This window comes from Lithobates pipiens, unplaced genomic scaffold (assembly GCF_037356315.1).
Source record: "Lithobates pipiens isolate NorthernLeopardFrog02 unplaced genomic scaffold, aLitPip1_a1.2 Scaffold_30, whole genome shotgun sequence".
NCBI classification, from domain to species: Eukaryota; Metazoa; Chordata; class Amphibia; order Anura; family Ranidae; genus Lithobates; species Lithobates pipiens.
Window position 1 is genome coordinate 102,813,655 of NW_027507791.1, and position 144,179 is coordinate 102,957,833.

General features: G+C 43.5%; 3 protein-coding genes across 3 annotated transcripts; 2 read left to right on the forward strand and 1 right to left on the reverse strand.

Moving 5' to 3' along the window:
• Positions 1-24,884: 24,884 nt before the first annotated feature.
• Positions 24,885-67,704, reverse strand: LOC143943137 (uncharacterized). Its single transcript, XM_077464709.1, has 8 exons — positions 67,533-67,704; positions 55,671-55,792; positions 55,338-55,476; positions 49,436-49,557; positions 45,651-45,761; positions 40,909-41,015; positions 33,667-33,757; positions 24,885-25,251 (listed from the first exon to the last, which is right to left on the reverse strand). Exons 1-8 carry the CDS (start codon positions 67,627-67,629, stop codon positions 25,135-25,137), a joined length of 906 nt encoding a protein of 301 aa, XP_077320835.1. The 5' UTR covers positions 67,630-67,704; the 3' UTR covers positions 24,885-25,134.
• Positions 67,705-67,807: 103 nt separating this feature from the next.
• SRP54 (signal recognition particle 54) lies at positions 67,808-102,293 on the forward strand. Its single transcript, XM_077464708.1, has 16 exons — positions 67,808-67,992; positions 75,461-75,567; positions 79,439-79,530; positions 80,141-80,225; positions 80,882-80,986; positions 81,122-81,188; positions 86,459-86,516; positions 90,542-90,692; positions 92,562-92,710; positions 93,009-93,109; positions 93,262-93,348; positions 93,920-93,993; positions 94,867-94,975; positions 97,738-97,908; positions 98,118-98,213; positions 101,826-102,293. Exons 2-16 carry the CDS (start codon positions 75,490-75,492, stop codon positions 101,915-101,917), a joined length of 1,515 nt encoding a protein of 504 aa, XP_077320834.1. The 5' UTR covers positions 67,808-67,992; positions 75,461-75,489; the 3' UTR covers positions 101,918-102,293.
• A 19,268-nt stretch (positions 102,294-121,561) lies between these two features.
• On the forward strand, positions 121,562-127,406 carry LRRC14B (leucine rich repeat containing 14B). The gene is made up of 2 exons (XM_077464707.1): positions 121,562-122,815; positions 126,316-127,406. Exons 1-2 carry the CDS (start codon positions 121,911-121,913, stop codon positions 126,956-126,958), a joined length of 1,548 nt encoding a protein of 515 aa, XP_077320833.1. The 5' UTR covers positions 121,562-121,910; the 3' UTR covers positions 126,959-127,406.
• Positions 127,407-144,179: the final 16,773 nt, after the last annotated feature.

Genomic DNA, 144,179 nt, shown 5'->3' on the forward strand with positions numbered 1-144,179 from the left:
TGCTGCTGTCTGTCAGTGTGAGGTGAGGAGAGCCGATTTACAGCATGTCTGCATTTACATGTGACCGGCTGTGATCACATGGTCAAAGAGTCAGCAGATCTTTACAGAAACCGGGGTCGCGTCGTGTCCTAGCAATACCATGCAGCTGCGATCGCCAGGCTGCATTCCCCCGTGGGTGCGCGAGAGATGCCATTCTGGTGTGCCAATATATGACATCCAACCAGAACGAGAGCCACCCTGCCATCATTTGATGGTGGGCGGGCGGCAAGTGGTTGAGCTGCAAAGGCAGCAATTGGAGAAGTACACACGCTGCAGCAGGAATTAAACCCCTGTTGCATGCCCATTGAATGAGACCTGTATGCTTGGAGTAGCACTGCAACTGCAAAACAATCACATGGAATGCACATGATTGTGGCAGAGAAGCGTAGAGTTTAGGCAATTAAAACAGGAGGGAAGTAGGCAACACATCACTTTTTCACCACCTGCTAAAAACCTGCTCCAAAAAGGATGAGTTCACTTTTCCCCCAAAAAAAATAATGCAAATTTTTTTGCAGGTAAATAATGTGTATTTATATTTTTATTGTTAGGACCTTTTAAAGCATTGCACACATGATCAGAAGTAGGGATGAGCCGAACACCCCCCTGTTCGGTTCGCACCAGAACCTGCGAACAGACCTAAACTTCGTGTGAACTTTAGAACCCTATTAAAGTCTATGGGACTCGAACGTTCACAATCTAAAGTGCTAATTTTAAAGGGTAATATGCAGGTTACTGTCCTAAAAAGTGTTTGGGGACCTGGGTCCTGCCCCAGGGGACATGGATCAATGCAAAAAGAAGTTTTAAAAACGGCCGTTTTTTCAGGAGCAGTGATTTTAATAATGATTAAAGTGAAACAATAAAAGTGTAATATTCCTTTAAATTTCGTAGCTGGGGGTATCTATAGTATGCCTGTGAAGGGGCGCATGTTTCTGGGGTTTAGAACTGTCTCTGCACAAAGTGTCATTTGTGCAGGAAAAAAAGTCTTTTAAAATCACTTGCGGCTAAATTGTCGGCTCCCCGTAATACAGAGAACACTCAATGAGTGTTCTCTGTATTAGCCGACAATTCATTAATTCATTGATAAAAAAAAAAAAAAAGCGTGGGGGTTCCCCTAAATTCAATTACCAGGCCCTTCAGGTCTGACAGGGATATTAAGGGGAACCCTGTGTCAAATTAAAAAAAAAAAATGACTGGAGAGGGAAGCCAGGGGTTCCCCAGTGACGTGTGGGTGACCCCGCCCCCTCTGATGTAACGCAGGTTTCCGTTACATCAGAGGGGGTGGGGTCACCCACACGTCACTGGGGAACCCCTGGCTCCCTTCACCAGCGTCAGAGGGGGCGGGGTCAGGTGACGGGTGGCCCTGCCCTCCTAATATAAGAAACGTCAGCGCTGGGCTCTCTGCAGTGTCTTCGGAGTGAAGACAGAAGAAGGATGTATGGACAGCGCTGGACTGAGAGATCCCCCGTCGCTGGATATGATCATCCATCGTTGGACCCCGGAGATCCGTCGCTGGATAGCAAGAGTGGATTAGCACCGCTGGAATCTTTTTTTTATTTTTTTCATTTTTAATAAAGGAATTTTTCATAAGTGTGTTTGTCTTATTTAACCATTTTGACACTTTCTTTGTGAAATGGTAGGGGTACTTTTGTACCCCCTTACCATTTCAAACAGGGGGGGCGGGATCTGGTAAGCCCCCCGCCCGCAGACCCTCACAACCAACGGCCAGGGTTGTGAGGATGAGGCCCTTGTCCTCATCAACATGGGGACAAGGTGCTTTGAGGGGTCACAGACCCCCAAAGCATCCTCCCAATGTTGAGGGTATGTGGCCTGGTACGGTTCAGGAGGGAGGGGGGCCGCTCTCTCGTCCCCCCCTCTTTTCCTGCGGCCTGCCAGGTTGCGTGCTCGGATAAAGGGTCTGATATGGATTTTTAGGGGGACCCCCACGTCAATTTTTTTTTTAATTTGATGCGGGGTTCCCCTTAATATCCATATCAGACCTGAAGGGTCTGGTATGGATATTTAGGGGGACCCCTGCGTCAATTTTTTTTTTATTTGACTGGTTTCCCCTTAATATCCATGTCAGACCTGAAGGGCCTGGTAATTGAATTTAGGGGAACCCCCACGCTTTTTTTTTTTTTTTTTTTTTAATCAATGAATGAATGAATTGTCGGCTAATACAGAGAACACTCATTGAGTGTTCTCTGTATTACGGAGACCCGACAATTTAGCCGCAAGTGATTTTAAAAGACTTTTTTCCTGCACAAATTACACTTTGTGCAGGGACAGTTCTAAGCACCAGAAACATGCGCCCCTTCACAGGCATACTATAGATACCCCCCAGCTACGAAATTTAAAGGAATATTACACTTTTATTGTTTCACTTTAATCATTATTAAAATCACTGCTCCTGAAAAAACGGCCATTTTTAAAACTTTTTTTGCATTGATCCATGTCCCCTGGGGCAGGACCCAGGTCCCCAAACACTTTTTAGGACAGTAACCTGCATATTACCCTTTAAAATTTCTCCCATAGACTTGTATAGGGTGTTCCGGCTTTTCGAATTTGCTGCGAACAGCCCAAATTGTTCACTGTTCGCTGAACAGGCGAACAGGCAATGTTCGAGTCCAACATGAGTTCGACTCGAACTCGAAGCTCATCCCTAATCAGAAGATTGTGTAATGCCAAAGTCCTGCAGACCGTCAATATAGCTGTCTGCCCATACCTCGGTTACAGGCAAGCAGTTACACACTGACAGGAAGACTCAATGAACTACAAGAGCTCTCAACAGCTCTTCACCACTCCAGGCAATATTAGCTGTTGTTGGAGCTCTCTCCTCTCCCCTGCAGCTGGCACTGGCTGATACAGAGGAACACGCAACCGAACCAGAGCAACCTTAAAATAGGTAAGTATACAAGTCTTTTTTTTCTTATGCAGGTTAGTCAGAATAGGTGTTAGGAGAGGGGAGGGAGCAATTTTAAGAAAAGTTAGGTTTTGCTCAAATTTCTACTGTACAATCAGGTTGTAAAGTGTATGGTCAGTTTTACTCGACAGTCTGCTTCTGACAACCAGTCCCACAGAGATGAAGTCTTGTTACCACTCACCAACACTCATTTCTGTTCTATTTTATCCACATTCACAGCTAGCACTAAAGTTAAAGTGGTTGTAAACCCACATAAAAAAAAAAAAAACACACCTGCAAGACAAAGGCATAATGAGCTAGTATGCATAGCATACTAGCTCATTATATAATACTCACCTGATATCGAAGCCCTCGCTGTGGTGCCCGTACACAGCACTGGCCGACAACATCACTCCCAGTAGTTACTTCCGGTTATTGCGGCTCCGGCCCTGTGCTTGGCCGGAGCCGTGATGATGTCACTCCCGCACATGCACATGGTAACGACACACTCACTGAAGCAATGGCACATATGTGGCATTGCTTCAGTTTGTGTCAGTGCGCATGTGCCATTGACGTCGGCACATGCAAATGCAGGGGATATCTCCTAAACCATTCAGGTTTAGGAGATATCCTGGGTAGCTACAGGTAAGCCTTATTATAGGCTTACCTGTAGCAAAAAGTGGTCTGTAAGGGTTTATAGCCACTTTAAAATGTGTGCTACAAATAAATACAACATTACAAAGTCCGCAATCTTTCTGTGTAAGGGCTCTTTCACACATACAGTGCCTTGCGAAAGTATTCGGCCCCCTTGAACTTTTCAAACTTTTGCCACATTTCAGGCTTCAAACATAAAGATATAAAGTTTAAATTTTTTGTGAAGAATCACCAACAAGTGGGACACAATTGTGAAGTGGAACGAAATCTATTGGATAATTTAAACTTTTTTAGCAAATAAAAAACTGAAAAGTGGTGCGTGCAAAATTATTCGGCCCCTTTACTTTCAGTGCAGCAAACTCACTCCAGAAGTTCAGCGAGGATCTCTGAATGATTCAATGTTGTCCTAAATGACTGATGGTGATAAATAGAATCCACCTGTGTGTAATCAAGTCTCTGTATAAATGCACCTGCTCTGTGATAGTCTCAGGGTTCTGTTGAAAGCGCAGAGAGCATCATGAAGACCAAGGAACACACCAGGCAGGTACGTAATACTGTTGTGGAGAAGTTTAAAGCTGGACTTGGATATAAAAAGATTTCCCAAGCTTTAAACATCCCAAGGAGCACTGTGCAAGCGATCATTTTGAAATGGATGGAGTATCAGACCACTGCAAATCTACCAAGACCTGGCCGTCCCTCTAAACTTTCAGCTCAGACAAGGAGAAGACTGATCAGAGATGCAGCCAAGAGGCCCATGATCACTCTGGATGAACTGCAGAAAACTACAGCTGAGGTGGGAGAGTCTGTCCATAGGACAACAATCAGTCGTACACTGCACAAATCTGGCCTTTATGGAAGAGTGGCAAGAAGAAAACCATTTCTCAAAGATATCCATAAAAAGTCTCGTCTAAAGTTTGCCACAAGCCACCTGGGAGACACACCAAACATGTGGAAGAAGGTGCTCTGGTCAGATGAAACCAAAATCGAACTTTTTGCCCACAATGCAAAACGATATGTTTGGCGTAAAAGCAACACAGCTCATCACCCTCAACACACCATCCCCACTGTCAAACATGGTGGTGACAGCATCATGGTTTGGGCCTGCTTTTCTTCAGCAGGGACAGGGAAGATGGTTATAATTACTGGGAAAAATGGATGCAGCCAAATACAGGACCATTCTGGATGAAAACCTGTTGGAGTCTGCAAAAGACCTGAAACTGGGACGGAGATTTATCTTCCAACAAGACAATGATCCCAAACATACAGCAAAATCTACAAAGGAATGGTTCACAAATAAACGTATCCAGGTGTTAGAATGGCCAAGTCAAAGTCCAGACCTGAATCCAATCGAGAATCTGTGGAAAGAGCTGAAAACTGCTGTTCACAAACGCTCTCCATCCAACCTCACTGAGCTTGAGCTGTTTTACAAGGAAGAATGGGCAAGAATTTCAGTCTCTCGATGTGCAAAACTGATAGAGACATACCCCAAGCGACGTGCAGCTGTAATCGCAGCAAAAGGTGGCTCTACAAAGTATTAACGCAAGGGGGCCGAATAATTTTGCACGCCCCACTTTTCATTTTTTTATTAGTTAAAAAAGTTTCAAAAATCCAATAGATTTCGTTCCACTTCACAATTGTGTCCCACTTGTTGGTGATTCTTCACAAAAAATAAAAATGTTATATCTTTATGTTTGAAGCCTGAAATGTGGCAAAAGGTTTAAAAGTTCAAGGGGGCCGAATACTTTCGCAAGGCACTGTAATGTCCACTTTTGACAGACTCCTCTTGCTCAGCAGGAATTGCTCTGTTGATCCCTGCTGAGCCTGCGGATGACAGGTCTGTCTCTGCTCACTATGGAGAGATGGACCTATCAGATCTCCGATATGGTGGATCAGATGAAAACAAATCCACCTGTCCGTTTTAATCCGATCCACCAGACGGATGGAAAATAGGGTTTCCATCTGTCTGGATTCCGCGGGTCAGATGTCAGCGTACATGTCATCGCTGACATCCGTCGCTCCATAGAACTGTATGGAGCTTCCATTCAGGTCCACCTAAAAAACTGACAGGTGGATCAGAACGATCCGCTTGTGTGAAAGGGGCCTAGCTGAGTTTCATTCACCACTCAAAAAATGTTCATGGTGCCAGAATAAGACTTTTCTGGGATACAGTACATTCCATAGTTAACCAGTTTACAATGGTGTACCTGGCACATAACCTGGCCTTATGCTTCCTTCATATGACAGGCAGGGCCATCTCCCAGTATAAGATGAGCTTGGGCATAGTCGGATGTTCTTCTGAACCCACGCGGCCAAGCCAACCAGGAACCTGTCGCCAATAATGGACCAATCATCTGCTGCAGGGGCATTCCCAGGCCTGCAGCTGCGCATATACAAGAGGTGTGTACTGCAGATGCAGGGAGTGTAATGCCTTGGCGGCTGATGTTTCGCCCATTATAGGAGACCACTTTCTGAGAAGCTCAGCCACATTGGGTGGAAGAGCACTCAAACACATCCAAGTTCACCTCTATTCCTTAACCACCTCAATACAGGGCACTTTCACCCCCTTCCTGCCCAGGCCATTTTTCAATGCTGTCACACTTTGAATGACAATTGCGCGGTCATGCAACACTGTACCCAAATTAATTTGTTTATCTTTTTCTTCACACAAATAGAGCTTTCTTTTGGTGGTATTTAATCACTGCTGGGATTTTTATTTTTTACAAGAAAGAAAAGACAGAAAAAAAAAAGTTTCTTAAAGTAAGTTTCTCTTTCACTGATGTGCACTGATAGGCTGCACTGATGAGACGGCACTGATTAGCTGGCACTGATGGGGAGGCATTAATATGCCACACTGATAGGTGGGACTGGTGGGCACAGATAGGTGGCGGTGGTGGGCACTGTGTCAGGTACTCACCAAAGCAGAAGTGCTGAGAGCGGCTTCCCTTGCAGCTGGGTGCACAGTACCCCTGAGGGTGGAACAGTGGGTACAGGGCACGGAGAGGCACGGGTTGCCAGCAGGTGACTAGCATGCAGAAGGTCTTCTGAAGGAAGAGATGCCCGTGCAGATGATCTTGGAACTGGTAGAAGTAAATGCCTGCCAGGGGTTCTAACACCTGGAGTGAAGGCCGAGGGTCAAACACACGTATCAGTCCGTGAGACAAGGATATTCCAGAGGCAGACCGATGGTCAAGCACAGGTATCGAGCAGGAAGTCCGTTTAACAAGCCAGGGGTCAGATCAGGAGAGAATCAGAGTAGTCTTTAAGCAATCCGGGTCACAACAGGAAGTGGTCAACAGGAACAGGAACACAGGTGAGCTGAGGAGACAAACCAGCAAAGACACAGAGCACATTGATGCCTTTTATAGGCCTGTCAGGCCAGTCAGCTAAGGCCCATAGCCGTGTGCATAGGTGTGCACATGCGCGTACGACATTGTATCGTATCACGCATATGCGCGCGTCGTTGTGCAGCTCTTCCCCGCAGGCGCACGGCGAAGTGCCGACGTTGAAGTCTGGTGATTCTCTGACAGTGCCCCCCCCCAAGGGGCAGCCTGCGGATGCCCAATCTGGCTGGTAGCTTGGGGTGTCTCCGGTGAAAATCCCGTATCAGGCGAGGAGCGTGGATGTTACTGGAGGGTTCCCAAGAACTGTCTTCAGGGGGATACCCTTTCCATTTTACCAGGTATTGGGTCTGTCTTCCCCTTCTTCGACAGTCCGTTATGGCTTCCACCTCGAATTCTTCCTCACCTTCGACTTTGACGGGTGGAGGTGGTGCCACTTGTCTTCCGGTGAAAGAACTTGGAATTACTGGTTTTAATAGGGAAGCATGGAACACCGGGTGAATTTTGTACGAACTAGGTAGCGCCAGTTCAAAAGCTACTGGGTTTACCACCCTTTTGATCTGAAAGGGGCCAATGAACTTGGGACCGAGCTTCCGTGACGGGTATGGCAATCTCAGGTTGGCAGAAGATAACCAAACCTTATCCCCGATTTTGAAACTTGGGCAACTCCTTCTTCCTCTATTGTAGTACCCCTTATAGTCTCTTTGAGCCTTCTTCATGGCCTCCTGAATCTGTAGGAAATTGTCCTGAATTGACTTTAACGGTTCTTGGACTGCAGGAGCGGAGACTTCAGGGACGGAATCTGGCAAGAAAGAAGGGTGATAGCCATAGTTCGCCCAAAATGGAGTTTGGTTGGTAGCGGAATGTACAGAGTTATTATAGGCAAATTCCGCGCAGGGCAGGAGAGAAGATCAATCGTCTTGGGAGCAGGAGCAAAAGCAACGGAGGTATTGCTCTAACGTTTGATTCGTCCTTTCTGTTTGCCCGTTGCTTTGCGGATGGTATGCGGAAGATAGAGAGGTCTTGATCTCCAGTGCCTTGCAGAGATTCTTTCAAAATTTGGAGGTGAACTGAATTCCCCTATCAGACACAATATTGGAGGGGACATCATGTAGCCTCACGACTTCCTTGATGAAAATACTTGCTGTAGCCGCAGCAGAGGGAGTGCCACACATGGGTAGGAAGTGTGCCATCTTCGAGAGGCGATCTACTACTACTAGGATCGTGGTAAACTTGTCTGAAGATGGCAGATCCACAATAAAATCCATAGAGATCTCTCTCCAGGGACGTTCGGGAACAGGTAAGGATCTCAAAAGTCCCCATGCTTTGATGTTAGCCCCCTTATTTCGTTGGCAGATAATACAAGACTGGACATAGTTCCTGCAATCCTTCCTCCAACCCGGCCACCAGAAGGAACGATAGATCAAATCAGCAGTCTTCTGGACCCCAAAATGTCCTGCCATCTTATGATCGTGAAAGGTCTGCAAAATCTGGAGCCTTACAGAGGGAGGAATTAATATCTTGCTGTGTGCCCATAGTAAACCATGTTTCTTTTCTAGGGAGGATGCTGTAGTTTCGGAAAATTTGATCAGTGGCTTGTTTAATGCCTGTTTCTAGGTCTGGCTGGATGATTTGGAGGAAGTTGTGTGGAGACAGAATAGTTGCAGGTTCAGATGGTTCTTCTGCTTCTGGGAACATTCGGGAGAGTTTGTCCGCTTTTCCATTTTTGGAACCGGGCGGTAGGTGATGTGGAAATTAAACCTGGAGAAAAAGAGGGCCCAGCGTGCTTGTCGGGGTCTGAGGCGTTTGGCAGCTCTGAGGTACTCCAGGTTCCTGTGGTCTGTGAAGATCATGATGGGTTGAGACGCACCCTCCAATAGATACCTCCACTCTTCCAGGGCGAATTTTATAGCGAGAAGTTCTCGGTCCCCGACATCGTAATTCCTCTCTGGAGGACTGAGTTTCCGGGAGGCGAAGGCAACTAGGTGAAGGAGAGCCTTCGGGCCACTCCTTTGGGAAAGAATCGCCCCTGCTGCGGATTCGGAGGCGTCTACCTCCAATACATAAGAAAGACCTGGGTCGGGATGCCGGAGGATCTGTGCTGATGTGAAAAGTCTCTTTAGTTCATCAAAAGCTTCCTGGGCTTGCTGAGACCACTGGGATTTAACTTGCTGACGGGTTAGTTGAGTAATAGGGGAAATGATCGTGGAGAATCCCTGAATAAACCTGCGATAAAAGTTGGCAAAGCCAACAAATCGCTGAACAGATCTCTTGTCTGTGGGTGCTGGCCATTCTTGGATAGCTTTGACCTTTTGAGGACCTTCCTGACGTGTGTTCGGTGTGTTTCTAGTGAGTTGGAGAAAATCAAAATATCGTCAAGATACACAATTACAAAGTTGTCTAGATACTCACGGAATATATCGTTGACGAGGTGTTGGAATGTGGCCGGGGCATTGCAGAGCCCGAAGGGCATCACTAGGTATTCAAAGTGTCCAAATCTAGACCTGAAAGCCGTTTTCCACTCATCTCCATCACGGATTCGGACTAAATTATATGCTCCCCGCAGGTCTAGTTTAGTGAATACCTCAGCAGTTCTTAGGCGTTGGAAGAGTTCAGGGATGAGGGGAAGCAGATACCGGTTCTTAATAGTAATTTTATTAAGTTCCCTGTAGTCCACACAGGGCCTGAGTGAACCATCCTTTTTCTCAATGAAAAAGATGCCTGCGCCAGCTGGAGAAGAGGATGGTCGGATAAATCCTTTTTCTAGGTTTTCATCAATGTAAGAGCGCAGAGCTTCCAATTCGGTTTCCGATAATGGGAAGATCCGCCCAAATGGTATTTCGGAACCGGGCAGCAGATCAATCGAGCAGCAGATCAATCGAGCAGTCATAGGGCCGATGGGGCGGCAGAGTATCAGCTTTCTTCTTGTCAAAAATGTCCAAAAAGTCATGATAAGCTGAAGGGACATGTGGGAGATTGTCTAGTCTGTATTGTCAAGCAAGAGGTGCACTTGTGGGAGGTTGGCAGGAGACAGTGCTGTGAACAGTAGGGAGAAGGAAAGCGTACTTCCTTCTTGTTCCATTTAATCAGTGGGTTGTGGGCTTGTAACCAAGGAAACCCAAGGATGATCGGAAACATCGGAGAATGGATAATGTCAAAGCGAAGAAATTTGCGATGGCCAGAATCAGTGGATGTCAAGATCGGTTCCGTTTCTTGGGTCACGGGACCAGAGCAGGGTAGGGAGCCGTCAGCCAGGTGAATTTTTAAGATGTTGTTTCTTAGTGCAGAGAGGGATGTGCAGTTTCCGAGCTAAAGTTAAGTCCATGAAACAACTGCAGGCTCCTGAGTCAATGATGGCTCCCAGCCGAACCTCCTCTTCTGCCACCTGTAATGAAATCAGGAGGACAAGGTGAGATTGGGTGAAACCCGAAATTTGAGAATTCACTGCAGCATGAGGTCGGCACTTACTGGGCCTTACAGGACGGCTGCGCAGGAAATGACCCGATTCACCACAGTACAGACAAAGATTGGCTTGACGCCGACTGAGTTTCTCATCAGGGGTGAGCGGAGCCCGGACTAGGCCCAGCTGCATGGGTTCACTGTCAGCAGAGGAGGAAGGGACTGGAGCAGGTATAGGCAAGAGGGGTACCCGGGGTAGCATCCATGTGGGTTTAGATGACTGAAAGCGCTCAGAGCGACGCTCCCGTAGACGTCGGTCAAGCTTGGTAGCCAACTGGACCAGGTCTTCTAAAGATGCAGGGGTATCTACCCGGGCCAGTTCATCTTTTAGGGTCTCAGAGAGGCCCAGGCGAAATTGATATTTAAGGGCAGCCTCGTTCCAGTCAGTGTCCCCAGACCATTTGCGAAACCCTACAATATAGTCCTCTACTGGTCTTTTTCCCTGGATTAGGGAGTGCAGGATGGCTTCGGCCGTAGCGGTGCGTTGAGGGTCATCATACAGTTGTGACATGGCTACAAAAAAAGGTCTCTACGGAATCGAGAAGGGAGCTCTTCTGCTCCAGGAGGTTATGGGCCCAGGACTGTGGTTCATCGGAAAGCAGGGAGATGATGAACCCCACCTTCACTGATTCATAGTGGAAAGTCCGGGGCTGCAGGGCCAGGTACAGGAGGCATGGGTTTTTGAACGCCCTAAACTTCTTTCGGTTGCCCGAAAAACGCTCAGGAGTAGGGACCCTGGGTTCCGGAAGGGTCATGACTACTGCAGGTGTAGCACCGCCTTGAGTCTGCGAAGCGGAAGAGCTGCTGGCTGTAGAAGGTGAAGGATCCGATGGATTGGGAGAGATCGCCAGGTGCTGTAGACGGCCTTCAATCTGAAAGTAGCCATCCTGGAGTCGCTGCACTGCCTGAGTGAGGGCTGCAACCTGCTGGCAGAGAGCCTCAAGAGGTGAGCCAGCTCCGTCGGCTTCTGACATGGCTGGTTTGTACTGTCAGGTACTCACCAAAGCCGAAGTGCTGAGAGCGGCTTCCCTTGCAGCTGGGTGCACAGTACCCCTGAGGGTGGAACAGTGGGTACAGGGCACGGAGAGGCACGGGTTGCCAGCAGGTGACTAGTATGCAGAAGGTCTTCTGAAGGAAGAGATGCCCGTGCAGATGATCTTGGAACTGGTAGAAGTAAATGCCTGCCAGGGGTTCTAACACCTGGAGTGAAGGCCGAGGGTCAAACACAGGTATCAGTCCGTGAGACAAGGATATTCCAGAGGCAGGCCGATGGTCATGCACAGGTATCAGTCCGTGAGACAAAGGATATTCCAGAGGCAGGCGAGGGTCAAACACAGGTATCAAGCAGGAAGTCCGTTTAACAAGCCAGGGGTCAGATCAGGAGAGAATCAGAGTAGTCTTTAAGCAATCCGGGTCACAACAGGAAGTGGTCAACAGGAACAGGAACACAGGTGAGCTGAGGAGACAAACCAGCAAAGACACAGAGCACATTGATGCCTTTTATAGGCCTGTCAGGCCAATCAGGTAAGGCCCATAGCCGTGTGCATAGGTGTGCACATGCACGTACGACATTGTATCGTATCACGCATATGCGTGCGTCTTTGTGCAGCTCTTCCCCGCAGGCGCACGGGGAAGTGCCGACGTTGAAGTCTGGTGATTCTCTGACACACTGATGGGCAGCACTGGTGGGCATTGATAGGCGGCATGGATAGGCAGCAATGATGGTGGTATTGATGGGCACTGAAAGGCTGCACTCACTGGCATCACTTAAAGGGAATGATTGGTGGCACTGATAGGAATACCTGGGGCTTTCCTAGAATCAGTGCACTGAAGATTAGTGCCCTGATTACGGACCCAGTTCTCCCCTGCGAGGAGATACCTCTGAACGGCACTCCTTGCCACACACATATTTACATGTGACAGACTGTGATTGGACACAGCCGATCATATGCTTAAAGAGCCACGGACACGGCTCTTTACAGAGATCGGGGTCGCGCCATGTCCTAGCAACACAGCGAGGCAACGTACGCCATGTACGCGCCAGCAGCCATTCTGGGGCGCCATCATATGATGTCTATCCAGAACCAGAGCCTCACCATTCCTCTGTCATTCTGGGGGAAAACAAGCATGTGGGGAAGAACAAGCATGTGGGGGAGAACAAGCATCCCATTGTTATGGAGGAAGGCCTGCACCACAACCAAACAACGTTGGTTCAAATTGATAAACAATATTTATGAAATGAAAGACCATGCTTAAAACACTGAAGAAAAATTCCAAACCACCTGGATGCAAAGGGTATAGTTTAAGTCTTTGGAGATACCTACGGGAGATGACACCTATCATGTCCTCTCAACCTGATTGTAACCACTAAGTACCATCACTGTACTGCTTTCTTAAACCCTTCACCACACAGGTTTGACTTCGTAGGAAAGAAGATCCCTCTAGAACAGTGGTTCTCAACCTCAGTCCCCAAGTACCCCCGACAGGCCATGTTTTGGGAATCACCGGGTGATGTCACGTGGTGACCCCGCCCCTTATGATGGCACAGTCCCTGAAAATGCTGGGACTGTGACATCATAAGGGGTGGGGTCACCACGTGACCACGCCCCTTATCCCTATATAAGCCGCACAACGCGTCCCTGCTATTACGGCCAGAGACAGCGTCGTGTCAACATCGGAAGAAGAGAAGGAGGAAGAAGAAGAAGCAGCAGAAGGAGAAGGCGGCAGCGACAGAATACCAGGCCAACGCTAGTAAAAGAGCTGGAAGAAGAAAGCGGAGGCCCGGCAAGAAGAACCGAAGAGCGGGACAAGACTCCACGAAGTCGGAAGAAGACTCCGACGTCAGAAGAAGATCCCCCGGATGGCGGCGACAACAAAGGAGAAAGCCGGCTCCTCCGCTAGTAAAAGAGCTAGCAAAAGAGCAGAAGATAGCGGAGGACTCCGGCGAGAAGACCCCCGAAGACAGAAGAAGACCCTAGCTGTCTAATAAAGTATTTTTAAAAACCTGTGTTGTGTTTTTTTTATGTACACTTTTTTTCCCCAGGTGAATGGGTAGGGGTACATCGTACCCCATACTCTTCACATAGGGTAGGGGGCCGGAACCTGGGGGCCCTCTTATTAAAGGGGGCTCCCTGATTCTGATAAGCCCCCCGCCCGCAGACCCCGACAAGGGTTTTCGGGAAGAGGCCCTTGTCCTCATCAACACAGGGACAAGGTGCTTTGGGGTGGGGGGCCGTAATGCCCCCTTCCCCAAAGCACCCCCCATGTTGAGGGTACGCGGCCTGGTACAGCTCAGGGCCGCTTGCTCGTCACCATCCCCTTTTCTGACCGGCCAGGCTGCGTGCTCGGATAAGGGTCTGCTATGGACTTTGGGCGGACCCCCCACGCCGTTCTTTCGGCGTAGGGGTTCCCCTTTAAATCCATACCAGGTGACGGGGCTCACGAGGTGTCAATCTCGCCGATGGAGGTGGCGAAATTGACTTCCTTCGCTAGTTCCATCTACCGGGAGCCACATTCAAAGTGAACGGACTTTACTCCATGTGTGGGCAAGTCTGTTCATTTCAAAAGTCCGGCTGTGTGTGGGCAGGTCCACTCGTTCGGAAAGTCCGGCGGATCTCCGCTGCAAAGTCCGGCGGGTTGTCCGCCAATTAGTCTGATCGTGTGTACGCTGCATTAGATAAAAAAGCTGTCCAAAAAGCAAGCCATTGACTCTGATTTAAAGCAACTGTGCAAGATAAAGGAAAACCTGCAAACATGGTCTGTTGTGGGTACTTGATGAGGACTGAGGTTGAGAACCACTGCTCTAGAATCCCTCTTCCCCTTCTCCTCTCAGCTACCTCTGTTCTCTATCCCTTCCTACTCTGGATTTTCCTCTCCCTGTATCTTACTACAACATAGGCCAGACCACTTGATTTCCCCTGTCCACACTGTGACCTGATATATCCATCATATAATATCCCTTCTCATACTATCTGGGAGGCAAGGTAGACTTTGTGAAGGGGAAGGTGAAAATACTGTGCTAAACCAAAAAAGGAAATACTAAAGCAGCTAACACTCAAACAAGCAAAGTTCAAAGCAATATACAAAAATAATGTGTAGCACTCAAAAATGTAACCATGTAAGTGGAAACATATATGCAAGTGATCAGAAAATTAAGTGCACATAAAAATTATATGTGGCGCTCATAGATGTAACCATATGAGTGGAAACATATAATCAAGTGGCCAAAAATTAAAGTGCACATAAATATAAGCACTGTAATTAGAAATTGCCAGTACTCATAAGAATAAAATAAATGTGAACACAATATATACACAAAAATAGGATAATGTGAAATTGTGAAAAAAATGAAACACAAATCGTGCTAGTGAGACACAATAGGATGTTTATCACAGTCCAAAAAACAAGTACATGAGAAGTGGAAGAGTTCTAATTCCCATTTCCAAATAGACTTTTGAATATATAATCCGGATGTACCAGTTGGTATGCCTGTGGACACGTGAAAGGAGTTCACAAATAAGAGGTAGGGTACTCTTACCAGACATGATAGACACACATCCCATACGGCAGTGGGTCAAACAGGCTCGTAATCTGGTTCCTAGAAATGCCACACTGGATACGATGAACAGTATACAACTCCAAATCGTAAGGCCGAACTGTGATGGACACCCAGCAACCAGGTAAATCTAGGACAATCCAAGAAATGATGGTAGATGGATGATCAAAAGTGCCTAAATATAAAATAAAAAAGGAAAAACGTACTCCATATGATGCAGGTCAACCAGATATGGTTTATTCAAAGCATAAAAAATCTTCCGAAGACATGCAAGATAAGCAGTGTAAAAGTGATCATAAAAAGATATAAAAGCAATGTGGGAGGCAAAAAGGAGCTAGACCGACACGTTTCAGTTTTAAAAGGTCTTCCACTGGGGCATCAATGGAAGACCCTTTGAGTCGAAACGCATCGGTCTAGCACCCTTTTGCCTCCCACATTGCTTTTATATCTTTTTATCCTTTCTGTGATCACTTTTACACTGCTTATCTTGCATTTCTTTGTAAGATTTTTTACTCTTTGAATAAATCATATCTGGTTGACCTGCACCATATGGAGCACGTTTTTCCTTTTTTATTTTATATTTGGGCACTGTTGATCATCCATCTACCATCATTGGGTGGACACTGATGGGCAGAACCCGCATCCAATTTGTAATAGTGTGAACCCAGCCTCAAAGCTTAGAATGCCTGATGCCGTAAAAACTATATTGCTCTATTTTCCTACATTTTTCATGCCTACATGAATAGGAGAATAAAATGTTACCAAATATTAAACCTCAGCTCCAGCCAAACCAGGCAGTGTCCCCAATGGAGAGATTTCTTGTGGCTTTCTGTTTATTTGAGTTTGAGTGTGTGCATTGTGGTAAACGAAACTTGTATGTTGGGGCACCATTCTAAATGCTAATTTTACCATGTGTTACCTTGACATGGAATGCAGGAGAGTTTCATTGCTGCACTTCTAAAAATGCTAGTTGGCTTTTTTGGCTTCTGTACTTTAGTCTCTTACCTAGATCAAGCATGCAACAAATGAAATTGGAGGAAAGTTGGACCTCCTGAGTTGCATTCAGTGGCTTGAAAAAGTATTCATACCCCTTAATATTTTCCACATTTTGTCATGTTACAGCCAAAAATGTAAATGTATTTTATTGGGATTTTACAGTGCCCTGCAAAAGTATTCACCCCCTTGGCTTTTTACCTATTTTGTTACATTATAGCCTTTAGTTTAATGGGTTTTTTTTTACTCTGAATTATATGTGATGAATCAGAACTCAGTAGTCTAAGTTGGTGAATAGGGATGGCCGAACTGTTCGCCCGGCGGCCGGTTCGCAGCGAATTTCAGCTGTTCGCGGTCCGCCCGATCGGCGGACTATTGCCGCTGTTCGCCCGGCGGACTTACGTGTTTACTGTGTAAAAGAACTTTGACCTATGATGACACATTCATCATGTGGTACAGGACAGCCAATTGAGACATTACAGCACATGGACACTTGGACATTCCCCCTAACTTATAAACAGACCCGATCCGGCAGCCATTTTACATTTTTTCTACTGTCACTATAGGTAGAGGTTGCTGTGTGGAGCAGGGAGAGACTGCAGTGACACAAATCGTTAGCTATTAGGTCCACAAAAGTTCTTTTAAGGACTGGTATGGTATAGGTGTAGTTCAGGATATAGGTTTGAGGCACTGCTATTCAAGTCATTGTTGCAGCAGATTGTCTTTTCTCAGTGCAGATAGGGACAGACAGGACGATGTGTGTTGCAGAGAGGGACAGTGAGTTTAATCATTAGCTGTTACTATTAGGTCCACAAAGGTCCTTTTCAGGACTGGTATGGTGTAGTAGTACAGGATATAGTTTTGAGTGCAGTGCTATTCAAGTTATTGTTGCTGCAGCCTGTGTTTGGTCAGTTTAAATAGGGACAGACAGGAAGCTGTGTGTAGCAGTGAGGGACAGTCAGTTTAATCATTAGCTGTTACTATTAGGTCCACAAAGGTCCTTTTCAGGACTGGTATGGTAATAGGGTTGTACACGTATAATATTCTTTCTTCCAAATATAGAAAGAATATTATACTTGACTGCTGCCCTTCTGCTGCAGTAGTCCTTTATGAGTATAGTGACTGAGGTACAGTCTGCTAATCACAACCTACTAGTTCCACAAAGGTCCTTCTAAGGACTGGTAAGGTATAGCGTACTAGAGTATATAGGGTTGAGTGAGGTACAGTCTGCTAATCCTTAAGGACTGGTATAGGTCCACAATATATAGGGTTGAGGTGCACTACTGCTGACTGCTGCCCTATTCTGCAGCAGTCCTTTATCAGTATAGGGACTGAGGTACAGTCTGCTAATCACAACCTACTAGTTCCACAAAGGTCCTGTGCTATGCCGACTTCCTCCTGGGGCTGTACCTCTGCTGTGCATATTATGAGGGGCTCCCACCATCCCTGTGCTATGCTCATTATGAGGGGCTCCCACCATCCCTGTGCTATGCTGACTTCCTCCTGGGGCTGCTTATTATGAGGGGCTCCCACCATCCCTGTGCCGTGCTGACTTCCTCCTGGGGCTGTTCCTCTGCTGTGCATATTATGAGGGGTTCCCACCATCCCTGTGCTATGCTCATTATGAGGGGCTCCCACCATCCCTGTGCTATGCTCTATGCTGACTTCCTCCTGGGGCTGCTTATTATGAGGGGCTCCCACCATCCCTGTGCTATGCTGACTTACTCCTGGGGCTGTACCTCTGCTGTGCATATTATGAGGGGCTCCCACCATCCCTGTGCTATGCTGACTTCCTCCTGGGGCTGCTTACGGTGCAGGTGTCAGTGCTGTATATCACGGTGCTGGTGTTAGTGCTTTATGTCACGCTGCTGATGTCAGTGCTCTCTATCACGGTGCTGGTGTAAGATCACTCTATCACGGTGCAGGTGTCATTGCTGTATGTCACGCTGCTGATGTCAGTGCTCTCTATCACGGTGCTGGTGTCAGATCACTCTATCACGGTGCAGGTGTCATTGCTGTATGTCACGCTGCTGATGTCAGTGCTCTCTATCACGGTGCTGGTGTCAGATCACTCTATCACGGTGCAGGTGTCAGTGCTCTATATCACGGTGCTGGTGATCATCTCCTACACCCTCTTCTTTGCCTACCCTGACCTTCCCTCTCCTCCATTGCCTTCATGCGCTCCACAGTCCTGAATTGTCAGAATTTCACATATAAAAAAAGAATGCTTGTAGTTGTCGATCCCAGATTCACCTCATACATGTGTTATGTCATTGGCCATGTGGTGGGACTATGTGTGCACAGCTAGTAATTATTTTGTGGCTGCAAATTTGACCTGTAGGTTTGTAAAGTTCGCCTCCCATTGAAGTCAATGGGGCCCGCCGCGAACGTTACGGTTCGCAAACTATCGGCCGCGTTCGCGTTTCGCGTTCGTGAAACGTCCCATCGGAAGTTCGTCCATTACTATTGGTGAAGTAAAATTAGAAAAATATATACATAAAACTATTTTTCAGAAATAAAAAACTGATAATTGACATGTGCCAATGTATTCACCACCTTTGTTATGAAGTCCATAAAAAGCTCTGGTGCAACCAGTTACCTTCAGAAGTAACAATTCGTGAAATGATGTCCATCTGTGTGCAATCTAATGCCGCGTACACACGACCGGACTTTCTGGCAGACTAGGTCAGACGGAATCAGTCCGTCGGACATTCCAATCGTGTGTGGGCTAATCCGATCGTTTTTCATAAAAAAAAAATCAGACGGACCTAGAAATAGGACATGTTTCAAATCTGTTCCGACGGACACAATCCCTATCGGGAAAACCGTTCTTCTGTATGCTGGTCCGACGTACCAAATACGACGCAAGGAAAGATTGGCTACTCGCTATTGAACTTCCTTTTTTAGTCCCGTCTTATGTCATCACGTTCAAAACAAATGGACTTTCGAATGGACTTAGTCTGTTCTTGTGTGGGCAAGTCCGTTTGTTCGGAAGTCCATCGGAACGCCGCTGAAAGTCCGTCAGGAAGACCGTCAGACCTTTTCTGCCGGAAAGTCCGGTCGTGTTTACGCAAGATAAGTGTCACATGAACTGTCATTACATATACACACCTTTTTGAAAGGCCCCAGATGCTGCAACACCTAATGCCGCGTACACGTGATCAGAATTCCGGACAGAAAAAGACAGATGAGAGATTTTCACCGGAAAATGCAACCGTGTGTATGCTCCATCAGAATTTAGCTGTCCGAATTTCCGCCAGCCAAAAATTGATAACATGCTCTCAATTTTCCAGACGGAAAAACTTTCTATCGGTAATTCCGATCATGTGTATGCAATTCCGACATGCCAAAAATCACGCATGCTCAGATTCAACTACGAGACAGAAGCTATTGGCTACTGGCTATTGAACTTCCTTTTTCTAGTCACGTCGTACGTGTTGTACGTCACCACGTTATAAATCATCGGAATTTGATGTGACCGTGTGTAGGCAAGACAGCTTTAGCCGAATTCTGTCAGAATTCCGTTGGAAAAACCATCAGAGCTTCTTCCAACGAGAATTCCGATTGTGTGTACGCGGCATTAGCGAGATGCACCACTAACCAAACACTGCTATGAAGACCAAGGAACTCTGCAAACAAGTAAGGGACAATGTAGATGAGAAGTACAAGTCAGGGTTGGGTTATAAAAAAATATCCAAATCTTTGATGATCCCTAGGAGCACCATCAAATCTATAATAACCAAATGGAAAGAACATGGCACAACAGCAAACCTGCTAAGAGACAGCCGCACACCAAAACTCATGGACCGGGTAAGGAGGGCATTAATCAGAGAGGCAGCACAGAGACCTATGGTAACCCTGTCATGTTTTGAGTTTGCGAAAAAGGCATGTGGGAGACTGCCAAAATGTATGGAGGAAGGTGCTCTGGTCTGATGAGACGAAAATGTAACTTTTTAGCTGTCAAAGAAAACGCTATGTCTGGCGCAAACCCAACACATCACCCAAAGAACACCATCCCCACAGTGAAACATGGTGATGGCAGTAACATGCTGTGGGAATGTTTTTCAGCAGTCGGGACTGGGAAGAGTTGAGGGAAATATGGATGGTGTTAAATACAGGGATATTCTTGAGCAAAACCTGTACCAGTCTGTGTGTGATTTGAGGCTAGGACGGAGGTTCACCTTGCAGCAGGACAATGATCCCAAACACACTGCTAAAGCAACACTAGAGTGGTTTAAGGGGAAACATGTAAATGTGTTGGAATGGCCTAGTCAAAGCCCAGATCTCAATCTAATAGAAAATCTGTGGTCAGACTTAAAGATTGCTGTTCACAAGCACAAACCATCCAACTTGAAGGAGCTGGAGCAATTTTGCAAGGAGGAATGGTCAAATCCCAGTGGTAAGATGTGGCAAGCTCATAGAGACTTATCCAAAGCGACTTGGAGGAGCTGTGATAGCCGCAAAAGGTGGCTCTACAAAGTACTGACTTTAGTGGTGAATAGTTATGCACATTGACTTTTTCTGTTATTTTCCCCTATTTGTTCACAATAAAAAAAAAGTTGTGGGCATGTTCTGTAAATTAAATGATGCAAATCCTCAAACAATCCATATTAATTCCTGGTTGTGAGGCAACAAAACACGAAAAATGCCAAGGGGGTTGAATACTTTTGCAAGGCACTGTTTGTGATAGACCAACACAAAGTGGCACATAATTGTGAAGTGGAAGAAAAATGATAAATGGTTTTCAAATTTCTTTTTACAAATAAATATCTGAAAAATGTAGTGTGTATTTGTATTTTTTTCCATACAGTGAGCTTTAAGTGTTAAAGCGGATGTAAACCCACTCTCAACCAATATTGCAGTAGTTTAGAAAGGCTATCTAGAAGGCTATACATGCCTCCTGCATGTATACATATCTGTCAAATGTCTCCCCTCTGTCTGTTATGAGACCTGAAAAACTGCAGATTTTGTGGATGGGTCTGTTTTCCAGGGCTCAGTGGGTGGAGTTGTGATGTCAGTAGACTCCCCGCCCACCTCTACACTCCCCTTATCAACATGCATTTTCTCCTGTGTGTTTCTTACACCGAACTTCTGCTATGATCACTAACATCCAGTCAAAGCCCACAAAAGTCCCCACATGACTTCAGCATGCCAAATCATGCTGAGGTGTGGAACCGCCAATCCTTGCAGAGCTACTGAATAAAGGAGTGGGGGTGGGAATTAAAAAATAATGCATGTCTTAGGCTAATGCACAAGATATGTAAATCACCTGTCACTCACAGCAAGGGGGAAGAACCACAGTTTGTCTGTTTTATTTCACTGAAAAAAAGATATGAGGATTGCTCAGAGCTGGATTAACTCTTTGAGGTAAGACTGGGCACAGCTGATCTGAAATCCCATACTCTATATTGTGCCAATTTTCGAGTTTATATCCACTTTAACTGTATTAATCACATGCAGACCTCATACAACATTAAAGCGGGAGTCTGCCATTTTTTTTTTTAAAAGCCAGCAGCTACAAATACTGCAGCTGCTGACTTTTAAAATAATGACACTTACCCGCCCATCGTGCCCGCGATGTCGGCACCCGAAGCCGATCTCTCAATCTAAGGATTGTCCCCGCTGTCTCTGGGATCCATGTGTTTCCCAGCAGGCAGCGGGGGACCTTCGGAAAGGGGTGTAGCTTCTGCAGAATCTACGCCGGAAGTGGGTGCAGATACCTGTACTGTATAGGTACCTGCACCCCCCTCCCCCCTGAAAGGTGCCAATTGTGGCGCCGGAGGGGGGGAGGGTTCCAATGAGCGGAAGGTCCACTTTAGGGTGGACCTCCGCTTTAATGTATTCAACTTGTGCAAAGATACTAGCTGTGCCTGCCAAAACAAGTGTTTCATTCAGCAAATATCCTAGTTTATGGTTCCAACATTTTACTGCTGTAGGACATTTTGGAAAGATGTAAAGTAAAATTATCCGCTTTTTGGTCAAATTAAAAAAATTTTCCCTGAATTTAGTATTTATCTAAAATCCATTTTATTTTGTTATCTACCATCAGTCCCTGTTTGCTTTATAGAAACCTCTTTACAGCAGGACAGTAGTCTCTATATTGATTTATTGTTTTGCAGAACAGAATTTGGTTTGTGATGTGCAGAGCCTTGGCTTTGGTCCAAGCAGGAACAATAGCTGCAAGTGTATTTCATCACATCAGGGGCTGGGGTAGCTGCGTTAACTCATTACTTGCAATATCTGGACCCTACTGTCTTTAATGCCGCTTTTTAGGATTGAAGGATCAGATTGGGATTAGGATGTCTAGATCTCTATGCAAAACCTATTATAAATGTTGCTCCAGTTTCAGAAACTGAAAGGGCTGTTAATACACAAATGAATTGATCTCCTATACCAGACACCCAGAATAATTATCATCTGGAGTGAACCTGCTGGGCCAATCCACATATTAACAAGCAGAAAGGTGCCCTATGTAAAGTCTGCCTATTCATTCTAATTAGCCTAACAAAGCATGCAAGTTTTACTGCAGGTGCATTGGCAGCTACTGAACACGTCTGTTAGGCTGCTAATAAAAGGGAACAGCTATGCAAATTGTATTTTGCATTAACATACCCTGCACTATTTACCATGCTATAACCCTGACGCTTTGTGAATGGGCCCTTAACATCAATGCACAAATAAAATTCACAAGACATAAAAACAAAAAGTATAGCCTTTTATTGAAAAAAAAAAAATCATAAAGTCCTATAGGCCTCTTTCACCCAGATAAATCAGGGGATGGCAAAAACAAGTCGTTGATCTCCCAAACTGGATATCTAAAAAGAAATACCGGCGCACAGATATATTGTGTTGATTGGGTCTGCTGCAGTCAAAATAACCCCTTTAGATGTGTTATACAATGTTTTTATATACAAAATATATGGACTGCGCCAACCTTACAAGGACATTTAATTATATTCTTCACCACTGTTATGAATTAGCGTGCTTTAACATCCCTTCTCAATCCAACCAACCAGTCCGCACTAATTGTGATGTACATTTTACAACATGCTTATTGTGTCAAATATTTGCGTGAATTCAGATCAAAAAGTGCAAATGTGCTAAATACCACCAATAAATTTACAAACGCTTAATATAATAATAAATAAATTAATAATAAATTATAAAATTAATAATAATGAATAAATAATCCCTCTATGTGAAAACACAATTCATAAATTATAAATTAAATCAAAAAATGCGACCTAATAATAGTGACAATTCATCATGGTAGAAAAAAAGGGGAAGAATTCCCATAAATATAGTCCCAGATATGTATCCTCAGTGAGTGATCACCAACTCCTTTTCATTCCTGTGTTAGCCTAGGTTCACACATGTGCGTTGCGAATTGAAGCTCCGGTTTCACTGCGAAGATAAAAATCTGTTGTTCAGAGGTTCCTCTGTGTTTTAGCTGCGGATCAGTGAGCGGGGGAGGTGTAGTGAGGAGAAGGAGAGAATTAGTGTTCAGAACGGAATGCATCTACGAATCAGATGCGTTCCCATAGAACAGTGATGGCGAACCTTGGCACTCCAGATGTTTTGGAACTACATTTCCCATGATGCTCAACCACACTGCAGAGTCCTTGAGCATCATGGGAAATGTAGTTCCAAAACATCAGGGGTGCCAAGGTTCGCCATCACTGCCATAGAAGATAATGGGTTGTAATTCGCACCGCAATGCCCGAAAAAAGAACACATTTTTTGTGCAATGCGCAGTGCGAATGCAACGCACACAAAGCCGCAGATGGACTCTGGTGGCAAGAAAGCGCCCTGAGGCGATTCAGTTCGCATAGGTAGCGCTATACAAGTCACTCACTCACTCATATGTGAACCAGATGCATTCAAATGAATGTATTTTAAAATGTCCTGCGAATTGGATGCGGTGTTATCCGCATCTAATTCGCATAGGTGTGAACGGGGGCTTAATTATGCAACAAAAACTTCACCCTTAAGTGCCACTACCACCTTGTAGATTGGCCACTCACCAGATATAGGTGAATGCTCGTCTTTGGTTCATTAAACGGATAACCACTCCTTACAACAGATCGTCTGTACACTCTTCAAGCAATATGCTACTGGATATATTACTTGGCAAGTCCTCATAAAAAATATATAAAGCCATCATGGTGTAGTAATTCCCAATTATTTTATTAAAAAGCTAAAAAAAAACTAGTTGCACTCACATATTAAGGTGTCAGTTTTCCGACACCAAGCTTATCCAGCCGTGTATGTGGGGTCCGGTATACCGCCGTGTGTTCCCCTGCGATTTCCCATGCTGTGTGCGCTCCAAGCCTACCTTTCCAACTGCCCACCTACAAGTGGACATGGCAGTTGAAGAGATCTGCGCATTAGCCAGTTTAACTTAGCTTACCAGGTGGCGTTATGAGTTTAACAGGTGGCACCGCTTGTCAAACTCGCCCATTGGCTGGCACCCACTGATCGGCTGAGCAAATGACAGAAGAGAGCCCTCTGTTGGTAAACAACAGAGGGCTCTCTACAGATAACAGCGATTTTTTTTCTGGCATGTAGCAGAAGAAATGTGTTTTTTTTTATTTTATTTTTATAGCAGAAAGTAAAAAAATATTGCTTTTTTTTTTTACATTTATATAATAAAAAACCCAGTGGTGATCAAATATCACCAAATGAAAGCGCTATTTTTTAGGTAAAAATTTATATACATTTTGTGTTGCATGACCGTGCAATTTCCAGTTAAAGTAGTATGCTGCCAAATTTAAAAAAACGGCCTAGTTATGAAGGGGGTAAAATCTACCAGAGCTGAAATGCTTAACTCATCATGTGTTTTAAACATATGAAAACAAATGTGTGAATGCATCCTAAAAAAGACCTTGTGGAACTGAAATCTGCCTCATGCAAATCTAATATTTAAGTACCTCCTCATTTCCGGGTGTGTTTTCAAAGCGGTTTTATTTTTTTATTATCTTTTTTAAAAGTATCAGCAATTGAAATACATAAAATAAAATATATAGCTAGGTATAAAACCAATAAATAAAAAAAGAGATAGTTCTTTTCTACTATATCTGCTGAGATGCTACTTTGAGCAAAGCCTGACAGTCACATGTCCAGGCTGCTTCCAAAAATAATAATAAATTCTTCATGCAAAGTGGAAAATGAATTTAAGAAACTCGTTGTGGATTCTTCTACAGAACTCTGTACAAATGGATTTGACGAATAGTCTCTTCATCAGCCTCTGACCCAATGTAGATGTCTGGATTGAGCTTGACTTTTTCCACCCATTTATCGACTTGTATATTCATCTGGAGAAAAGAAGCATAATTCTAGTAGGCTTGGCATGGAAAATTCATATTCACAGCAAAAGGACTATTGTTTTCTTTAAATTTCATGCTGGAAAAACAATTTACAATTGGAAATGTAAATTTTCTTTCTAGTGTTTAATAATGGAATTGGTCTAAACCCGATATTTGAGCTTTTTGTCCTCTTGCAACAGGATAGATTTATTGTTTGGATTGAGATTCTGGCACATAGCTATAGTCTAAACTTTAAGCCTCATACACACGGTCGGACTTGTACAAACTTTTCCGTGGACTTTTGTACAAAGGGCGTGGTCCACAAGTTTGTATTGCATACACACGGTCTGACTTTTTGACAACAAACACGAACGTGGTGACGTCACAACGTACGGACGCCACTTCAAAAGAGGACGTTCAATGACTCCAGCGCCACCTTTGGTCAACTTCTGTATTGTAGTCTGATCGTTTGCATAGGTTCTGAGCATGCGTGTTTGCACCTTGTACAAAAGTCCGATGCTTTTGCGTACACACGGTCGGACTTTGCTCCATCGGACTTTTGTTGCCAGAAAGTTTGTCCGTTCGCACAGCCAACAAAAGTCCGATGAAAACAGAAAAAGTTTGTCCGATGGAGCGTACACACAGTCGGATGTTGCTTCAAAACAGCTAATTTGCATGTTTGTTGTCAAAAAGTCCGACCGTGTGTACGGGCCTTTAAACTGGATTCACACCTATGCAGTTTTAGTGCTTTTTGCATTTTGCAGATTTGCACTACAGCCCATTTACCATGGTTTCCGATGGAACACGTTCTATAGAGCAAATCTGCAAAATGCAAAAAGCACTAAAAATGCATAGGTGTGAATCCAGCCTAACCAACAGTGAGGTTGATTTACTAAAACTGGAAAGTGCAAAATCTGCTGCAGCTCTGCATAGAAACCAATCAGTTTCATTGCCAAACCTTTATTGAACAAGCTTAAATTAGAAGCTGATTGGCTGCCACACACAGCTGCACCAGATTTTGCAGTCTCCTGTCTTATAGAAGGAACGACCAACGAAACAGCGTTCGCTGGATGAAAACGACGCCAACCAATCAAAAAAAATCTTTAAAAGGGCAATCGATTGTATACGTAGTGTTGATGTCTCACATACAAGTGGGCTCGTCTACTAGTTCCACTCATGCGTGATAATGTTCAAGAGATGTTTTATGGACGACCTTTACACCAACTAATAGAAAAACGTTCGTTCGCAAACAATACAACACAATTTTTCCATTTTTTTTCAGTCTTTTTCGTTTACAATATCGATATCGGGTATTACTTTGTTGGGCATCAATGAGTAGAAAACCATCCGATCGTTCGCAGAATGGAAATTCTCGCCCGATTTTCTTATCGTGTATTCCTGCCTTTAGTGAATCAATAATATTGTCTTAAAACAATTGAAAAACACTTTGCCAAAAAATGGCCTCTTATGATGCATTTGTGCTGTTTAAATACATTTGTCTGGCAGTTGAGAGTTGTGGTTTGGTATTAATGTCACACTATTGCTAGAAAGACTAGAACTCATGCCAAGTGGTTGCAAACCTTTACCTAGGCCTAGTGATTTGACTGGCCTTGAGTGATACACAGAGATGAAACAAATCCTCCTACATAAGTTGTACCTATTTATCTGTCATCTTCTCTTCTCTACAGCCATTCAAAGTCCAGAATTGATGAAGCTTGTCTGAGCTGTCAGAAAAAAGGCGGTTGAGAGCTGCAGTTACACTCTGCAGAGCTCAGTGAGGAGAGCTCTGAGAGCTAATTGGAGGATGAAGATAAAGACACCTCCCCCTTTCACACAGGAGCAGAGCGGAGGCTGTCAATCTGTTGGAGATGCCTCCCATCACTTCTTTTCTCTTGGTTTTAGGAAAACTTTTTAGAAGTGATTCATGCTGATACCAGAGGAAGGAAGCAGCAGACAGAAATGACACTCTGTGCTCTTAATTGAGACAAGTACACACTATAGAGGGATATGCTTTGTTCATATTTCATGTCTGAGGTTTACAATCTCTTTAAGGAAAAATAAATTGCAAATGCAGCTTGTATAGACTGGTTACAAGCCTATATTATACTTGCCTCAAGTCCAGCTACACTAGATTACCAAAAGTATTGTGACACCTGGTTTAGGAATGGCCCCTTCCTGTTCCAACATGACTGCACCAGTGCACAAATAAGGTCCATAAAGACATGGATGAGCGAGTTTGGAGTGGAGGAACTTGACTGACCTGCACAGAGTCCTTACCTCAAACCGACCGAACACCTTTAGGATGAAATAGTGCAGAGACTGCGAGCCAGGCCTTCTCATCCAACACATAGTTGCCAACAGTCCAGATTTTCCCGGAACAATCCCGAATTTGGGATCCTCGTCCCGATCGGAGGCTGTCCCGATTCGGGATTTTGCCCAGGAAAATCGGGAACGTTTGCTTTTCCAATTTTTGGAGAAGCAGGCTTCAACAAAATGGCCACCACCGTTACATCGTTCCCCCTTGTGTTCAGTGGAGAGAGGAAAGGGTCTCCATCCGTGCAGCCAATGAATCGGCTTCTCCTCTCACAATACTGAAGCCAGGGTTAGCTGCACGGATCTCCCCCTCCCCACTCCACTGAACACACAGCACCGACCGCTCATCATGCCAGGAATCTGCGCTGCGGCTTGTTGCAGTGAAAGTCAGAATTTAACTTTAATGTACAGGCAGGAGGGGGGTTAACTTTATACAGGAGAAAGGGGGTTAACTTTATACAGTAAGATGGGGGGTAACTATAATATACAGGAGGGGAGGTTAACTATATACTGGAGGGGGGAGTGTATATAGTTAACCCCCCCTCCTCCTGTATATAGTTAATCCCCTCCTCCTGTATATAGCTAACCACAGGAGGAGGCGGGTTAACTATATACAGGAGGAGGGGGGTAACTATACGGAGGAGGGGGGGTTAAATATATACAGGGGGTTAACTATTTACAGGAGGGGGGTTAACTATTTACAGGAGAGGAGTTAACTATGTACAGGAGGGGTTACTATGTATGGGGGGGAGTAACAATGCAGGGGGGGTTACTATGTACAGGGGGTAACTATGCACAAGGGGGTAATTATGCACGGGGGGTAACTATGTACAGGGGGGTAACTAGGGGGAGAGGGGTAACTATGTATGGGGGGCAACTATGGCTCTGCCTGGGACACTGATGTAAGGACTGAGGCTGAGAACACTGGTGCAAGGACGGACTCTGCTGGGGGCACCTGATGCAAGGATGGACTCTGCTGGGGGCACCTGATGCAAGGAAGGACTCTGCTAGGGGCACCTGATGCAAGAATGGACTCTGCTAGGTGCACCTGATGCAAGGATGGACTCTGTTAGGGGCACCTGATGCAAGGACGGACTCTGCTGGGGGCATCTGATGCAAAGACGGACTCTGCTCAGGGCACCTGATGCAAGGACGGACTCTGCTCGGAGCACCTGATGCAAGGACATACTCTGCTGGTGGCACCTGATGCAAGGACGGACTCTGCTGGTGGCACCTGATGCAAGGACGGACTCTGCTGGTGGCACCTGATGCAAGGACGGACTCTGCTGGTGGCACCTGATGCAAGGACGGACTCTGCTGGTGGCACCTGATGCAAGGACAGACTCTGCTGGGGACACCTGATGCAAGGACAGACTCTGCTGGGGAAACCTGATGCAAGGACGGACTCTGCTGGGGACACCTGATGCAAGGACGGACTCTGCTGGGGACACCTGATGCAAGGACGGACTCTGCTGGGGACACCTGATGCAAGGACGGACTCTGCTGGGGACACCTGATGCAAGGACGGACTCTGATGGGGACACCTGATGCAAGGACGGACTCTGATGGGGACACCTGATGCAAGGACGAACTCTGCTGGGGGCACCTGATGCAAGGACGGACTCTGCTGGGGGCAACTGATGCAAGGACGGACTCTGCTGGGGGCAACTGATGCAAGGACAGACTCTGCTGGGGGCACCTGATGCAAGGAAGTACTCTGCTGTGGGCACCTGATGCAAGGAAGGACTCTGCTGGTGGCAAGCGATGTGGCAGGTGTCACGCTCAGGGATCCCACTGATTCAGCATTATGGTGAGTTGAATGATTTCATTTTCTATTACAATGTAATAATAGAAATAATGCACTTCAATCATCCTGACACCATAACAATCATTGTGCTGGGATGATTGAAGCGCTAACACCAGGTGTTTGGAATATCTTTATCTGCAGATTGGTTTGACTGCTTTCTAGAATACATATATTTCTATTGTTGTGTAGGATCTGAGGTTGCTGTCCCTTCATTCCTTTCTCCCCCTTTCCCTCTCAGTCTGATTCATGGTTTCTGACAGGAAGAATGGTCAAACATTTCCATAGACACACTCCTAAACCTTGTGGACAGCCTTCCCAGAAAATTTGAAGCTGTTATAGCTGCAAAGGGTGAGCCGACTGAGTATTGAACCCTACAAACTAAGACTGGGATGCCATTAACGTTCATGTGCATGTAAAGGCAGGCTCCAGGGTGTCTTTGTGGCTGCTGCCATCTTTGACTGGTTTTCTTCTGGATTCCTGATCTTGCATGCACAGGAGTTCTTACCAAATACCAAAATTGTACAATGAGCTGAATGTGCACAGCTCTGTGTGTGGACAGACAGGTATGAAACTTCAATGTAGGACAGACATAATGGGTTGATTTACTAAAACAGTAGAGTGCAAAATCTGGTGCAGCTGTGAATGGTAGCCAATCAGCTTCTAACTTCAGCTTGTTCATTTAGACCCCTTTCACACTGGGGCATTTTTCAGGCGCTTTAAAGTTAAAAAAAGTGCCTGTAAAGCGCCTGAAAGAAGCATCATCTGCAATCCCAATGTGAAAGCCCATGTGCTTTCACACTGAGACCCCTTTCACACTGGGGCGTTTTTCAGGCGATTAAGGCTACTTTCACACTGGGGCGTTGCGGGCGCTGGTGTTTTAGTGGCGCCATTCAGACATTAGTGGGGCAGTTTTAACCCCCATTAGCGGCCGAAAAAGGGGCTTTCACGGTGAAGAGACAGCAGCAGCTGTTTCAGAGCGCTTTGCAGGTGCTATTTTTAGTGCTGTAGCGCCTGTAAAGCGCCCCAGTGTGAAAGGGGCCTTAGCGTTAAGAAAAGCACATGTAAAGCGCCTGAAAGAAGCCAAATCTGCAAACCCAATGTGAAAGCCCAAGTACTTTCACACTGAGGCACTGCGCTGGCAGGGTGTCACAAAAAGTCCTGCAAGCAGCTTCTTTGCAGCACTTTTTTTAACGCTAACGCGCCTGAAAAACGCCCCAGTGTGAAAGGGATCTTAAGCTTGGAAACTGATTGGTTTCTATACAGAGCTGCACCAGATTTTGCACTCTACAGTTTTAGTAAATCAACCTCAGTATGTCTTTTCTGCATTAAAAATCCATCCTGTTCACCATTCAACACCCCCCCCCCAAAGTTCCACTCTAACAAGCAGTCATTTAGCTTTAAAACAAGCCTTCACAAACCTGTAGCTGCAGCAACTATGAGCAATGCATACTCAAAATTCACCGAAAAACCACTGAGGTGTTTTGTTTTTAATTCCAGAGCAATGCTAAGAGCTTGGAAGGCTACTCAGTCACTGCTGCTAGGAGGAGCAGGGAAAACAGAATTGCTTCTGGGATGGAGTAGCAGGGTGAGCTGAGTCACTGCTGGGAGGTGTGAGAGAACAATGTGAGTCACTGCTGGTAGACAGAAGCAGAGTGAGCTAAGCTGCTGGGAAAATAACTTAAAGTGGAAGTTCCCCTCATCGGATTCCTCCCCCCCCCCCCTCCGGTGCCACAATTGGCACGTTTCAGGTGGGAGGGGGGTGCAGATACCTGTATAATCCAGGTATCTACACCCACTTCCAGGAATAGCTAGCCGCAAATGCCCCCCCCCCCCCCCGTTGTGCACAACAGGGACCAGTGAAGACACGCAGCGCGCTCGCGCATGCACAGTAGGGAACCAGGCAGTGAAGCTGCAATGCTTCACTTCCTGATTCCCTGACAGCCGAGAGACGGGCGATTGCTCATCATCTGCTGCTGACATCGCGGGCACCCTGGACAGGTAAGTGTCCATTTATTAAAAGTCAACAACTGCAGTATTTGTATTTTTTATTTTTTATATTTTTTTTTTAAGGTGGTCCTCCTCTTTAAGAACATCAGTGCATCTGTTGTACTTTGAAAATGAAAGGGGTTGTAAAGTCAGAAGGTTTTATTATCTTAATGCGTTCTATGCATTACGATAAAAAGTCTTCTGTGTGCAGTGGCCCCCCTAATACTTACCTAAACCCTCAAATCTCTCTCCCTAAAACCTCTTTCCAGCAATATCCACCAGTGACTCGGCCATCCATGATTGGCTGAGACACAGCAGCGGTGCCACTGGCTCCCGCTGCTGTCAATCGAAGTCGGCTAGCCAATCAGGAGAGAGAGGGATGGGGCTGGGCCACAGGTCCATGTCTGAATAGACACAGGGAGCTGTGACTCGGCTCGGGTGCCCCCATAGCAAGCTCCTTGCTGTGGGGGCACTCAACATGAGGGAGGGGTCTGGAGCACAAAAGAGGCACCCAAGAAGAGAAGGATCCAAGCTGCTCTGTGCAAAACCACTGCACAGAGGAGGTAAGTATTTGTAGAAAAAAAAAAATGATGGGACTTTACAATCACTTTAATTGCTCCAAGGTGCCTGAAGCTACAACAATGGTCAGTGAGGATTTGCCTAATTGCTGCTTGCTAAAAATATTTAAAGGCACAGGCACACTTGACAAAACATCAGATTAAGATCTTAAATTTTAAATAAATAAAACGGATACAAAGCATTATATTTTCCCTTTAACAGCAGACAGATTTAAAATCTCAAAGGAGAAGTATGGCCAAAGCTTTTTTGGCCTAACTTCTCCTGTGGGTCACAAGAATGCAGTTAGTTCTGGACTCCTGTGACCTGTTAAACCCGCTGTCAGCTGATGTCACAGAGCCAGTCCAGGCTCTGAAAAGATCCTAACCATATGGTGGGGATCTGCCTAAAAGCCAACACCTGGCTCAGCCTCGCAGCGACCTGCTGAAAGCCTGAGCCAGCCACTCCCACCTCCTCCACAGCTCTGCGCTCCAGTAAGAGCTGGAGGGGCAGAGCAGAGAGCTGGTGACTGACAGTCACCAACTCTCTGCAGGCTGACGACCCTACAGTCTCCTCTATGGAGCGGTGGGTGTCAACAGACATGTGTCTGCTGACATCCAATCTCATAAAAACAGATGGATGGGGGATCCGTTCCCCATCCATCTGGCAATTTCGATCGGATGGAAGTCAGGTATAAACGGGCAGGCAATCAGTTTACATCTTACTGCCCATAGAGGAGAGCAGGCTGTGTCCGCTTGGCATAAGCAGAGCGGACAGGGAGCAGCCACCCGCCTGCTCACTGGAGGTCAGTGGACAGACTCCCCGCTGAGCGGGGGAATCCAATGTAGTCCGCCCCATGTGGAAGGGGCCTTAGAGAGTCACAGTGGCTGCAGATAGAAATGGAAAGGTAATTTTAATAACCTGAAACTGCAAAATGACTTGTGTGGCAATCATACATATGAAGCTCATTCCGCTGCACTGAACTTTTTCCCTTAAACATCCTTGACTGACAGCAACCTCTCTTGACTAGGGTTGCCACCTCATCCTTTTAAACCCAAACACATATGAATTATACAGGTTCTGATGCTAATTTAATGCAGATAAGGCACCAAGTGAGTTTAATTACCACGTAAATCAGCCACAATACCAGTGTAATTATTATGTGTTCGGTTTTAAAGGGATGAGGTGGCAACTCTAGACTCTAGACTCCAGTGGCAAACGTTCACCTTTGATGTCCCCATATTTCATGCACTTCTTCCAAGGAACACCTGGCTCTAGAATTCTAGTTGGGTTATCAAGGATATAGTACTTGGACTGTAGAGGCTGTTTGACAAAAAATAAAAATAATGCATAGATATTCATTCTTTTCGCTAATGCAGCGGTTCTCAACCCTGTCCTCAAGTACCCCCAACAGGCCATGTTTTGGGAATTTCTCTTAGATCAGTGATCGCGAACCTTGGCACTCCAGATGTTTTGGAACTACAATTCCCAGAATACTCATCTACACTGCAGAGTGCATGAGCATCATGGGAAATGTAGTTCCAAAACATCTGGGGTGCCAAGGTTCGCCATCACTGTCTTAGATAAACCAGCTGTCCAAAATACCAAGCCATTGACTCTGATTTAAAGCACCTGTGCAAGATAAAGGAAAACCTGCTAACATGGCCTGTTGGGGGTACTTGAGGACAGGGTTGAGAACCAGTGCTCTAATTCAATTACTTTCCTATTATGGATGATCAATTAAAGTGGGTAAAAATACTGACCTGAAGTTTGTCTAATGATTCCTCTAGGCTTGGTACAGCAACTATGAGGCTTCCTGTCTTCCTTACGTTTTCCATTACAATTGTCCAGGCTCTAAAATATAATGGAATGTTTAAAAATACCAAAACACATTTACAAATATACAGTAAAATATATAGTGCATTCGGAAAGTATTTACAGCGCTTCACTTTTTCCACATTTTGTTATGTTACAGCCCTATTCCAAAATAGATTTAAATTCATTATGTTCTTCAAAATTCTACAAACAATACCCCATAATCACAATGTGAAAGACGTTTGTTTGAGATCTTTGCAAATTTATATTAAAAAAAAACACATGTACATAAGTGTTCACAGTCTTTGTCAAATACCAGTGGCGGCTGGTGCTCAACATTTTTGAGGGGGGCAGAAAGAAAAAATGAAAAATGTAACTGTTAGTAATGCAGGACTGTAAATAGCCATTTATCAGGTGATTATGTATCATTACTGCTTGATAAAACTGTGCCCATCAAATGCAGCTTCACTGTGCCCATCAATTGCAGCCTCACTGTGTCCATCATATGCATCCTCGGTGTGCTCGTCACAGTAGGGAAATCACATCCACATTTCAAGTACAATAAAATAAAATCACTTAACATAAGGTGCCCTCATCAGAGCCCCCTTTTACATCGGAGTCCCCCTTCACAGCAGGTGCCCCCATTTACGTCAGGTGTCCCAATCAGAGTCCCCCTTTACAACAGGTGTCCTCATCAGAGTCCCCCTATACATCAGGTGTCCTATTCAGACTCCCCCTTTACAGCAGGTGCCCCCTTTTACATCAGGTGCCCCAATCAGAGTCCCCCTTTACAACAGGTGTCCCCATCAGCACCCCCCTATATATCAGGTGTTTTCATCAGAGTTCCTCTTTACAGCAGATGTCCCTTTACATCAGATGTTCCCACCTGAGTCCCCCTTTACATCAGATGTCCCCATCAGAGTCCTCCTTTACATCAGATGTCCCCATCAGAGTCCTCCTTTATATCAGGTGTCCCCATCAGAGCCCCCCTTTACATTAGATGTCACCAGAGTCCCCCTTTACATTAGATGTCTCCATCAGCGCCCCCCTTTACATTAGCTGTCACCATCAGAGTCCTCCTTTACATTAGATGTCCCCATCAGATCCTCCTTTACATTAGATGTCTCCATCAGAGTCCTCCTTTATATTAGATGTCACCATCAGAGTCCTCTTTTACATTAGATGTCACCATCAAATGCCTCCTTTACATTAGATGCCCCCCCCCCCCCCCCCACGTACTCACAGCAAGTCGCCTTCCATCCACCTTCAGACCAACCGGGATGAGTCAGAGAAACCGGAAGTGAAGGCACTGGACCCGCCAATCACACACCACAGCAGGGAACAATGATAGATGGAGTGTTCAGGGTGCAGAGCTCAGCGCCCTGAGGACTTTCTAAAGGAAGCCAATAGAGCTTCTTGTTTGCAATCACGTGATTGCAAACACGTCATGCTTCCCATAGCAGCTGTGTGTCCTGTGCCCTGCACACACTTAAAAAGACATTTTTTAATTTTGTTTCAGGTGATTGCAGCACATCATAACATCATACTTCTCATACACCTGTGTGTCTAGCATCATGCACACATATAAATGTGAAACAAAAAAGTGTAGCGCTAAACAAGTGAGTAGAAACACACTGAATACAATTTATAAGCAAATGTGAACCACCTGTGTTAAACCACAGAGGAGCTATACACTTGCTGTAAAATTAGTGAAAACAACACTATATGTGCTCTATTATATCTAGGAATATACATACAACTTATATATAAGCAAAATACAATAACGCAATATGAATCAAAAAGAATAAAAGTTGAGTAATATTCAATATATCAGTCTGTGCAAGTATGCCCCTGTTGATGACCGCTTGTGTCGAAATGCGTCGGTCGGCATTACTTGCACCCTACATTGCTTTTTTATTCGATTTTTTGTCTTTTGTGATCACTTTTTATACTTGCCAAAACACGTATAATTTTAATAAAACCAATCTGGTTTATTTTGACCTACACTATCCGGAGCCCCCTTCTCCTTTTTCTTTTTTCAGTCTTTTTTATTCTGCTTGAGTTTCTATCTGAAATTAGAGCCTGGATATACCTGGCCCTGGAAATACTACTGCCCTCCATTGTGGGAAACATCAGTTAGCAACAGCTTGGACCACCCACCTCCACCTGTGACTGAGGACGTCTCTGGGAGGATCAGAAGCTGGGACCTGCTCCATGAGGAATTGGAGCACAGTCCCTGTGGGACGATACGCCTGGTAGACCCACTGTCGAATGGCAGGTGGGTCCAACATTTCTGGTAAGGGTGTCCACCTTATTTCTATTAAGTGCGGTGTCTTCAGATATCACCACAGACAAGCAGATTTCGTTGATTTTTCTGCCATCCCAACTGAAGGTTTCCAAGAGAAAATTGGCTGACTTTGCCTTAATTATATATTAAGATTTTTGCACAGACTGATATATTGAATATTACTCAACTTTTATTCTTTTTGATTCATATTGCGTTATTGTATTTTTCTTATATATAAGTTGTATGTATGTGTGTTGTTTTCACAAATTTTACAGCAAGTGTATAGCTCCTCTGTGGTTTAACACAGGTGGTTCACATTTGCTTATAAATTGTATTCAGTGTGTTTCTACTCACTTGTTTAGCGCTACACTTTTTTGTTTCACATTCTTTGTAACTTTGTTTGTTTGAGTATTAGCTGCTAGTTGTATTATAGTAGCGCAGTGTTTTCCTTTTTACTTATAGTTTCACTCGTGACACATATAAATGGCCAGTATATATATATATATTTTTTTTTTTTAAGATGAGTAGCTTTAAACTGGCCGCCACTGCTCAATACTTTGTTGAAGTATCTTTGGCAACAATTACAGCCTCAAGCTTTTCTGAGTATGATGCTATAGGATTGGCACGCCTATTTTTGGACACTTTCCCCCATTCTTCTTTGCAGGACCTCTCAAGTCCCATCAGGTTGGATGGGGAGCGTCGGTGCACATACATTTTCAGATCTCTCCAGAGATGTTCAATCGGGTTCAAGTCTGGGCTCTGGCTGGGACACTCAAGGACAGTCACAGAGTTGTCCCGTAGCCACTCCGTTATCTTGGCTGTGTGCTTAGGGTTGTTGTCCTGTTGGAAGATAAACCTTCACCCCAATCTGAGTTCCAGAGTTCTCTATCTAGAGCAGGTTTTCATAGATATCTCTGTACATTTCTGCATTCATCTTTCCCTTAACCCTGACTAGTCTCCCAGTTCCTGCTGCCGAAAAACATCCCCACAGCATGATGCTGCCACCACCACGCTTCACTGTAGGAATGGTCGTGGCCAGGTGATGAGCGGTGCCTGGTTTCCTCCAGACATGACGTCTGCCATTCAGGCCAAAGAGTTAAATCTTTGTTTCATCAGGCCAGAGAATTTTGTTTCTCATGGTCTGAGAGTCCTTCAGGTGTATTTTGGCAAACTCCAGGCAGGCTGTCATGTGCCTTCTACTAAGAAGTGTCTTCCATCTGGCCACTCTGCCATACAGGCCTGATTGGTGGAGTGTGCAGAGGTGGTTGTTCTTCTGGAAGGTTCTCCTCTCTTCACAGAGAAACATTGGAGCTCTGTCAGAGTGACCATCGGTTTCTTGATCACCCCCCCCCACCCCCCCCCGACTAAGGCCCTTCTTTTTACTCAGTTTTGGCCGGGCGGCCTGCTCTAGGAACAGTCCAGGTGGTTCCAAACTTCTTTCATTTATGGATGATGGAGGCCACTGTGCCCCTTGCTGCAGAAAATTTTCTGTACACTTCCCCAGATCTGTGCCTCAATACAATCCTCTCGGAGGTCTACAGACAATTCCTTGGACTTCATGGCTTGGTTTGTGCTCTGACATGCACTGTTAACAGTGGGACCTTAGTGGTGTTCCTTTCCAAATCATGTCCAATCAACTGAATTTACCACAGGTGGATTCCAATCAAGTTGTAGAAACATATCAAGGATGATCAGTGGAAACAGGATGCATCCAAGCTCAATTTTATGTGTCATGGCAAAGGCTGGGAATACTTATGTACATGTGATTTTTATTTATTTTTTTATTTAAAAGATTTTAAACAAACATCTTTCACGTTGTCATTATGGGGAATTGTTTGTAGAATTTTGAGGAAAATAATGAATTGAATCCATTTTAGAATAAGGCTGTAACATAACAAAATGTGGAAAAAGTGAAGCGATGTGAATACTTTCCGGATGCACTGTATATGACCAAGACAGAAGGCATTACATTGGCTGGACCCTTGCTCCCTTGTTTAACCAGTTCCCGACCGGCTTACATCTATTAATGGGGGGCAGAATGGCACCCCTGCGCAAAACCCCGTACCCGTACAGGGTTTCCTTTAAGAGCCGCCAGAGGGTGCGTGCTGCATGGTGGGGGACACGATGCGCATGGCCGGCGGCCAACGATTGGCGCCAGCCACGTGTGATCGCATGCAGGAGAATTTCTGTGTGTAAACACACAAATCCCTGTGCTATCAAAGGAAACATGTTGTTTGTTCCTATTAAGTAGGAACAGCGATATGTCTCCTCTCCTACTCAGTCACATCCCCATACAGTTAGAACACACTGAGGGAACACACATTTAACCCTTTGATCGCACCCTATAATCCCTTCACTACCAATGACATTTACACAGTAATCAGTGCATTTTTATAGCACTTATCGCTGTATAAATGTCAATGGTCCCAAAAATGTGTCAAAAGTGTCCGATCTGTGCGTCACAATACTGCTAAAAATCGCAGATCACCACCATTACTATTTTAAAAAAATACCATAAAAATGCCACAAAACATTCCCATAGTTTTTAGACGCTATAACTTTTACGTAAATCAATCAATATATGCTTATTGCGATTTTTTTTTTACCAAAAATATGTAGAAGAATATATATATTGGCCTAAACTGATGAAGAAACGTGTTTTTTAAAAACATATTTGGGGGATATTTTTGAAGATATATAAATTGTCGCTCTTTTTTTTGTTTATCGTGCAAAAAATAAAAACCACAAGGAAGTGATCAAATAGCACTAAAAGAAAGCTCTATTTGTGGGGGGGGGGAAAAAGGACACAAATTTGGTTTGTGCACAACATTGCATCATTGTGCAATTACCAGTTAAAACAACACAGTGCCAAATTGTAAAAAGTGCTCTGGTCAGAAAGGGAGTAAAACCTTCTGAGGCATAAGTGGTTAACCACTTAAGAACCCACCCTAAAATCATGTTTTTTTGCTAGAAAATTACTTAGACCCCCAAAAATAATATATATATTTTTTTCAGACACCCTAGAGAATAAAATAGCAGTTGTTGCAATACTTTATGTCACACCGTATTTGTGTAGCGGTCTTAAAAATGCAATTTTCTGGGAAAAAAATACACTTTTTTAAACCGTAAAGTTAGACCATTTTTTTTTTTTTATATTATGAAAGATGATCTTATGCTGAGTAAATTGATACCCAACATGTCATGCTTCAAAATTGCAGCCCCTCGTGGAATTATGACAAACTTTGACTCTTAAAAATCTCCATAGACGAAGATTAAATATTTCTACAGGTTACCAGTTTTGAGTTGCAGGGGAGGTCATAACCACTGCATTTTAGCTTACATATGATTGGATGATAAAATCAGCAGAGCTTTTCCTCATTCCAGGTCTTCCCCTCAGATCTACAACAACTGCACTGCAAGTGCACTTGTGCAAAGTGGAGTTACCTTTAGTAAATCAACCCCTATGTCATGCTAGATCCCCAGAGGTGGGCAATTAATTTTTTCAAGGGGCCATATGAGAAACTAGGACTGCTGAGGGCCAAACTAAATTTCACTCAAATATTAATTTTGGACTTGGGATGGTCCACAAATACATAAACATATAAAAAACAAACACAAGGTGCTAAGAATTATATGTGAACTGTTCATGAAATAGGTCTCTTAGGGCCGGTTCACACTGCTGCGATGCAGGAACCCTGCAAATCCACTTCGGGTTCCCGCATTGCACGTTTCCCGGCAGCCGTTCACACTGCCCTATGAGAACTGCTGGGAGAGTCAGGTAAAAGTTAATGACACCCTCAAATCAGTTTGCATGTCGCAGTGCGATCTGCAATCTATGAACACCCAATGCGAACAACAAAAAGTGTCCTGTGCGAGTTTGATGCAAATTCAGTTATATGATCTTTATGGCTGAAATCGCATCGCACAGAGATCACATGTGATTTTCACTGCAGTGCAGTGTGAATCACATGCGATCTCTGACATCGCACCAGTGTGAACCGGCCCTTCCACAGCTTCCGGTACAGACAATTTGGACAGCCTCTGATTCCTTGTCCCCCATTTTCCAGACTTATCATGATGTAAATACTTAGAGGGATGATTAACTCTCTCCCTTTTCTCTTGCACACATTCGCCCATTGAGGGGTATTTTGGCTGATCATATTGGTCTACTCATGTTCTATTGTTTTTTTTTATGGAGTTGCATGCATCTGCCCCTGAGGAGTGGTATTATCCACGAAACGTGCGTCGGAATATTAGGATGCATTCTTATGCCTATTGATAGGAATCTACTTAGACTCGTTATCTACAACGAAATGATCATATGTTTTTTACTATTGTTTATATTGCATTATTGTTTATATTGCATAGTGCCATTTATGTGACATGTATACATATGAATCTGTAATAATTCATTTTACCCCATTAAATCTTTTGACAATGTTATATCCCGTCCCTTTGACATGTATATGTAATGTATTCATGAGGTGAATACCATGTATGCGTGTTTATACATATTAACCTTTCCTACTATGTGCATTATTGTTATGTATTGTCGGACTCCATATGCCAACTAAATATTCTTTCTAATTATATCACCCCCACAAATCAATAGCCTAGTTTAAAGTCCCACCTCCTTTTTTTTTGGCCCTTAAAGATGAGCAGTCGGGGGGTGTCAAAAATTAGTGGCTAAGCAGAGTTTTTAAGGAACACCCCCCCCCCCCCCCCCAGGTGAGGAAGCTGACGGACTCAGAGGGGAACACTGTCAGTGAAAGCATGGAGGGCCAGATAGGGACAGCCATAGGGCTGGATGTAACCCAGGGGCTGCAATTTTCCCAGGTCTGACTAAGTATTCTTGAATTTTATCCACTGCCAGTACGTCACAGAAATCAAAGATGTACGTTACTTTATTTGCTTCTCTTTGTCCAGGAAGTATTCAAAAACGTTATGTAGAACTACCACATCAGCATAGTGCAGTAAGGATGGCTGACAGCAAATATCTGAGTGGTAAACCTGTGAGGAAATACAGAATAATTGATTATCAGGGCTGGTATATTGCACAAACACTCTTCTACACAGAGGAAATAAAATAATGTTATTTTTGATGATTCTGTAGCTAAATAAAATGATAATCTACCCACGTACATGATCCAGCTTTCCACCTTCATCATGAGCGCAGTGGTATCATTCCTGGCTGCACTCTCTTTTCACAGCAATATTTGGGAGAAGAATCACAAAATAAGGATATCATCCCTTTTAGGTACTGACATTGCTGCTTCACCAACCTATAGGAGCAATGTTATCTAGTTTTTATCCAAAAAAAAAAAAAAATCTCTCTCTTTTTTTGTCCACTGAGGATATAGGAATTCTGATACAGCTGGGTTATATTGCTGCCTGCAGGAGGTTGGGACACTGACAATCAGAAAAATTGCTAGCCAACCTCTGTATAACCCCTCCTCTATCCAGCATGCCTCCATTTTTTTTTGTGTCCTAGGAGGTTGGGCACTTACTCTTTAGCTCTGCTGAATAAAGTCTAACTATTTTATGCTAGCCTTTTTCGACTTTGTGGAATTTTTTTTCTTTGGTGCCTTCAATCAAGATTCCTCGCTACACCAGTGCTTGAGCTGGTTTCTGCATAGCAGCTTCCCAGATCAGAGTTTCCTTGATAACACCCTTGGAAATCGCCTAGCTCTGAGGAAGTGGGTACACTCCGGAAACATGAACGGTTCCATTGCCGGCAATGGGGTGCGACTTGTCATGAGATTTGGCACTGTCAAATTGCAAAACAAGTCGTACCGGTGTGAAAAGTACTGTTTACTGTATTAGATAGCAAAAAACTGCTTTTCAAGTCCAGAGCCATGGCACAATCCCAGGCATGTCCCTGTCTCTGATAACTCACCTAAAGCCTAAGTGCAGCCAAAATATAAAACACAAAAATCACCACAAGGGACAAAATTTGTGCAGTGTCACTTGTGCTAATGGCTCTTCAGTTATATAAAATCCACCTCTGTCCATGCCCCCCCCCCCCCCCGTACCATTGCGGAGGGGGTTAATATAACTGTGGAAGCTGTCAAGGGCTTCTCATCAAGAGTGCACAATTATGCCTTCCCTTTCTGCCCAGTGCTCCACTGACAGAAACTGTACTATAGCTTCTATGAATGAAAAGTGATCTGTGAATTGAGGGGACATTTTAATCATGTGCCTGTCCTCCAATCATAATCACATTTCATTCAGAGGCGGTCGTATGACTTTTATAAATTGGGCTTCTATGAACTATGTTCTGGGTGGAAAGGACATAATTGGGTATTTCCTTGGCGGCCTTCTCTTCTGTCCTGGTCTTCAGCACCAGGTCGATCATCTGTTGCCTCCATTTGTTGATCATCTGTTGCCTCGCATAACAATTCCCCAATGTTACAGAGCACTTTTCCTCATCCTGCTTAGATTTGAGCGTAGATCTTTCAGATAGTCTTGAGCTGCAGATGATCCCTAGTCCTTTCTTGGATATGTCAGTGGCTGTTGCCCACCCATCAGTTGGACTGTTCTGGGACATTCCAACTGTATCAGAATTCCAGTGTCCTTAAATGGGCTAGAAAGAAAATAACCTTTTTGTACTTACTGTAAAATCTCCCCGTTTTTTGTTGTCCATTGGAACAGCTTTCCCACAAAACTAAGTCATGATGGGTAAAGGAGGGATTATACAAGGAGTAGCGTACAATGTTTCTGTTTAGCAGTGTCCCAAACTCCTGTAGGCAGCAGTATAACCTGACTATATCAGAATCCTTTACAGTAAGACTGGCCATACAATACAATTTTCCTTTAGATTTATCCAAACCATATAATATGAGGTCAAACCTAAACACTTTCAATTTGTATGTAATCAGGCAGGCCCTTGCACTACATAGTTGAAGGTAAAGCTAAAGAAAATGGAACCTGCTGGTAGGTTAATTGGCTCTTGTCTAAATTGGCCCTAGTATGTGTATGTATGAATATGAGTTAGGGACCTTAGATTGTAAGTTTCTTGAGGGCAGGGACTGATGTGAATGTGCAATATATATGTGTAAAGTGCTACGTACACTGACGGCGCTATACAAATACCTGAAAAAAAAATGAAAATTGTTTAATGTATGGCCAGCCTAAGTACAAAATTGTTATTTTCACAGCCACAGCAGAGAAAGAACTGTGACCCCAGATGGAAAGAGACACCTTTTTCTCCTAGATTTTGACACTGCTTCCCTATGTTGCTTATGACCATGAAAGTAATGAGGTCATCATTGGTTCCTGTCCTCCCTCCGAAGCAAGCGTAGATAGAAGAATCATAATTTCATAAAAGAAGATTTCCACTCCTAGGTCTTTAAACTGGTTCTCCATCTCCCCATTGCCATATAAGTAATAATGTGGTCTTTGGATCCACATCTCCTCCTCCACAGCAATAGCAGGCAAAAGAATCATGTTTTCAGGTAGGATGATTTCCCCTTCTAGGTCCCACCACTTCTTCACCTCTGGAGATGTTGTGTAATCTCTGGCTTCACTCCCCTTTCCCAATTGCAACAGAGACTGGAATCTGAATCTTGGAGGAAAAGTTTACTTCCAATCCCCAGACATTTTGATAACCACCCTGCATCACACTTGCCATTCACTTACTTTGTATTGTTAAATCACACAATAAAAAAAATAATAATAATTTTCTCAGTGAAAGTAGATATACACCGATTAGTCATAACTTTATAACCACAGACAGGTTAAAGTGGTTCTAAAGGCAGAACTTTGTTGCTACTATCGCTTCCTGGTCTCACAGAAGAGCCTATGGCTGCCGCTGCTGTCAGTCAAATCCTGTGATTACAGAGCAGGTGGCGTTGCCAAGCCATGCTGTGTATGTCTTTGGATGCACACAGCCTGGCTTTGGAGCAAGTTGATGCAGGCTTGCTATGGGGGCACCTGCAAGAAGAAGGAGCAGGTACCACCAGCAGGAGACTTCAGAAGAGGAGGTAAGGGACCACTCTGTGAACTATCATTGCACAGAGCAAGTAAGTATGACCTCTTATTTTAAAAGGAAAAAAAATGTCCTTAATATCACTTCAAGTAAAAAAACACGGCACATGAATGTCTACGGCACAGATGTCAAACTGGCGGCCCTCCAGCTGTTGCACAACTACAAGTACCGTGAGGCATTGCAAGGCTGACAGGTACAAGTGTGACTCCCATAGGCAGAGGCATGATGGGACTTGTAGTCCCACAACAGCTGGAGGGCCGCCAATTTGACACCCCTGATCTACGGGATAGATTAGGCAGCAGGTAAACACTTTATCCCTTAAGTTGATGTGTTAAACGCAGAAAAAAATGGGCATCTCAGTTTGTGGTGTATGGGGCTGCGTAGCTGCAGATTGCTGAGGGGGCTCATGTTGACCCCCCTCACAGCCAAATGTGACTATAATGGGCACATAACCATCAAAACTCTATCACAGAGTAACGGTCTGGTTTGACAAGTCAGGTTTTTACTTTTACATCATGTGAATGGCCAGGTGTGGGTTAATCGCTTACCTGGGGAAGAGATGACACCAGGAGGCAGTGTGGTGCTCTGGGCAATGTTCTGCTAGGAAACCCTGGTCCTGCCTTTCATGTGGATGTTACTTGACTCGTACCACCTACCTTGTTTCTGACTAAGTGCGCCCCTTCAAGGAAACAATATTCCCTGATGGCAGTGGCCTTATTTAGCAGGGTAATGCACCCAGCCACTTTGCAAAAATTGTTCAAGAATGGTTTGAGGAAAAAAAAATGAGTTGAGGTCTTGGCCATCAGATTCTTTAGATTTCAATCCAATCAAGCATCTGTGGGTGTGCTAGAAAAACAACTGCTTGATTCCTAGCATGCGTGGAATTTTGTTTGTCGCAATTGTGTACACACGCTCGGAATTTCCGACAACAAGTTGTCGGAAAATTTGAGAACCAGCTCTCAAACATTTGTTGTCAGAAATTCCCATGGCAAATGTCCGATGGAGCCTACACATGGTCAGATTTTCAACAAGCTCACATCGAACATTTGTTGTCGGAAATTCCGACCGCGTGTATGCTCCATTGGTGTAAACTTTTCATTTCCAGACACTTACCAAAAGTTTCTGCATCTTAGTCTTAAAGAGGAGCTGCACAAAAAAAAAAATATTAAAAGCCAGCAGCTACTAATATTGCAGCTGCTGACTTTTAATAATATCACACTTACCTGTCCCAGGTTCCAGCGATGTCGGCGGCAGATGACGAGCGATCGCTCGTCTCGCTGCAGCCACCGCCGCCATCCTCTGTCAGGGAATCGGGAAGTGAAGCAAGAGGGCTTCACTGCCCGGTTCCCTACTGCGCATGCGCGAGTCGCGCTGCGCTGGTTCCCCGCTGTGTCTCTGGGAACTGTGTGTTTCCCAGAACACAACGGGGGGGGGGCGGAGCCATGCGGCGATGGGCGGAGCCATGCGGCGGTCTGGCCGGAAGTGGGTGCAGTTACCTGGATTATCCAGGTAACTGCACCCCCCTCCCCCCCGAAAGGTGCCGATTGTGGCACCGGAGGGGGGGAGGGATAATACTAGCGGAACTTCCCCTTTAGGGTGAAGAACCGCTTTAAGCTCTATAAATCCTTAAATTGTACACAAGGCATAACATGCCATACCTGAATTCTGTCTGTGAAGTCATACTTCTTTATGATCTTTTCTTGTAACTGGCATAATTCTGCATTGATTTCCACACCTTGTAATTTACTAGCTGAACTGTACACACAACCCTATATTAAAGCAAACAAAGACAAAAGGATTTTATACATCTCTAATACAGAACTTTTAAATCCATACAAACATTTTTCCCATAGGGAACCACTGACTTTGAATAGAGGCAGAGAACTGCTGCTAAAAGCTAGTGTGGCTAAACGTTCATTAACGCCCATGCAAAAAGCTACGAAAAGCATGCTTTTACAGCCATTGGCATTGGTAGTGGCTTTGCAGCTTGCTTTTTATAATGCTTTTTATAATGCCCCATGTGCATGAGGTCTAAGTAAAAAATGCTACCAAGGTGATGTGATTGATGTTAATACATTAATGTGACAAAATGTAAAGTCCAAATTAGATCCAATTAAAGTAAAATATTCATCCAATGAAAGTGAAGACAAAGTGATGTCCTTTCCACCAACATATAGATGCACAGCGCACTCCCCAAACTCTATTGACCCCTATTACAGGGAGTCAAAAAAGGCAAGGGGGTAATACACAATCTGGTCACCACACACCCGACTCCAGATTGCTGCTAACATCCAACTAGATATCCTATTTAGGAGGTCCTTTAAGATTGTGTAACATGGAGCTCCTGCATCCTAATATACAGTTAGGTCCATATATATTTGGACACAGGCACAATTTTCATACTTTTGGCTCTGTATGCCACCAGAATACAATTAAAACGAAACAATCTAAATGAATTTGAAGTGTAGACTTTCAGCTTTAATTCAAGGGGTTGGACATAACTATCAAGTACAAATTTTAGGACTGCAAACATTTTTATACACAGTCCCCACCCCCTCAAATGTAATTGGACAATATAATCATAAATAAAATGCTAATTTTTAATATTTTGTTGAGAATCCTTTACTGGCATTGACTGCCTGAAGTCTGGAACCCATGGACATTACCAAAGATTAAGTTTGATCCTTTCCCAGGCTCTAACTGCAGCTGTCTTCAGTTGTTCTTTGTTTGTGGGTCTTTCTGCCTTTAGTTTTGCCTTCAGCAAGTGAAATGCATGCTCAATTGGGTTGAGATCAGGTGATTGACTTGGCCATTGCAGAATATTCCACTTATTTTCCTTTAAAAGCTCCTGGGTTGCTTTTACAGTGTGTTTTGGATCACTGTCTACCTGTACTATGAAGCGCTGTCCCATCAACTTTGCTACATTTGGCTGAATCTGGGCTGACAGTATATCTCTAAACACTGCAGAATTAATCCGGCTGCTTCTGTCTTCTGTCACATCATCAATAACCACCAATGACCCAGTGCCACTGGAAGCCATGCATGCCATCACACTGCCTCCACCATGTTTTACAGATGATGTTGTGTGCTTTGGATTATGAGCTTTCAGCTGTCCAAAGAATTATTTTCCAGAGCTGGCCTGGCTTTTTTTTTTAGATGTTTTTTGGCAAAGTCTAATCTGGCTTTTCTATTCTTCAGGCTTTTGAATGGTTTGCACCTTGTGGTGAACCCTCTGCATTTGCTCTTGTGAAGTCTTCTCTTGATTGTAGACTTTGACAATAATACATCCACCTCCTGAAGAGTGTCCCTCACTTGTCTGGATATTGTGAATGGGGTTTTCTTTACCATAGAGAGGATACTGCCATCATCCACCACTGTTATCTTCCGTGGACGCCCAGGCCTTTTTATGTTGCTGAGCTCACCAGTGCGATCTTCTTTCCTCAGAATGTACCAGAGTGTTGATTTGGTCACTTCTAATGTTGCTGCTATCTCTCTAATGGATTTGTTTCATTTTTGAAACCTTACAATGACCTGTTTCACTTGCATGGACAGCTCCTTGAACGCATGATGTAGGTTCACAGCAATAGATTCCAAATGCAAATACCACACTTAGAATCAACTCCAAACCTTTTACCTGCTTAACTGATGAAGAAATAATGAAGGAGTAGCCCACACCTGGCCATAAAACAGCTTTTGATTAAATTGTCCAATTACTTTTGGTCCCTTGAAAAAGGGGGGTTGGCTATTCTTAACACTGTAATTCCTAAACCCTTCCTCCGATTTGGAAGTACATACCCTCAAATTAAACCCGAGAGTGAGCACTTTCAGCCCATATCAATTATATAACTATAGCTTGAATATGTTTTGGTAAATACCTGAAAAAAATAAAACTGTGCCTGTGTGTAAATATATATGGACCGAACTGTAACTCAGCATAGGTTTGCAGATGCTATATGTTATATCATTAAGCAGGAGCGAAGTTACCAGTATGGACTGTACACGCAACCGGTTTTCCTGTCGGAACAAACTCTGAAGGTTTTTCCGATGGAGTTCCCGACGGAATACCACTGCAACTGTCTTGCGTACACACGATCACACCAAAGTCCGACCGTCAAGAACGTGGTGACGTACAGCACGTATGACGGGACTAGAAAAGGGAAGTTCAATAGCCAGTAGCAATAGCTTCCATATCGCACTTGCTTCAAAGCATACGTCGTTTTTGGTCCGTCAGAACAGTATACAGACGAGCGGTTTTCCCAATAGAAATTGGTTCCAACGGGAATATTTAGAACATGTTCCATTTCTAGGTCCGTCAGAATGTTCGACGTAAAAAGTCCTATGGGGCATACACACGATCGGTATATGTGATGAAAAGCTCCCGTCTGACCTTTTCTGTTGGACATTCCGCTCGCGTGTACGGGGCAGTATTATTTCCAATTTTCTAGGTAGTTGCTACATCTTATAACGGGCAGCTCCGTAACTATCTTCATATTAATTATTTACCACATTTTTTTCTTGATATTTTGGACACAGCACTAGCCATTACGGCTATACTGTAAGTTAGTTCCACATTTGGTTTAAGTCACTAATTGCACGGGTGTAGGAACCAATCTTGGGTTGCACATTTAGCCCAGGTTCACACTGAGCTGCAGGAATGGAGCGGTGCGAGTTCAGCTGAACTCACAAGATTTCTCTCCCGCATGTCAGTCTCGATTTTGGCTGTGATTTCAAAGACATCTGTGAGGGTTTCTGCACAGATGTCAATAGAAATCGCACCCCAAAATCGCAAAAAGTAGTACAGAAACTACTTTTTGAAATCGGTGCGGTACCGCAAGTGCGCCGTCGCACCGATTAGGACTGTGCCATTTCCGGCAATTGCTGCTAATTTGACATGCGATTTGACATGTCAAATAGCACAAATGTGAACCAGGGCTTATTGCATAATTTTGTATTGACCTCATAAAAAAGAAAAACTATTTTGACAATTTTCAATACAGAATAAAGAAAAGTGTACTGTCAGAAATCTGCTTTAATGTTATTAACCTGTTTTAAGTTTCAGAATAAGCATGGGTTTGCACACAACTGCAGTACAATTGGCATCCCTTAGATGTACATCTCTCTGCATGTAAAGCGTCCTGGATTTTGTAGTTGGGGTGAGCAGAGGCTTGACATTTTTTTACTTGGCTGATCAATGGTGCAAATAAATAAATTGCACCAGGGGGGTTGTGCACCTAAGCCACAGAGGATAGCTACCCCATACACACATAAAAAGGAAGTCACCCAACACCCAATCAGGCTGTTTTGAACAATACTTTCACATCTGTGGATACTTTTCATTGGGCAATTTTCTCATATACAAAGTAAGGGGTCTCTAACTTCCTTTAGCCTTGGTTGATGAAGACACAATATCATGCTAAAAAATATATATGCAACTTTGTTTTACCGCATACAGAACAGCTCCAAGTCTGGAACCCACATCTACTAGTGTTTTCCCACTCAGATCAGGCAACATTTGCTGGAATAGAAACTTGAGTTCCACGAGAGAAAAAGAATGTGAAATAAAGTCTGTAAATATAAAAACAAAACAAAAAAAGACAATGGCCAGCGAAATCTTGAATTTATGCAATTTAGTAGAGCATGCTTGGCATTCATCATGGTCTTCAATAAAAAGCCAGGCAAGGGTCTCACAAGAGTCTATCACCAAGTAAACTCCTATTCCTCCAAACACTGTACATACAGAATAATATAGGATATGACATGCTAATAATAATAGCAAGATCTTCTTCAAATCCAGGATTTCAGTACTGAGATCAATGAGATGGAATCCGGCTACTAACATACAGTTATACAACAAATGCTGCATTCTGCTTTAAGCAAAACACAGTAGTCAAGGTCTACCTTCACTGTCTCTAAATGTGCTAGGGTACAGCCCATAAGAGGGACAATCTCCTATACCTAGGGCATATAACCCCATCAGTCAGGCTATATCCCAATGTGAATGACAGAAATGTCTGTGACCGATAAACGAAAATGACGTTATATAATGATTCAAGTCAATTTTCTTGATGGGGCAAAGAAAACACAAAAAAAAAAGCATAGAAAAATCTCTCCCACAATATACACAACATAAACAGAACAGAAGTTCTAACAATTCCTCTTGATTCCCAAAACTAGAAAAAAAAACTAATTGGTTGCAGTTGATCTTCAAATCAAACACATATGAGGACAGTTTTATCATATATTGCCTATAATGCCAGTTCCTATGGTGAGCTAATATAAGCCATGCTTCAGGATACAAGCTCTAATGGTAGCCACTTCAATATGATCATACAATGTGATTAAACTGATCAAACTAAATAAGATTTGCAAACCTGAGACACTCTATTCAATAGATTTCAACTCTGCCAACTCAATCAACCACATCAGAGTTTTAATTATTGCTTCTGACTGAAAGGGGCATCTTAATAGCATTATGGACCCCTGGGTAAATTAATGCACGAGGGCCTCTACCAGCCTGCCCCAATCAACGCAGTTGATAGAATTAAACATACATTTATTTGTATTTTCTCTAAAATCGGTTTTCAACAATAAGAAAACATTCCATAAATCAAAAAGACCACTCAACACAAATATCCAAACAATATAAAAAGTCAGAAGGGCAGAGTACAGGGGTCAGCAGGCAAGGAAGGGAAGATGTCACAGTATTGGGGAGGGGCAGGAGGATACACTACAGTGGGGGGCATGAGGGCACAGTACAGAGGGGGCAGGCGGACAGAGTACAGGGTACAGTAATGTATAATACAGAGATGGTCTCCTCAAGTAGAATAGCGCAGGGAAGCTGCTGTCACAGATCTCACCTGTTCTGGCACTCTGTCAGTGGGCTTAATGTACAATGAGATCTACCTCTCCCCTTCTACCTTTCCTCGTGCAGTTTTCGGTGCTTTGCAGGGGATAAGGGAGAATGAGGAGCATTGTATTACAGCTGCTTGTGTAGGCAGGGTCTGTACTGCTCTGATCACATGGGATGAATAGAAAAGGGCAAAGAAGGCAAGATGTCACAGTATGGGGGGGGGGGGGGCAGGAGGATACACTACAGTGGGGGGCATGGGGGCACAGTACAGGGTGCAGTAACGTATAATACAGAGATGGTCTCCTCAAGTAGAGCAGCGCTGGGAAGCTACTGTCACAGATTTTATCTGTTCTAGCACTCTATCAGCGGGCTAAATGTACAATGAGATTGACTCCCCTTCTACCTTCCCCACTGCAGTTTCCGGCACTTTTCAGGCATTAAAGGATATGTAAAGGTTTGTTTAAAAAAAAAAAAAACATGTCATACTTACCTCCTCCGTGCAGTTGATTTTGCACAGAGTGGCCCCTATCCTCCTCTTTTGGGGTTCCTTAGCAGCGATCCTGGCTCCTCCTCTTCTCGAGTGCCCGGTTGGAAAGCCGCTCTCCCTTGGGGTACTCGTGCGGGCATGCTCCTGTGTCCTGCTGCTGTATCCATTGACACAGACAACAGCCCCCCGCATCATTGGATTTGATTGACAGCAGTGAGAGCCAATGACTGCTCTGCTATCACTCTATCCAATCAGGACTCTAGACACCTGCTGGAGATGGTGTGCCCGTCCTCGTCGCTGGAAAGACCAGGCTCAGGTAAGTAAAAGGGGGGCTCTGGGCGGCTGATGCATCACAGGAGGTTTTTCACCTTAATACATAGAATGCATTAAGGTGAAAAATGATGGTTTACAACCCCTTTCTGGGAGAATGCAGAGCATGGTACTGCAGCTGCTTGTGTAGGCAGGATCTGTACTGCTCTGATCACATGGAATGGATAGGAAAGGAGGTCCAGCAGGAATCGGAGCTGTACACATCCTGTCCACACAAGTAGCAACAATAGTAAGCCCTTGTACACACGGTCGGAGAATCTGTCTGAATGAGTCTTATCGGACCGCGTCGTCAGATAATCCGACTGTGTGTGGTATGCATCGGACTGGTTCTGTCCGAATCTCCGTCCGATCCAAATTTCCAACATGTTGGAAATATTTCCCAACCAACTGGGCCGGACGGACCTAATCCGATCATGTGTAGAGCATTTTGATCGGACCAAGTGCCACGCATGCTCAGATCAAATTCCTACATCAAAGCTATTGGCTACTAGCCTGAATGTAGTCCCATCGTAACGAAATTACGTCATCACGTTCTGAAAGATCAGATTTTTCGCCAACTTGGCCCGACCGTGTGTATGCAACATTTTCGGACACAATCCGTAGGACTAAATCTGACGGGCAAAATCCGACGGATTTTGTTGGCAAAATCTCCGACCGTGTGTACGTGGGCTCAGTTGTTCTGCCTTGGGGTTCTCCCTTAACCCATGCAAAGCACTGAAAACTATGGGGGTAAACTGCACCTGGGGCCCCTGGGCACTGCGATAAGACACCCTGCTGACCGATCAAATGAATAACTCCATGTGTATTGAAGAACTGAACATAATAAAGATTGTAAAAGTTTGTTTGGAATAAATTTATGACTGATAGATCATATTTTAATTTGCTCGTAAAGTGCCGAACAATATTGTGTTACATTGTTTGATATTTTTCTTTTACAAAGGTACATTGTTTGATATTTTTAATCAATGACAGATCACTTTTCCTAGATCAATCAATTCCTTGCTTTTCCTAGATCAATCACAATTTGCTATGTGTATGGCTACCATAAGAGGCTACAAAGAGCACTCTTCCTACCGCCTGCAAAGGTTGGGGCTGTGACGCATCATTAAATGTCACTACATACTGTCTTTAATTAGCAGATAAAAATAATAATATTCCTACAGCACAAGAAAGAGGAACAAAACTCTGAAAGCAAGATTGCAGGAGTTGCACTGAATTGGACAAGTACTGTATAAGTATGTAAGTAAGTACAAGTACAAGTATGCATAAATTTACCCATTAATCCCAAAAGCATAAATGATAAATTCACTCCTATTGTAATGATGCATGCATATGAATGTTAAAATGCAGTAAACACTGCAACAGTTACAAAACTATCTGGTAGTGCTACACAGGAATAAATGTAAAAAACATGCTGCTGTCCATCTCTTGTTCAAACAGTATCTAGTTTTGCAGCCAAATAAAATAATGGATACTATTAGGCCGGGTTCACACTGGTACGACAACATTGGGAGCTCATGTCGCATGACGAGTGTAAATGAATGATTCACTATGAGTGCCGTCTTAAAGAGGAAGTAAAGCCTGGAAAAAAATAAATACACCCTGCAAGGCAAAGTCATAATGAGCTAGTATGCATAGAATACTAGCTCATTATGAATAACTTACCTGAGATCGAAGCCCCCAAAGTGACCCTCGTCCACGTCCTCTGTCGCTGCCATGATACCCGGAGTGACTTCTGGGTATCACGGCTCTGGTGATATGACTGGCCAGAGTCGCAATAAAATCACTCCGGCGCATGGGAGCCGTCAGTGATGGCACGTTCGCCTTCACTTGCGGCGCGTTCAGTGTGCCTGAGCTGTTGTCTGCGGCATGCATGCAACGTAGACAGCGGTGCCCGCTTTTTGTTAAATATCTCCTTAACCGTGTAGGTTTAGGAGATATTTCTTGCACCTACAGGTAAGCCTTAATCTAGGGTTACCTGTAGGTTAAAATGGTCCCAGAGGGTTTACAATCACTTTAACTGGTCCGACACAAGTGGGTCCGACTTTGAAAATGCTCCATGAACTACTTTGGCCCGACTTTGGTCCTACTTCAACCCACTGAATATCATTGAAGTCAGATCAAATTAGGATCCTTGTGCTAACCATCCAACTTGTGACATCCGACATAGTGATTAGAGCAGCAGTAAAAGGAATTTATGTCACACTGGGATGGTTTTGATTGGTCAAAGGACAAGTCATACTGTCTCAAAGTAGGAGCAAAATCGTATCTTGTTCATTCAAGTGGGATGGAAGTAGGACCGATATAGGACAGATGTAGCAGGGTTCTACAACAGTCATACAACAGTTGTGTCGTATCAGTGTGAACCCGGCCTTAATCATGATTAAGAAATTGATAGCAAGTGGGTGAGTTTTCTACATTCAAGCTAGGTACACACAACCGAACAGACTGAACGAAAAAAACAAAAAACTTACAGCTCACCGAACTAACAAGCGATGTTAGTGTGGCAATCTCCCCGCTGGGCTATTGTGTTTTGACAGGTGGACTGCCTCCCTGCCAAAACACACTGATCATTGCTCACAACCATTGGCTGTAAGCGCTGATCGGATGCCAGTTTTCCCAGCATGCTTGTTCAACAGAACGGTTCCTGCGCCACCTCTGTTTTCGGGCGATGTTGGTCCCGTGTGTACCTAGCCTTAAGCTACATTCGCATGGACAACTAGCACCGGTGCAAATTGCAGCATGCGGAATCTACTAATTTATACAGCTGTGAGTAAATATCTGCAGCTTCTGAGCCCATACACATTAATGACAGGTTGGTGGTGACCACCGCTATCTATTGCTGTTTGGAGGGACAGTGATTACCTGCGGTGATTGCTGCTGGATGCGCAAAAAGTGTGACTGTGAATAGCCACAAACAGCCACTTACAGGTGCCAAAAATGGCTGAAGAAATCAGCAGATACCTGCCACAGTCATTCACATTGGTGCTAGTCACCCATACGAATGCAGCCTTATTCCTGTGTAGCACTAATGCTGCGTACACACGACTGGACTTTTCGATGGACTAGGTCTGACGGTCTTCCCGACGGACTTTCAGCAGAGTTCCGACGGACCTTCTGAATAAACGGACTTGGCCAAACTAAATCACACCAAAGTTCGACGGATTCGAATGTGATGACGTACGACCGGACTAGAATAAGGAAGTTCATAGCCAGTAGCCAATAGCTGCCCTACCGTGGGTTTTTGTCCGTCGGACTAGCATACACACGAACGGATTGCTCGATAGGAACTGGGTCTGGCGGAGTTCCGGCGAAAAAATTTGAAACATGTTCTATTTCTAATGTCTGTCACATTTTTGAACAGCAAATGTCCGATGGAGCCCACACACGATCGAATTGTCAGACGGATTCGTTCCTTTGCTGTCGAAAAGTCCGGTTCTGTGTACGCGGCATTACAGATACGTTTGTAACTGTTTCAGCAGTTACTGTGTTTTAACACTCATGTACATGCATCATTACAAACAGGAGTGCATTTACAGTTTATGCTTTTGGGATTGTTAATGAATTTCTAAGTTTTTTTAAGCAGTGATTATTTTTATTGATTAAATCATACATTTAGTGGGTTAAAAAAAAAAATACCTGGAGGAAATAGTGAAATGTACTTAGTGTAGGGCTCACCTAAAGGAGCAGTTTTTCTAGATCCACATGACATACAGTAATTCCGACTCATCTTCCCCTCCTCGCATAATGCATCAACAGTATCATCATCATAAAGGAAAGCATCTACATGAAGGGTTGGCCTCTGAAGACTCTGAATCTGTAAATAACCACAGAAGATAATTAGTGCATGTAAGGTTGGAGAATAGATGGATGGATAGGGTCATTAAAATAACCCAAATGATAAATGATAAATGGAGGAGATGCATGCATCTTCTAGAGATTATCTGTATTTACACACAGTAGCCAATCAGATACAGTCATAAAGAAGATCTGAATGTCTAGAAATCTCACAATGTCTATCACTTGGTTCTCTGATCCAACCATGGCTTCCAGTGGCAGACTGCTTCGTAAGTCATCAGCAATACAGTTTAGAAGCACATCAGCGTTACTTCTGAGTAAATCTTCTATTTCACCTACAATACAATTTAAAATATTAATTTCACTCATCGCTCAAAAGAGGCTTACAGGTATAAAAGCTCTTTCAGTATGTTAACAGCAACTTCTTTCGCTCTTTGTTGAATCTACATTAACCGCTTCAGCCCCAGAAAACTTTACCCCCTTCCTGAGCAGATCACTTTTTACAATTTGGCACTGCGTCGCTTTAACTGACAATTGTGTGGTCGTTCGACGCTGTACCCAAAATTAATCTGTGTCCTTTTTTCCCACAAATAGAGATTTCTTTTGATCACCTCTGCGGTTTTTATTTTTTGCTCTATAAACAAAAAAAGAGTGACAATTTTGAAAAAAAAAACAATATTTTTTATTTTTTGCTATAATAAATACCCCCCCAAATTGTTTTTGGAAAAGCAAATTTCTTCATCAGTTTAGGCCAATATATATTCTGCTACATATTTTTGGTAAAACAAATCGCAATAAGCGTATATTGATTGGTTTGCGCAAAAGTTATAGCGTCTGCAAACTATGGGAAAGATTTATGGCATTTTTATTATTATTTTTTTACTAGTAATAGTGGCGATTTGTGACATTGCAACGGACAGATCAGAGACTTTTGACACTTTTTTGGGACCATTGGCATTTATACAGCGATCAGTGCTTTAAACATACACTGATTACTGTTTAAATGTCACTGGCAGGGAAGGGGTTAACACTAGGGCACGATCAAGAGGTTAATTGTGTGTTCCCTCACTGTGTTCTAACTGTATGGGGATAGGATTGACTGGGAGAGGAGCCATATTGTTTTTCCCACTTAGTAGGAACAAACAATATGGCTCCTCTCCTCTGACAGCACAGAGATTTGTGTGTTTACACGCATACAAATCCCTGTGCTGGCGCTCGTGTGCACTATCGCGTGTGGCTGGCAGCGATCATGCCCTGGGGGTCACGTGAGTTGGGTCTCTCGCCACGCGGTGGTGCGCGACACCCTTGGTAGCTGAAAAAGGGTAGGATGTACATGTATTGGATTTTGCCAAGGAGAGCCATTGTGCCGCAGTATATCTGCGTGACACAGTTGGCAAGTGGTTAACCAGCACTGCTACTAAACAGATCTACATGCTTATTCTATTATTAGAGCTAATGTTTCTGTATTCTTTTTTAATTTGTAAGATGATTGAATTAATTCACAGTATAAGCAGCTAGAGGGGCCAGTGAGGTCTTGATTTAACCACCTCAATACTGGGCGCTTTCACCCCCTTCCTTCCCAGACCAATGTTCAGCTTTCTGTGCTCTTGCACTTTGAATGACAATTACTCAGTCATGCTACACTGTACCCAAATGACATTTTTATAATTTTGTTCATACAAATAGAGCTTTTTCTTGATGGTATTTATTCACCACTGGGTTTTTAAATCTTTGCGAAATAAGCCAAAAAAAAAAACAACAATATTTTCTACTTACTGTTTTAAAAGAATAATAATAAAATCTAATTTCATCATAAAGAGGGATTCCACCTAAAAAAAAATATTAAAAGCCAGCAGCTATAAATACTACAGCTGCTGACTTTTAATAAATGGACACTCACCTGTCCCGAGTTCCAGCGATGCCGGCAGCCGAGGCCGATCGATCGCTCGGCTCTCGGCTGCTGCCGTCACCATTCTAGGTGAGGGAATCAGGAAGTGAAGCGAATCGGCTTCACTTTCCGGTTCCCTACTGCGCATGCGCGAGTCGCGCAGCGCAATAGGAATTATCCGCGCTGTCTCTGGGACCCGTGTGTGTCCCAGCAGACAGCGCGGCAGGACAGGAAATGACATAGACTCCCACGGGAGTCTATGCCCAGAAGTGGGTGTAAATACCTGTCTTTGACAGGTATCTCCACCCCCCTCCCCCCTGTAAGGTGCCAATTGTGACACCGGAGGGGGGGAGGGTTCCGATCAGCAGAAGTTCCACTTTAGGGCTTAAATTTAGGCCAGAATGTATTCTGCTACATGTCTTTGGTAAAAAAATAATCCTGATAAGTGTATAATTGGTTTGAGTGAAAGTTATAGTGTCTACAAGCTACGCTATGTATCACTGACATTTTAACAATCCTGATGTGCTGATGGCCTATCTCATTTCCTGAGGCCCTAAAATGTAAGCACAGTACAAATATCCCCCAAATTACCCCTTTTTGTAAAGATGACAGTACAAGGTATTGAGTAGAAGGCAGAGTGAGTTTTTTAGAGATGCAATTTTTTGCCCACAATTGTTTGGAAAATTAAGATTTTATTTCTCACACATGGCATAGGTAAACTTGCAATTATACCCCAAAATATATTCTGCTACTCCTCCTGAGTATGGTGATACCACATGTGTAAGACTTTTCTACAGCCTGGCCACATACAAAGGCCCAACATGCAAGGAGCACCATCAGGTGTTCTAGGAGCATAAATTACACATTTAGTTTCACATTTTTGAAGGGCCCTGGAGCACCAAGATAGTGGAATTACCCACAAAATTACCCCATTTTGGAAAGCAAGCACCCCAATGTATATTCCAAGAGGCATAATGAGTTTTTTGAACATGTAATTTTTTTCCAAGTTCAAGTTTTTGGAAAATGTGGAAAGAAAATTAAAACGTATTTTTTTTTTTTACACAAAGTTGTCAATTTATAAGATATTTCTACATCAGCATGTTTCACATAGCATGTGCATAGCAAAATTTACGCCCCAAAATACATTCTGCTACTCCTCCCGAGTACAGCAATATCCCACAGCCTGGCCACATACAGAGGCCCGACATTCAAGTAATACCCTCAGGCATTCTAAAGACATAAATTACACATTTCATTTCCTGAGTACCTATCACATTTTTGAAGGCTCCTGAACCTTTTTGTTAGGATTCTGTCCTCCTCAGTTTCCATTTCAGAGCCACTGCTTTCTACTGGATCATACTCGCTATCTGAATCTGACAGAGAGATTTCCCCGTTTCTCTCGTCCAACATACTCTGGAGTATATGAAAAACCTCCTAATTTTTTAGCCATGTTAACAGATCAGTGAGACAGATGTGGCAGATGTTGATCACTTGGAAAGATTTTTGCAGACGTGCACTGGGACAGATGTGGCAGATGATCATGGACAGATGTGTGCAGATGTGCACTGGGACAGATGTGGCAGATATCATGGACAGATATGTACAGATGTAGCAGATGATCACAGACAGATGTGTGCATATGTGCACTGGCAAAGACGTGTGTAGATGATCACAGACAGATATGTGCAAACGTGCACTGGGACAGATGTGGGCAGATGTGCACTGGGACAGATGTGGCAGATGATCATGGACAGATGTGGCAATGATCACGGGCAGATGATCACGGACAGATGTGCGCAGATATTTACTGGGACAGATTTGTGCAGATAACCACGGACAGATGTGCAATGTGCATTAGTAAAGATGTGGCAGATGTGCACAGATTTATGGGGGGGGGGGGGGGGTATTTTGACAAGTACCTGCTCCCAGTGCCACTCAGATCGCCTTCCCAGTGGAAGTTTTTTTTTTTTGCGAAAATGTAGCTGCTCCTGGATGCCCTGGCAGTGTGTTGTTTTCCTGCCTCTAAACACCCCTGCCTCTTAAATCCTCTAAGCGTTCATGTGCATGGACACACAGGCTAACATGCAGGGGTGTTTAAAGGCAGAAAAAAAACACCAGAGAGCAGAGTCATTTTTTCATATTTCCATTTATTAAATCTTCTCCCTTGTTGTTTTAACTTTAAGTAAAAGATTTTTTTCTGTTAGTAAACACCTTATACAGCCCACTTCCTGTTTCTTGTCTGGTCATTAGCGTAGGCTTATGATATCGTGTATATGGGGGGAAAAAAGCGTGCTTCCAAACAATTAAAATGGAGATAAATCACAAGTAAAACAGAAGCAACTCTAATGTAGCGCCATGTCCAGGCCTCAGTGGGACACTTCGGGACAGCCGGAAGAGAAAGAGACTGTCTGCAGGACCACTGATCACAGACCAGATCACTGTCTAAAGGCCCTGGCAGGGTAATCAGCCACAAACATCACTGACCTTTTTATAGGTCCAGTGCATCTGGTAAGCAGGCATTCCTTACTTCCGGTGGTGGTCACATATGGTGTCAACAATACAAAGGACTCAAAGAGATTAGAGTGCGCCTAATAAGAGTCTGTATATGGTCTAAAAGTCTAAAATTGTACAGGACTGTGCTATACTGGATATTTACATTATATATGTTTTTGTAAACCACTTTTCCAATAAGGAGGACTTGCAACATTGGCCAAATTGATGCACGTGCTGAGAAGTTTTATAGCTAGATATTTGTGTTAATGATATGTGCAACTCTGTTCTAATCTGATGACATCATGCACAGCTCTCTCTCTCTCATGCTTGTGAGAGTTTGCCAGGAAGGGAGGGGATGATGAGTCATAAGAGGGCCAATGAGAGCTGAAGGGCTGCAGAGCTGGAGGTATGCCTCTGTGTGTCTTTGTAAATCCAGGAAGTGAACAGGCAGGAGCTTCAGCTGCCCACAGTTAAAATGGTAGCAGCCAGACTCAGTGGAGGGAGATTTTTGCAGCATATTTGGCAAGCACAGAATCACAGTATATATAAAATAATATGCAAAATGGTTGGAGGGAAGCCTCAGAATGGCAAAGATGTTTTTATTACAAATAATGTGAGCAGACTGCAGTTCCTCTTTAAAACTGCCCAGTGTACATGAGGCCTATAGGCAGAAACTCCACACACCAGACTTTCAAATACTGATTATACTGTAAAGATTGCACAAAAAAGGGAAGGCAAACGATGGTGATGTAAGGTATGCAGGTACATTTATTTGCTCGTGAAGGGATTAATAATACTATAATATCTATAGTCTGGGCACAAGGGCATTTTAAATTAGAACTCCATGCAGAGGCAAAAATATTTCAGCTATCATTTACCTATAGAAGGTTAAAAGATAAATAGAAAACTGGTTGTCACCAGGAACAGCTACGTTTATCCTTTTATTAGGTTGCCTGGGATTATTTAAAGTCTAAGCTCACCTTTAAACCATGTTGCATGTTAACCCCATATTTTTTTCTTAAAGGTGAACTTAGCCTTTAAAGGGGTTGTAAACCCTCACGGTTTTTCCCCCTAATACATTAAGGTGAAAAACCTTTTGTGTTGCAGCCCCCCGACCCCCAGTCCCCTCGGCGCTGGAACCTGATCATTGCAGCATCAAGGACGAGCACAGCAGCTCCAGCCGATGTCTCAGGTCCTCATTGGATAGATTGATTGGCCATTGGCTCTCGCTGCTGTCAATCAAATCCAGTGACACTGGAGCTGGGGTCGGGGGCCAAGTCCTGCTGTCTGTGTCACTGGACCCAGCAGCAGGACTCGGATGCACGGCCACACGAGTGCCCCCACAGAAAACGGCTCTCCGTGGGGGCACTCGAGAAGAGGAGGAGCACCGTGGGGGGAACCCCAGAAAAGGAGGATTGGGGCTACTCTGCGCAAAACCCTTGCACAGAGGAGGTAAGTATAACATGTTTGTTATTTATTTTTATTTATTTTTTTAAACAAAACTTTACAATCACTTCAAGTACAGTATTGTGCAAAGGTTTTCTGCATGTCTGAAAAAAAATGTAAATGAACAGAAGCGAAATCCAAATCAAATCAATATTTGCCTTCAAAGGAGCATCAATTCTTCTAGGTACGCTTGCACGCAGTTTTTGAAGGAACTCGGCAGGTAGGTTGTTCCAAACATCTTGGAGAACTAACCACAGATCTGTGGATGTAGGCTGCCTCAAATCCGTCTATCTTTTCATGTGATCCCAGACAGACTCGATGTTAAGATCAGCGCTCTGTGGGGGCCAAACCATCACTTCCAGATATCCTTGTTCTTCTTTACACTGAAGATAGTTCTTAATGGCATTGGCTGCATGTTTGGTGTCGTTGTCCTGTGGTAGAATAGTCGCACACCTCCCTGATGGTATGGCACGATGGATAAGTATCTGCCTGTATTTCTCAGCATTGAAGACACCATTGATACTGACCAAATCTCCAATTGCATTTGCAGAAATGCAGCCCCAAAGGAACATCCACCATGCTTCACTGTTGCCAGCAGACACTCATTATTGTACCGCTCTCCAGGCTTTCCAAAACAAACTGCCTCCTGTTACAGGCAAATATTTCTCATTTTGAATTATCAGTCAAGAGCACCTGCTGCAATTTTTCTGCACTCCAGTTCCAATGTTTTCGTGCATAGGACATGGAAACAAGGTTAAGAGACTCAACTAAGTGTGCACACATAGGAACTGGGGTACAGAAAAATGTGTCAAAAAATGCATGTAAACACGTCTTGCACCCAAACTCCCGCAAACTGGTGTAAACCCGCTCTTGAGCCTCGTACACATGATCTGATTTTCCGACGGGAAATGTGTGATGACAGGCTGTTGGAGGAAAATCTGACCGTTTGTACGCTTCGTCGGACAATTGTTGTCGGATTTTCCGCGGACAAATGTCTGTTGTCGGATTTTCCGAGTGTGTGTACACAAGTCCGTTGAACAAAAGTCCAAAGTACAAACACACATGCTCAGAAGCAAGGACGAGCCAGAAGTGGTCTGTCTTGTAAACTAGCCTTCATAATGGAGAATTAACATTCGTGATGCGACAAATTATGAAATCTCAAAATGCAGCGCACATTCTTTTCTTCTTTAATGGGATAATAATGAAGCTGTTTTGCTGGTAAAACTGATGGAGTTATTGCAAACGAATTTTCAAAAGGCTTTTTTTTTCTAGTGATATCAGGAATAATATTATTATGCTTCTTATTATTTATTTATTTTTGGGTGCAAGTTACAACAACACCATTATCCCCTAGTTTTTAAAGCGGGAGTCCGCCGGGACTCCGCGTTTTTTTTTCTTTTTTTAAAAGCCAGCAGCTACAAATACTGCAGCTGCTGACTTTTAAAATAGTGACACTTACCTGTCCAGCGCGCCCGCGATGTCGGCACCCGAAGCCAATCTCTCAATCGTCTCTCGGGTGCTGCCGCCGCCATCTTGGGTATGGGAATCAGGAAGTGGAGCCTTTCGGCTTCATTTCCCGGTTCCCTATTGCGCATGCGCGAGTCGCGCTGCGCTATAAGGATGGACCCGCTGCCTCTGGGATCTGTGTGTTTCCCAGCAGGCAGCGGGGGACTTTCGGAAAGGGGCGTAGATCTACGCCCCTTTCCGCAGAGAGCTATCCCGGAAGTGGGTGCAGATACCTGTACTGTACAGGTACCCGCACCCCCCTCCCCCCTGAAAGGTGCCAATTGTGGCGCCGGAGGGGGGGAGGGTTCCGATGAGCAGAAGGTCCACTTTAGGGTGGACCTCTGCTTTAAGATCAAAGTTACAACTATGTTGGTGTCCCTTGTCAATTTTACATTGTAGTTTTTAAAATATAACTGTCTACTCCAGGGGTTGACAAATTTGCTTGGAATCTAGGAGCCAGCTAAAAAAGTTAGGAGCCAGGTCTGTGATGGTGATCTGGACCTGTCCCTGGCCTGACATGGAGACGAGTGAGGGGAAGATAGCGCCCCCAGCCCCCCACCTGTCTCCAAGTCATTGTCCATAGCTCTTAGAGGGACATTTTATTTTTTTATTTTTTTCAAATGACAATTTTTTTTTAAATTGCATTTTAGTGTAAATATGAGATGTGAGGTCTCTCTGACCCCAGATCTAATATACAAGAGGACCTGTCATGCTTTTTTCTATTACAAGGGATTTTTACATTCCTTGTAATAGGAATAAAAGTGACACACTTTTTTTTTTTTAAAAGAACAGTGAAAAAAATTAAAATAAAAGTTAAAATAAGAAAAAAACAAATATTTTAAACGCGCCCTGTCCCGCCAAGCTTGCATGCAGAAGCGAACGCATATATGAAAGCGGTGTTCAAACCACACATGTGAGGTATCGCTGCGATCGGTAGAGTGAGAGGAATAATTCTAGCCCCAGACCTCCTCTGTAACTTAAAACGTGCAACCTGTAGAATTTTTTAAACGTCGCCTATGGAGATTTTAAAGGGTAAAAGTTTGTCACCATTCCATGAGCGGGCGCAATTTTGAAGCATGACATGTTGGGTATCGATTTACTCGACGTAACATTATCTTTCACAATATAAAAAAAAATTGGGCTAACTTTACTGTTGTTTTTTATTTTTTATTTTTTATTAAATACATTTTCCCCAAAAAAGTGCGCTTGTAAGTCCGCTGTGCAAATACGGTGTGACAGACAGTATTGCAACGACCACCATTTTATTCTATAGGGTGTTAGAATAAAATATATATATAATGTTTAGGGGTTCTGAGTAAAGGGAAGGAGATAGGCTGGCAGGCAGGGGAAGCTCCATTAGCATTGCTGGTTGTAATTCCAACGGCCATCACAAGAGGGCACCAGATTTCAGAAGGAACCATAGGATCGTAGAAGGCTTCAAAGCCGGGGGCTCAATTACCGGCCACCAGCGGCGCGGCCCGACGCGATCACGCTGGGGGGGGGGGTCCACGGAGACAGGATACCCCCAGCTGTGCTGCCCCAGGTGCCAGGTCGCTAATTCTAGTCGCAAATGCGACCTGGCGCCCGGGTTTTGTCGAGCCCTGGTCTACTCCCAAACTGTCATTTAAAGTAAAACACATAGCCAAGTATTATTCTCCATTATTTTTTTATTGTGCATTAAAAGATGAAAACAAATTAAATTAGACATGCTATCTGCCAATAGAACTTAACCAAAAAGTGCATTCTATGCATCCAAAATTATAGAAAATATAACAAATCAAATCATTATTATTCAACCAAAAAATAAAATAAAAGCCTCATGCATGTGTCCTGCTTCTTAATATAGGGGGTCAACAATGCCAAGAGTTGGTGAAAGCAGGGATCCGTCATCTGGAGATAATTCCGAAAATCATCTGGTTTATTCTACTGGAGCTCCCGCAGCAAAGGCATATGACATAATTGGTCACGATTAATAAAGCAACCAATTTTTGGTACAAGAACTCCTCCTCCTCCTGTTCCTGGACTGGACTTGGGTCAAAACAATAACTCCAAGGCCAATAATAAATAACGTTATCTCCTCCGATTCCGCAACATGGCTGGTTGACTAACGACCATTTGGAAATGAACTGAAAAGTGTGAAATGAAAAGTGCAAAATGAAAAGCGCAAAATGAAAAGCGCAAATCAACACACCAAACTTCTACTAAAACGAAATTAGAAGAAGGAGCCCAAAGGGTGGTGCTAAAGAGCTGAAAACCCACGTAGTATGTCACTACTTTCGTGTTTGTTGGCTGACAATTGTGTACCGTTTGTATGCAAGACAAGTTCCTGCCAACGCCCTTCGGATAAAAGTCAGAGGTTTTGTCTGCGAAAAATCAGATTGTGTTTATGAGGCTTAAATGAGCATATTTTATTACACCAGATGCAGTGTGACTGCAATGGGCTTTTATTCCAGCACAGTACCACTGCATGGACAAGGCAAAATTCCCGGTCTCACATGTGCTCGGTTCACACCACTGTGCTGTGGTGATGTGTGGGCACGGTGCGCTGAGCAAAAGTCTTTATCTGCACACTGTGATGAGAGGCAATCCACTGCCTCGCACTGCATGGCTGGCAATTAAACTCTATGATATATCTTTGTGACATCTCAATAAAGTTTGGTTAAAAAAAGGAAACAGTGTGATCCGCCAAGCTCAGAGCATCTTCAATGTGCTGATCTCATCCGGATTGCACTGCCATGCAGCGGCTGGTGTTACCCAGCCCTTAGGGCACATCTACACCAGATGCAGTCAGATGCATTTTTAAATGCAGCATAAATGCAGAATGAACGCATATGCAAGAAGAATGAACATATTCCAATAAGCTGCATTTACACCAATGCAGCGCATTCATGTGCATTTAAAAAAAAAAAAAAGTTTTAGCATGCTGCACTTTTCTGCACTGGAACGCACCACCAGTGTTAATTTTGGCAGCAAATTTGGATTTCGTTTTAGTCTTTTGACTAAAATGGCATTTTAGTGTAGCACTGACCCCGGAAGGAGCGGATGGTTGTCTTGGGCTTACCGTTTACCTCCTCCACCTTGTAACTTGTCGTTCTTGTCTAGGGTTCCCGAGGTTGATAGCCCAATAACTGCAGAGACCGACACTGGAATTCCTTTACGAATTTTTATTTGCTTAAAATGTTGAACAGAAACACAGTCTCTCAGCTGGGAATAGAGGGTATAGTTATGGAAGCTCAGGCACTTTGAAACCGCTGACACTTTATAAATGTCTCTCTAGGTAATCCAGGGAATAGCCACTCGCAACTGGATATGTCCACTGTCGGATAAATCCTGATTTATGGACTTAGCAGCCGACACATGACTTAAATTTAGCAAAGTCTCTGCGACAGACTTGGTTGCAAACTTTTAGATGAACACAGAAAGTCTCTCACAGGAACTTAGTTGTAATAGGATGGGAATAGGAACCTTCTTACGGTACCAGTATCTTACAGCCGGTCCGGCGATACCGTAAGAAATGTGGATTCAATTAATGTCCATACAGCTCAGCATCCAGGCTCTTACCATGCGTGGCCCTCTTCCAAAGAGTTCTCCCCTGGTTGCATGACGAGTTGCTGGGCCTCTCCAAAACCAGAGACGACACCGGACCACTTTAGAATCCTCCTTCCAGTTATTGTGCCTCGGACTAGCCAGTTCCGAGACTCAGAAACGGATGGATCTGCACCCCTAGGCTATGAGGGCCTCTGGGGGCTGGTCAGGAGGACCAGGACCATGGAGTCAGAACATAACTTCTGGACCGGAACCCAGAACTATGTGACTTTGGCACCTTAAGTACCCCCTCCTGGAATACAAAGCGAGACAAACGCGCCCACTGATTGGCTTCTGAGAGAGATTGGTACCCAATGCGTCCAACCAGAATGCGTTCCAATGCCTGTCAAAGGTGTTACCTACACCTATGACCAGGCAGGACATTAGTACAGCCCAGCCAAACTGATGTAAAAAAAAAAAACACAATTTAGAACAATTAACCCCAAGACTCAACTATAGACTTGGGAAAAAACAAAATTTACACACATAGCGCGTACTCTTCAGGAGTACCGGCGCTACATTAGTTTTAGTCCCATTTTAGTCTTCTGCAATTATTTTAGTTTTAGTCGTATTTAGTCGACTAAATCTCCAGTACATTTTAGTCGACTAAAATCATTTTAGTCGACTAACATCTAATGGATGTAGTTGAATTGTAATGCATTTTTTAAGCATTTCTCTACAATTTTTCATTATATACTCCTAGAGTGAAAAATCTCATATGTTATTATTTATGGTGTTGTATGGTTTGTACATGCACTACAGACCAGTGTTAATTTTGACGTCAAATTTCAATTTAGCTTTAGTCATACTCTTTTGACTAAAATTACATTTTGGTTTTAGTTGTATTTTAGTCATCACAATTGTTTTAGTTGTATTTTAGTCTACTAAAATAGTATGTATTTAGTAGACGGAAATGTATTAGTCAACAAAATGAACACATAAACAGGTAAAGAGGTATAAACGCAAACATATGTACTGCATACATGCATGCACGTGTGAAAACACAATGTAGCAAAGAAAATAAATGTGCACAGCGGGCGCAGAGATTGTGTTGGAAGAGTCCTAAGTGAAACACTGCAATAATAAGACAAGAAATAGGAAAACACAACATAAACACATGGCTCTCCCAGCAATGATTGGGCACTGTATCAGCTTACTGCTATGTCTCATCCACTGGATAACCCTGGGTAGGACATCCGCAGACACCTGAGCCAGCACGTTGAGTACAGCTCGCTGAGCCTGATCCAGGTCCATCTCCCACCTTTCGCGTTTTCCCACTCTGGGTGTACCAACAGGTTCCCAATCTGGGTGTACCAAGATGGCGTCCTCACCATCGAGAATATCGAAGGAAGGACCGCCCTCTGGCCAGTCACTAGGCTTTCGCAGCTTCTATGGTATGGACGCGATTCCGGAAAGAGAAAGCGGCAGGGGGTCAGAGGTCACCTGGAAATGGTGACGTTTCCTAGGGAGCGGAAGTTGCTGTTGCTGGCTGCTGCTGGGGAGCTCGTCTGTGTTGGGGGTTCTGTAGAAGGGGGTCGCCGGATTTCCCCATTGGAGGAGGGAGGAGAGGCGCCGGGCTGAGCGGTCCCGCCGGGGGCTGAAGAGAGACTTCTCCGGGTAATATGGACCGCCCTGACCATTCCCAGCTGCTGGGGAACATCGAGTCTCAGAGGAGCCTGGAGAGAATATCATGTCTGCACTCTCCTATGAGACTGGGACCAGCAGACGTCTGTACCCCCAATCCTAATCTGGGCGGAGAGAGGTTCTGTGAAGGCTCCCCTCATGTCTCCTGTGATCAGTGTCACAGACAGGGGATTGGTCCTCGACTTTTATCATTGTCACCACCACAGGAATAGAAGGGGAATCTTCCATTGGAGACACCTGTTGCAATGACAATTGATTTCCTCTCACTTCCTGTACTGTTTGTGGAATACAGAAAGCAAAAGCTTAGCAGGGTTTTTTTTTTAAGTAGAACTTAAGGCAAAACTTTATTTGGGATAGAGTAAGGGAAGGCTATGACAACTGTCATGTTTTTTTTACCATCTTTGTCCCATTGAAGAGATTTCCCTTCACTTGCATAGTAAGGTTGAATAAAGACACCAGTTCAGCCTGAGTGAGTGTGGGTGCGTGTCTACAATTGTCCCTATCCCTATGTGTCTCATTAAGATGCTCATCTATTACTATATTATATTTAAGGTACCCATGCAGCGCTCCCCACTAAGGATGAGCTCCGGCGTGTTCACATGGTCCACGTGCAAAGCCCGTCAGGAAGTCGGCGCAGCACTGTGCTAATCACAGGCAGTGAGACATTGTCCTGATGTGCGGCTGTAGAGATCAAGGAATGTGTCACTGCCTGTGATTAGCGCAGTGCTGACTTCCTGGCGGCCTCTGCATGTGGACCATGCAAACACGCTGGAGCTCATCCCTACATAAATCGCACACTCACATCGGGCCCTACCCTCAAGGAGCCTCCTAGCCAAATCAGGAAGTGAGAAGGGAAAAATTGTTTCCCCTATTGGGAAATTTCCCTTCTAGTTCTGTTCTGATGACAACTCCAAATGTGGGATTTTCTTTCACTTTTCGTTGTAACTGAAGGACTTTTTACTGGGATATACAATGTAATACTGACATAATCACACACATAGGCTGGTCTTTTTTCAACCTCACCTACTATGTAACTATATGTAATGACTCTTCCTAACAGCAGCACAGACCGCAATAAAATCTGACAGGGGTTCCAACCACAAAAACAGTTTCTACTTAAACCCCACACTACCCTATCCAAAACTAAACATTTTGGTTCTAGATAGATTTAAAAAAATATATATATATTTGCTTTTTCTGCACTTTTTTTCCTTTTGTGCATGAAAGAGTTAATCCCCATCTTATTATCTTGTGTTGTCTGTCCTGCTGGAGGATATTTCATCCTTTTTCCTGTCCTTGCCCTTTACTTTGTGGTACAGGGTAGCTCTTCCTCCTTGCTCACCTAGGCAAGAATGTCGTTGTACTAAATTCCACTTGTGCTGAAGAGCTAATCTTTGGGACCCAGCAGAGACCTTTGGCTTATCTGCAAAGTGCCAGTTTTCATGCATGCACAATAGACCAGCATCAAGGCAACTGCAGTTACTCTCAAAGTAAATTCCCATCTTACAGCTTTATCACAGGAGAATGTGTCCCCATTGGAAGATTTTTCCCTTTCTCCATGCTCTGATGACCACTCAAAATGTTTAAATTTCCTGTTACTGGGACAAATAGAAGTATGAATCTCCACAGCGAGAAATAAAAACTCGGCAGAGGCTCTAACCCTTCCCTAATCTAAAACGAAGTAATTTTCGGTTTTCAATATATTTTTAGGCTGATCATACATGGCAGACAGGACAAGATAAACAGAGCCTGTGTCTCCCAGATCACACACAGTATTTTTACTGGAAGCTTGTGATTCTAAAATACATACAGTACATGTCTATAGGGAGAAGATCTCTTAACAGCAGCATCTTTCAGGTGGGGAGTGGTGATCAGCAACCAGCGAACGCTTCGCCAGGCAGGGAATGGGGATATATGACATATTATATAGAGATATTATATATATTCCTTGGTGTCTGTAGGTAAAGTGACCACAGTCTAACTGTACAATCTCCTTTTGCCTTCCACCAAAATTCTGTATCTCAAGAGCCTTTCTGATTGGTTAGAAATTGGGCTGTTTAAGAAGGCCCTTGTATTACGCTTTTTTTTTTTTTTTTTTTTTTTTTTTTTTTTTTTTGTATGTCTGAAACTCAGATTGTGGAAAAAAAAAAATCGAATTGATGTGCATGGCCAACTTTTAAGAAAAGTGTGCAATCTGTACTGTCGGAGGGCACCATAAGGGGCTAGCCTCAAGCCTTGTACACACGGGCTGAAAATTAGCTGTTGCAGCAGAAACCGTCTGACTTTCGGCCTGTGTGTACAGCTGCCCGTCCAACAGATACAGGTCTCGCAACCGTCTTCTGTGGAATGAGCATGCTAGAAAACCAGCAACCTATCGGCATCCGATTTATAGGAAGCGCTCACTGTTGTGTTCTCATGGGGGTTGGTACTACTGTCAGAACACAATGGCACAGTGGGGGAGACCGCTATACTAACTTTGCATAGTTAATGTGATGACCTCTTCCTTTTTTTTTTTTTTTCATTCAGCTCACTGGGTTAAATGAAAGAAAGCTTAAAGTGGTTGTAAACCCTTACAACCAACTTTGACCTACAGGTAAGCTTAGATTAAGGCTTACCTGTAGGTCCAAGAAATATCTCCTAAACCTACACGGTTTAGGAGATATTTACCCGAAGACAGCCGCCGCTGTCTAGACAGTGGCGCGCAGGCCGCAGATCGAGGCGATATGCCGCGAGTGTCGGCTCCCGTGCACATGCATGGGAGTGACGTCATTGCGGCGTCGGAGTCGCTCCGAGATCCATGGCAGCGGCAAAGAGGAAGACGGAGGACCACTTCGGGGGCTTCGTTCTCAGGTAAGTTATTCATAATGAGCTAGTATGCTATGCATGCTAGCTCATTATGCCTTTGCCTTACAGGGTGTGCTTTTTAAAAAAATTAAATAAAATTTGCCTTTACTTCCTCTTTAACGTATGTACCAGGCTTTAGGGTCTTTTTACACAGACTTGTCCATTTGATGAACTCTGCTTGCTCAGCGGGGGATCGATTCGCTGATCCCTGCTGAGCAGGCAGATGACAGGTCCCTCTCTGCCCACTGTGCCAAGACGGACCTGTCAGAGTCACCGCTGACATCCATTGCCCCATATTGGTGAATGGAGTGTCCGATCATGTCTGCCTGAAAAACTGAGAGGCAGACCTGATCGGAAAGCTTGTGTGAAAGGGGCCAAAGGCTGGGTTTACACTTGTACGACAAACGCTCCAACATTGGGAGCTCATGTCGCATGACATGTGAAAATCAATGTTTCCCTATGGGAGCCGTCTTAACTGGTCCAACTTCGAAAATGCTCCCTGCACTACTTTGGTCCGACTTTAAACCTACTTTAGCCTATTGAATATCTTTGAAGTCAGATCAAAGTAGGATCCTTGTCCTAACCATCCAACTTGTGACATCCTACATGGTGATTACAGCAACACTAAAAGGAATTTATGTCTCACTGGGATTGTTTTGATTGGTCAAAGGACAAGTCGTGCTATCCCAAAGACGGAGCAAAATCTTATCTTGTTCATTCAAGTCGGTTGGAAGTAGGACCGATGTTGGACCAATGTTGCAGGACAAAGTAGGATAAGTCCTACAATAGTCATGTCTCACTAGTGTGTACCCGGCCGGGTTCACACTGGTGCGGCAAACGCTCCGATATTGGGAGCTCATGTCGCATGATGTGTGAAAATCAATGTTTCCCTATGGGAGCCGTCTTAACTGGTCCAACAGTCGACAAATTTGACTGGTCCGACAAGTCGGTCCGACTTTGAAAATGCTCCCTGCACTACTTTGGTCTGACTTTGATCCTACTTCAGCCTATTGAATATTATTGAAGTCGGATCAAATTCGGATTGCCATCTTAAAGCGGAGTTCCATCCTAAAGTAACTTCTGCTCATGGGATCCCCCCCCCGGTGCCACAATTGCCACCTTTCAGGTGGGAGGGGGCTGCAGATACCTGGATAATCCAGGTATCTGCACCCACTTATGGGAATAGCTAGCCCCAGATGCCCACACCCAAACCCCAGCACCCCCCGTACATCACCCCCCCCCCCCCCCATTGAGTTCTGAAAAAAACAGTTCCCAGAACACAACTGGGACCAGTGAAGACACGTAGCGAGCTCACGCATGCGCAGTAGGGAACCGGGCAGTGAAGCCACAACGCTTCACTTCCTGATTCTCTGACAGAGGATGGCGGCGGGGCAGCCAAGAGACGAGTGATTGCTCGTCATCTGCTGCCGACATCATGGGCACCCTGGACAGGTAAGTGTCCATTTATTAAAAGTATTTGTAGCTGCCGACTTTTAATTTTTTTTTAAGTTGGCCCCCCTCTTTAACTGACCTGACTTTGGCATGTGACTTGTGCTCTGAGGATCTTGAAGGGGAACTCCAAGCCCAAAAAAAAAAGGTTCCCCCTCCAAGAGCATGACAGGTCTTTCGGTCTGGTATGGATTTTCAGGGGAACCCCCACGCTAAAAAAATGGCATTGGGGTCCCCCCAAAATCCATACCAGACCCTTATCCGAGCACACAGCCCGGTAGCTCAGGAAAGGGGTGGGGACAAGCGAGCCACCCCACCCCCTCCTGGACTGTACCAGGTTGCGTGTCCACAACATGGGGGGTGGGTGCTTTTGGGCAGGGGGGCCCTTCGCCCCCCACCCCAAAGCACCTTGTCACCATGTTGAGGACCAGGGCCTCTTCCCGACAACCCTGGCTATTGCGGTGTGTGTGGGGAGGGGGGGGGGGCTTATTGGAATCCATAAGTCCCCTTTAACAAGGTGACCCCTAGATTCCGGCCCCCACCCTATGTGAATTAGTACGGGGTACATTGTACCCCTACCCATTCACCTAAAAAAAATAAAAAAAAATTTTTTTTTTAAATAAAACACATTACCCAGGTTTGTAAAGTAATTTATTAAGGCAGCTTAGTTGTCTCTTCCGATCCATTCTCCCTTCTCTGCCGCCTCCACTGATGTTTTCAGGCTCTGCCGGTTCTTCTCCGCTGATGTCGTCTAGCCCTCTCCGGTTCTTCTCCCTCTGTACACTGTCTTCACTGCTGTCTGTGTCTTCTCTGCTATCTTCTCCCTCTTTTGCTGGGTCTTCTCCACTGTCTTTTTCCCGCCTGTTCTTCTGATGTTGACTTGATGCTCTCTCCTGCTCTAATGCAGAGTGTGCCACTTCTTATATTGGCATGGGGCGGGATCACTGGGCAGTGAGGTAAGGGGAGGGGCCTCCATATGATGTCACACCCCGACCCATGCCAATATAAGTAGTGGCACACTGCGCACCCGGTAACAGCCAGGGTTGTCAGGAAGAGGCTCTTGTCCTCATCAACATGGGGACAAGCTGCCCCAAAGCACCCCCATTGAAGTCAGGATGCATGTCGGATCCAAAGTGGTATGAATGTCATGTCATACCAGTGTGAAGCCCCTTTCACGTTCCCGCGACTTTGCCGCGATTTCTTGGCCGTGATTTTTATGCAATTTTTGCCGCAATTTCAGCGAATGCCTGTGTAACTCGCATCAAAATCGGACCAAAGTAATGCAGCAATTTTCAGCTTTCAGCGCTCTTGCACTTTCAATGACAATTGCGCGGTCATGCTACGATGTACCCAAATACATTTTTGATCATTTTGTTGGCACACACACATAATTATATATATTTATATAAAATGGATGTGTGTGTATATTATCCACAAATGAAAAAAGCCTGGTAACAAAATGTGAGTTACTATGTCTAAACGCGATTACTTTGGCGTTTCAAATGCCTCTGAACATCTGTCCTAAACGCATTTTTTTTGTGTGTTACAAAAAATGCTTCTGAACTCAACTGCCTAGAAAAGACCCTGTGTACCTGTACTGATAAGATAACAGAGGAAAGTTCAGGGGCAGCTGAAAAAAATGTCTAACTGTTCCTGAATGTCCGTTTACCAGCAGCCGTGTACATGAAAGTAAAGGCTGCCAGATCATCTTGGCACTACTGATGTTTTATTATGTAATGGTCCAGTGAAAAAGATTGTTTGACTTTGGTGAAAAAGGAATGCTTGGACAACCTTTTCAGAAAATCTCTCCAGCCCATACACTATATACTATCGATATAGGTGGTGCCCAAATCTGTTTTATCACTTGGAAATATCCTGTACAGTATGATTGCTTTTATTCTAGCTCTGCAGTTTCTGACTTTTGCTGTGTAACTGATTCTAGCATTGCTTGAGAAAGAGGTTGTAGAGGGGACACCCAGAGTAAGAATGCAGGCTCGATTGCAGATAGTATGTAGAACAATAATTAGTTGGTGGCCAATCATAAATCATGAGAAAAGGAGGGCAGATCTTTTATTTTATTTATTTTTGCTACAAATCAATTGCAGTCAAAATCATTTGCTAGGTAATGAATGACTTGGAACGTCTGATCACAGGATGATTGATTTCATGCAGCATTTGGAGCAAGCTACAGAATCACTAACTTCAGTATCACAAAATCTGATGGCTGTTGATGACTGATAGACCAGTGATCTGTAGCTACCCAGAGAAGCATTGTAGCCAATTATATAGCAGCAACTCTGTATCCAGCTACAAATCACCAGAGAAAACACACTTGCTACAGTTCTTTGCTACAACGTTTCTAGTGTGACATGCCTACCCTAACAATTGGAGCTGAGGCAGAAGGTCATCGCTGTATCAGATAAACTTTTCCAAGTCGACAAGAAGTTATAGGAAGAGAGGTGAAAAGACTTGCTATAGCGTGCATTGCTGACTTAGGTTAGAAGATACAATCTGCATTGCTATTGTTCTCCCTCTTTTACTGGCCGGTGAGTGCACTGAACATGCAAGTGCTTGTCCTTGATCAGCGACTCGCTAAGGCCCCTTTCACACTGGGGTGGTTTTCAGGTGCTACAGCGCTAAAGGTAGCGCCTGAAAAAACCGGCCCCTTTCACTCCCTCCGGCTTTCACACTGGAGCGGTGCTCTAGCAGGACAGTAAAAAATGTCCGGCTAGCCGCATCTTTGGAGCAGTGAAAGGAGCAGTGTATTCACTGCTCCTAAACCGCTTCTACCCATTGAAATCAATGGGGCAGCGCGGCTATACCGCTAACAAAGCGCCACTGCAGTGGTGCTTTGCGGGCGGTTTTAACCCTTATTCGGCCGCTAGCGGGGGTTAAAACCACTCCGCTAGCGGCCGCAGACCGCCGCTAAAATGATGGTAAGGCGCTGCTAAAAATAGTGGTGCTTTACCGCCGACACCCGCACCGCCCTAGTTTGAAAGGGGCCTTAGTGGTTCTTGCATGCAAGGGTTGGTAATATGTAAAATGTAACGGCAGATGAATAGTTACTCAGACCCTTACTTTGGAAATTGTGTGTTGCTATGGAAAGCCCCAATATACTTATTTTTGCCTTGTGTATATTTTGTTCTAGGGTAAAGTGCGTTACAGAAAAGAGCCAAAATGGTTTTAGCAGACCTTGGACGGAAGATCACGTCGGCGCTACGCTCTTTGAGCAATGCCACAATCATTAATGAGGAGGTAAGAGTTTCCGAAAATATTTGTCCTCTAGAGTTTTGGTATTTTCTTCATCACCAGAAAATAGTACCCAGCAGGTCTTAACCTTTTATTAATGAAGCAAATTAAAGTACATACATTCAATTTAATAAGCGGGAAAGTGCTACAATCCCAAAATTCCATGAAGGTCAGCAGGATGAGATCGAGACATCTGTGCTCGGACTTGCGTAGTATAATGCCGCGTACACACGATCGAATTGTATGACGTACTTAGTCCGTTGAAACACATTTCAACGGACAATCCGCTCGTGTGTGGGCTTCAGCTGACTTTTTCAGCGTGAAGTCCGGAGTACTAAGAAGGTCGGTTTGCACACCAATCTTCCCGTCGTACTTTGGTTTCAGCAGACAATACGGTCGTCAGTATGCTAGTCCGACGGACTAAGAATGGCGCATGCCCAGGAAGGACTTACAGAGCGGAAACGTTCTGTCTTGTAAAACTAGTGTTCGTATTGAAGCTAGCATATTCGTCATGCTGCTAATTTTGTGATCTTTTAATATAGCACATTCTTTTCTTCTTCATAATGCGAGAAAAGTGAAGTTGCTTTGCTGCTTATATTCACACAGAGTTATCACAAATGTCTTTATTCATCCTCATCTTATGATTAATATTCCAATTCGAGAATAAATTAAAAAAACAAAAACGGACGAATTAAGCTGAAGTCTGAAAAGCGCGAATCGTCTCTAACCAAACTTCCACTAACGCAAAGTCAGCAGAAGGAGCCCAAAGGGTGCTTTGCTGTGTCAGGGACTTCCTATTTCTAGTCCCGTCGTACGTGCTGTACGTCATCGCGCAAGCTTTCGTCGGACTGTTTGTGTATCCGTGTGTAGCCAAGTCCGTTCAGTAGAAAGTACGCCGGATTGTCCGTAGGATTGTATGACGGACTAAGTACGTCATACAATTCGATCGTGTGTACGCGGCTTTAGACATCCAAATATCCAATAGAAAAGTAAAAAATCTGGCACCAGGGCATCTTGAAATAAAAACTGTTACTTTTTATATTTCAATTGATAAATAAAGCTGCACTGCTGCTGGATTTTTTTACTCTTCTAATACATTAAATAAAATTGTCTTCCATGTCTACGTTTGTTTGCCCATCCTCACTAACATTTCCTGTTGGGTGGTCTTATAACACCATGAAAAGTAGGGGTGCAACGGATCAAAAAACTCACGGATTGGATCGTTCCTCGGATCGGATCATTTTTTGGATCAGCCAATAATAATTGAATTTGCAAAAACCTGTGAAAATTCCACCACCATATAGTCCCCACTGTAATATACATCTCCCCCACTGTAATATTGTCCGAGCATGGCTGGGTATGGGCAGGGTTTTGCAAGGGTATGGAGGGATGGCTCTGACTGCGCTTGTCACAGAGCAGCGCTGTTGGCTGTACAGATGCAGCCCACAGCGCTGCTGCCATCCAATCTCTCCCCTCCACTGTACAGATCAGTACACATAGGGGAGAGAGGAACCGGCGTTATCATGATGCCGGTTTGTTTACAAGTGATCGTTCCGTCATTTGATGGAGCGATCACATTGTAAACTATGATGGGTGCACCAAGATGGCCACCGCTTCGGAACTAGGCTGAAGTCGCGGCCTTTCCTAAGGCTGAGACCACGGAGCACTCAGCGTGTGCAGATCCGAACGGGGTGACCCATTCGGATCACGGATCGGTGACAATCCGTTGCACCCCTAATGAAAAGTGTGAATTCTTTAGTTCAGGAGCTCATAGCAACCAATTAGAACCTATCATGTATGGTTCTGGCTTCAGCTGAGTGAGCTCTGATTGGTTACACTGAAAAAATATCCCTATTTCATAAAGAATTGAGGAAGAGAGTGGTTAAAAAAAAAAAAAAACGATCAGTTAAGTTTTATCTTTTTATTCCATGGTAAGCTGCGGAAACAAGGAATTTGACTGTTTAGTGTGGTCGATACCCCCATTATTATCCCTGGTTTATTTGCTCACTGGATTAAAGGATAGGTTCAGTTTAAAAAATAAATAATAAATGCACATTCCCTTTTTTTTTTTTTTTATCTGCAAAAAAATTACTTTTTTATTTTTTTTGTAGGAGCCTGGAAAGTATTGCATCCTTGATCAGAATATAGCTAGTGCAGTGCATTGCTCCTGCAGACTCAGTGTAAGCTGTCTGCTCATTTTGGCAGGCAATTATACAATGACAGGAAGAATCATTTAACTGGGGGGGTGGTGATCGAAGAGCGGGAACATGTTACATGTTCCCAAGGGTGAACTTATCCTTTAACAAAATGATTTTGTACATTTCTATCTTCTAAACTGTTTTGATAGATGTTCTTGTCAAAACTGATTAACTACTCATATAAGTGCAAAAATGATTAATTATAGAGGAACAGTTCTTGTTCAGAATATGGTTCTAAGACCCTGAACATTTTAAAGTGCACCAGACCTAGCCTAAAGTTATTCCAAGCTTGACAACAGTGCTGAAGTGCAGGCCATTTGGTTCCATCAAGTTACCAGTGTAAGTTGTGGCATTGATGCCTTTATTTCTGTAGGATCCCATGGGTCCTGGGCCCAAAATATACAAATGGAGACTTGACGTCTGCTCATGTGGAGGTTAAGCTCTGCCCCTTCCAACCAATGAAACCAAATCATGTCGATTTAAAGCCGTTGTAAAACATTAGTAGTTTGGTTCAGTGTTTTTTTTCCGGATCTGCAAGGTAAAGGCATAATGTGCTAGTATGCATTGCATATTAGCACTTTATGTGAAACTTACCTGAAAACCAAGCTGGAGGCAGCATCAATCTTCATCTGTCTTCCTTCCGGGTCCACGGACTCTGGCTGCGTGACGGGTGGCCGTTCCTTCAGAACGCATGCGCCGATGATGTGATATGGCTGCATATATATAGTAAATATCTCCTAAACAGTGCATGCTTAGGAGTTACAGTACCTATAGGTGAGCCTATTAAAAGGCTTGCCTATAGGTACAAACTATGCATGGGAGTTTACTTCCTCTTTAACTGTCAAATGCCAGGGCATATTCTTACCGTTTTGAAGTTTTGCCATTTGATAAAAAGGGTATGGCCTTAATTCCGACTTGAGCAGTGAATGAAGCTCAATGCACAACCTTGGCCAGAGATTGAAAGGGCTCCAAAAGGGACATAGGGCCTGATTTTGAAGACTAACACAGGTATAGTGTCTACACTTCACCTTGGAAATGTTTTAAGCAGTTCAAATTCATCTTAAAGGGGTTGTAAACCCTTGCATATACCCAGTGAAGGAACTATTCTCAAGTGATACACAGAAAAGAAACAAATCCTATCTATGTCGTACCTGTCTATCTGCAGCTCTCTGTTTTGTTCATCCAAAGTGCTGAATTTATAAGCTTGTCTGAGAGTTCAGGAAAAAGGTGGTGGAGAGTTGAAGTTACACCCTGCAGAGCTCAGTGAGGAGAGCTCTAAGTGCTGATTGGAAGGACGAGACACACCCCCATTCACACAGTACAGAAAAACAGAGCTGAGGCTGTCAATCTGCTGGAGGCCTCTCCCCATTACCATTTTTCTGTTGGTGTCAGGAAAATTTGTCAGAAGTGACTCATGCTGATAGCAGAGGAACAAAGCAGTGGACAGAAATGAGACTTGGTGCTTTTAATTGAAACAGGAATTCACTATAGAGGGATATACTTTGTTCATATTTTGTATCTGAGATTTACAACCATTAACCCTCCTCTCCAAATATTCCTCTATAAGGTATTTATATGATTTGCATAGAGTGCAAGTCGGTCAGCTATTTGCAGCATTGTTCCGGTAGGCAATGTCAGCTGGCATTTCTAAGGACCATTTTTGTCTGTTTTCTTTGCAGGTGCTCAGTGCTATGCTGAAAGAAGTATGTACAGCCCTACTAGAAGCTGATGTCAACATTAAGCTTGTAAAGCAACTAAGAGAAAATGTCAAGTAAGTGTTTTCTTAACACAGACAAGGAAATTTGTTTTGCTTCATACCAAACATACTGTGCAAGATGAGTGTCATGGAAGCCACCGTATTATATTATTGTAATGTGAAGATTTTATACAAACAAAATAATTATATAAAACTAATTTTAAACAAATCTTCACCCAAAACATTTATTTACTTTCTAATCCAGACTGGAAAAGAATTGATGTCTGTATCCCAATTGGGAATGGTTTTCCTCATTTACAGTGTGGTAGACCCCAATCTATGGGACAGGATATGAAAAGATGCAGACAAAAAGAAAACCTAATAACATTTCTAAGTCCTTCCCTGTCTAAAAACTGTACATATTGCTTTTCCTGTCACCGTTGGCAAGATTTCTGCTTAGATCCTCTGTCTGTGATCACTATCACCCCAAAAGGAAGTGAGAAAAATCCTCTCTATTGGAATAAAAGATGGCAATATACTCTGACTGGTTTCAGACCTTTCCCTACTGTATGTGGTTTACAAATGCCTAAAAAAACAATATACCTTCCCCTTTGAAATAATGCAATAAAGGGAACATATATTAAAGCAAAACCATGTTGTTTTTTTGTTTTGTTTTTTTCTGCAGGTCTGCAATTGATCTGGAAGAAATGGCATCTGGTCTCAATAAGAGAAAAATGATTCAGCATGCTGTCTTCAAGGAGCTGGTCAAAGTATGTTGGTGTTTTTGCTTTAAAGTTGAACTCCAGCCTTGCCATCGTTCTTTCACAGCTGTACAGGCTCCTAATTTCTCCATTGTCCCTGCACGCTTTACAAGTGTGCATTTTTGAAGCTGTAGCATTTTGGACAAAGCCCATCTCATTTCCAAGGACATCTAGCATCCTAGCTTTTCCCTCCATATATGTTTGGTACTTGCTTCACCTCTTTTTATACATTTTAATTTCAGTTCTTTTGATCTTGGAAGCTCTGGATCATATGTGGGCTTACTCTAGGGCAGTCTGCTGTTTTCAGGAAGCCAGACATTTAATTGGCATGTTGATAAAGGAGAGTGGAGGAACCAGGTTAAGTACAAATCTAAGCAGATAAAACTTCAGATTTAAAGTAAACCTGTAATGAGAGCATTTGAAGGGTTGCCGTTTCTGACCACCTTCCTAAGGTGCTAGTAATACTCTCGTACTAACCCAACCACTTTATATTATGGACCAAGTATGCAGATCAAAAAATTTCCTCACCTCCATACTTGTACTCATTCATTCAAACTTTTTCACTGCTTTATATCAGCTGACAATTTTTGCTGATGTCCGTTTACTAAACTAAAATGTACATTGAAATTATGAAATGCTTATGGACAATTTTCTGTCTCCCACAGCTGGTGGATCCTGGAGTAAAGGCATGGACACCTACTAAAGGAAAACCAAATGTCATAATGTTTGTAGGGTTACAAGGAAGTGGGAAAACAACCACCTGTTCAAAGGTAATGTAGAATGTACTGCTTTGGTCCTCTTGGCTTAAGTGCAGCTAATCATTCCTACTGATCTCTGCATTGTGTAATGTGGACAGGTTTTATATTAGACTAGCTAACAAACACATTGCCTTTATTTTGTTACAGCTGGCCTACTATTATCAGAGGAAAGGATGGAAAACATGTTTGATTTGTGCTGACACATTTAGAGCTGGTAAGTGTCTGTAAAGAAGATTATATACCACATCAATCCTTTTGACTGGCAAAGAAGATTAGAATGGGCTTGTAATTGTAATGTATATATACACAGCTTAAGCCAGAACATTTTATTTATTTTCCCGTTTTGGATAGCATAGCAAAATGGTTAAAACCTCCTATACTTCCAGTCCCATAAATATAGCAGAAAATATGGGGGAAATCCTCTTTTAAAAAGGTGTCCTTATTGGAAGATGTATCCTTGCCTCTTTCAGTGACAACTGCAGAATGTTAGACTTACCATCACTCTTCCCAGCAGGGACACAGAAGTAATAACCCAACAGGCTTGTTACTACTTCCTCTGTTTCCATAGGGGCCCATTTACCTGATTGTGTTGTGGTAGTGTGCAAGAGCAGCCATTCGTTTTGAATGCATATGGGTTGCAGCATGCTGCAACTCGCCATAGTGCATTACAGTGTGTTTTTTGATTCACATTTTGTGACATGTTCGGTTTTCAAGACCATGTGGTACTTTGAACTGCTTTAACGCAGTACATGTTAACATGTAAGGTAATGCATGCTATAAAATATAATGTTGCTGATATATTTGCTTAAAGGGAAGGAAGAAGGAAAGAAAAGGGAATTGATTATTAAACTATTGTAGATTTTCTTTTTTGTTGTTTAATATCTGTCCTGTCTGTAATTTGTTATATTAACCAGTTGCCGACCGCCGCACGCCGATGTACGTCGGTACAATGGCACGGGCAGGCATAAGGACATACATGTACGTCCCTTGCCTCCCGCGGGTCGGGGGCCCGATCGGGCCCCCGCCCGGTGCCTGCGGCGGTCGGAATTCGTACGGGAGCGATCCCGGACGAGGGGACGGCCATTCATTCATGGCCACCCCCTCGCGATCGCTCCCGACGAATAGAAATCCCCGGTGACATCACTTCCTCTCCTGTAATGTAAACACAGGAGAGGAAGTGATGTATTCTCTCCTCCGTGTCGGTATTTTTCGTTCCGACACGGAGGAGAACGGATCAGTAAGTTGCACCAACACTCACACACACAGTAGAACATGCCAGGCACACTCACACCCCCCCTTTACCCCCCGATCACCCCCCCAATTACCCCTGCCCCCCAGTCACAGTGACACCAATGTCATTTTTTTTTTTTTTTTTTTTTTTTTTTTTTTTTGCATTGGTGTCATTTGTGACTGTAATAACTGTTAGGGCAGTTAGAGTTAGCCCCCTTTAGTTCTAATGTACCCCCCTAACCCCCCCAATAAAGGTTTAACCCCGTGATCACCCCCCGTCACCAGTGTCACTAAGGCTGGGTTCACATTGCAGCGGTTTATGAGAACGAATGTGATTCGCACCGCACTGCAGTGCAAATCACATCCGATCTCTGTGCGATTCGAGTTCAGCCATTCGCCGCACCCGCCGCACCCGCCACACCCGCCGCACCCGCCGCAAATTCGCACGGGACCCTTTTTTTGGCCCGCAGCAGAATCGGATCGCATGGGTGTTCACACCATGCGATCCGAGTTTGCAGATCGCACTGCGATATGCGAACTGATCTGGGGGTGTCAGTAACATTTCACTGACACTCCCAGCAGTTCGCATAGGGCAGTGTGAACTGCCGCCGGGAGGCATGCGATGCGGGAACCCGCCGCGGATTCGCGGCGTTTCCGCATCGCTCCAGTGTGAACCCAGCCTAATAAGCGATCATTTTTCTGATCGCCGTATTAGTGTCACAGGTGACGCTAGTTAGGCAGGTAGGTATTTAGGTTCGCCGCAGCTTTTTATAGCGCCAGGGACCCCCATATACTACCGCATAAAGCCCCCTGATTGCCCCCTAGTTAACCCTTTCACCAGTGATCACCATATAACTGTTACAGGTGACGCTGGTTGGTTAGTTATTTTTTTATAGTTTCAGGGCACCCGCCATTTATTACCTAATAAAGGTTTAACCCCCTGATCACCCGGCGGGTGTCATTTGTGACTAATAACTGTTAGGGCAGTTAGGGTTAGCCCCCTTTAGTTATAAGGTACCCCCCTAACCCCCCCAATAAAGGTTTAACCCCGTGATCACCCCCCGTCGCCAGTGTCACTAAGGCTGGGTTCACATTGCAGCGGTTTATGAGAACGGATGTGATTCGCACCGCACTGCAGTGCAAATCACATCCGATCTCTGTGCGATTCGAGTTCAGCCATTCGCCGCACCCGCCGCAAATTCGCACGGGACCCTTTTTTTGGCCCGCAGCAGAATCGGATCGCATGGGTGTTCACACCATGCGATCCGAGTTTGCAGATCGCACTGCGATATGCGAACTGATCTGGGGGTGTCAGTAACATTTCACTGACACTCCCAGCAGTTCGCATAGGGCAGTGTGAACTGCCGCCGGGAGGCATGCGATGCGGGAACCCGCCGCGCATTCGTGGCGTTCCCGCATCGCTCCAGTGTGAACCCAGCCTAATAAGCGATCGTTTTTCTGATCGCTGTATTAGTGTCACAGGTGACGCTAGTTAGGCAGGTAGGTATTTAGGTTCGCTGCAGCTTTTTATAGCGCCAGGGACCCCCATATACTACCGCATAAAGCCCCCTGATTGCCCCCTAGTTAACCCTTTCACCAGTGATCACCATATAACTGTTACAGGTGACGCTGGTTGGTTAGTTATTTTTTTATAGTTTCAGGGCACCCGCCATTTATTACCTAGTCTCACTAGTGTACCCCTAAATTTAGGGGTGTCTACTTTCCAAAATGGGGTCATTTGGGGGGGGTTTGTGCCATCTTGGCATTTTATGGCCTTCAAAACTGTAACGCCCTTAGAAAGCCTGAAGGCGGTGCTTGGTTTTCGGGGCCCCGTACGCGGCTAGGCTCCCAAAAAGTCCCACATATGTGGTATCCCCATACTCAGGAGAAGCAGCAGAATTTATTTTGGGGTGTCATTTCACATATGCCCATGGCATGCGTGAGCAATATATCATTTAGTGACAACTTTGTGAAAAAAAAAAAAAAAAAAGTTTGTAATTTTCCCGCAACTTGTGGCAAAATATAAAATATTCCATGGACTCAACATGCCTCTCAGCAAATAGCTTGGGGTGTCTACTTTCTAAAATGGGGTCATTTGTGGGGGTTTTGTGCCATCTTGGCATTTTATGGCCTTCAAAACTGTAATAGGTAGTGAGGAGTGAAATCAAAAAATTACGCCCTTAGAAAGCCTGAAGGCGGTGCTTGGTTTTCGGGGCCCCGTACGCGGCTAGGCTCCCAAAAAGTCCCACATATGTGGTATCCCCGTACTCAGGAGAAGCAGCAGAATTTATTTTGGGGTGTCATTTCACATATGCCCATGGCATGCATGAGCAATATATCATTTAGTGACAACTTTGTTAAAAAAAAAAAAAAAAAAAAAAAAAGTTTGTAATTTTCCCGCAACTTGTGGCAAAATATAAAATATTCCATGAACTCAACATGCCTCTCAGCAAATAGCTTGGGGTGTCTACTTTCTAAAATGGGGTCATTTGTGGGGGTTTTGTGCCATCTTGGCATTTTATGGCCTTCAAAACTGTAATAGGTAGTGAGAAGTGAACTCAAAAATTTACGCCCTTAGAAAGCCTGAAGGCGGTGCTTGGTTTTCGGGGCCCCGTACGCGGCTAGGCTCCCAAAAAGTCCCACATATGTGGTATCCCCATACTCAGGAGAAGCAGCAGAATTTATTTTGGGGTGTCATTTCACATACGCCCATAGCATGTGTGAGCAATATATCATTTAGTGACAACTTTGTGTAAAAAAAAAAAAAAAATTTTTTTTTTTGTCATTATTCAATCGCTTGAGGCAAAAAAATAAAATATTCAATGGGCTCAACATGCCTCTTATCAATTTCCTTAGGGGGTCTACTTTCCAAAATGGGGTCATTTGGGGGGGTTTTGTACTGCCCTGCCATTTTAGCACCTCAAGAAATGAGATAGGCAGTCGTAAACTAAAAGCTGCGTAAATTCCAGAAAACGTACCTTAGTTTGTAGATGTGACAACTTTTGCGCAAACCAATAAATATACAATTATTGACTTTTTTTTTACCAAAGACATGTGGCTGAATACATTTTGGCCTAAATGTATGACTAAAATTGAGTTTATTGGATTTTTCTAATAACAAAAAGTAGAAAATATCATTTTTTTTCAAAATTTGCGGTCTTTTTACGTTTATATCGCAAAAAATAAAAATCGCAGAGGCAATCAAATACCATCAAAAGAAAGCTCTATTTGTGGGAAGAAAAGGACGCAAATTTTGTTTGGGTACAACATTGCATGACCGCGCAATTACCAGTTAAAGCAGCGCAGTGCCAAAGTGTAAAAAGACCTCTGGTCATTTACCAGCAAAATGGTCCGGTCTGAAAGTGGTTAAAACATTCAAAAATAAAAATCTGATAAAAAAAAAAAAAAAAAAAAGAAAAAAAGTAATGCATGTTAAAGCACCAACAAAAATGTAACTGGGCCCTAACATTTGGAAAAATGTTGGTTTTTAGCTATACCTTTTTGGCTAGGTTCACAATAGTCCGCAGCTGGCTACTATCCATGTCCGCCCTAGGCAAGGAGTGGTCCAGTGCTCGTCTTGGAACATCACAATGCTTACTGTTTTTTTAACTTTATAAACTATTACATTGTGAAACTTCATTCATGTCTCTGCACAGCTGAGCGTGTGTTGCGCTGCTCTGCAGTAACATATGGTGCTACCCAGTGTGCTGTGAAAAAAAAAAATGCAGACCTGCTGTTTTTCCCCATATAGCATTCCACCAGTATTAAAATGGGGGGCACATGGAAAACTATTTTCCATGTATCCCAGTGGTAACCTGTGTTTATCCAGTGCAGGAAACCGCAGCTCCCTGAAAATAGTGTTAACATTAAACAGGCATAAGTCTTCTGTATGTTCATTAACATTTTGTAGCCACGTTATTTAAGGGCCAGTTCACACCAGAACGTGTTGATGAAAAACTGCATTCCGTGTGCATTTTCTGCACTGCGCTCAGAGCGCACTGCAGCGGGTGTCAATATTAAGTTAATGGTACCTCTACAAACGGATCATATGGCCCTCTTCCGGATCGCATGGTACAGTGTGTTGCAATTTTCAACCCATTCAAAATGAAAGGGCTGAAATCGCACTGCACAGAACTGCATGTGAATCGCACAGGAATGCACAGCTTGTTCATGTGTGATTTTTGGTGTGAACCAACCCTAATGATACACAGCTGTGTTGGTAAACCTAACCTGTACATTGTTGTGCATTTACAGGAGCCTTTGATCAATTGAAACAGAACGCTACAAAAGCCAGAATACCATTCTATGGCAGGTATGGTGTTTCCTATATGCTTTGCATCATTTAGTAGTAAAATCTGTAAAACATCTTTTAGGATTGTAGTGAACAGTGCAAATTAGGACTATATTACACATAACTTCCAATGTAGTACTTAATTGTTGAAAAATTGTTTGTGTAGTAGTTAATTGGCCAATGGAGAGGAGGGCCGATTCTTGGCTGTGCAGTCACAATCTCCAGATATCCTGTGTAACAAAGCTCAACTCATAGGCACAGCCTATACTTCATAAATATGTATAAACTTGTAGTCATATGTTCAATGTAACGGATAGCTTTCCTGACTTCCCCTAGTAATACTAGTTCAGTTTTAATTATAAGTTGAAGACCTGATGATTTATGGAACTTTATACCAATTTACACAAATGTATATTGCTGCTGCCTGCATATCGGCTTTCATCCACACTACCTTAGTTCTGACTCACCAGCTTTTGCCCACCTTATGGCAATGCTTGGTCATAAGGCTCAATAATTATAGTTCTATGTCCAAGCGCCATAGCAGGGAGGCTTTTTTGCTGTTGTGCTTATTTGACCAAAGAGTTCTAGTAATCTACTCCAATTCATGGAATCTTATTTTGGTGTTGATACCAGCCTTACTTTTAGAAGCCAGGTATGATATGTCTTTGGTCATTTTCTAGCCAAATAATCTGTGGCAAGTTAATCAGATACATGTTATAACCAGTGATTTTTCAGGTAGTCAAGTTGAAAACCAAGTTAAAGACCAAGAGTAGATACAGGCCTCATTCACATGGTGGGCCATGGTACAGCAAATATGACTTTCTGGCCACAGCAGATCACACACGCCTATGATACCCCTTGCAGATTTACGCCGATACTTGCCCCTGGATCCTAATCGGATGCATTAATGAGGCCTAAAACTTATGCTATTCAGAGTGTTTTGGGAATTTGTAGTCGAAAGAGTCACAGCTTGAGTTTGACTATATTTTTCTATGAAGATGCGTGCATAGATGTAAGACCACCAAGTATAAGCTGCTCTATTGATTTTCCCATACTTGTGGCGAGTGTTCAGACAATGATTTGTGTTTTAATGTTTTTATATAAAAAAAATTAAATTTGAAATTGTGTACGTGCTGTAAAAGTCCTAAAGGTAGGGGGGGGGGGGGTCTTTCTCCCTTTTTCAATGTTTTTATATATGTTATCGGTTAAAGAATTTAGGAAAATTCTCCGTGGCTTAGATAGGGTCCCTTCAACTACATTCACCTATCACAAACTTCTTACTTGCAATGTTTTCCTTTCCATAAGTGAATTTCTATTACGGTAACTGTTCATGTGTACTTTTATGTGACGCTAGGAAGTCAGTTCCCTAGTATAACCCCCTCTCTCCATGCACATCATAACCCTCTCCTTTTCTGGGAGTATCTAACTATTCTCTGTGTTAGCCCTGCTCCTCTGCCCTTCACTTCCTTAACGCCCTCCCTGCTGGGGTAGTAGTGAAGAGGAATACTATTGTATCACATCCAAAATGGCAGCACTAGCAGCAGTAATCTTGGGGCTTTTAGATGTCTACACAAGGGAGGCTTTACAGGTAAATAACATGCTTAAACTAGAATAAATGTACATATTCTATGGGATACTTCTTTTTTGGTTGAAATGATTTGTTTGACAATGGAGTCTGTGAGTGCAGCTTGCCAGCTATTCCAGTTCAAAAATAACCAGAGACCACATACCACTAAGAATAAAAAATACTTTTACATTTTAGCTGACCAATGTAATTCTTTGGCTTTTCCTGACTCCTAAAATTTGTCAATTCCTTTTTGTTTTTTTTTGTTTTCTTTATTTTTTATTTTTTTACGACAAATTGTCAGTGTCAACAATGTTACAAACAAAAGGCCAAAGGACAAGAAAAAGAAAATAAATAAACATACAGAAAATAAAAATCATAATGGTCAGGCAATATCTAGTCACCGGCACAATTAAAGCAGCAATTCACCCAGCAACAGGGGGGGCGGGGGGGAAGCGTCTGGAGGGAAGGAGGGGGCAGGGAAGGATCCAGTAGTTAGGTAGGCCAGATACATGAATGTCTGCAGAGAAAGCGGAGCTAACCACCGCATCTGGGGTACGCTCATGTCCCGGAGGAGCCTATACCAGACTGAGGCAACCTCAGGGAGAGACACGTACAGGTGGAGGGGTAAGGGAAAATATCGGGGAATCTCGAACGGTCTATAGGTAGGGGGCAACGGGACTGCCCCTCTGCACCTCCGCTCAAGAGGGTCAGCACTTTTAGGGGGGAGCTGTAGGAAGTCCTGGATTAAGCTGGGAGTGGTCCCATAAGTCCCAAACTCGGAAGAACCTAGGCAGTGTGTCGTGAATAATAGCGGTAAGGTGCTCCATTCTATGAATCTGTTCCAGAGTTTGTAGTACCTGTGGGAGCGTTGGCGGAGACTGCGATAACCACCTGACTGGTATGGCCCGTCTCGTTGCCAGTAGAATAAAGCCTAAAAGTTTCTGGACATTTGCAGGCAGGTCAGGAAAGGGTAAGCCTAACAGAAAGTGGATTGGGGTCAGAGGGAGGATGGTGTCGGAAAGTTCTTGCAAATATGTATGGACAGAGGACCAAAAAGGTTGGATGACAGAACATTCCCAGAAAATGTGAAAAAGAGATCCAGTAGTCTTCCGACATCTCCAGCAGAGTGGGGAAACCCCCGGATCGTATTTATGTAGGATCTTTGGGGTCCTGTACCAAAACATTAGAATTTTATAGATTGTCTCCTTTTGTTCTACACATCTAGACGATTTAGAGGCAGTCTCCCAAATTTTCAGCCATTGGGTGGTGGTAATGGTCTGGCCAAGAAGCCGAGACCACTTGTGCATATAGAGGTGACCTGGGCCAGGAAGAGGGAGAGGCCTGTAAGTATTTGTAAATCTCAGAGGTGAGTCGCGTTTGGTATGGACCTTGGGAGCAAAGAAGTTCAAAAGGGGTAGGGTTGTTCAAGGTAAGGATGGGGTTTTTGGAGCTAAAGTAGTGTCTGATTTGAAGATATGAGTAAAATAGACCCTTGGGGACCTGAAATTTACGTTGAATGTCAGCGAAGGATAGAAGCGAATGTGTAAGTGGGTGTACCAAGTTACGAAGTTGGAAGACACCCGCACGTGTCCAAGGGAGCATGCGCGAGTAAGACAGGCTGTCCGGAATGTCAGGGTTGAACAATACGTTTAATAATGGCGAGCATGGAGAGGTCAGGGAGAGACGCTGGGCACATTTCTTCCATATAGAAAGAGTAAAGAGCATGGGGCGCAGAGAAAGGTTCCTAAGCTGATGTATGGAAGTTTCCAATTCTGCCCAAATCATCGAGCAGGGGTGGACCGGGGTAGTAATGCTCATTTCAATGTCAGACCACACACTGGACGACATTCTATGTGACCATACTATGACCGGTTTCAAGTGTGTAGCAAAATAATATTTAAGGAAGTCCGGGGCCCCCAGTCCACCTCTAGCTCTGGGAGTGAGCACTACGGAACTAGCTATCCTGTGAGCCTTATAGCGCCAGATAAAGTTAAGGAAGGACCTCTGAGTCGCTTTGAGTTGGGACATGGGAACGGGGATCGGTAACGTTTCAAATAGGTATAAAAGTCGTGGCATAATAGACATCTTCAAGACATTGATGCGACCCAAGAGAGAAATGGGATACGAGTCCCATTGTCGCAAGAGTCGGCGCCGCTGATGTCAGCGGCTGCATGCAGGGTAATTATTTCCTAAACTGTGCAGGTTTAGGAGATATTAATTTTTACCCACAGGTAAAAATAGGTTTCATGTGGGTAAAAATCACCAAGCAGGCAATACAACCACTTTAAGTACTATTATTTCTATTGGCTAAATGGTTTGTTGTCCATAAGCACTTTCATTTTAAACTCTGAAGCTAGGATATGTGTTAGTAGGCATTTTAGCTGTTACTCTATTTATGTGCAATGCTAATTTGTGCTCTGGACTCTGTTTTCTTTTGTGTGTGTAACATTTTATGTGTTTGAAATGTCTTCTCATACAGCTACACAGAGATGGATCCGGTGAACATTGCATATGAAGGTGTTGAGAAATTTAAGAATGAAAACTTTGAAATCATTATTGTAGACACAAGTGGTCGACACAAGCAGGAAGATTCATTGTTTGAAGAAATGCTTCAAGTTTCTAATGCTATAGTAAGCAAGCCTTCCTTACCCATCATTATTAGTGCATTATTATATACTAGGCATGCAGTCAGTGCGGGGCTTCTGTTCACAAGGTAAACAAAAGCTCAGCACTATGCTCCTTCACTTTTTTTTTTTCCACTACATTTTAGTTGTTAAAAAATCACTTATCACCAATTTTGACAGGATCAAATAGCATTGGTGTATTGATTTTTTTTTTTGTTCTCAGTAAATCGCCTCGGGCCAATAGCCTTTCGGATGAGGTTCAGAAAAAAAATAATGTGTAAAGTTAGCCAATTTTTTGTATAATATGAAAGATGTTATGCCGATTAAATAGATACCTAACATATGATAAAGATCTTGTGTGCTGCTATTAGAAAATGTATGTAAACAAAGCAGAACATCTGCTACCATTTAATAAGTGAACTCGCACTCCTGAAAATAAAATAAGTAAATAATGGTGCGCTTATTCCAGCAGTAAATGAATCATATGATATATAAATCTGTCTAAACAACTAAGGCAGAAATATTATGACATACAAGTGAATATTATCAAAGTCCAAACAATAAAATAGAGTGAATGAAAGTCCAACACTTGTGATGATTCAAACATTTAGTGAATGTCCCTCACTCTTGCAGATATGTAATACAATCCGTGCCATAAATCAAAGGATGTGCAAATAAACCTCCACCATCCACCTCTGAGTGAATTGGACCTCTCATCTCTCCCTCCTCATCTCTTCTTTGGGCTTCAGTGCAGCCGATCAGATACAGATTGGTCCGACCGACTGCTTTACTTGCCATTATGCGGCCAGTAAAAGAGCCTGCAACCGGAAGTGACGTCATTGTCGACGCTCGCTGGTTTTTGCGTCACACAGGAGGAACAGCTCTAGTTCTTCTCACAGTATGGATGCCGCCAGTTGCATCTCTCCCAGGCTTCCCAATTACTCCAGCGAGCCCGGTGGTGGCGGTGTAAAAGTATTCCAGTGGCTGCCCAGCCGATTGGGAATAATTTTAAATGAAAAAGAATTGCTGGCTGTAAAAAAATCCCACAGGGATCATGGCTGATGCCTCAACCATAATCCTGGTACTACCACTTCCCTACCAGGATGTATATATGCAGTGGCCGGTAGGGAGGTGGTTGTTAATACTTTTGCTTTCCCCAAGTTGGGAACAATGCTGTCTCCTATGCACGAACACGTGACCATATGTTTTATAAAACACATGTTTAGGCTCATATCTGTATACAAACTGAGTAGCTGCCCTTAGTTCTTCCTCCACTTTGAGGCTCGGTTCATACTGGTGTGATGTGGGAAACGTATGAATCCACTGCGGTTCCCGCATCACATTTGACTCGCAAGGCAGTTCACATTGCCTTATGCGAACCGCTGTCAATACAAAGTTAACACCACCCCCAGATCGGTTCACATATCGCAGTGTGAACTGTCAGTTGGGACCTGAATCAAATCACATGGGTGTGAACACCCATGCAATCTGATTCTGGTGCTGACCAAAAAAAAATTGTCCTGTGCAAGTTTGGTCCGAATGTGATGCAAATTCAGCCATACTATCTGTATGGCTGAAATCACATCGCACAGACATCACATGTGATTTGCAGTGCCATGTGAATAACATGCGATATCACGCAGCGCACCAGTGTTAACCAAGCCTAAAACTGGTTGTGGACATTGGAGGGAGGTCAGAAATGTGTATGACCCAATTTTTGTTATCGTTTTACAGACACACAAATGTTTAAGCTGAGTTTGCCTGTGCGCATTCTTGTTTTATGGTGTAAAGTTAGTGTAGGAAATCTATTTTCAGCATCTATGTATACATTTCCTATGTATTCTATGTGTACATTATTTTATATTTGCATTTCAGCAACCTGATAATATTGTCTATGTCATGGATGCATCCATTGGTCAAGCCTGTGAATCCCAAGCTAAAGCCTTTAAGGATAAAGTAGATGTAGCATCAGTCATTGTAACCAAGTTGGATGGTCATGCAAAAGGAGGAGGAGCTCTTAGTGCGTAAGTATGTTGTTGATATCATAACTGTACACACACCCATCCAATGGTCTGTGTGACCTGGCATAGATGTCACAAAAATATATGAAGTCTACCTAAAATTGACCGTGTTTTTACAAGCTAAACTCATTTTACCCATACTTCTCTCTTAAATTTCCCATTTTACATTATTATTTTTTTTAGAAGAGACTTGGCTTCGTACCATACTAAATTTCAGTGAACTCATTGACTACAAAATGACATTACTAAATAAACATTACATTTGTGTCATCTTAAAACTAATATAATTAACTATCCACAGGGTTGCTGCAACAAAGAGTCCCATCATTTTCATTGGAACTGGAGAACACATAGATGATTTTGAACCATTTAAAACACAGCCTTTTATCAGCAAACTCCTGGGTAAGTGCTAACTGTAAGATAAGTGTTTATACACAATGTAAACTTTGTACATTAAGGTGTCTAACTTGTTTTAAATAAATTGTAATATCTCCTACATCCATTCAGATGTTTCTCATTGGCTTAGAAATAATCGATATGTGTGTGTTTTTTAGGAATGGGAGACATTGAAGGGCTGATCGATAAAGTGAATGAGCTGAAACTGGATGACAATGAAGCTCTTATAGAGAAATTAAAACATGGTAAGTGCATGTTAACACACAGACTTTTTTATCTGGGATCTATATATATTATGAGGGAAATCAAACAAATTGGCAACACAGGTAGTTGCAATTCAGGCTGCATCTCCTTCAGTGAAGTCTGAGCCAGGCTTACAGACCTGTATTTCTGGGGAACCAAGCGTGACAGTTTGCAAAGTTCAAACAGATTGGATGAGAAGTCAAGTTACACTCTAAACATGCAAAATGAAACTGTCAGGATCAGGTTTTATTCACCTGCAGCCAATGCAAGGATTTGACTAGGGCTGTAATCTTGTATTAAATATGTCTCCATGATGCCTCTTACAGCTCCTGTTTAGCATTGTTACGTCTTCTGAAAGATTTGCAAAAATGCCCCCCTTGTTTGTTTAGGAAACCACTGTAGAAGTTCATGCATGTTCTGTAGAAAGTTATTCTTAAGAATTAATAGTGAAAGTTTGTAATATTAATGCAGTATTTATACATAGCAAAAGCGTGGTGTTGTATTTTGGTATAAAGTTATGTAAATCTGAAATCTATTCTATTTGATTTGTATTTTTATTTTTTATAATTTAAGGTCAGTTCACACTGAGAGATATGTATGAGCAGTTTCAGAATATCATGAAAATGGGTCCTTTTAGCCAGATTTTGGTAAGTATGTTCTGCCTACACGGATTTACATGCTACTTTCTGTGAATGAATACATGTTCTTTCCATTACTTTTACTGCAATGTACAGTATATATACCCTGGTAGGCTGCGGGGCAAAACTGCTGCAATGTGACTAAGCCTTTAGAGCAGTGGTTCTCAACTCCTGTCCTCAGGACACACTAACAGGCCAGATTTAAAGTATTACCTTGGGGAGATGCAGATTAATATACTGCAATCACTGAGCAGCAATTGCTATCGCCTGTGATGTATTTCAGTTACCTTGCAAACGTGGCCTGTTAGTGGGTCCTGAGGACAGGAGTTGAGAGCCACTGCTTACTCCATAAATTCCTTGTATGTTGTTCATCTTTAAGGCTGCTTTCACACTGGGGCGGTATTCAGGCATTACAGCGCTAAAAATAGCGCCTGAAAAAAACCGGCCCCTTTCACTCCAGTGTGAAAGCCGGAGGGCTTTCACACTGGAGCGGTGCGCTGGCAGGACAGTGAAAAAAGTCCTGCTAGCCGCATCTTTGGAGCGGTGAAGGAGCCGTGTATTCACCGCTCCTAAACTGCTCCTACCCATTGAAATCAATGGGACAGCGCGGCAATACCGCCGGCAAAGCGCCGCTGCAGCGGCGCTTTGCGGGCGGTTTTAACCCTTTTTCGGCCGCTAGCGGGGGTTAAAACCACCCCGCTAGCGCCCGCAGACCGCCGCTAAAAATAGCGGCACTTTACCGCCGACGCCCGCACCGCCCCAGTGTGAAAGGGGTGTAAGTAAAGACGACTATGCTCCATGATAGCTATTTTGAATTTATTATGGTAGGATAGTAGATACACATTGGTTGTATTCAAAAATATCTCTCATTTGTGTTGACAGGGAATGATTCCTGGCTTTGGACAAGATTTTATGAGTAAGGGCAATGAGCAGGAGTCGATGGCTCGTCTGAAGAAGCTTATGACCATAATGGACAGCATGAATGACCAGGGTAAGTCATCATTAGCCTTTGCTATTGTTAAAATATATAGTAAATATGCAGTCATTTTCATTAACAGTAATATAGTTTTTTATGAACACTTCGTTTTAAAGCTGAGGTTTAGCCATAAAAACCCTATAGCTTTAGTGAGTTACTTTATTACAGATAAAGTATGTCCCACGTTGTGCAGGCAGCTGGATCCTAAATATTCTGTGCAGGGATGCCTGGTACTGTTCCTGCTGGTGAACTTCTGGCACTGCAGGGGTTAATGGCTTCTGGTCCTCTGTGAAGCTGCTGTGAAAAATGACCCTTTCTGGATTTGTTAGATTTTTTCACAATTTCACATGGCACATTCATCAGTGGATTACTAATGGGGAAAAAAATACTGCAAGCAAGCATTTAAAATACTTGATTTTTCTGTGCTTTAGCTACAGTGTAAATGACAGGGTCATTTAAAAAAGAAATGAAAACAGAACCTATGTAGTCACCTATACAACTTTGCACTATAGCAAAATGTATCTTATGTACCAGTTTAGCTGTCTCTATCATTTTGATTTACTAAAACTGGAGTGCAAAATCTGGTGCAGCTGTGCATGGTAGCTAATCGGCTTCTAACTTCAGCTTGGTCAATTAAGTTTTGATAAAACCTGAGATGCTTCTCTATTGAAAAATGGATGTAAATGGGTAATCATCCATTTACATCAGTTTACATCCGCATCCATCAACATCCGTTTTTTTTTAAATTGATCAAAGCTCTAATTTTTCTTCCATTTTATAAAAACGGATCGGACGGAAAACAGATGTAAACTGACAAATGGTCCGCTTGTCATTAGATTTTTGCATTAGTAGTGGATGTAAAAAAACTGATGAGCAGCTGATGATGAAAAACAGATGAATACTTCATCAGGGGGCCTTAAGCTGGCTACACACTACACTACTTTTAGCCTAGGTTCACATTGGATTGATTTGTCATGCGATTTGAGAGGCAATGGCACTGTTCCAATCAGTGCAATGCCGATTTTTTTGCGGCACCGCACCAATTTGCAAAAGTAGTTTTACTACTTTTACTTTTTTACCTGCATTACTTTTGCTGATTTTCAGTTGCGATTTCACACAGATGTCTATCGAGTAGCACCTGAAATTACACTGACCTTGCTACTTTGAAATTGCGCTACTTCAAGTGAAGTAGCATCAATGTGAACCAGGCCCCTTTCACACTTTTACGACTTGTTCTACGATTTAGGGCTGCAAAGTCACATGACAAGTCGTTCCCCATGATTTCCAATGACTACCATTCATATTAGTATAATTTCAAAGTAGTCTCTGCACTACTTTGGTCTGACTGTGATCCTACTTCAGCCCATTAAATGTCACTGAAGTCGGATCGCCATCTCAACTGATCCCACTTTGGCATGCGACTTGTGCTCTGATAATCTTGAAGGGGAAAGTTAAAAAAAAAAAAAACCTCATGGGTTCCCCCTCCAAGAGCATACCTGGCCCTTCGGTCTGGTATGGATTTTCAGGGGAGACCCCACGTCAAAAAAACTGCATGCCCCCCCCCAAATCCATACCAGACCCTTATCCATGCACACAGCCGGCAGTTCAGGAAATGGAGTGGGGACAAGCGCCCCCCCCCCCTCCTGAACCGTACCAGGCCGCATGCCCTCAACATGGGGGGTGGGTGCTTTGATGCGGGAGTGGGGGGCCTACGCCCACCCCCAAACAACCTTGTTCCCAAGTTGATGAGCACAAGGGGCTCTTCCCAACAACCCTAGCCATTGGTTGTCACAGCCTGTGGGCAGAGAGATTATCGGAATCTGGAAGCTCCCTTAAACAAGGGGGCCTCCAGATCCTGGCGCTCCACCCTATGTGAATCAATATCTGGTACATTGTACCTCTTCCCATTCACCTAAAAAGAAAAAGTGTCAAAGATAAAACGCGTTACATGGGTTTTTAAAGTAATTTATTAAGCAGCTTCGGCGTCTCATCCGACAAAGTCCACAGTTGTACGACTGTCGTATCGTACAAGTGTGAAAAGGGCCTTATACAGTTTTTTTCATGTACAACTTTGCTTTAGATTTAACAAAACCATATAATATGAGGTCAAACGTAAATGCTTTCAATTTGTATGCAATCAGGCAGGGCCTTGCACATAGTTGAAGGTACATCCTAAAGGAAAAAAAGTTGTATAAAGTGTATCCAACATTGGTCTATGTAAAGCTTTTTATTTTATTTTGCATGTTTCTCATTTTAGCCACGTTTACGGTGCATGCACAGTTGTACAGCTATAGCCACCTTAACAGAGCTACCAATATGTGCCGTCCCTTTCCCCAGCTCTCTCTGTGAAGTAAAAAATACACAGCAAAGAGAGAAGAAAGCATTCCTCATAAATGAATGGCAGAGCAGCATTTGTAAAAGTAGGCAGATTAATTTGCAATGTTGGATGGATCTTTGTAATGCTGTTCAGCTTTCATGCAAGAGTAGCATTACAGTTGCCATAGAAGCTGCTAGTGACATGTTATGTCTTTGAGCACTGTGGGCAGATGAGGCTTTCACAAAGAAGGGCAAGAAATAAGCTCAAAGTGTGGTGATGGCAGAAAACCACTACTCATCTCTTACTTTACTGCAAACTACATATGTTTTTACATTTTCTTGCTTTATAATTCATATGTTCCCTTCCCTTGTTAGTGGAAGAAAGCCTATCTCAGTCACAGCGTGCAGCATACACCGGAAGATAGTCATCATTGTATAATTCTTGTTCATATTCTTTGTAGAACTTGATAACACAGATGGTGCCAAACTCTTCAGTAAACAGCCTGGCAGAATTCAGAGAGTGGCCCGAGGATCTGGAGTATCTACAAGAGACGTACAGGAGCTGCTAGCACAGTATACAAAGTTTGCACAAATGGTTAAAAAAATGGGCGGGATCAAAGGACTATTCAAAGGTAAGTCCCTAGAATAGAGAAAATAATTTTATTCAGAAAGAGTTCACATTTTAAAACAGGCTTTACAGGGCCCACCCTACAGTATCAACACAGTTTAATCTGTTGTGTGCAGATTTATAATGTTCTGTTATGTATAGGTTCATCAGTACATTGCAGTGTCTTTTGCGGGACACGTTGTGTTGCTTTACATTTTTCCATTTTGTTTACAGGCGGTGACATGTCAAAAAATGTAAATCCTTCACAAATGGCCAAACTAAACCAGCAAATGGCAAAAATGATGGACCCCAGAGTTTTACAGCATATGGGTAAGTACAATGGATACTTTTTTAATTAAAATGTTGCAATACATTTCTAAATTTAATAAGTTAATAAATTTCAGAGAGCAATGCATACAATCTGACTGGTAGACGCATGTTGTTTGTTAAGCCTATTAACTGATATACAATTCTGTAATGAAAAATATTATGATTTTTTTTTTTGTTTTTTGTGACCATGTTAGAGTTTTGAAGTCCAGCCTGAGCTCATTCAGCTGGACTTCTCCTAAGGGTCACAGGAGTGCAATTCCATTTTCAGCAGAGAGTAGTCACACAGATCAGTCCAGGCACCACGTCATCCCAACTCTGGAAGTTTGGATCCGCCAGGTGCCTGGACTGATGGCCGTCTCAGCCTTTCAGCGAGCCACTCCCTGCCCCTCCACAGCTCAGCGCTCCAGTGAGTGTGGAGAAGCAGAGCACGAGAGCTGCTGATTGAGAGGCAGCAGCTCCTCTGCTCAGGGAGCTGTGAGAACTGAGCCATTGGTGGTGTTTGGTGGCTCAGTTCTCGGTGCAGAGGCACCCGGGGGACATGCAGCATCGGACCCATGCTGCATCCACCTAGGTAAGTATAATGGGGGGGGGGGGACACACCAAACCCATACTTTTCGTTTTAACAGGACTGATGACTCGCTTGCTTGCACATAACCTGGCTTGGGCCTGGTAATTAGCTGCTGAAGCACCATAAGTTGTGATCCCACTTCCTCTTAGAGAGTGGCTAAATATGATATCCATGGTCTCACTAAATGTAGGAACTTAGCCGCCCTCTCTTGCTTACTGCTGAGATGATGTGTCAAGGGCTATGGTCTATGGGACAGTGTTTATGACTGTAACGAACGTGCACTACTCTTCCAAACAAACTGAAGTAGGGGTGGGAAAAGGAGAGGTTGGGGATCGTGGAGGATATTCCAAAGAGGCAGAAAAAAATGGTAAGAAACCATTTCATAAAAAAAGATTACAGGAACATTAAAGAGGTTCTTCTGTCATTATTTGAAGCACTAAAAGTAAAGGGCTGTAGCTTCTGATTTTTATTAAACGGGAACTCGCCTGTCCCAGGATTCAGCAATTATCCGCACCCTCTCCCAGTTTCTTCATCGTGCTTCAGTTCCCTGCATCGGCATGTGGGCAACTGGTTGTGACTGCTTGCAACTTTACAGCCGACTGCTCATGCGTCCCGCTGCTTTGTGGTACCTATCGTGTTCCAGAAGGCAGGGGGTGGGGGGCTGAACTTCCACTCAGATCACCACAGCGATTGGACCAGAAGTGGGGGAAAGGGTCAAATGTGGAGGGGGGGGGGGGGGGTGAGAGTGGGACTTCTGATGGGTGAAGTTCTGCTTTAAAGTGTTACTAAACACACAAAAGTAAAATTAGTCTGTATATGCAGTAAAGCGTGCTTGTTATACTCACTGTGGAAGCTAAGGTTAATCCTCTACATTTTGTGAAAAAGGCTGTTTGATCCTGTCTTCTCTGATCCGCCCCTTCTTCCACTGTCCCCAATCCGTCTCCTGATAAGACAGAGCTTTTGGAGTCACTTTGAACATACTCTGATGTGTATTGCTAGAGAGGTTTTTTTTTATTTTTATTTTTTTGGGAGGGTGCATGTGATCAGTACAGGGCCAATCGGCACTGCCCAGACAAAGGGTTAGGGGTCCTGCAGCTTCATTGGACAGTCAGATTAAAATGAAAACTTCTCCTCAAGCTTTAACCAGATACTGATAGAAGTCACAAGACTGCTATATACTGCTGATGAGAAAAGGCATTTAGCAGTTTAAATTTACTAAAATTGCATTTTCATATTGTGTGTACCGTGGGAGACCAGATACAATGTATGCAGGGTCCTGGGTTTAGTAACACTTTAAGTATTGGATGTGTATGGATTATTTTTGGAGAATAGGGATATTGTGTAGGGTCATTAAATTATGGTTGAGAAAGCACATATGTGGAATAAAGCAGTACAAGTTTAGTCTTTGTACTGCAAAAGGGAAGCCAGAGATCCAATGCGGCTCACCTTTAAAGGAGCCAAGGACTGCCAGCTACAGAGCTCACCAGTGCATCTGCGGTTCCATGTTGCAGCCATAATGCAAATGGAACACCGTAGTCTAAGATTGTATTGATGAAATCCACACATGTGCTGTTCAGCCAAACTTTAAGGTGATAAATGAAACCACAGAGTGCAGAGGGAACCACTGCTATGAACTTCTGTCCAATACTCCCAGAAGGGTCCAATGGTGGTCTTTGAGCAAGAATATTTCTTCAACCCAGCTGAGTTTAGTGGTGTTGGTAGTTGGACAGGTAATTAATGCTTATTTGCTTTTCTTTTTTGGCCAATTTGTTGTTGGGTAGATTAACAACACATCAAAAACGCATAAATAAATGCACTACATGCTTTTCTGCAGCATCTCCATTGAAGTCTATTAAACCAAAAAAGCACCATTCTGCGTTTAAAAAAAAAAAGTGTCCCTGACCCTTTCCAAAAACGCAGCAGTTGGCAAAAAAAAGCATAGATATGAACGTATCTCTATAGGAAACCATGTTAAATGGAGTGTAGTGCGTTTCTGCAAAAAGCCCAAAAAAACACGTGTGAACCAGGCCTAAAGAGGAGTTCCAGTCTCCTATCTAAAAATGTAAAAGTCGGTAGCTACAAAAACTGTAGCTGCTGACTTTTAATAGCCACTCACCTGTTCGCATGATCCAGTGCTGTGCTTGGCCCAGATGTTTTCACCCTATGTCAGTGACGGCGAACCTTGGCACCCCAGATGTTTTGGAACTAAATTTCCCATGATGCTCATCCACTCTGCAGTGTACTTGAGCATCATGGGAAATGTAGTTCCAAAACATCTGGGGTGCCAAGGTTCACCATCACTGCCCTATGTCCTCTATCCCCAGTGCCAGTATCTTTACTATGGGCACCTGGGTGTGATAGCTTGTACCCGCTGTGCACTGTGAATGGTACTGCAGTCTTCTGAGACCTGTTGTGTCCTAGAAGGCTTTGGGAGGAAGGAGAACTTCTGCTTCCAATTGCCTAAGCGGTTGGAGCGGAAGTGGAATCGGGTACCCTTCCCTTCCCAAAAGTTCCATTTCACAAACGGGAGCAGGAGAGGAGGCTTTAAAATGGAACTTACCTTTTTTGGATTGGGCTCCGCTTTCTTTTTTTTTTTTCTTCTTTAAGGTATGTTTATCTGTAAAAAGTCTCCCTTTATGTAGACATCCAAAAAGTTTGGAGCTTTGCCATGTTAGATGCAATGTCTGTAGATTCAGATCTTTCACTCAAATGACTCTTTATAGTATTCTCATTTGTTCCTTCCCCAGCTGCCAGCATAATACGTTGTGTAAGGTGGGGGAACTGGGCCCACGCATTGGTTAGACGGTCCCAGAAGAGGAGAGGGATATAACATGGTATAAGGGAGGGAGGCTGGGAAAAGCAAGTTCAGAGCCATATTGCAAGTAAATAAAAATAAATAAATAAAAAGAAGAAATAATAATAATTTATAATGTATGGAAAGTAAAAATGCTGCACGTTCCATACTTTGGTTTTCTGTGCTTTTACCTGCAGTTTAAGGTGGCGAGGGAGGCCTTAGAGATGATATAACGTTCTTTTCTTTGCAGGTGGAATGGCAGGCCTTCAGTCAATGATGAGACAATTTCAACAAGGAGCTGCTGGCAACATGAAAGGAATGATGGGATTCAACAACATGTAAACAATGCCTTCATAACAATGGACATCTCACAACATCTTTGCCATCAGTGGAGCATGTGTGAACTACTAGCCATTGGGTCAGGAGACCTGTGAAATGGAAAGAGACTAAAATTATAACGTAGTCATTTTTTTGAATGGCTCCCCAGTTTTTACTTCTGATCTGATAGATCATCCGGTTTTATGTTGCAAGAGATACCTTGCTTCACAATAAATGACAGCGCAGATGTACTGCTTTTAAATTACTTAATTTAAACAATAGATTGTTAGTCAATATTTACAGCCACAATGCCCTATTTATGCAAAAAAAACTTCCAGATCACTGGTAGTTTTGTGGAAATTCATGTACTGGAAAAATAAATTTCTTTATGGTTATAGTACTACTGTTATGGGATTTTCTTTTTACCTAACTCTTCTTGATAAAAGTCTACAATATGTTAGTATTCTAAATATGCAGGTCTTATCCAAAAGCTGTTGGGTGGACAAAAGAAATGTATTTAATCTTTGGGTTTTTTTTTTTTTTTTTTTTTTTTTTTGTGTGTGCTAGTTCACACCAGATGGTTTCTGCACTGGAAACTGACTGCATGGTGTGAACTAGAGCCATTGGAATACCTGGAAAACACTGTGCATTCATTTTTAGCGCAGAAAAAAAAGCACACGGAACTGGCCATGAAAGCTCAGCTGTGGGCTTTACAACACAATATCTGTATGTTTAAGTGGACCTATGCTTTGAGACCTTTTCACAATCAGAACACATTAAAGAGGAAGTAAACCCTGATGAATTTACTTCCTCTTTGATTCCCTGCAAAGGTAAAGCATAATGGACTACTATGCATCGCATAGTAGTCCATTATGTGTCACTTACCTGACACAGGAACCAGCAAAATCACCGCTGTCCCCTGTAGTCCGGAGCATCCATCTTCTCGGTGGGTCTCGCTGCTTTCAGCGCTGTCATTCGGCGAAGCCGCGATGACGTCACTCCCGCACATGCGCACGGGAGCCGACACTCACGGCATATTGCCGTTGACAGCGGCGTGCTCAGTGCGCTGTGCGCCGCTGTCTACAGCGCATGCGCCGTAGATAGCGGTGCCTGTCTTTCGGCAAATATCTCCTAAACCGTGTAGGTTTAGGAGATATTTCTTGGACCTACAGGTAAGCCTTAATCTAGGCTTACCTGTAGGTCAAAGTTGGTTGTAAGGGTTTACAACCACTTTAACAGAGTCTCTTTAAACCCCTGACCCACTTGTACTTTCCTTACCCTGCTGCTCCCTCAGAACACCCACGAAATACCTGATGTTTCTAACAATTGAGTAACCATCTCCCAGAAAGGCAATAGGGCATAACTGTCACAATTTATTATAGTAGGCGGCTGTTAAAGTGGTCTGCATTACTAGTGCACTACTAATAACTAATCTACAACTATGAATTGTTGAATTCTTACCATGAGCTGTGATGGTGACTGTATTACTTTAACCACTTGATCTCCAGAAACTTTATCCTCCCTTTTGTGATAAGGACATTTTTTTGCTAAGACTCCCTTGCTTTAAAGTGGTTGTAAACCCTAGGACAAAAAAAAAACCCTGTAAGAAAAAGGCATAATGAGCTAGTATGCATAGCATACTAGCTCATTATGAATTACCTGAGATTGAAGCCCCTGCAGCTATCCTCGTACACCGCTCCGGCGGCCGACATCTCTCCCGGAGTTACTTCTGGGTATCGTGGGCTCCGGCGCTGTGATTGGCCAGACGTGCCGTTGCTTCAGTGCGCACATGCAAATACAGGGGATATCTCCTAAACCCGTTCAGGCTTACAGGCTTTCCTGTAGCAAAAAGTGTCTTGTAAGGGTTTACAACCACTTTAACTGACAATTGTGCAGTTGTGCGACACTGTACCCAAATAAAATGTATGTCTTTTTTTTTTTTTTTTCCTCTTCTTCTAAAAATAGAGCTTTCTTTTGGTGGTATTTGATCACACCTGCGTTTTTTATTTTTCGTGCTATAAACAAAAAAAGACTGACTGAAATTTTTTTTTTTTCCCTTCTGCTATAAAAAAATCCAATAAAAATCAAATTTTTTGATTAAATTTAGGCCAATGTGTATTATGCTACATATTTTTGGTAAAAAAAAATCCCGATAAGTGTATATTAATTTGCACAAAAGATATCGTGATTACAAACTATTGGCTATATAATTTTAAATTTTTGTTAAATTTTATTTTTATTTTTTGTTACTAGTAATGGCAGTGTTCAGCGTCTTTTTGCGGGACTGCGATGTTGTGGCCGACATTCGGACACTGACACTTTTTTTGTAAACCAGTGACACTAATACAGTGATTAGTGCTAAAAATATGCACCATCACTGTACTAATGACACTGGCTGGAAAGGGGTTAAACATTAGGGCAATCAAGGGGTTAAATGTGTGCCTAGCCAGTGTTTTGGTGTACTGTTGTGGGAGATGCTTTAACTAGGGGAAGTAATCGATTTTATTCCATGCTTTTCATGTAAAGAAAAATCTTTTACTTTGTCGCTGACAGGACAAGAAACCTGTCCTGTGTAAATTCATGATGGTCGACATCTGTTGTGTTTAATCACAGCATGGCCTGGGCACTGGCGGTGCACACCCCTACCCGGAAGTGTCAGATCATGTACTAGGTACGTGATCTGGTGCAGCCGAGCCGCCTTACCGATGCATATGTAGGTTATGCTGTCAACAAGCAGTTAAAGGATAAATATGAGCTTTTAAAAAAAAAAAAAAAAAAAATCCATCCATACTCTCCTTAATGCTGCAACATCTGTCCCCATGTTGGCTCTAAGACCAAGAACTGAGTGATCACATAATCACTGATCGCTGTATTCCTGGTCCACTTCATGTGGAGAGCAGCGACTGTAAGTTACCATTCTGTCCCTCCAGTGTTCATGGAGTGCCAGGCTGGTGAGGGGGTTGGCACAGCTGGCTCCGGGTCTCAGCCCTTGGGCCAGCTGTCAATCGACCAGCAGGTGGATTACAAACAATATTTTCTGGATCCTTCCTAAGCCTGATGTAGCTCTGCCCTGTCACCTGATAGTGGGCAATAGCCTGCTATCAGCCGACTCTAGGTCACAGGTGGACACATTTAAATGTAGTCCTGTCACCCAGAAGAGTCAAGAGTCCCATTACATACAGTATATTCTAGCAGTCTTTACATCATCTTCCTGCTTCTGTTCTGGAAATATTACAAACACCATCTGCTAGTGTACTGTTGATCTTTTAATAATGAGGGGCTGGGCAGAGTGAATGAGGGCAATATGAAGTTTCAGTGTAGCAATCGGACCACATGACTCATTTGCATAGCTCAGGGGTGACAATCCCTCTCTACTGTGCAATAAGGTAAGGTTATGTTTTTTTTTTTTTGTTTTTTTTTAAAGCTGGCATTTAGCTAGTCGGAACTTTTGACCTTCGGCAGCACACAAAGTAAAGGTGGTCCAAGTTTTTTTTTTTTTTATACCTGGGCTTTTGTTATGATTCTTTTTTGTAGATTTTAGATAAAACTAGGAGTTTACATTTTAAAGAGACACTTTCATCCATACTGTAAAAATGGAGCACTTTTACTACCTTTTTTTTTTTTTTTTTTTTTTTTAGAAGTCCATAACTCCATCATCTCTATTTTAGGTTGAATATATATTTATTTCACAGATTGAGCATAGCAATGTCAAAAGGCAATGATCGAAAATGTTGTATTAACTGGTGCATGAAAATATTACCAAATAATTCAGGAACTCCCCCCTATTTTACAGCAATCTTCTCAACTATTTTGTGTAATCTCCACTACCTCTGTCTGGTCTCCCTTTTGGCCTACAGCTGCTGCCCTCACGTCTGCTTATATGTCGCCACAGCGCAAGTTATTTAGCCACCATTGAGAGCCATAATTCATACAACTTTTATCTGGTAGATTAGCCATTGAGCTCATTTGCATATCGAAAGCATAGGCATGTCCTAGGAGGGTACAACAATCTTTTACTACAAATTATTTATGTACAGCACAGTCATAAAAATGCAAATTGCTTCTTTTTTTTTTTTTTTGCTGAATTTGTAGTTCCTAATTTCAGATCCAAAGCAAACCGTAATCAAAGCCAGACTCAAGCCCCATACACACTATCCAATTTTCTGCTGATTTTTTTTTTTTTTTCCCTTCAGATTTACCAAAACCATATAATATGAGGTCAAACCTTAGGAGTTTCAATGTGTGTGCAATCAGGCAGGCCCTTGCACTACATGGTTTTGGTAAATCTGAAGACAAAAATCAGCAGAATATCTGATAGTGTGTATGGGGCTTTATGCTTCCTGTTCCCCTAAACCAGCTTTCTGTGATGCCCTTCTCCTACCCCCTAATGGACTGCCCTATGGTCTGTGCACATAGGTCCTATGCTGAGGGCAGAGAGGTTGATGGAGATAGTATGACCATTCTGTATCAGTACACCTACAACTGATGATTAGAAGAGTGCAACAAACTTGCCTTATTGTATACAGACACAGAATAAGCGAACTATAAGAATACAGTACGCTATTCCACTCACAAAATTACAACATCAATGAGGACACAGCCAGATGGAGCTAGCAAGCAGGGGGTGGAATTCTAGAAACTTTATATTATACATGAAAATGCACTGACATTTATGTATGCTGACCCAGACCGCACTGTATTGACTATATGCAGAAATGAGCCCTTGAGACGCTTTGCGTTTCTTTAGACACAACAGGTTCTATTGCGGTGCCTTTACAGTGCAAGTTGAATGCAACATGTTGCAGAGTTTCATGTTGTAGCGCTGCACACATGCAGACTTTTAAATTGGCAACATTGGACAATAGCTGCCGTCTACACAAGCATGAAAGCAGGCATGGGTACATTTACTGAACGCTTTTTTTTTTTTTTTTTTCTTCTCCTGTTTAAAATCTGATTCCCTTACATTTATCAAAACGACATAAAATGAACAACCAACTCAAGGTATACCAGGTGGAACCCTTAGGGTCGGTTCACACTAGGACGACTTGTCAGGCGATTTAGCCAAGTAGCGTCCCGTTCTGTACAATGGAACCGTTATAATCGGAGCGACACAAGTGGCTCCGACTTAGAAAAAAATTCCTGTATGACTTTGGGGGCAACTTGAGGCAACTTGCATTGACTTCTATATAGAAGTCGTTTTCAAGTCGCCGCAGCGGTTGCGTCTGGGTCGCCTGAGGCAGTCGCGCTGTAAGTCATGGTGCCTCAGTGTCAACCGGACCTTAGGCTTGAGGGCTGGTACACAGCAGATGCATCTTGTATATTATCTGCATCAAAAACGCATGCACAGTGTTTTCCATTTATTCCAAAAGCCCTATTTCAAACCAGTGCAGTCAACAAAAGTAAAACATGCTGCATTTTATTCTGAATGGGACACATGTGGAACATGGCAAATCACAGGTTAAGTGTACCGGACCGCATGAAAAACACACCAGAAATGCAATGGAACATGCATTATTTCAATGTAGATGAAGAAAAAATGAGGGGAAGAAGCCCACAGAAAACTTTTGTGAAAATTGTGGTGCGAGTCAGGCTTTTTTTTTTTTTTTGGTCTGTCCACCCCAACGACTGACACCCAAGACTCGCCCACCCCCAACCACTAATACTCCAAACTGAAACCCATCTACCCCCAGCCAGTGACACCACAGACTGACGCCCACCTACCCACAACCACTGACCACTGTAAAAGCTTTGCCAAAGCCTCTAGTAACAGGAAGTGACGTCACTAGGGAGACTGGGTGCTTTTTTAAAATGGCACTAGGACAAATAAAACACAAATATCTCTGCATCATTTTAAAACAACACCTGGGACTCAAGTGGTTAAAGTCAATCAGTGCTTTGCCTATGTGTCCACCATAGGTTATGTTCACCTTCATTTCCTCAATGCTCTATTTGCCTGCAAGAGCAAAGAGAAGAGTATGTAAATTCCAGACTGATTTTGACTCCGCTTACACAGGGATGAGGACAGTGATTGACAAGCTTTCCTATACCTGATGCTACTGGCAATTTGACTTTTATTTTATTTTACCTTGAGTGGCAAGGGAGTAAAGGGATGGTGGATCTAAGCAGCTGTGGGGGCTGACATAAAAATGAACCTCTTGTTTCCACTGCATGAGCAAAGTATAGTCTCAGTTTAGAAAGAATGAAGCCATTAAGAAGGTGTCTCTCTCCCCATTGGATTTTGAATTTATTTTACAGAGAAAGTAACAGGAGATACAGTAAATAAAGAAAAGAAGGCCACCTAAGTGCAGCATTGAAAACTGTGGATTTATTGACATAAGATTAAATGCACTCAAAGGATGACAGAAGGAATGTGCTTATCAGTGGGGAGGGCATTTGCCATTCGCTCAGTCCTACAGGGGCCACCAGTTATCCAAAACACCGGAGGGGGTGGAGCGTGGATGCCCTGTGTAACCAGGAAGTTCACACTGACCAGTATGGACCACAGGGTGGATGGACATCACTAGGAGGAGCGGAGATGGCTGGATAATGGATTCATCTTGTGTCAATAAAGCCATGTATGTTTTTAATGTTGCATTTAGGTGGTGCTTCTTTTCTTTTCACTTGTACCTTACAGTACCGGTTCATCTCTGAAGACAGCTGACTCTAGTGGTTCAATATGCAGTTTATGTACAGGTATATGGTTTTACTCTCATGAACTTGTTGGTTTGGACTTATGGACTCTGACAGCTCTGCCTTTTAACACCTACAGTATCTCACAAAAGTGAGTACACCCCTCACGTTTTTGTAAATATTTTATTATATCTTTTCATGTGACAACACTGAAGAAATGACACTTTGCTACAATGTAAAGTAGTGAGTGTACAGCTTGTATAACAGTGTAAATTTGCTGTCCCCTCAAACTAACCGCTGGCAACAAAAGTGAGTACAGCCCTAAGTGAAAATGTCCAAATTGGACCCAAAGTGTCAATATTTAGTGTGGCCACCATTATTTGCCAGCACTGCCTTAACCCTCTTGGACATAGAGTTCACCAGAGCTTCACAGGTTACCACTTCAGTCCTTCTCCATGATAACATCACAGAGCTGGTGGATGTTAGAGACCTTGCTCTCCTCCACCTTCTGTTTAAGGATGCCCCACAGATGCTCAATAGGGTTTAGGTCTGGAGACATGCTTGGCCAGTCCATCACCTTTACCCTCAACTTCTTTAGCAAGGCAGTGGTCATCTTGGAGGGGTGTTTGGGGTCGTTATCATGTTGGATTACTGCCCTGCAGCCCAGTCTCTGAGAGGAGGGGAATCATGCTCTGCTTCAGTAATCACAGTACATGTTGGCATTTATGGTTCCCTCAACGAACTGTAGCTCCCCAGTGCTGGCAGCATTCATGCAGCCCCAGACCATGACACTCCCACCACCGTGCTTGACTGTGGGCAAGACAAACTTGTCTTTGTACTCCTCACCTGGTTGCTGGCACACACGCTTGACACCATCTGAACCAAATAGGTTTATCTTGGTCTCATCAGACCACAGGACATGGTTTCAGTAATCCATGTCCTTAGTCTGCTTGTCTTCAGCAAACTGTTTGAGGCTTCCTTCTGGAACGACAGCAATGCAGGCCAATTGGATGCAGCATGAAGCGTATGGTCTGAGCACTGACAGTCTGACCCCCAACCCCCCCAACCCTCTGCAACAATGCTGGCAGCACTCATGCATCTATATCCCAAAGGCAACCTCTGGCTATGACGCTGAGCACGTGCACTCAACTTCTTCGGTCGAGCATGGCAAGTCCTGTTCTGAGTGGAACCTGTCCTGTTAAACCGCTGTATGGTCTTGACCACAGTGCTGCAGCTCAGTTTCAAGGTCTTGGCAATCTTCTTATAGCTTAGGCCATCTTTATGTAGCGCAATAATTCTTTTTTTCAGATCCTCTGAGAGTTCTTTGACATGAGGTGCCATGTCGAACTTCCATTGACCAAAATGAGAGCGTGAGAGCAAAATTTTAACACACCTGCTCCCCATTCACATCTGAGACCTTGTAACATTAATGAGTCACATGACACTGGGGAGGGAAAATGGCTAATTGGGCCAAATTTGGACATTTTCACTTAGGGTTGTACTCATTTTTGTTGCCAGCGGTTTAGACATTAATGGTTGTGTGTTGAGTTATTTTTAGGGGGATTTACCTCTAACAAGAGGAGATGGAAGAAGGATAATGGTTGGCTCCAACATTTAAAACCTAAAATCAAGTCAAAAACTTTCTAAACTGAAAACTGTTCCGACTCCCATTCTTTGCCCTATACTAACCAACCCATTGAGGAAAGATGCTTATACTTACTTACCTCTTACTTATTTTGGTTGAGAGTAGAAGGAAAAGTTAAAGTGGTCATTCACATGGCATGTCTTGAATGTAAATGTTTTGAAAAGCAGTTAAATCATTGGGTTTACACCACAATTCATGTGTTATTGCGAAGGAATATACACATGTTAATGATGCATTTTCAGTGCCTTCCAGTGCTTTTTTTCTTCTTTTGTTTTTTATTTTGATACTTGAAAAACCTCTGGACAAGTGCGCTCTGGTGTATATATGGCGCCTTTTACATGTGTTTTCAGGTGTGTTTTCCAAGTGTTTTGCTGAGTTCTAGATATGTTTTATACAGAAAATCTGCACAGGTACAAACTAAGGCCTTTGAAATACATGGAAAATGCTGCACATGTGTTTTTGATGCAGATCTAAAGATGCCTTTTAGATAGCAGCATTGTCAAGCTGAGAAAACGGGCGCCGAGGAATTATAAATGGACTTTAAAGGCACGTATATATAAAAGTTGAACAATTTATTTGTTAGCATTAAAAGGATTCTTCACATACAAAAATGAATACACAAGACATCTAAAATAACAAAGGATTCCACATGATACCCCTTTATCAACCAGGGTGCCTTTAGGTTTCTTCAGGAGTGCCTTGGCAAAATGCCTAAAAATGTATAAAAAATTGTATACAAGTCAGATGGTGGATCAAGCCTGCCTTTTAATTACACAAAGCCATGGGTTTTCATTGTACACCATTATGACTTTTTAGACAATGTCATCCTAACAACCAGTGACATCATCCGGCAGTAAGGAGGATGTCTGTTGCCTCCACAGCATCCTTGTTTGACCCTCCTGTGCCCCTTTCCCTCAGCACCGGGGTGACATTAGTTGACTGATAGAGAGAAATTGAGGGAGAAGAGAAACATTGGAAACGTAGTTAGTACCGGTGTGCAAAAGTGTATTTGCTTTGGAAGAATAAATCACCTCTAGAATGGGTGCTTTAAGACTGTCCATAATATTAAAGGGTGCCTTGAGATTGTCTATAATTTTAAAGGGCGCCTTGATTGAAAAACGGTTGAGAAACACTGCCCTAAAGGGTATAGTACCAGTTATGTATGTATACCTATACATTAATGGCTTCACATGTATATATTCTACTTCCAATTGGGGATATCACTTGTCTTCATAAACGTACAAAAGTTTGCTCAACATGTTTCAAGACTATCAGAGTCGCTTCCTCAAGAGCTTGAAATATCTATACAAACACATATCTTGTTTAAAATACACATATTACATTTAAATGATACAGGTAATCTAGATAACATCCTTGTATATCAATGAGACTCACTTGTACCACAGACGTCAGAGCTACTCTGATAGTCATGAAACATGTTGAGCAGAACTTTTGTATTTTTATGAGGACAAGTGATATCCCCAATTGGAAGGAGAATATATATATATATATATATATATATGTGTGTGTGAAGCCATTAATGTATGGGTATACATACATGACTGGTACTATACCCTTCAGGGGTATCACGTGGAGTCCTTTGTTATTTTAGATGTCTAGTGTATTCATTTAAGTGGTTGTTATCCCACTTCTACTAATTACTCCCATCTTCTCTGTACCATTATAATAATTGTCCCTGTGCCTGTGTTCTGTAAAAAATCTGCCTGATTGTACCTGCTCTGGCGCTCAGCTGACTGTCTGGTCTCTCTTCTCTCTCCGGCCCACTGATGTCAGCCGAGGGAGGAGGAGGAGAGAGGAGAGAGAGCTGACAATCAGCTGAGTGCCGGGAGCCGCATTCAAATAGGTAGATTGGGCAGATTTTCTTTTACAGAACACAGGCACAACGACAATTATTATAATGGTACAGAGGGGATGGGAGTACTTATAAGCAGATATGAAAGCAGGGGGGGGGGGGGGGGGCGTTCACTGGTATGAGCAGAGACAGACAGAAAGGGGAGGGGGGGGGACACAGGAGACAGATAGCAGGCTGTTGTTGATGGAATCATGCAAACTGACCCTGGTGTCAGGGCTCAGCGGCTATGATTATCGTGGTCAGTTTGCAGAGGTGGAGTATAGCCAGGCAGGATCAGCCAGGTATTTCAGGTGATACGGGGTTATCTACCTTATTTTTCACTCCATAAGACGCACCTGACTATAAGACACACCTGACTATAAGACACACCTAGGTTTTAGAGGTTGAAAACAAGAAGAATATTCTGACCCAAATGGTGTACTAAAATATTTTCCAGTGCCCATGAAGTACAGCCTGACCATTTCCAAAGAAATGTGGAGTGACCATTGCCATAGAAAATGCAGAGTGACCATTGCCATAGAAATGCAGAGTGAACGTTCCCACAAACACAGTCTTTCCTGATGTTATCCCTTCTGCCTAACAGAAGACAGAGCAGCCCGAGCGGCCAAATGTTCTGTTTTCTGTCAGAAACCAGCTGGAAGATCGCCCGGCACCCACGGGAGGGGGTTTGGAAGTCTTTACCCCGCTCTCCTGCCTCTCTTCCGTTGGTGGCGGCAGGAGACTATGCAAGCGGTGGCAGGGGGTGGTGCCAGTGGCGGCAAGGGGCACTGCCTGTCATATATTCGCACCATAAGACGCAGGGACATTTTGCCCCATATTTCTGGGGGGAAAAAATGCGTCTTATGCCGCGTACACATGACCGGACTTTTCAACATCAAAAGTCCGACAGAATGATTCCGGCAGACCATTCGATCGTGTGTGGGCTGCAGCGGACTTTTGATTTGCAAAAGTCTGACAGACTTTAGAAATGGAACATGTTTCAAATTTTTGCGCCAGAACTCCGCCGGACCCAGTTCCTACCGTGAAATCCGCTCGTGTGTGTCCTAGTCCGACGGACAAAAACCGACGCGAGGGCAGCTATTGGCTACTGGCTATGAACTTCCTTATTCTAGTCCAGTCGTACGTCATCACGTTCGAATCCGTCGGACTTTGGTGTGATTGTGTGTGGCCAAGTCCGTTCATTCGGAAAGTCCTTCAGAACTCTGTCAGAACTCCGTCGAAAGTCTGTCAGACCTAGTCCCTTGAAAAGTCAGGTCGTGTGTACGTGGCATTATAGTCCGAAAAATCTGGTAATACATTGTATATCTTTTATATATACATGCCTTTAAAGTCCATTTATAATTCCTCTGCACCCTTTATGTTAATTTTGGGATGTGGCACATGTTTCAATTGTGGTGCCCAATAGCCACCTACAGGCCTCTCAATTAAATTTACCAATCCATCCTGATCAGACGGATAGTGTTATATGCCGATTTAGATGGACTTGACTAACAAATTAAAGCTATTCCAGCTAACACTTTTTAAGCAGTTATGGCAATGTTTTATTTCCTTTTGGGATAAAGTTTTTTTTTACATAAACGAAAGAGGAACTAAATACACCATACTCACCTACTCTCCAACAGTTTGAAGTCCGCAAGAGGTCCATTGCTAGCATCTTCTCCCTAGTGCCTTCCAGGTGCCAGTCTATGGCTGTCTTGATTGGCCGGCATTGGATGATGTAGCTCCTGCACATGAGTAAGAGTCAGACATCCTGGCACACAGGGATTGTGCCAGCTTAGCTTACATGCCACAGAAGACTGCAAGTAGGTAGGAATGTTTTTATTGCAGCAGAAGAGTCATTTCATGTCTCTTCTGCAACGAATAGCCTGCCTGCTCATAATTTTTTTAATGTCTTTAGTTCTGCATTAAATAATATTATTTAATAACAGCAGTGGTGTACCCGTCTCTCCCTTTCACTACAAAAGTGAATGCCACACATCTGTATTTGTTGGATCAAGGATTGATCCAAAGTTGACTATATAATGTGGATATAACATGTATGGCCAGCTTTAGTGCAATCTACCTAGCAAAGCTACAGCAAAGCAGCCTACACATTATTGGCCTCACTCTGTATATCCAGAAACTTAATGTACTAACTATGCAATGCTAGTACAACAATCTCTCTGCTGTGCTATTATGTTCTGACAGGGAGACAGTGCTGCCCCCCCCCCCCCCCCACAGAACACAACGGACATAGTTCGCAGCCAATGGCCAACTGGTAATACCGCTTAGTGAATATTTTATTTTGCTTGGAAGGGTGCTGACACCACTGCGCTTCCAAATTTTGATGCTCTAGCCCTGTAATGTTTAGCGAAGGTTTCGCAGGAGCTCCACTTTCATTGTGAAGCAAATGCTGTAAACCTCTTCCAAATCCCAGTGTACATAGCATTGGTTATGGCCTATCTCGACTTCAATAATGTCGAGATTACCTCCTTTGAAATGCCTTGAGACTGCATTCTGGCTGATTCAAAAGCCATGCTGTCAGTTGCAATCTGCCTGGGTTGGGATGATTCCAATGAGCCTGTTGTAGTAGGTCCCTCTTCAGCGGCAGCTATACTGGGGGGACTGAAGCCATCTGCAGGAGCAGTAGGAACCATGGCCTTTGTGGCCAGAAGGGTAGGATTATGATTGGATGGATGTTTGCCCTCACAATTTTCAGTAGGGTTTGCAGTATTAGAGGTAACAGCGGGAAGAGGTAGATTAGGGGCAATTGAGAAGGCGTCTTGAGCTAGTGCCTCATTGCAATTGAATCTTGACATGAACCGAGCACCTGTGCATTCCATGGGGTTGCCATCAAGTCTACCGAGGGCTTACATCATCTGCCAAAGATTGGTCTCAGGTAGTCCCTGTTGAGTGACCACTCGTTGCTGTTGGAAAAAATTTAGACTGGTCTGCTATCTAATTTTGACTGCCTGGAATGTAGGCTGCTGTCAAAGCCTCCACATATGCTTTGGCCTAGACAAATATCTTGGTTGCCAACTGCAGCAACGGCAGGCTCTTGGTTCCTCTTTGTTTGATTATGTAAGTGACTGCCGTCTGGTTGTCCAACATAAGCTTGACCCGAGCTCCCTGGATCAGATCCTTGAATGCCAATATGGCTGGGTACACTGCCTGTAACTCCAAAAGGTTTGAGTGTCTGGTCTGCATCCTGCTCCATTTGCCTTGGACCTGCCTGCTGAGGCAGTGAGTGCCCAAACCCCGGAGACTGGCAATCCAAGGTTATCTGGATTCAATCTCCCGGGGTTAGAGGCATACCTCCCATGACAGAGTCCCTGTTGCTATCCACCACACCAAGCCCTGGCGGATTTGTCTCGGCAAGAAGATCCTCTGGTCCAATGATATGCCATCCCATTGGTTCAGAAAGGATGTTTGCAATGTCCTTGTATGAAATTTTGCCCAGGGAATAGCTGGACATTCCCAGGAGCATCATACAGACTCTTGCCAAAAGCGACAAAGAATCCATCACGCTGTTGACGCAGGCTACTAACTCAGCCACTTTGCGATATGATAGGGAGATCTGCACTCTCCTTGTGTTGAAAATAAGCCATAGGTATTCCATCTCCTGGGACAAGAACCAGATGGCTCTTCTGCCTGTTGATGATCCAGCCGAATTCAGATAGCAGCATCTTCAGCACCAACTCGCACTGTGTTGCTAACTCCTCGCTTGCGCGGGCCACTACCAAGATGTTGTCTAGGTAGTGGAAAATTTTTATCCCCTTCAAATGTATAGTTGCAATGGTAGCTAGTAAGATCTTGGAGAAGATCCGAGGTGCTGTGCTGATTCCGAAGGGCAGACATTTCAACTGGAAATGATGCTCCCCCACCATGAATCTTAGGTATTTTTGGTGATGTCTGTTGATTGGACATGAAGGTAGGCATCGGGCAAATCAACTGATATTAGCCAGGCCCCTGGTTGCAGAATTGATTATAATTGTAAATATTGATTATATTTTTAATTTCCTGGGATCGATGAAGTGGTTCAAAGACCATAGGACTAAGACTGGTCTGAGATCTCCGGTTGCTTTGGGAACCAGAAATTGGAGAGTAAACTCCTCTTCTCTGCTGTTATAGAGGCACTGGAAAGATTTACTCCTTTTGAAGTAACTTGGTCACATATTCTCGCAAGCACCTTTATTTCCTCTGGTCTTGTGGCCATTCTGTCTGGACAAAGATGTTGGGCAGCTTTTCTAAAAATATTATCCTGTAACCTTGTTTGATTGTCTTCCGGACCCATTGGTCCGTGGCTTTCTCCGCCCATACCCCCCAAAAGGTTGCCAACCTGGCATCCACCTGGAGGAGTTTGAGCAGCCCCGGAGTTCACATTCTGTAAAAAGGAGCTTTGTGTGCCTCTCCATTGGGATCTCGCATGTTCTCGACCTGGTCTATACGACCTGGCCTCACGCCTCACAAACTCTTCTGAACTGTGATTGACCTGAATGAACGGCTTGTTCTTTCCTTTTGAGCCTCTGTATTAGCAGACCCAACTTTCCTCCAGTGGCTCTCTTGATAGCCTCTTCTAGGGTCTCTCCGAATGGCATCCTGTCATTGTACTGGAGGTAACAGAGTGCTTGTTTTGAGGCGCCATCCGCCGCCCTATGGCGCAACCACAGGGCCCGTTTTGCCGTTACTGAATAAATAATGAGCCTTGCCAGCAGTTTAACTAGGTCTGTGGAGGCTTCTGCCAGAAAGGCAGTTGACAGATTAAGTTCCTCTAGTGCCGTTATGATTCTGGCCTTCTCTACCCCTGACTTCTCCACATTGGTGACCCAGACCTTTGGAGCCCTGGAGATCCAGGCTAGGGCTATGACCAGGTGGCAGACTGCGCCTGCATTTGACTAGATCTTCTTCAGCTCTGCATCTGCTCACCTGTCCATTGGGTCTCTGAAGCAGGGCCGGTGCCAGGATTTTTGTGTACATAGGCAAAGGTGCATTTTGGTGCTCTGTCCCACCCTGCTCAGGGATCAGCTCATAGATCCCTCACTGAGCAAAGCAGAGCCCCCCATGTGTCTTCTGTTCTGTCCCCACCTCCTATGCTCTGTCTCTGTGTAGGTTCTCTAACTGCCCCCCAATATCTCTTTTCCTCTTGTTCTATCTCTCCTCCTTTGTCCTCTTTTCTCCATGTGTTCACCCTACAGAGGATCCCCATATACACGTAGAAGGCAGTATAATAAGTAGCACACACAGTCAGTCACACATAAATAGGTATTTAATCCATGCCCTCATACCTTCCACAGAGGATCTTCACCTGTAACCTTCCAGTTCCTATGTCTCCTGGCCCCGCCCCCTGCTCTCACTCAGCACCCCCCCCCCAGGCTCCCTCTCATCTGAACCACCTCCATTTCAGCAGCGATTTTCTCTGTGCTGGACTGGAGGCAGGGGATTGTTTATAGGGTGGGCTGGAGGGGGGGAAAAACAAACAGCCATAGTCTCCTGCAACTAACTAGGAGAGGGGGAGGGGCCGGCAGCTCTGAACGTTACAGTGCCCGGGGCTGTGCTGCCTGTCACTGTGCTCTGCTGTGTCGAGTGAGGAAAACGTGCGAGCAGGGGCGACTCCAGCATAAGTTTTTCTTTAGAGAAACCTTGGCTTTAGCATCCCCCCTCTCCTGGCGCCCTCGGATGGCTGCAAGCTGGAGCCGGCCCTGCTCTGAAGGTTTTAGAATCCTCCAAAGGCAGGCACACGTGCCTTGCTAGAAAACAAAATATAATACGGCGCACTCCGAATATGACTAGTAAACAAACTCATATAGTGTTGAATGGGAATGAATATTGAGTATAAATAGTATTAATGACCACAATGGGCTGTTACAGTCAGTAATGTCCATGAAGTATAAGGAAAAATAATAAAAATAGTTAAAATAATTAAAAATAATTAAAAAGAAACTGTCCATAGGGGGCTGCCAGTTCCGAGTAGAAATGTAAAAAGTGCTCTGAAAAAGACAAATGGAATAGGAACGGTGCCTTCTAAGTGCAGTAAAATGGTAAATTTTAATAAAATTTTTAAAAATCAATACACTTATCATAAAAGCCTGAAGAAGGGACACGCATGTCCCGAGCGCGAGCTCCTCCCCGCTAACCCAGAAGTGACGCCGATCCCCGCCAGTGCTGGTGCCTAGTGTTTGCGCTCCACAACCATGGAAACATCGTAACTTGTGGTGTTTCCAGGCCTGGGACCATCCACATCATCTATCCCTCTGCCGAATTTACAGCTGATGGCCTTTCTTCTCTGACGGCGACTAGCAGATGATGAAATAATTACAATGCCCATCTATGAACCACTTTTGTGAGTGTATTGATTTTTAAAAATTTTATTAAAATTTACCATTTTACTGCACTTAGAAGGCGCCGTTCCTCTTCCATTTGTCTTTTTCAGAGCACATGTGCCTTGCTAGGCGCTGCAAGGCTGCGTCTACTCCTGGAACTTCATCTTTGGTGTATACCACAACAAGGCTGACGTTTGCCCTTTTGGGTTCAAACATTCTGGTAAGACTTCATCTAATTGGTGGTGGATTATCTACTTTCCTCGCGAGTTGTTTTCACTTTTGATGTCAAGAGGCTGTTATGAACATTTGGTTTCCATTCATTAAATTTTTGGACTCACTACACATTGTGTTTCTACTACTCATGGATTTCACATTTATTTGTTTTTCAATATTGATGTAGTATCACTGTGAACATTCGTAATTAAGGTTTCACACAATTCTTAATATTGATTGTGAGATTCACAACATTGTCTCAGTTCAATTTGAGATATGTTTCTAGCCCTGCACCTTTATTTATATACGTCTATTCCTGGAACTGACTCCCAAAAGGCAGCGTCTGAGGCCTTGAATGGGTATAACTTTAACCACTTACGGACCACCTGCCCGCCATCGTTTTATGTTGCTACTTTGAAGAGGAATACCGTTGTTATGATTGCAGCTAGCTACCATAACCTAGTATCCTCTTCTTCAGCAGGTGGTCCGCTTCAAGATAAAGGTGGTCTCTGTGGTGGATTTGATCACTTTTATCCGATGCCCTCCGCCACTTACCGGAGCCGTCGGTAGCGGTGGAGGCGATCGGATCCTCTCCCTAGCCTGACATGGAGACGAGTGAGGGGAAGATGGCCCCCACCTGTCTCCATATCATTGCAGGGCGGAAGCGATGTCAAAATGACGTTAACAAAAAATTAATTTATTACATTTTATTGTAAATATGTGATCTGAGGTCTTTTTGACCCCAGATCTCATATTTAAGAGGACCTGTCAAGCTTTTTTTCTATTACAAGGTAAATAAAAGTGACCCAATTTTTTTTAAACACACCTCGTCCCGCCGAGCTCACGTGCAGAAGCGAACGCATATGTGATCAGCGCCCGCATATAAAAACAGTGTTCAAACCACACACGTGAGGTATTGCCATGATCGTTAGAAAAAGAGAGCAATAATTCCAGCCCTTGACCTCCTCTGTAACTCAAAACATGCAACCTTTAGAATTTTGTAAGGGTAAAAGTTTGTTGCCATTCCACGAGCGGGCGCAACTTTGAAGCGAGACATGTTGGGTATCAATTTCCTATGCGTTATCTTTATACTGTCAAAGATATTATCTTTCACAGTATAAAAAAGAAAATTGGGCTAACTTTACTGTTGCCTTATTTTTTTATTAAAAAAGTGAATTTTTACCCAAAAAAGTGTGCTTGTAAGACCGTTGCACAAATATGGTGTGACAAAAAGTATTGCAACAAACGGGATTTTATTCACTAGGGTTTTAGAATTTTTTATATATATATATATATATATATATATATATATATATATATATATATATATAATGGTTGGGGGCTCTAAGTAATTTTCTAGCAAAAAAAAAAAAATGTTTTTAACTTGTAAACCCCAAATCTCAGAAAGAGGCGCGTTCCTTAAGTGGGTAAAGAGCGATTTTGTATGTTTGTCTCTTTTTAAGGCTTATCCCTTTCTTCCTTAAATAACTTGTCATGAACGGTGATGGGGTCTTGTTACAAACGGAAAGGTTGCCCCCCTGCTTTTTCAATTTCAGGAACTATCTCTTAATTTTCTCTAGTGGTTGGGAGTCTTGCTCCCACTCTATGGCCTCCTGCCATAATTTTAGGCTCTATGAGCTGAAAATCAAATAAATATTCTGATGGTTCTTCAGCTTCTGAAGAGTCTCCTGAGGATATTTCATGCACCGGTGGTGAGTCCCACTTATGCTTACAGGTGCTTTTGACTATAGGCTTGGTCTAGGAAGCACTTGTGCTGGAGACCAACTGCATACTTTCAGTCACCGCCTCATGGACATAATCCTTTATCCTAAGCGCCTCTGTCTCTTTATCCATGGCTACATCTCTTATGCATTCTGCGCACAAGAGTTTCTCGGGAGCGAATGTCCTGAACAAGTCCAGCAGATTCCCTCGGCTAGACGATCTCTTGTCTCTCTGGGCTCTCCCGCTGGAGATATACCATGGCCTGGACTGGCAGTTGCTTGGGGTCTATGCCCTGTGCGTGACCCAGATGCATGCATAGGATTTGAGCCGTGGCAGGACTTTTCCTTCTACTAATGTCTTTTTTTAGGGCTTCTACTCCTATGAAGACAAAATACCTTATTAGTCTGGTGTACGGCACTCATTTTTTTGTTGCCCACGTAGACCCCTCTTACCGTTCTGACGATCTTCGTGCTCTTTGAGGCTGTGGTGAGCTCATAGCTGAAGTGTCAAAAAGACAGAGTTAGAGAATAAGAATAAAATTCTGTGTTTTTTCTCCTTTTTTGTTACTGACACTTTAAGAGAATCTGCTTTACCTGGATGCAGGATAGAGAGTCACTCGGGGTTCCAGCAGACTTCAGAAAATATCACACAAGCTGTAATATATAGGATTATGCATTAGGATCACTCAGTGGTCATAGTCTAGCAAACACTGACAATAGCACACCCACCCTTCCCCCTATCAGGAGGAAACCTACCAGTACACTTCCCTCTCTAGCTGTGGCATACAGCACTGCAGTCTCTGCGGTTCCTGGCTTTATTCCAGGCATTGCTAGGTGATGCCTGTCTCCCCCACCCCCCCATTCCCCCCCTCCCCTGTGACATCATCACAAGTCGACAGAAAACACATGGGAGGCGGTTGATGCAGCACCTAGGGACAGGAAACCAGCAGGAAGCAGTGAAATCTTCAAGCAGCACCACAGCCCTGGATTGGTATGCTCTTTAAGCATTTATCTGCCCCCAGCCCTGGCACCTGGGATGTCCAGTTGTTAAGAGGATTTACCTCTATCGTTCTGGACCTTCCAACCCAGGAGAGGCTTGAACCTGGTAGGGTAGATTTGGTGGGGGATGTAGTCAATTCCTAGAGCATGGTGGCCTGGAGTCTGACCAAAAAAGAGAATGGGGGGGGGGCTCTCTTTTATTAGCTAGGAGAAAGTTGTCCTGAGAGACTGGAGGGAGGGGTTAACCCAGGTGTGCTGATGTGAGGCTGGCCAGGAAACAGCATTTTTGCTTGCACGTGATTGGATGATGAAAGTCAGCAGTGCTTCACTTCATTTTCTAAGCTCTTGAGCAACTGTGCTTACAAAGTGCACAGTCTATTTGCTTTTAGTAAATCAACCCCATAGTGTGTTTGCATCCTTCTCCTGCACAACTAATTTGATTACAATATACCCAAGTCAACAGAGGTGCTGGCCAAGAATCCCCAGCTAATAAAAAGACTGTGGCAGGAGGCTGGAGGTTTTCATCTCCCAACAAATTCCTATGTCAGCTGCTGCTAAAAATAAAAGAGCTTGACATAGTGACTGTTCAGAAGAGCCACAACACAGCAGCCAAGACTTACGGGAGAATCCATACAAAATGAAGACGCTCAGATTTATCGCTGCTGAAGCTTTTATATCCAAGCAGGAGTATGCCAAGTTAAGCATAAAAAATATTGCTCATAACCTTTATCCCCTCTTGCTGAAGGCTTGTTTCTTGCATGAAAAGGAGGAAATCATCACCATACTAGTGGAAAACTGGCCACTACAAGCTTTCAACTTCGGCAAACTGATGGGCAAAACCGTGGATTGCCCTGAAGATCTTAGTCACTGGGCATGCCAACGCAACCTAACCGCATGCCTTAAAGGCTTGAAGAATTATGTCCTAAATTGTTCCCCGACATATTCCAAAAGACTCAAAGTTTTTGATCTGACAGGTATACGTGATGTTCAGTTTCAACCATGCAAGTGTAAGACTACTTTGGGACGATGGGCAAGAACTCAACTGATTTCACAGATCTGCTTTGAACTTCTCATTGACATGCAAAATCTTGATTTTAATCCTTCTGTTTTTGACGTTGATGTTGATGTCATGTGTAACTTGTTTGTTACAGAGAAGACATATGAGCTTGTGGTACAAGCATTATTGATGAGATGTCACTGTCCGCTAAAGATCCGATGTGTAGATTTTAGAGTAGACAGTTTAGCTTTAAGAAAGCTCTTCTACATAATAAGGCTTGCTGAACCCTCTTCTATACACAAACTAGAAATTGTTCACAATGTGCGCTTAGAAATACATCATCTGGAAGTGCTCCTCAAAAATATCACTTTCACTCAGCTTAGTTCTTTGACTTTACCAGCAAAAACATTTAATGTTACTAATTACACAGCAGAGGATGATGCTGTTTTATGTACCATCGGAGAGAAACTAAGCCACATGGTTCATCTGACTGAGCTGAGGCTTTCATTTTCTACACTGACAGGACGTTTGAGGAAACTGCTGAGGTAAATTGTTACAGTGTGATTCCAGAGTAGTAATAAGAGCTTTTTTTGCCCTGGGTTCAAATCTCCTCCAACCTATCTATTTTAGTCACTATGCATTCATTATGAAAATGCCATGCACCCTCTGCATGCTGTATTACCCAAGAATGTGTCGATAATGGTACATGATAATATTTGGTAATAATGGTAATATTTCATTTCTATGTTATTGCATTTAAATTGTCCTTTTGTTTAAAAGTGTCCTTGGCCCATTAAGGGCAAAGCAGCATGTCCACCCTACTAGTAGCCCCTGTAGTAGGGTTGCCGCCTCATCCCTTTAAAATGGAATAAATATTAATCACACAGGTTCTGTGGCTGATTAAGGTGGTAATTAAACTCACTTGGTGCCTTATCTGCATTCAATATGTAATTCATATGTGTTCAATTTTAAAGGGAAGAGGTGGCAACACTACCCTGTAGTGGCTTATACGCACATTCCTTTCACTCCCGCATTGCTCTATTTCCCACTGGGAGCAAATAAAAATACCCTGTAGTTACAGATATAGAAGATTACTGTATGTGACTTTCCTTCTATTTATGTGATAGTACTGAAGCTTGGAAATTGACTGCTCAGGCACCAGGACCCTTGTCGTACCCTTCTTTCAATTTACCACAAGGACTAGAAGCCCTGTGTAAGCTCTAACTAGTAACAGGAAGCTTACACAGGGTTTATAGTCTTTGTAAAGAATGGAAAGGTAATTAAGTAAATGGAAAGGTAAGTATAAGCAGCTGCAGGGGTTGGTTTGCTCTGCATAGGTTTACTTTAACCAATATGATATTGCATCCCTTGTATCCTTCTCAGTGCTATGGACAGCGGGCCCTGCTACCTTCCTTCTACTAGTTTTACTTCTGTGTAATATTATATTAACTTAGAAGTAGTAAAAAAAAAAAACACAGTACACTTGCATAACCTAAACACTCACCTTGTGTTCTGCCATGTTTTTCTTGCCATCTCTGTGGTTGGTGTCTATATTTTCTTCACTTCTTGTCTTGGTGATGAACCGTGTCCAGGAGATAAAGTAAAGAAAATTCTCTTCACAAGTCTATCAAGTCCAACCTCTATGTGTGCTTATATGCTAGTAGTACAGCGTATATCCCTGTATTTTGTGGTAGTTAAGGTGCCCATCTAATAGTTTTTTAAATTATCGATGCTCCCCGCTGAAACCACTACTCGTGGAAGAGGATTCCACATCTTTACTGCTCTTGCAGTAAAGAACCCTCTACGCAGTTTAAGGTTAAACCTCCTGTCTTCTAATTTTAGTGAATGGACGCGTGTCTTTTTAAATTCCCTTGCATGGAAAAGTTTTTTCCCTATTGTGGGGTCATCAGTACGGTATTTGTACATTTAAATCATATCCCCTCTGAAGCTTCTCTTCTCCAGAGAGTATAAGTTCAATGTTTGCAGTCTTTCTCCATAGCCGAGATCCTCCAGTCCCTTTATTAGCTTAGTTGCCCTTCTTTGGACCCTCTCCAGTTCCAGGAAATCCTTCTAAAGACTTGTTGCAACTTAAAAAGTTGAATACACTGTATATTCACAGCAGTTAATGCCCTCAAGGAGCTTACAATCTAAGGTCCTAACTCACATTCATACATACACAAAGAACAATTTTGGCCTCCCCCCAGTGCTCTCAAGCCCCCCTGTGCTCTCTGACTCCCTGTGTGCTTGGCACCTCCCCCCAGTTCTCTCAAGCCCCCTCAGTGCTCTCCACTTCCCCTCTGTGGCCTCCAACTCCCCCCAGGCTCTCTGCCTCCCCTTTAGTGTTTTCTGCCTCCCCAGCCCCCCCTGTGCTCTTGCCCTCCACCCTGTTCTCTCCACTCCCCACCAGTGCTCTCTACCTCCCTCCGTGCTCTCTGGCCCCCCCCCCCTCAGGCTCTCTGGCCCCCTTTCTCTCCTGCCCCCTGTGCTCTCTGCCCTACCCCATGTTCTTGCTTCCCCCTGTGCTCTCTGACCCCCCCTTCTCAGTGCTCTCCAGACACCCCCCAGGTTTCCAGCCCCCCTGCTCTCCAGCCCCCCTGTGCTCTCCTTTTCCCCTGTGTTCTTTGCCTCTGCCCTGTGCTCTGTGCCCCTCACCCAAATCTCTCTGCCTCCCCCTAGTGCTCTCCGCCCCACCCCACCCCATGTTCTCTGGCTTCCTGCCTGTGCTTTCCGCCCCCCTCACATTCTTTTTAGTGGCCTTCCTCACCACCCACACCTCTGCCAGGCTCCCCCCCAGCCCTCTCTCAGGGGATCCATTAGGATGGAGAGTTGGGAAGGAGCTGGTTAACAGGTCATGGGCTGCTCAGTCCAAATTGCCCATGCCTAATTTTGTTCCAGTCGGGGCCTGCTGTCTACTACATGCAACCCCAGAAATGAATTTCCAACTTTTAGACCCCCTTCAGACTTGGTCAGTCCATTGTAGCCCATTACTGCACAGTCATTAATGTGTATTGCATTAGGCTGCTTTCACACTGGGGCGGGAGCAGCGTCGGCGGTAAAGCGCCGCTATTTTTAGCGGCGCTTTACCGTCGTTTTAGCGGCAATGTGCGGGCGCTAGCGGGGTGGTTTTAACCCCTGATAGCGGCCGAAAAGGGGTTAAACCCGCCCACAAAGCGCCGCTGCAGCGGCGCTTTGCCGGCAGTATTGCCGCGGTGTCCCATTGATTTCAATGGGTAGGAGCGGTATAGGAGCGGTGAATACACCGCTCCTTCACCGCTGCAAAGATGCGGCTAGCAGGACTTTTTTCACCGTCCTGCCAGCGCATCGCTCCAGTGTGAAAGCCCTCCGGCTTTCACACTGGAGTTAAAGGGGCCGGTTTTTTTCAGGCGTTACACAGGCGCTATTTTTAGCGCTGTAACGCCTGAATACCGCCCCAGAGTGAAAGCAGCCTTAAGGAAGACCATTAATTTAGGAGAAAAACAGACTTTTGTTATTTTTTTTTTTATGCAGAGCACCACAAGGTTGTGCCACAGTGTAAGTCGGTTGGCACTTTCTGAGTGTCGGGGTTCCACTTTAAATTAATGCAGAATGCCCTGCATTACAAAGCGCTAGTGCAATGCTTACCTGTGAAGCCAAAGCATTATCCAATCTGATATTAAACATTTAAAGTGGTGCAGGGGGCTGCTAATGCTACTTCTCATTCTGCGAATGATAGTTGCCTAGTTGTGATGGTGACACTTTTATTTTAATGCTTTATGTCCCTAACCTATAACAAGTATACATAAGATTTCTGACTTTTTACGCTGACTTTCTTGATATGCACACTTTTTTCTGGGTCAGTGTGTGAGTTCCTAGACCTTGGCCTACATAAACTTTTCAAGGCCTGTAAATAAGCCAAGTTATGTGACTCTTTCTGTTTCTTTTAGGGATGCAAAGCATGTCTATTTGGCACATGTCATCATTTTTGTTATCACCATAGAATCACTATTGTAGAGGTAACACATCTGTATCATATGGCATCTAAATAAATTGTTTTTTTTTCTTTCAGTCCACTAAACACACCACTCAAAGTGCTGGAACTAGGAAACTGCTCTCTGAATAGTGTAGACATGACTTATCTAGCAAACAGCCTCCATGCAGAACATTTAGAACAGCTGGATATGAGCGGTCACAACATTGCAGAACTTTTTCCATCAATGTTCTTTAAGCTTCTGTCCAAGGCCTCACAGACCTTGCAAGTTCTGATTCTGGAGGAATGTGATATTGGAGATATGAATATTCATATTCTGGAGATGGGAATAGTGCATTGTCTCAAACTAAATGAGTTAAAATTCCTTGGAAACCCCGTCACAGCTATATCACTTCGGCGTCTATTCAGAGTTTTTGCAAATCTGCCTGTGTTGAAGTACATTGAATTTCCAGTACCAAAGGACTGCTATCCTCCTGATGTCAGCTACCCCCTGGATGAAGTAAGCCTCATAAAATATGATTATCAGAAATATGACAGCATCAAACAAACCCTGTGCCGAATATTACGGCAAGCTGCTCGAGAAGATATAGTGGTGGCCACACCACTGTTTGGCAGTTATGATTCTGCAATTGAGGAGACCAGCAAAGAATTGGGAGCGTGCCTGGTTACATCATTTAAAGATGCTCTACAGAATTTCACTGAAGCACTGCAAAAATTATAGTGAATATACAGTGTACAAATACAATAAACTTAGCAAATAGAAGGGAACCTTCTAAGTATCAGATGACTGGTTCTCTCCAGAATGTTAAAAGTCAAAGTTGAAAGCAGCTCAAAGTTTTTTAAATACTAGTAACAAAATGTATATGTAACATGCCCAAAAGTGTAGGCTTTGATGAGTATGTGGGTACATCTCCTACCCATGTCTGGTGACACATTTGAAATCCCACGTCACTGTGAATTAAACTATTGTAAAAAAAAATGTGCAACTTTATTCAGGGGCAGCTGCCTGCTGAAAATCACAAAATGGTTTAAAGGAAACAGAGCGCCACTTTCAATAAATTCAAGATGAATTACAGTTTTATGATTAGAATATAACAAATCTAATATAAAATGTCACACTGCTTTATCTATCTGAGCTAACTGTAAAATAAATCTCAATCTTGCCTGTTGGTGAGTTCCCAAGTCTGCACTGGGGCCTTGGACAACTTTACGGTAAAAAAAATTCCTTTGAAAAGTAGTAACCGATAAACAATCTCTTTAAGTTACTACATACTGAAAGATATAACAGGTGTGTGGTCCTTCAAAATGATTTGCTTTGAAGGAAGATCTTTTCTCAATTAGTCGATTTATCCAACAGACACTACTGAAAAAAAGCAACTGTCTATATTTATCCCCTGTACAGTATGTGGCTAACAGTCTCTTCTTGGCTATTCAAAACAGTTCCTCACACTGGCTCTGGATGAGTTGAACAGATAGCTAAAGATGTGGTTGTACCATGTTGCAACAAATGAATGCAATGCATTCTGGTGGGCAATCACCGTAGCACAAAAAACTTGCTTGTGAAAACCATGTGGTACTTACAATTTAGCTGTCAGGTATTCTCATTCCTCTTAAGCCTTGTACACACACTTAGATTTTTGGACGACCGAACGTCTGTTTTTGTGGCATGCTAGTCTCATGTCGTAAGCGAAGAGGTTACTCCCAATACGAAATTTTTCGTAAGACAGAATACAACGTCAGAAGTGATGTAATGTGTTGAATAGTTTTGTATGTATTTTGTTTCTTAGTATGTGTAGTCTTGCTCTTACGATTTTTTTTATACGAAAAACCATACTAATGAAACGTAAATCGGAAATTGAGTTTACATCCTCCAAAAATTTTATAGTCTGCACATCCAGCTTTTGTCTGGCAAAAAAGCAAAATCGTCTATCGAAAGCACTGTACTAACGATCCGAAAATCGCCAGACAGCTTGTCGTATGAATTTTTCCATCCAATTTTCGTATCGTGTGTATGGGCCTTTAGGCAGTAGAGAAACAGGAAGCATGTGCTCCAGCTTCTTTGCGCTGTCCTCTAGGCCAGTGGTTGCCAGCCAGTGGTCCATCACCCACTGATGGTCCACGAGAACATTTTGGTGGTCCCAAGGGGTTTTGCCACATATCAACATTGTGGCCAATGTGATGCCGCTGCAGTGTGATGCTGGAGCAAGAGCATTGTTTGTAGAAGGCAGAAGTGTGATCCGGGAAGGGGGGGGGGGTTAGAGAGTCAGAGCATTGTGTGTATAATCCATGTAAAGTTCATGTTAATAGTCCGCAGGATTCAAAATTGTGAGTTAAGTGGTCTATGAGGCCCGAAAGGTTGGCGACCACTGCTCTAGGCCAGTGGTCAACTTATGAGCTAAGGAGGGCTTCAAATGGGGCCCCTGACATCACCAAAGGGCTGCACATAATGTTCAATATATGTAAAGCTTCAGAGGACTGTCAGAAACTGCAGACCTAATAGAGGTCAGAGAGTCAGAGTGTGGACATGCTACTTTTTTGGCTGGGGATTAGCTGCAGAAGACAATAGGAAACTGGGAACATGTTACACAAGTGTAGGTGAAAGGAAGCACTGGCAATGCAATTAATCCCGCACCTGAAAAACACTCAGTACCAGGAATGAAAAGTGATTGAAAGTGTAAAGTGGTTGTTAATGCATTATTATAAGTCTATTCCCGGCCTCTCTATTAGAGGCTGGCATAGCACACTGTGTAAGTTGTATTTAAAAAACGAGCAGTGTAAATACTGAATATTAGCTGTCTTCAGGCCGGTCACATCATTCGTGGCCGCTTTCCAGCTCTGATAGATGTCTTCTGAGGGAGGGGCCATAATCTCCCTCCGACGTCAAAGGGAGATCACGTGGCTGCTTGTCTCCTGGAAAGCGGTCGCAAGTCACGTGAACGGCCTGAAGACAGCTGATATTCAGTATTTACAATGCTTGTTTTTAAATCCAACTTATACATTGTGCTATGCCAGCCTCTAATAGAGAGGCTGGCACTGAAAATGTTTAAATTGTAATATTAAAATAATAGTGGTGGGGGTGGGGCGGGGCCGGAGACAGACAGAGAAGGTGCTGACAGGAAGGAAGGAGGGGGTGAGGGGAAGAGAAGAGAGCAGAGAGCACGCAGTCTATCACAGAGGGAGGCACTTTGACCACGATTTTTACAGTTTAGGGGGGAGGGCAGATTACATAGCACAAGCGCTGTGCTGTGTAATTTGTGCTGTGTAATCTGCTTTAAGGGACCAGAATATATATATATATATATATTTTTTGGGTTAACAAACGCTTTAAAGGTGCACTGATTCTATATGAAGGGTGGGAAAACCCACAGTGGTATAAAATATAATGCACAATAATGTTGCCCAATGTGAACACAATGGGTAAATGTATGTGGTCTGGATTGACCTGTGACACATGTGGATATACAAAATATCTTAAAGCGGAGGTCCGCCCAAAAAAAAAAATGAATTAAAAGCCAACAGCTGTAGCTGCATAATGCAGCTGCTAGCTTTTAAAAATAGTACACTTACCTGTCCTGGAGTCCAGCGATGTTGGCGCTGCAGCTGAAATTTCCATCAGCTGTCGGGTGCTGTCGCCGCCATTGTGGGTAAGGGAACTCAGCAGTATAGCCTTATGGCTTCACGCTGGGTACCCTACTGCACATGCGCAAGGCCCCGCTCCTCTCTCCTGGCCCGGTGTCAGGGAGAGGAGGAGGGAGCCCTGCGGTGACGTCATGGGCCGTGGCGCGGACTCCCGGAAGTGGGAACAGGATACCTGTCAAAGACAGGTATCCTATCCTCCCCTCCCCCCAAAAGATGCCAATTGTGGCACTGCAGGGGGAGAGGAGACAAATGAGTGCAAGTTCCACTTTTGGGTGGAACTCTGCTTTAAGACTGTATGCACATAATCAAAAAATAAACAATGCAATTTAAACACAACATGTATATGATTTGAAAAGGATAAAAATGACAAGAGAGTAAATGTATATGAACAGTCTCTCTCAGGTTCCAAAAAGTACATGTGAAAACAAATCAAATTCAGCAGAGTGAATGGGCTGAACTGAAAACACATCCGATTAACTTGTGAATACCAAATCGAACAGATGCCAATCCCAAGGTGTGTGGACTCTTTATTATGAAGACACCACTGTGCTCAAAAGTAATAAATAATTGTCTGCTTACCAGACCCACATAGGTCACAAGCAGTGTGCTGATCCACAGCTTAGGGATGCATTCCTCTGTCTACCAAATCTCAGAGATTCACAATGGACAACAACTCCCAGAAGACCCGGGTGGATGAGTAAGCATGGACGCTAATCTGTGGCTGATAAAATGGATTCCTCTATACCTCCTCCAGAGGGCTCAAACTGATCTCCAATTAACAGCTCATGATGGATAATGAAAAATTGGAAGAAGACTGATAGTGCATTATCTTTTGATCAAAAATCCAACACTGAACATAAATAGATTTTTTATCCAAAAATAATGCTCTATGCATCATTCTTCCTCCAATTAGATAAGATCAAACCCAGACGTGCCAGTTGAAATTGATAATAAAAAGTGAAAATCAGGTTACCTGAAGCTAAAAGATGCAAACTTGAATTCAGAGTGATCCAGAAAATATAACCCAAGTGAACAGATGGAGCCACCAGTGTTAACCAGCCGCTCCAGAATGAAACCTATAAGGGCATAGCCGCCACGCCCCCCAATGTCACACTAGCGTGCACTGTGGAAGGGGGACACCTACAATTTCTACCTCTTGGCACCTGACTATTTCTACCTCTTGGAAACTCTTCTCTTTGGATATCATCTTTGTTCAGTCCTGGGCCGTCCACTGTTAGCAATAAAGAAAAAATAAATACCAGTAAAAGGCTCAATATGCTAGTATCTCAGAGGTGACCATATAATACAATCCAAGTCCAACAATAGGTATATGATGAGAAATGAGTCTGTGAGGCGGGGCTGCCATCACATTAGACCAGAAGCCAGAAAGAGTAGAGCTGAGAAAAAAAAATAAGGCGAGGAGTGCCTCTGAATAAATACTAAACACTTGCATTTTAAAAAAAAAGCAGTATCAATTCACATGAGAGATAGCAATGTAGCACATGGATGAACTGGATACTGTCCAAAAACAGGGTCAGGATGGATGATCAGGATACACTATGATCCGCTTATCACTGGTGCAGTATAGATCCTGGTGTCCAGAGAGGGGTTGAGGTGGTGAACCGTCAGAGTCAGGGCGCTCGGCGCTGCCGTTCCTTGTCTGTCCTTGCCGTTCACCACTGCATGGTGGGAGACGGCCATGTGGTGTCAGGTCTCATTCAAAGCGAGGCTTGGAAGGCACGTGGCGGCGCGGGGCTGTCACCTCACCAGTATGCAACGCATTTCCGAGCTTTCGTACTGCGAGTGGTATAACAGCTGCGCTCCTTTTTCTTTTTTTTTTTTTTTTCTCAATCAAAGGTTTTATTGAAAATAAGATCAGGTTTACAGTCAGAGTCTGAATACACATATCATTGCAGTCAATCTGTAAACAATAAAACATATAAATGCATCTCTACTGTGTTCTAATTTGGTTAGCGGCTAGGTTGAGGTAAGTACACAGTTGAAGACGCTAAGTAGCGTATGATATTTTGAGACGGGTGAGTATGGTGTGGAGGGTGTGGGGGGAGGAGGGGGAGGTAGGGGGTAAGGGGGGGGGGTGTGGGGTGCGATCAGCCCATTGCTGTCATATATACCTCCGTTAGTTATAGATGCTCTATGCCGGTTTAAGCTTTGTTCCCACCATGTTGAGGGTCAAAAGATGCTAAGGAGTTTAATCTCTAAGCGTACGGAATTCAGGGGAGAGTGTGAAGGTCAGCCATGGTTGCCATGTTTTGATAAAGGTTGTGCTATTTTCATGTTTGGCAGCCACGATCTCCTCCATCTTGTAGATGTATTGCACTCTGTCTAGCCAGTCTGTAATGCTCGGGGTTTTGGTGGTTTTCCAGTGAATTGGTATCAGTGTTTTAGTGTCCGTAAGTAAGTGTCTGGACAATGATTTTTTGTAACGGCTTAAATTGGTGGGGACCAGATTGATCAAGCATGTGGCCGCATTCAATTCCAGGCGAGTTTCTGTTATGTGTTTTACCCAGGATCTGATTGCATCCCAATAAGTTTGTATTAGCGGGCACTCCCACCATATGTGCAGGAAGGTACCCGTGTGTATTTTACATCTCCAGCACTTGTCTGAGGTGGAGGGAGACCATCTCCTGTTTTTTTGTGGCGTAATATACCATTGAGCTAAAATTTTATAGGATATTTCCTGGTATTTGGAGCTTAAGGAGCACTTGTGTGCCAGCACGCATGCCTTATTCCATTGCTCCTCAGATATGCTGGTTTTAAGATCACGTTCCCACTTTGTTTTACATTTATTTTTGTCAGCTTGTGACGCTTGAGTTAGCATCGAGTATGCAAGAGACGTGATGTTCGTTATTGGTGATCTCTGTAGACATATCTTCTCAATCTGAGTCAATGGAAGGCGAAATTGGTTTTTGTGTTTATTGTTTACCAGGAAATCTTTTAGTTGAATATAAAACCAACTTCCAGGAAACAGCTCCCCCACCTCCGCGGTCAATGTTTCAAGTGACTTAACTTGTGTACCTGATATACAAGTGTGTACTAAAAAGTCTTGTGGTAGGTTGTGGTGCAGGCCAGGGATGAATTCGGGGTTGTTCACGAGTGGCGTTAGGGGACCTGGGTTTGTTGCGATGTTTTGTGACTTTACCAGCGCTTGCCAGATCTGTATTGTGGTTTCAATTAGTGGGTGGTCTATAAGTTTGGGCTTTCTGGAATGAAGCGACCATGGGAGGTATAGGGTGCCGCGCTTTGCCAGATTGTTTTCTATTTGGACGCAGTCCTTATTCAGGCCATGGCAATGCCAATCTATCACTCTCGTGACATGGGTAGCCTGGTGGTACTTTTTGAAGTCCGGCAATCCTATACCCCCATCTCTTTTAGCCAGTGTTAAATGTCGAAATTGGATTCTAGGTTTCTTATCAGCCCACAAGAATCGCCTCTGAATTTGGTTTAATGTTTTAAAAAAGATTTCTGGGATTTTAATTGGTAGGGCGTTAAATACATACAGAAGTTTAGGGAGTACCGTCATCTTTAATATGGCGACCCTCCCAAACCAGGAAAACATTTTTGCATTCCACTTGAGGAGGTCCTTCTTGATCGTGGCAAGTAGGGGTTTATAGTTTGCATCATATAGTTTTTCAATGTCACTGGATAAATTTATACCCAAATACTTAAGGGCGCCCCGTTCCCATTTGTAGGGGTGGTTGTTTTGTAGATTTTCGAGGAGGTTCTGTGGCAAGGTGAGATTCAGGGCTTCTGATTTGGACTGGTTTATTTTAAATTTTGATATATACCCAAAGGTTTGAAACACTTTGCGTAGATTAGGTATCGAGATGTGGGGGTTGATGAGAAAGAATAGGAGGTCATCAGCATAAGCAGCAATTTTGTATTCTCTATCCCTTAACGTAAATCCCTGGATGTCAGTGCTTAGATTAATAGTTCTAATTAGAGGCTCTAGGGTTAGGATAAAGAGGAGGGGTGACAAGGGGCAGCCTTGGCGTGTACCGTTATGGATGGATATAGGTTCTGAGAAAATATTGTTAATTTTGATTGTGGCTTGGGGGTTCCGGTAGAGAGCTGAGATCCATGACAACATGTTTCCTCCAAGGCCAATGTGCGAGCATGTAGCCATCATGTAATCCCAGGAAACCCTATCAAAGGCCTTCTCGGCATCGGTAGAGAGCAGCATGCCCTTGGTGGCAGATTTGCGCGCAAAATGTATTAAATTCACGGCCTTAATGGTGTTGTCACGGGCCTCCCTCTCCGGCATGAACCCCACTTGTTCAGGGCCGATTATGTTCGCTAAAAAGGGTTTTAGTCTATTCGCTAGGATTTTGGCTAGGAGTTTGAGGTCTAAGTTAAGGAGTGAGATGGGTTGGAAATTCGCGCAGTCCGTGTGTTCTTTGTTGGGCTTGGGAATCACAGCTATATGTGCCATGAGGAAAGATTGGGAGTCGTGTTGGTTCTTTGCCAAGAAATTAAAGGCTGATCGGAGGTTCTTTATTAGGGCGTTAGTGTAAGTTTTATAATATTGTGACGTTAAGCCGTCAGGTCCGGGGCTCTTCCCTGCTTTCAGGTTGGCAATCGCGTTTGAGATTTCAGTGGCGGTTATGGGATCCTCGAGTGCATTTGTATCCTCCTCTGTCAGTGAGGGAAGTCCGCTATTCCGTAGGAAATCATGTATGTTATGCCGTTTTGTGCGCGTAAGGTGAGGCGGTTTGTGTTGGGCTGGAAGTTTATACAGTTTAGAATAGTAGGTATGGAATATATGTGCTATTTCTTCCGGGTTGTGTTTTAAAGTACCTTCCCTATCTTTCAGCGCGTGTATATGGTTCGCCAGCGTGGCGTCTTTTAGGGCTTTGGCCAGTTGTTTACCACTCTTGTCACCATGTTCGTAAAAAATGCTTTTCTTAAAAAACAGTGAGCGTTTAAGTTTCATGTCTAACAGAAGTCTTAGGGCGGTCCTGTGTTGTGTTAATTGATTTTCTACTTTGAGTGATTGGGATTGTTTGTGTTGCAATTCAAGGTTTGCTATTTGCTGGGAGAGATTATTAATTTCATTTTCCCTTTCCCTCTTTTTCCGGGAACCCCATTTAATAAGTTCGTCTCTAATCACAGATTTGTGTGCCTCCCAATTATTCAGAGGGGTCGTGCCAGTGTCAATGTTGTGAGCAAAATAAGTGTTAATGGCGTGTAGGATGTCCTCTTTTATAATTGGGTCAGTGAGGAGATTGGAGTTCAGTCTCCAGTTAAATACGGACTTGCGTGGCATTTTTTGGCTGTAATGTAACCGCCGTAGGTGCATGGTCGGAGAGGGCTATAATGCCTATCTCCGCTGAGAGCAGGTTGCTAAGGTCCCTTTGCGAAATGAATATCATATCTATTCTCGAGTATTTTTTGTGTGGTGCGGAGAAAAAGGAGTAGTCCCTGCCGGTGGGGTGCATGGATCTCCATGTATCCACTAGTGTCAGTGACTGCAGCAGAGCTTTTATTCTCTTGAGCGTCCTGTACGGTACTTGCGCATGTCCTGTGGAAGTATCTTTGAGGGGTGCGAGGGGGACATTAAAGTCTCCTCCCAGGAGGGTACATCCTTCCGCGAACCATTTGAGTTCCTCTACGATTTTGTTGCAGAAAGATATATGGGAGGTGTTCGGGAAGTATACATTGGCAAAAGTTATAGGAGACCCTTCCCATGAGCCTTTGAGGAGTAGAAATCGTCCCTCAGGGTCTACCAATTGTTGCTTCAGCACAAAGGGAGCATCTTTGTGGAGGAGGATGGATACTCTTTTAGTTTTGGCCAGGGAGTTGGTGGCGTACACTGTGGTAAAGGTGTTGTCAGTGAGTCTGGGGATATTACTGCTTTTAAAATGAGTTTCTTGTAGGAAGACAACTAAGGGTCGGGCTTTTTTAAGTTCCCGCAATAGTTTAGACCTCTTTTCGGGCACATTTAGACCGTTCACATTATGGGAAAGGATGGTAGGAGTCTTCCCTAGGAAAGTGTATGCCATGGTGAAGGCGGGACTTCGAGAGGGGTAGGTTTTGAGGATACAAAGTAGTCTATCAGTACGATCCGGACCTGCTGCGGTCGTGGGGCGTAGGGAAGAAGGGGTAGTGTAGGAACGAGGAGGTGGCTATGTGGATAGGGAGTGAGGGTAAGTAGGGGGAGGGGGAGGTGGAACGGGTAGGGGGGTTTGAAGGGCAGATCAATCTACCCCCCCTGTGGAACTGGTCAGACCGGTGTCTGACTCGTTCCAAAGTATGGTGGTACTTTGGAACGCGGGAGGTGTGATAGCAGGTAGTGGTATGAGTTGCGCTGTGTGGTAGCGTGGTGTGTTGCTGCTAGTAGGTAACCTTGTGAGAAGGTCCGATGGGACCTGGGGTCCCAAGACTTCAGGCTGGGGGGGGGGGGGGGTGTCTGGGATCAGACGTAAGGCTAACTAGGTGAGAAGTTTTAGCCACGGAGGGTGTCGCATGGGGTGATGACACTGCTTTGGACAGTGCCCAATTTAACCGTTAATGTTTTAAACTCTATCAACAGTGCATAACAATGAAGGACTTACAAAATTGTCTAAGAGAAGGGACCCAAGAAGAGTAACAAGCCTAGGTAGTAACAATTCAGGTCAAAGATGTTGAAACATACCAATCTGCCAGCCTAAAATGGCATTGTAACACTCCTTAACCTGGTATGTGACAACAAACAGTAAATAACTTAACCTTTTAACAAACCCATTGAACCTGTTAACAAGGAGTATAGGCCCGAGATATATACTTAATTCAGCTCAGCTACAGTCCCGTGAATGTATCATAAGTCTCCGCTATGGTAGGGTCAGAGTTCAGGATGCTGCAAGTGGCACCCGTTGAGACGTTTATCTCGGTCAAGTGCATATTTTACCAGACTGTACCTGAGAGGTAATAAAGGGTGTGATAATAGGTACACACAGTTCAGTTGAAAGCAGAAGTTCAAGTGTGGTCGCAGGTCACTCTAACCAGTGATATACTTTGCGTAATTTATACTCACGTGTAGCGTTCGCGTTAGCATTGTGCATGTCAGCCTCGGGCAGTCGAACGACCATGGTGTTCAATGGGTGGCAAGAGTTCACAGCTTGCAGGGTCAAAACTTGTGGGCAGCTTCATCAGGTCAGTAGTCCCTCGCGTCTCTCCCTCTTGGGCTTCTGGCACTTCTGGAGGAGTACGGAGGCTCAAAACTGTTCCTGTCTGGGTTCCTGCGGTGTCTACCGGGTTGGTAGGGCGACTGTGCATGTGACGGTCCCGGTGAGAATTGCGGGTTGTTCATTTCTGGGGGTGGGCGGAACTCGGCGTACCATTCTGGGAGGTCCACGGTATCAATCTGAAGCTCATCACAAAATTTGTTGAGGTCCCCTGGTACTTTGAGTACGTATTGTTTCCCCAGGAAGTTTGCTTGAAGCGCGAAGGGGAACTTCCATCTATAACTAATTCCTTTGTGCCGTAGCACCTCCAGGAGTGGCTTCAGGGCCCTCCTGTTTTTGAGCGTGATGGGCGACAGGTCCTGGAAGAGTTGTATCACAGCGTCTTCATGCACAATCCGATCTCTGGTCCTGGCCTTTTGAAGAATGTCTTCCTTCAGGCAGTAGTTGGGTAGACAGCAAATGATGTCCCTCGGGGGGTTTCCGTCTTGCACTCTAGGTCTGAGGGCCCTGTGCGCCCTGTCGAAATCAATAGGGGATTGTTCGGGCCTTTCTATGAGGGTATTAAATATGGTTGTGAGAGTCGGCTTGATTAGCTCTTGGGGAACAGTCTCAGGTACTCCTCTAATTCTGATGTTGTTTCTGCGTCCCCGATTGTCTAAATCTTCGATTTGCCGATTCATGTCTATCAAGTGTTGGGAATGCGCGGTTGCGATATCATCCAGTCTTATCAGGGCTCTGTCTCTTCTCTTCCCTGCACGATCAGTTATTGCCAGTTGTTCCGTTAGACGCAGAATTTCGGTTTTAATGTCAGTTATTGCTGCTGTGAAGGAGCTTTTAATGTCGGCCGCAATGTCAGTCATGGCCGCATAGGTAAGCAGGTGGTCAGTTTTATTAGCGCCAGCAGTTGAGTCTTCAGAGGCTGGTAGAGAAACCTCATCGTCTTCCATGTCTTCTATGATACTGTTGCTCTGTGGGGGTGTCTTTTTGGTATGTTTACCGCTGCCTGAGTATTTCAATTTGCTTAGGTTTGCGGATGATGTTTTGCTCTGTGGAGTCCCCACAGAGCGCAGGGTATGGGTATGTGTACTTCTCCGTGAGTGCGTTGACATAGTCAAAAAGATCCGTTTTCACTTCTCAGGTCCCCAGGTCGCCAGGGTTGTTTTACAGCAACAACATATAGGCTATGCACCAGGCCACTGCCCCTATTGCTAGTTCTTAAAGTATGTGGCAGACTAGCGACTGAGGGGGGTGCACCTTATGTACAGTCCTTTGTGAGATACTTTTGTGTTCTGGACAGCCAGGTCAAGCTAATGCAGGTAGGTTTAGAAGTGGGATAAGCAGGCTGGGTGTAGCAAGATGGCCGCTGGTAGTTTGTCAATAGGCCTGCTGGCTCTTGTTGTCCCACTGTCAGCTCCTGTCCCCTAAATGACCCAGGGCTTGCAGGATGGGGTGTCAGGGGGGAACTCTCCAATGATCAAGTCTCTGGGAGGAACCAGGTGCCGGGTAACGTAAGCTATGAGGGAGGGGGGGGTGAGGTAGGCTCTGCAGTACTCACTGTGTGCCCAGGTTGTAGGCCCAAGTCGCGGCTGGCACTCCCGCGGGTCCTGACCGTGGCCTGGGGCTCCTCCGCAGCGGTCTCCGTGTGAGGGGATGCCTGGATGCCTTGTGTCCGGCGGTGATGGGCAGCTTGAAACAACCGGGTCGTAGGCCCCCTCCTTTTTCAAGTATAGGGGATGGGGAAGGGGAACAATCTTATATAATGGGATAGGGGGTGGAGTACAAATGCATTATTGGTGCAAACATACAGGACGTTACATACAATATAGGGAACACATAAGAGTCAATTAATAAAAAATCTATTCATAGAAAATTATGTATTAAAAAATATATATAAATATATACAATACTTATTATATACCTCTCACAATATTACTGAACACAAGGAAAAAGGAAATAAAGACTCATATTAAAAGGATAATAATGTTAGCTGTTCAAAAGGTTAAATAACATTGGTCAATTAGTTAGCCAATTGACTGGATCAATTAAACCATTTTTTTGAGAAGTCAAAGAAATTAATCAAATCTATTAACCAATCAGAAAAATCTAAAAGATCAAGAAAATTTTAATTGATTAAAACAATCAATTGGTCAAACAAATCAATTGATCCAAAAAAAATCAAAGAAATCAAAAAAACATCAAAAAAAAAAAAAAAAATGATAAAAATATATATCAGAAGAATCAACCATTCAATCCTGATAAAAAAAATGGATGAATAAAAAAAAAAACAATTTATTATTTTTAGCAATAAAGAGGCCTCTAGTTTCAGAAAACTATCTTTTCAGAACAGTTTTGTGACTCTGGGGGTTATTTACGAAAGGCAAATCCACTTTGCACAACAAGCGCACTGCAAGTGCACTTGGAAGTGCAGTCGCTGTAAATCTGAGGGGTAGATCTGAAATGAGGGGAAGTTCTGCTGACTTTATCATCCAATCATGTGCAAGCTAAAATGCTGTTTTTTATTTTCCTTGCATGTCCCCCTCGGGTTTACAGTGAATGTACTTCCAAATGCACTTGTAGTACAAAGTGGATTTGCCTTTCGTAAGCAACCCCCTATGTCTGTATTTTAAGAATACTAGTTCTGCGGTACATGTACACAATAGGTAACATAGCAAATGTCTCTAAAGCGGCTACACATCTAATTGTACCAGCTGTACAAGGTTTCTGGCCTAGACTAGACATTTTTAAATTCTGCTAAAAGATCTAAAGGTTGAGAAAGGTGTCTGAGCGTATTGTTTATCCAGCGTGCCGGTCAGAATCCAGTGTGACTTCTTGTAGGCCTCCCTGCTTCAAACAGCCCAGGTTAATTAGAACAGGCAATTTCAGCCTAGACAATTAACTTGGTGGCTTGGATTTGTGTGATTGGTGGAACCCATTCATAAAAATGATGGCTTCACTGGACCTAGCAAAGGGAAGTAAATATTCAATTTAGCAACAAACATATTTAAAAAAATAAAATAAAATAAAAAAAGTGTCTTCTGCTACAAAATGCCAGGGTGAATTCTCTTTCCTATCTCATATCATAAACTCCAGTCCTGCAGACCTATTGCACAGTTTAATAATAGCAAAAATGGCCACCATGAATATATAGATTTAAGTATTTAATATATTTGCCCAGTCAGATAAGTTTGTTCACAAATGATTACACCTTCACTGCATCTTCCTACTTCAAGCAAAGGATTGGAGTCTCAGCTCTCATTCGATCCTTGTAGGAGACTGTATGTGCCAGAAATGGGGTTCACCTTTCCAAATGACCAAGTATGCCCCCGAGTTATGCCTGCCAGTCCGGCATATCTCTCCTATATATGTGCTCTACTGAGTGCAGTGGATCCACAGAAAGAGTTCTGTTTGCAATTTAGCTGGTAATTAATTAACAGATGAATGGCCAAAGAGAGAAAGTGTTCAGTCGTGCAGCACCACCATATGTGGGCATCACCAAGGGTCTGCATTCCATCTTCCCAAAGTTGTGCCAGTAAACTCACCTTTTTTTTTTTTTTTTTTTTTTAAGGGATCTGTTAAATGAGGATTCACACCTATGCATTTTTAGTGCTTTTTGCATTTTGCAGGTTTGCACTACAGAACATGTTCCATAGGAATCCATGTTAAATGGACTGTAGTGAAAATCTGCAAAATGCAAAAAGCATTAAAAATGTATAAGTGTGAATCAAGCCTCAGTCCAACATTAAATACAAGCTCCTACCAATCATGTCTTGCCGCTAATTTAATATAAATTTAAGAACCTGGCTTAACCTGCACATGCACACTCACACCTTTAATCTTTACATTTAAAGGAATAAATAAATAGAAAAAATATACATTAAATAAGGTAACAGTCTATTAAGTACTGTATGTATCGGTATGTGTGTACATACACTTACGAAGTTCTCTGCACACCCACTGACAACAAAATGTATGAAGGGCCTGATATGGATTGGGAGGGGGGCTGCATGGCCTTTTTTTTCTAATTTGTGGCTGTTTTGTTTATCGTAGTGCACTGGGAGGAAGTGGGAGCTGGATCCCTCTAAAAAGAGGGTACCCCCCCCCAAAAAATGACATGCCACATATTGTGGCATGTCAGGGGGTCACCTTCACTTCACAGAGGAAGTTCAATTTTTGGGTGGAATTCTGCTTTAAATACTGTGTGACCAGATTACCATCTATTTAACAAATGTTTTTGTTTACTTTTTTTTTTTTATTCACTTTTAGATAGGTTTACGAGGTATTTGCTCAAAGTTTCTTATTTTTGCAGTAAATACCACATAATCCTGTTGTGAATTGACACTTTTCATATTGCATGAGATATTTGGAATAAATGTGTAACATGGCCCAAATATCTCATGCAATATCCTTTTGTGAATTGACCCCATTAGTTTATAGTAAATCCATGCATACTAAGTAATGCGCCAGTGTTTTTTTAAATCTCTAACAGAGATCATAACATCAACCCTGTCCCCCACTTCCTACCCCCAATGCCTTCATCTGCTTTTTCTTCTATTATGCCACGTACACACGATCGCACATTTCGACAACAAAATCCGTGGGATTTTTTCCAACGGATGTTGGCTCAAACTTGTCTTGCATACATACGATCACACAATGTTATCGGAAATTCCGAACATCAAGAACGCGGTGACGTACAACACATATGACGAGCCGAGAAAAATGAAGTTCAATAGCCAGTGCGGCTCTTCTGCTTGATTCTGAGCATGCCTAGAACTTTGTGTGTCAGAATTGTGTACACACGATTATTTTAGGTTAAAAAGGAGCCTTTAGACTCACTTGAACTGTAGTCAAAAACAGTTTTTTTTTTTTTTTTTTACAACTTTAGTCGCCTAATTTACCTGTAATAAAGTATAACACGGTCTCTGAATGAGAGAGCGTTAGATCAGTCACAGGATTCTCTCCCCATTCAGAGATTGCGTTGTATGCAGTGGACACTAGGGAACAATTTTCATCAATGGAGGAGGAGTGAGGAGGGGCGGGGCCCTGTCGGGAGCTTGTTTACTGCAGTTTCACAAAAGACTGGATGCAATTAACCATTCCAGCACTAGAAATTCAACAACAGGAATAGGACCGAGTATCCCTGCACAGAACATTTCTCCAGGATCCAGCTGCCTGCATGACATGGGACATACTTACATTACAGGTAAGTTAGGTCATTAAAGCATTGAAGATGTTAAACATCAGCTTTAAGTTCAAGGTAGCAAATGCCGATTGCTATCATTTGTAGATATATTTCGCACCCAAGAATTAGAGAAAGTATAATTTGACAAAAAAAAAAAAAGTTTTTAGCCAATTATTTAATTTGTATCATGTAATAAATTTAATTTATCAATAAAATATAATGTACAATGTAATATAATGTATCAATAAAAAACAACAAAAAAAACAGTGTTTCATTGTACTGTCCAGCCTACTTCACACCAACTATTCATTGTTACAGTCCCACTACTGATCAGGCTTTGACCTACTCTTAGAAACATAGAAAAGTGACAGCAGAAAAAAGACTAAGCAGTCCATTAAGTCTGCCCATTTTTTTTGTTTTGTTTTTTATTGTTTACACCAGGCCTAAGCTCCCCAAGAGTCAACTTTTATGATGCTGAACTTAATGTAGATGCCCAATCAACATAGATCAATGTAGAATAGAAGCGTCAGACTCACATGATCCAGCAGCCTCCCCGGTATTGGAGGTTATAGGTACACACCACTGCACCCAGTGAGGGAGAACTACTACATACGATCACTGAGCAGCAGCACAACCTACACCTTTTCAGTTTACAGACTGTGGCCACAGATTCAAAACTGTTAAACCATTAAAGAAGACTGTCTCACGATATTGCCTAGGCTATCCTGTACTGTCTACTCAAAGGTGATTCCACTACTGATCAGTATGGAGAATGTGACCTGCTCTGTTTCACCCCTCCTTAGTGCAATATGATGGCCCCAATCTCCATATGGATACCAAATTTGGTACAGCCACCTAATCAACATAGCCCAGAAGAGGGTCAGACCCCTAGAGTATAACAGGCCTGCAGCTTCCCTACTAGTTGGAATTGCAGGCACTGCAAGCAAGATAGGCTTTTACTTACTAGAGGCCAAGCCGGTACTGATGTCATATGCACAATACTGACATCTACTGCTTCTTTGCATTACTAATTCCTACAGATTTTACCGATCCTGTGTTTGCAGTCTTAAGCCCCATACACACTATCAGATTTTCTGCTAATTTTTTCCTTCAGATTTACCAAAACCATGTAGTGCAGGGGCCTGCCTGATTGCAATTGAAACTCCTAAGGTTTGACCTCATATTATATGGTTTTGGTAAATCTAAAGGAAAAGATCTGCAGAAAATCTGATAGTGTGTATGGGGGTTTTAAGCTGGCCAGAGATGAACTGAAAATCGGCCTGTTCAGCGAGGACCAGATGAATATCTGACCATCTATGGCTGTTCCCGTTCGAGAGAAATTGATTTAATGATCGGCTTCTCTCAAACAGGAAGGTTGGAAATATTTCCTTTCGATCAGCACTGCAACCAGTCAGAATACAACAGAGCAGAGGGGAGGATTCCTCTATCCATCTCGATTGTGTGGTTGGAGAAATTTTTTTTTTTTTTTTTTCAAAAACTATCCATCTATGGCAGTGGTCTCCCAACTGTGGCCCTTGTGACACTATTCCTCCCACTGACACCAACAGTGGGCCATTTTTCCTGCCACAGACACTAATGATGGGGCACTGTTCTTCACACCAATTTCAATGATGGGGCACTATTCCTCCCCCAGTACCAACACTGGGATACTATTCCTCCCACTGACCTGGGATCAATGGCGGCTGGTGTTCCATTTTTGGGGGGATAGAAGTGATTTTTTTTTTAATTTCCTTCTGTGCCTAATTGGGGCAATTTCCCTTTACTTCCTGCCCTATAGCTATAACAGGAAGTGAGAGGAAATCCCATCAAAGTGACAGAAATCCTGGTTGTCACCAGGGTCATCAGATTTCCCCATTGGAAGATTTACCCTTTTTTACTGTTCATGGCGCAATATAAAGTTTGGGATTTTCTTTTACTTT

Coding starts and splice junctions, on each gene's coding strand:
- SRP54 (XM_077464708.1), top strand. CDS start 75,490: ATGGTTTTAGCAGACCTTGGACGGAAGATCACGTCGGCGCTACGCTCT. Junction 90,693..92,561: donor TTCAAGTTTCTAATGCTATA/GTAAGCAAGCCT, acceptor TTTGCATTTCAG/CAACCTGATAATATTGTCTA. Junction 97,909..98,117: donor GATCAAAGGACTATTCAAAG/GTAAGTCCCTAG, acceptor TTTTGTTTACAG/GCGGTGACATGTCAAAAAAT.
- LRRC14B (XM_077464707.1), top strand. CDS start 121,911: ATGAAGACGCTCAGATTTATCGCTGCTGAAGCTTTTATATCCAAGCAG. Junction 122,816..126,315: donor CGTTTGAGGAAACTGCTGAG/GTAAATTGTTAC, acceptor TTTTTCTTTCAG/TCCACTAAACACACCACTCA.
- LOC143943137 (XM_077464709.1), bottom strand. CDS start 67,629: ATGGACCTGGATCAGGCTCAGCGAGCTGTACTCAACGTGCTGGCTCAG. Junction 45,762..49,435: donor TTGGAGCTGTTCTGTATGCG/GTAAAACAAAGT, acceptor GCTTTAATATAG/GGTTGTGTGTACAGTTCAGC. Junction 33,758..40,908: donor GACAAAGAGAAGCAAATAAA/GTAACGTACATC, acceptor ATTATATTTTAG/AGCCTGGACAATTGTAATGG.